Source organism: Bubalus bubalis, chromosome 2, assembly GCF_019923935.1.
Source record: "Bubalus bubalis isolate 160015118507 breed Murrah chromosome 2, NDDB_SH_1, whole genome shotgun sequence".
Lineage (NCBI taxonomy): Eukaryota > Metazoa > Chordata > Mammalia > Artiodactyla > Bovidae > Bubalus > Bubalus bubalis.
This window is the reverse complement of record NC_059158.1, coordinates 91,093,010-91,237,188: the sequence shown is the minus strand read 5'-3', so window position 1 is coordinate 91,237,188 and position 144,179 is coordinate 91,093,010. Positions and strand designations below refer to the sequence as shown.

General features: G+C 38.6%; 2 protein-coding genes across 2 annotated transcripts; one reads left to right on the top strand and one right to left on the bottom strand.

Annotated features, from left to right (window-relative positions):
• The first annotated feature begins 76,346 nt into the window (after window positions 1-76,346).
• On the top strand, window positions 76,347-129,148 carry GALNT5 (polypeptide N-acetylgalactosaminyltransferase 5). The gene is made up of 10 exons (XM_006067557.4): window positions 76,347-78,344; window positions 91,312-91,478; window positions 93,153-93,272; window positions 101,133-101,268; window positions 109,725-109,844; window positions 112,416-112,533; window positions 113,523-113,846; window positions 118,926-119,006; window positions 123,592-123,753; window positions 126,467-129,148. The coding sequence occupies exons 1-10, from the start codon at window positions 76,891-76,893 to the stop codon at window positions 126,605-126,607; spliced, it is 2,823 nt and encodes a 940-aa protein (XP_006067619.3). The 5' UTR covers window positions 76,347-76,890; the 3' UTR covers window positions 126,608-129,148.
• An 8,593-nt stretch (window positions 129,149-137,741) lies between these two features.
• Window positions 137,742-143,214, bottom strand: ERMN (ermin). The gene is made up of 3 exons (XM_006067558.4): window positions 142,721-143,214; window positions 141,992-142,084; window positions 137,742-138,734 (listed from the first exon to the last, which is right to left on the bottom strand). Exons 1-3 carry the CDS (start codon window positions 142,956-142,958, stop codon window positions 138,217-138,219), a joined length of 849 nt encoding a protein of 282 aa, XP_006067620.2. The 5' UTR covers window positions 142,959-143,214; the 3' UTR covers window positions 137,742-138,216.
• Window positions 143,215-144,179: the final 965 nt, after the last annotated feature.

Sequence of the window (144,179 nt, the reverse complement as noted above, 5' to 3'; positions counted from 1 at the left end):
TGATCTGATCTGATCTGAGGGCATATTTGACCTGTTCTGCCAAGCAGCCTTCGACCTATAGCTTACTTTCTGTTATTTCATTTAAAGGTATTTTAAATGTTGCATTGTTGTTTAGTCGCTAAATTGTGTCTGACCCTTTTGCAACCCCACAGACTGTAGTCTCCCAGACTCCTCTGTCCATGGGATTCTCCAGGCAAGAATACTAGAATGGGTTGCCATTTCCTTCTCCACAGGATCTTCCAGACCAAGGGATCAACTCCGCATCTCCTGTATTGCAGGTGGATTCTTGACTGTTGAACCACCAGGGAAAACCTTAAACATTATAGAGAAAAAATTAAACAGAGCCCAGATTCTTTAAATCATCAGTAAAACTCTATTTCAAGACTATAAAATGGTGAGAAAAGAAAATATTTACTTTGTGGAACAAGGAGAGAGTACAGGTCTCCTGTGAGTTAATGTCTTGTCTTCACCATCTGCTGGCTGAGGCAACAAGAGAATGTGATCTAAACTCTCTAAACTTCAGTTTGAGAAATGGTGATAATGATGAAAATGAAAGAGGAGAGTGAAAAAGTTGGCTTAAAGCTCAACATTCAGAAAACTAAGATCATGGCATCTGGTCCCATCACTTCATGGGAAATAGATGGGGAAACAGTGGAAACAGTGCCAGACTTTATTTTGGGGGGCTCCAAAATCACTACAGATGGTGACTGCAGCCATGAAATTAAAAGACACTTACTCCTTGGAAGGAAAGTTATGACCAACCTAGATAGCATATTCAAAAGCAGAGACATTACTTTGCCAAAAAAGGTCTGTCTAGTCAAGGCTATGGTTTTTCCAGTGGTCATGTATGGTTGTGAGAGTTGGACTATAAAGAAAGCTAAGCACAGAAGAATTAATGCTTTTGAACTGTGATGTTGGAGAAGACTCTTACAAGTCCCTTGCACTGACTGTAAGGAGATCCAACGAGTCCATTCTAAAGGAGATCAGTCCTGGGTGTTCTTTGGAAGGACTGATGCTAAAGCTGAAACTCCAATACTTTGGCCACCTCATGCGAAGAGTTGACTCATTGGAAAAGACTCTGATGCTGGGAGGGATTGGGGGCAAGAGGAGAAGGGGACGACAGAGGATGAGATGGCTGGATGGCATCGCTGACTCCATGGACATGAGTTTGAGTGAACTCCGGGATCTGGTGATGGTCAGGGAGGCCTGGCGTGCTGCAACTCATGGGGTTGCAAAGAGTCGGACACGACTGAGCAACTGAACTGAACTGAACTGATAATAATATTTACTTCACGCAATTGTTGTAAGAAGAATGCATTGTTTACATGAATCTCACAGTCATAGAGTTCCTAAGACACAGCAGGAACTTAATAAACGCTACCTACATTCTTATTAGGGGGCTTCTCGGGTGACTCAGCAGTAAAGAACCTGCCAATGCAGGAGACAAAGGTTTGATCCTTGGGTCAGAAAGATACCCTAGAGGAGGAAATAGCAACCCAGTCCAGTATTTTTGCCTGGAGAATCCCATAGACAGAGAAGCCTGGTGGGCTACAGTCCATAGAGTGGCAAAGAGTCAGACACAACTCAGCATGCACACATTCTTATTAGTACAATTTTCATGATCTTTTTGATAATAAACCTATATAGATTATTTAGGAAACTATATTAGCTAATATTTGTTGAGTCCTTACCAAATAACAGGCAAAATTCTAATTCTAATACTTTTAATCATTAAAGCAATCCTACAAAGTAAATTCTATTTTTAACTATACTTTATACATAAGGAATGGCACCCCACTCCACTACTCTTGCCTGGAAAATCCAATGGATGGAGGAGCCTGGTAGGATGCAGCCCATGGGGTCGCTAAGAGTTGAACACAACTGAGCCACTTCACTTTCATTTTTCACTTTCATGCATTGGAGAAGGAAATGGCAATCCACTCCAGTGTTCTTGCTTGGAGAATCCCAGGGATGGGGGAGCCTGGTGGGCTGCCGTCTATGGGGTCGCACAGAGTCGAACACTACTGAAATGACTTAGCAGCAGCATAAATAAGGAAACAGGCCCAGTTTGACTGATTAACATACTCTTGTGTTTGTGTTCAATCACTTCAGTTGTGTCCTACTCTTTGCGAACCCAAGGACTATATCCTGCCAGGCTCCTCTGTCTATGGGATTCTCCAGGCAAGAATACTGGAGTGGGTTTCCAAGCCCTCCTCCAGGAGATCTTCCTGACCCAGGGATCAAACCTGTGTTTCTTGCATCGGCAGGTGAAATCTTTATCCACTGAGCCACCGGGAAGCCCGGTTAATATACCCGAGATTTCACAAATAATAAAGTGAAAGTTGTAGGCTGAGCAGAACTTAAACAAAGATGCCTGCCTCCAGCATCCATAGTCTTCCCCACTACACTAAATTTTAAAGTACACTATATTCAAATTAATCTTTGAAATTGTTCCAAGCTATAAAGGTCTTGGAATTTGGAAAGGCATTTCAAGAAAGAGTAAATAAGGCTCCTTCTGACTACAAAAGACCACCCCAAGCAATTCAGTGTAAATGTTTCTCTTTTAAACTTGGAAGAAAAATCCAAATTTACTCTGAACTGTGCATAATAACCTGGGGAAGTAAGATAAATATCTCTCCTTTGTATGCATGTATATGACTCTAAATCTCTTGTCTTGATGTAAATTGAATCATTCTTTATATATGAGGAAGATGTAATTAGTTAATAGAATTCTTTAATAATAGTTATGCATAATTAGTTTTATTTAGAAAAAGCACAGGGGCCTGCAAAAAGTGTACATTATATATTTACTAAAGGCAGAAAAAAAGTCTCTTTCACTTAAGTCCACATCATTTATCATTTTGAAAAACTTCAGGTATTCAAAATCCAACCATCTTCCATTTCTTCTTTTTTCTGTCAGAAATTCGATTTTGTTCAGCTTCCCACTCCTTCCTATCATGAAAGGGAAGATGAGTTCCTTCCCAGCCCCAGAAAGGGATCCTGGTTAATCCAGAAATGGATTTCTTCTAGAGTTTCCTACATATTTAGACACAGGCACATGACCTGAGTGGGCCAAGTCAGACTAAAAGCAGAGACTTGCATCCATTCTTGATGTAAGGAGTGGCCTCTGGCTCCGCTTGCTGGGAGCAAGACTCATATACGTAACTGACACAGGGAATCATCTTCCCCTTGCTACCACAGAGAGAACCAGACTCAAAAGAGGCCTCGTGTTCAAGATAGAAGAGAAGTTCAGAAAGATCTGAAGTTTTTCATGAAATTATTAATTCATTAGAGTTCACTGTTAAATTTTGTGTGATAATGCGTGTGTGCAGAGTTGTTTCAGTTGTGTCCAATTCTTTGTGACCCCATGGACTATAGCCCACCAGGCTCCTCTGCCTGTGGGATTCTCCAGGCCAGATTACTGGAGTGGAGTGGGTTGCCATGCCCTTCTCCAGGGGACCTTCCGACCCAGGGACTGAATCCACCTCTCCTGTCTCCTGCACTGGCAGGCAGGTTCTTTACCACTAGCACCATCTGGCAAGCCCTGATAATAAATAAGCTTATTATTATCAGAGGTTTTTGTTACTTATAGTGAAAATCATTCTATCTGATAAACCATAGCTTTCACATAATATATGATTAATGAATATTTTAAATAATTCAATATATTTGATTCAATATATTAACTCTGCCATATGGAAAACCAAAGAATTCAGATTCTGTGTCTATGGTTCAGTAACAACCATCTTTCTCATGGTCAGATGTAGTCACAGAATCTAAAAGGAACTTAAACAGCTTCTTCAAAGTTATGTTACTAACTTTCAACCTTTAGCCAGTGCTGGGAAATTTCTCTCCTTTCAAACTGATGTGCGCACAATTGTAGCTGATATCTAATTTCCTTTGAAGCAAAAATATTTATTTCTGTTAATTAGTAAGTTCCATGAGGTCAGAAATCACATTTGTAAATATATGTCAAATGCAATTAATGTTTTCTCTTTCCTGTTCAAATTAGAAATAAAATTTTCTTAGTCTCATGCAAAATAAAGAGATATCAAACCAGAAATTTATTAATAATTATGTCTTAGTTTAATCCATAGTTCTCAGCTTTAGTAGAACAGTAAAATTATCTCTGGAGCTTTTAAAGAATATCTATGCCTTCCTTCCATTCCCAGAAATCTATTTTTTGTTGGTTTGAGACAGGACTTAGATATAAGGATTTGATTAACGTTTCTAGGTGATTTTAACAGAAGCTCAGGTTATAATGCAGTAGTTTAAATTATCTAAGTAGAAGTGTCCAAGCTATATCACTATTTCTTCTTCAGATGAAATTTCATCAGTGTCTCCATGTAAGTACAATACATTTCCACATTATATATTTTTCAAAAGTCTCAAATAATTCTTGGCATAACCACATTATTTTCAAACAATTAGTTATAGCACCTGAGATATTATTGTATTATTTAAGCATTAAAGCTTTCTTTTTTCTATTTTGAAAACATAGAAGAAATCCAGAGCAGATTTCATGAAGATTTTCTTGTATATAACTATGTGAGTCATAAAAGAAATGCTTTGCTCACATTCCTGAAAAAAATTCAGAAAAACACTTTCAACATAAACAAATGACTCAAGGAAGTTAAAGTGCAGATTGACTTTCCAAATCACTTCTTCCAGTATTTTCCGAAGTGTGATCTTCAGCCCACCTGTGCTAAAGTTGATACAGTCACGTCCAACTATTTGTGACCCTGTGGACTGCGGCCTGCCAGACTCCTCTGTCTTTAGGACACTCCAGGCAAGAACACTGGAGTGAGTTGCCAGGGGATCTTCCTGATCCAGGAATTGAACCCATGTCTCCTGCATTTCCATTTTTAGAGTCACCTGGGAAGACCAGCCCACCTACAGCAGGTGCTTATTAAAATGCAGATTCCAAAGTCCCATCCCTGATCTACTGCATCAGAATCTCCGAGCAGGGAGCCTAATAAAGACATTTCAAATGAAACCACATGATTCTAACATACACTAATGAACTCCAAGCTTGGGAATCAAAAATAATGGCGTCCAGTCAGATTCACTATTCAAGAAATGGTTGAAATCTTTCTCTTTTTTAAACATAACTCCTTTTGACCCATTGAGATTCTTACACTTGATTAGGGGGAAAATGTTTTAAACTTCCCATAATCTTTGCTGATAGCTTGACGGGAATTCAGATAACCTTCTCTTAGTGATATCCTCTATATTTAACTGTATTTACTACAATATGAGAACACTACACACGTATTTTTAGATTAGTACCTAGGAAGGCAGTCATTTTGAAAAGACACACAAATATTCAGATCCTAAAGATTTACATTTGTCTCTTCAAAATGTATAATATAAGTATAGACTTTCAAAAAGCATTAAAAATTTGTCAAAGTCCTTACCATGACAAAATTGACTCTTCCAAAATAAGCATTAATATTGACACTTTTCAACTTATAAAGCACTGGTAAATCATTTCACAACACCCAAGAAGTAGATGCTAGTTTTAGAACATTGGTGACATGACTTGTCTCAAACCATGTAGCCAATGTGTATCAGAGTTAGAGACCTACAAATTCCTGCTTCTTAATGGCTACTGACTCAAAAATATTTCTCTAATCTTTTGCCCAGAAGCCAAGGATTCATTCTGTTCCCACTCAGAGTTTGCCCTCTCCTCAGTTCAGTTCAGCCGCTCAGTCGTGTCCGACTCTTTGTGACCCCATGAACTGCAGTACACCAGACCTCCCTTTCCATCACCAACTCCCAAAGCCTACCCAAACTCATGTCCATTGAGTCGGTGATACCATCCAACCATCTCATCCTCTGTTGTCCCCTTCTCCTCCTGCCCTCAATCTTTCCATCAGGGTCTTTTCAAATGAGTCAGCTCTTCGCATCAGGTAGCCAAAGTATTGGAGTTTCAGCTTCAACATCAGTTCTTCCAGTGTACACTCAGAACTGATCTCCTTTAGGATGGACTGGTTGGATCTCCTTGCAGTCCAAGGGACTCTCAAGAGTCTTCCCCAATACCACAGTTCAAAAGCATCAATTCTTCGGTGCTCAGCTTTCTTTATAGTCCAACTCTCACATTCACACATGACTACTGGAAAAACAATAGCCTTAACTAGATGGACCTTTGTTGGCAAAGTAATGTCTCTGCTTTTTAATATTCTGTCTAGGTTGCTCATAACTTTCCTTCCAAGGAGTAAGTGTCTTTTAATTTCATGGCTGCAATCACCATCTGCAGTGATTTTGGAGCCCAAACTTTTCATAAAAGGTCTCTTGTTACCACACAATGATTCCTGTATAGCAAAGATAAAAGAGTTCATCTCTGAACCCAGTAGATCACTGGTGATCTCCCTAAGCACTTGTTCTTTTCTGTCACTACGTCATCACAAAAGGCCTGTTTTCTGACCCCAGTTATCAGGATTTCCTTACCATCCATTTGCACAGTAGGACTGTTTCACACTACGTAAGGCATTATTACCCAAGAGGGCACCATAGCAGTAGGAAACCTAGCCCAGGCCCCTCTTAGCTAACTTTGACTCAAACTAAGACACAAATACCTTTTGGTAATTGATATGCCTACAGAGGGACACCTTTTAAACAGTTTGTTTGCCAGAGGGAAGCACCTTCTTCTGATTTGTGTTAGAACACTGTATCTGCCTGTAGAGACTCAGACTATGTACATAGTCCGAGAGTAGGGGAAGGCTGGTGCTTTTTAAGGTTAAATTTTGTTTTCTTTTGTCTTCCAGGGACAGTTCTATAGCTTGTGGAGAACTGAAATTCACAAAGAAACATCCAGTTCCTTATATATTGCCCAGTCCAAACTTCTGATGTAATTGCTCCTTCATTCACTAAATTTCACATTGAAAGTGAAAGTGTTAGTCGCTCAGTCATTAAGGATAATGAAATTAGCCTTTACCCAACTTTACACAGCCATAAAACTGGATTTGCAGCTACCACTGAAGAGTTGGTGAATGCTATAAGAGCCATGGATAAAAACAGGCATTAAAAAAAAAAAAATCTATGTAATAATAAGAAATCCAGGGTTCAGTGTTCTCAGACCTTAGTGTTGCATAAGACTCACCTGGGTAACTTGTGAAAAATGCTGATTCCTGATTCCACTCCAGCTCTCCTGATTTGGATCTGGGGTAGGGCCAGCTCTATCTCCAGGATTCAATGAAGTGTAGGGCTTAGGGGAGGCCATCTGGTTGGAAGAGGAAGCTGGGAGCTTTGCCACGAGGCTATGTTTGCAAAGCAAGCACACTCTTTTTAACTTAGTGTGTATGTTACAGAGCAATATCGATATTAAAGTTTCCTAAATAAACTTCCAGTCACACTTTACATAAGAATGATTAAATTGGCCATATTAAAAATAATATTTTATTTATGAATGGAGGAAGCTGATGGAAATCAAGGCAGCTACAGCCCTAGGTACTAACAATGAATGGAGCCCAGGCATCTGAGTGGAGCCCAGATGTCTGCCCTTCTAGTCATCACCATGGAAGAGTCTTGTTTACTAATTCATTCATTCAACAAAATATTTACTGAATTACCAGTATGTGCCAGGTATTGTTCTAGGTAAATTATTGGGATATAGTGATAAACATAATTAATAAAATAATTACTAAAAGTCCTTCTTTATGGATTATATTTTAATCAGGGAAACTAGGCAATAAACAATAAATATAAAATATCAGATATTGCATGGTATGTTGAAAGATATTTCTCATCTTTGAGAAACATAATCTGAGCAAGTAACACATTCCTCAGTGAGACACCCCATCTCCTCATATATATACTTAGATCATTACTAGGGCATTTCCCCAGGAGACCAAATTACTAGAACTAGAAGCAAACAAAATGTGTTTCCCCAGGCTTCAAAATGACAAATACCAAGTGTGTGTGGTTTGGGAGGCGGGCATGTGGGGGGGGTGGCTATAGGTGTAAGCTTGAATACCTTGTGGAGAACTATCAAATCTTACCTATATCTCTTTAGATTACAAATCCCACACCCTTTGCACTATACAATGCTGCCTTTCCAAGGAATGAAGCAAGCCTTGTGGAATCTTTGAAAAGACAATTATGAGCTGAACCAGTTGCATGCCTAAACATTTATGCAGTTAACAAACACACACATACAATTGTAAGTATAAAATAGCTCAATAATTCCTTTTTCTACAAAAAAAAAGATGCAAAATTCATTTAGAAAGTTAAAGAGAAATAAATTGACTTTATACTAATTCCATTAAATTAATCAGACCCAATGTCAGGACAATGTCATTTAAAGCCCTTTAATGATTTAAAAACAAATGGTCCCTGTAGCACGAAAATAGCTAAATTAACATTGCTAAAATTAATTTAATTTTTTTGGAATTGAAATATTAAATGAACCCATTAGATCCTGTTTACTTTTCAAACAATGTCAGAAAATACCTGAGGACCTCTCAGCAAAAATCTAACAGGATCCTTCAGTCTGTTCATCAGTTCAGTGGAACTGTAATTGTATGGGAATTTGGTCGTCAGTCGGTTCTATTTGGTACATAGAAAAGAGTCTATTATCACTATGTATGTCTCTCTACAACCTTCCTTTGTGAAAATTCCAGGCTCAATTTATCAACAGCAGAAACTTACTTAGCATGGTTGTATATTCTATATATATTTTTTCCAACGTTAATGTGAGTCATCATAGCATATCTCCTTAACCATATGTGCTAGAGCTAAGGACAGACAGTTATTTTAATATTCCTGGCCTAGAATCCTTCCCACAACAAACACATTTGATGCTCATACATGGTCCCTTTCTTGCCGACACTCACGCCTGTCAAAATGGCATGGTGCCTACTCAACATATGGACTGCTAGCTTTTCTCACTGGGGCACAGTTGCCAAAGAAAGATGGGTTAAGCTGGGCACCCTGTGCAGCAAAGCAGGTGACAGCTCTCCCGTCCTCCATCATGTAGCTGCAACTGCTCTAGCCACATGCCACTCTCTAACCTCTCTTTCACGGTAAAGAGAAAAGGAGAGGGACGTTGAACAGTAGTAACCTCTTTCAGACAATTTCTGCTTACTGCCTTTGATCTCACTACCTTTTATTCAAAGTGAGGAATCTCTCCTCTGCCAAAAACATGCTAAAATTTCAAAATCATTTGGAAGCACAAAGTTGTAAGAAAACTTGATAGCCAGCAAAGGCTCTAAGTAGATGTGTGTGCATGCATGCAGGCTCACACACACACACACACACACACATACACACACACACACACACACAGAGGAAATGTGTGTGCTTTCCTCCCCTCTGCTTTTCATTTTCCACCTAGAATAGAACAGAGCTGGGCAGCAATAGCAGCACTAAGTATTAAAGAAAGAACTGGGCGATTGTTTAAGTCTTGCACAAATAGAGCCCATCTAATTACGTTAATCCAGTGAATCATTTCCTCCTGAACCAGACTACATCCTGTTTGGTTAGCAATTTTTGTTTTAAAATTTCCAAATCAATTTTTATTTGTCCAAATGAGTTTGTCTTGGCAATAACAGAAAAGTATCAAGTTTCCCCAAACAAAGGCTTTTCCTTCATGTGCCTTCGTCATTCTACAGGAAACCCAAATAAGGTATTTGATCTGAGTCGGACTTCTGAGGCCAGAGACCACAAGAACTTTTACCAAACAAGTCCATCCAGACTTAAAGATACCCGATTTAAATTGTAGCCTGGAGTTGGTGGCCATGGATTAGCCAATTAATAATCTTAAATGACTACTCTAATGTCAGGTACCTTTACAGGAATGATTTCATCTGACCGTGTCCACATCTCTGCAAGGTAGGAGTCATTTTTTCCATTTTAGAGATGTATAGAAATCTGATCAGTATTCCCTACATGGAAGGTGTTTGGCACTGCTCTCTAATAATAAAAATAGCCAACATTCATTAAAGTCTTACTGTGCACTGTTCTAGAAACCTTCTGCATATCAGCTCATCTACAAAGTTATGAAGTAATCCCTGTCAATATTCATAATTTATAGATGAAGAAAAGACAGCAGTAATAAGTTAACTGATTTATCCAAGGTTACAGATAATAAGTGGTGATGCCAGATTTCAAATTCAGTTAGTATTACTCTGGAATTATCATTCTTAACCACTGCTCTAACTGTATTGGTGATACTAACATATATCTCTGATCATTCTTTAGTTTTGCACCTTATTAATATTTTAAGGTCTAAGGCAAATGTTTCCTTTCTTTAAAGTACTGTTTTCATCTTGCTTCTCCGATCAGGGTCTCCTATGGCTCTGCATTCCCCGCAAAATAAAATCCAGATTGGCACCTTGGCATTCACAGGACTTCAAATATACCCTGGCCTCTATCAAACCCTCCACAGTGAATTTTCCAATTTGGCTATATATGCTTTATTCTTGACCATTTTACACTTTTACTCATGTGATTTGTTTTGTTCCTTAATCCAAGATGTCCTTGCTATTTCTCTCTATCCATACAAAGCCTACCTTTCAAACCCATTTAGGTTCACTTCCACTCTGAGTACCTCCCCTGTCCCTTCAGCCCACAGCAATTTCTCCAACCACTAACCGTCTGGGTTACTGGCCAATGGGCCACGTATTCAGAATGCTTAGCCACAATGTCATCACAAGGCTTGCTCAGAATATTTATCACATACCACATACTGTTTTTAGGTGTATATGTGCAATCTCCCCAATTAGTACAGCCACTCTTCGAGGAGATGACTCATGTCTTGTATCTTGATGGTATGTTATAACACCTACCATATCGCTTAAGTGACCCCCATTTTGATCAGTCTCCAATAATTCTTTTTTTCTTTTGCCATTACTATATTCTGTACTCCTTGTGAGTGACTCTTAAGACTGCAGACAGTGTAAGGTCCAATTACAGAGTTGGATGTGATTACCTTACAAAAGGTTGCCTGCTAACCAGTACCATTTGCATCACTGTGAAAGGTCAGTACCCACGTGGAGATAAAAGAATCCCATAACACTAAAAGATCTCTCAAAGATGAATTCCTCCCAAATGTTATGTTTTACAGAAGCTGAAAAGTTGCTTTAATTTCTTAAGAGTTCAGTAACTTATGCCGGGAAATGGAAGACCATTATTAAACTTATTTCATCTTTTAATATTATAGTGCCTGTCATTTGCATGAATAAATACATCACCAAAAATGAAAACTTGCATTATTCTAAGCAGTTAAGATTGTATATTCAATGTTCAACTTTTAATAGCCAATTGTTGCTTAGAATCAATCTAAAAGTTGACTCAGTCATGTGTGAGTAAATGTTAGTGGTATTCCTGGACAGGCTTTTCTGCAATCCTGCCAAGAGTCCAGAAAATTGACTAGTTGACTTCTCAAGTCTGTTTCAACTGATTCTGGGAATCCAGGATTCTTTGCCTGTCTACCCGTTTCTGGTTAAAGGCAACCACTTTGGTCTCATTTTCTCTCAAACACTTTGGAAGGTCTCCAAGTGTAAAATGGTACAACATATGTAGCCTGCAAGCAGGGCAGGCATAAGAAACACCATAAGGATACACTGAAGCAAACCTCAAGCTGTGGGATGCTGGGAAACAATCACAGGCAACACACCAACTTGGCATAAAACAATCAGAGAATGAGGTGGCTCTTTTTGAGCAAAAGCATAATACTGGCTAAGATGCAAAGAAGACCACACAGATAGAAATATTGTACTGAGCCATCCATCCTGCCAGTCAAGGGTAATCTTTGGAGGCGCTCAATGCCAAAAAGCTGATGGTCATTCTTTCTTTCCATTGGCATTCACATGCCCGAAAATACTGCCCCAAGAGCAGCTTCTTTGACTGTAACCACAGATCCCTGCAACTAAATGAAACTTGTTCTCCTTTTGCAGGCTTTTTTCCCCCTAGTAAACTTCTACTCATCCTTAAGAATGTAGCTCAAAAGCCAACCCCTCAGCAACTCCTGTCTACCCTCAGAAGAGTTAACAGCTCCGTATTCAGTATTTTATGTCATTTCATTTATGTCAATAGCTTGTTAGGGCTTCCCAGGTTGTGCTGTGATAAAGTATCTGCCTGCCAATGCAGGAGACACAATAGATACAATCCCTGGGTCAGGAAGATCTCCTGGAGGAGGAAATGGTAACCCACTCCAGTATTCTTGCCTGGAAAATACTATGGACAGAGGAGCCTGGCAGGCTATAGTCCATGGAATCACAAAAAGTCAGATGCAACTGAGCATGCACACATATCATTATGCTGTATTTACTTATATGCTATATTTATATACTTATGCTATATTTATTGATGGACCTGTCTTCTTGAATATACTGCAAACTCCTTTAGAGCAGAATTCATGTCATTTTTCACTATCATATCCCAGGTGACCATTATGATGACTTGCACATAGAAAATACTGCCTAAATATCATTAGATGAACAAAGGAAATTACCTATTTTTCCATTAGTCATTTATTCAATCAATAAATATTTATCAAGTGCCTTCTCTGTATGCCACTCCAGATACTAAAGACAGCAGCAAACAAGAAGCACACACTCTTCCACCCTAGAGATTATATTATATTAGAAGAAGACAGAAAATATATATGAAAAATAGGAAGATGTTGATGTTGCATTACAATAAATAGTGAGAAAAACAAAACAAGCAATGGGCTAAGGAATTTAGAGAAAGGTTGTAATTTAAATACAATGATTAGAAGTGACTCACAGAGAGTATGTCATTTAGGTAAAAACTCAAGGAGATGAGGGATGGGGTCATAAGAATATTAGAGAAAAGCAAAGAGTAGAGAAAAGCACATGTGCAAAGGCCCCGGGGCAGGAAACTTTATAAGCACTTAACATCTGTAAATCGTTTCTAGGAAAAGTGATCAGTCGTTTCAGTCATTGTCCAACTCCACAACCCTATGGACTTATGCCCACCAGGCTCCTCTCTCCATGGGATTTCCCAGGCAAGAATACTGGAGAGGCTTGCCGTTTCCTTCTCCAGGGGATCTTCCCGACCCAGCAACTGAACCCTCAGCTCCTGCAGCTCCTGCACTACAGGCAGATTTTTTACCACTGAGTCACCATGTACCATGATTTGATCTAAAAGAGACTCAAACAAGAAAAATATTGGCATAATTTCTAATAAAGTCTCAAGAAATTCTTTGATCACATTTAAGGTAATACAATTACTGAGCATTTTCTATTTACCTATTCAGTCGAATCTAAATTCTGTGTTGCCTGGGTAAATGCAACAATCTCTCTCATGGCTGATACATTTATTCATAGTGGGGAGAATTCCTTTAACCTCAATCAGTCTAAATAGGGAAGTCTTAGTTTTCTTCTCAGACAGACCTACCTCTGAACCAGTTGTCAGCATGGTTTGGCCAACAGGACCCTTTCCAGGTCATGAGCTTTTCCTAGTTCCAGATCTGTATAGGACTTTCCTTCCACTTTCCCATTTCTGACCTCAATGCCCTCAAATCTTGTGGCCCACCTGTATCTTTACTACCATGACAAATGTTCTCAACAGATCTTCAGAAATGCATAAGACTTGCAACCAAGGTTCCAAACATCAAATTCTGAAATCCACCCTATGGTTTACAGAATTCTCTTGCCATTGGCACTGACTCAGCCACCCACAAAGGTTGAAACAGTCAATCATAATAGGAGAAAATTGCCACACATTTTGCTTAGTGTTACTGTTTTCTTAATTCTGTTCTTTTAAGCTGTCTCAGACACACATCTATAATTTCAAGTTATGGGGGAAAAGTAAGCTTCACTTTATATATAAGTTTATTAAGAATAATTTCCCTGGGACTTACTCTATGTTCCCAGTGCAGCAGGCCCAGGTTTGATCCCTGGTCAGAAAACTAAATCCCACCTGCCTCAATTAACATGTGGTGTAGCCAAAAATAATAATAGTAATTTTCCTATGAAGGGGTGTAAAAGAAGTTTTTATACTATAATCATACTAGAAGAAAGATCTTAACTTAGTATTATTTGGTAAACAGTTGTATTTTCCAGGACAGAGAGCTTATAGTTTTCATAAAATTCTCAAGAGTATCAGTCATGTATTTTTTTAATATTAAGAATTAAAAAAAAACATAGCCACATGTCAAAAATAACAGACCTATGAAATTATATTTGGGGGTAGAAGGCAATGTGTACGCATCCAAGTTATAGGCAATGTTACAAAAGAAATTGTGTACAACATGGAGGATATAGACAATATTTTAGGATAACCATAAATGGAATATAGGGCTTCCCAGATGGCTCAGTAGTAACAAATCTGCCTAGCAATGTAAGAGATGCAGGAGATGAAGGTTTAATCCCTGGGTCAGGAAGATCCCTTGGAGGAGAAAACGGCAACCCACTGCAGATTCTTGCTTGAAAAGTCCCATGCGCAGAGGAGCCTGGTGGGTTACAGTCTGTGGGGTCACAGAGTCAGACACAACTTAGCGACTGAGAATGAACAGTAGAGTACAACCCTTAAGAATTGTTAATCACAATATTATATACCTGTAACTTATACAATATTGTACAGAAGCTATACTTCAATTTTCAAAAAGAGAGATCATTATTCAATACTAACTTATATTTTAGTCAGTGATCTCTCATTAAAATATCTAAAAATGCCCATTAGAAAAACAAAGATACATTCCCATTCTTTTTTTTTTGAGAAATTATTTATTGGTTTATGATCAATTTATACCAATATATTATTTGATTTGTATATAAGTATTTGTTAGTAAATTATACAATATTTATCCCACACTAGGAGTTCAGTCATTCTTAACTAATCTAATATCTCTTTTTGATTTTATATTGGAGCATAGTTGATTAACAATGTTGTGTTAGTTTCAGGTGTACAGAAAAGTGATTCAGTCGCACATATGTATGTATCTATTCTTTCTCAAAGTCTTTTCCCATCTTGGTTATTACAGAATATGAAGCAGAGTTCTCTGTGCTATACAGTAGGTCCTTGCTAATCTATTTTAAATATAACAGTGTGTACATTCTTAACAGTATGGTTCTTTGTGAAAAGTTATCTAAAGGAGAAGAATTTTGGACATATGTAATTTACATGGAAGCTACAACTAATGGCTTATTATATTATTTTTAGAACTCCTGAATACATACACAAGATGTAAGTGTATCCTCCAGTTGTGGCCATTATAAATATTAAAAGCTCGAAAGCAGTTGTTTCAGAACATGGGAGCTTGGGAACCTGCTCATATTTTCTTTTTCTACTTTTGTCTTAGGATCACTTCACTGAATCTCAGGAAGATGTCTTAGTCCTTTGAGCTCCATTTTCTTCCTATAACCTCTTGTAAATTATTTACTCAAGTCTATTCAGAGCAAATTTTTAATCTCAAGCTGGGTTTCTATTACTACTCAAGATATTCTATTAACTGCCTGACAAGTATATACCCCATCAAGAGATACAAATTAATTTCAATATTGTCTTAAGGACTGCTAAGTGAATTCAAAGAATTAATCAGCAAGTCACACAATATATGTCCTATAAAAGTGAAGACACTCAGTCGTATCCAACTCTGAGACCCCATGGACTATAGCCGATCAGGCTCCTCTGCCAATGGGATTTTCCAGGCAAGAATACTGGAGTGGGTTGCCATTTCCTTCTCCAGGACATCTTCCCAACCCAGGGATTGAACCCGGGTCTTCCACATTGTAGGCAGATGCTTTACTGTCTGAGCCACCAGGGAAGTCCATAGATAGATATAAAATAATTTAAAATTATATTTTGTTTTAGTAACAATCTCATTAATGTTGTCTTCTAGAATAAGGCAATATTCAACAAAAATGATGCACGAACCCCAGGGTGTTGTTCAATACAGTCTGTTAGGTTTGGAAGGAAAATGAGCCTTGTATTTATACTTACATTTTCTTTCTTATCATGCTCTTTGTTTCCTATATTTTGTGTATATAATAGAATATAAGGTGAACTGCAACATTTTATAATGTAGTAGACACTAATTAGTATTAGTACTAGTTTTTAATATATTGTGCTAATGTTACCATTACTACATTATTGTTGTTTTTGTGGTTCAGTGACTAAGTTGTGTCCAACTCTTTGCAACCCCATGAAGTGTAGCATGGCAGGCTCCTCTGTCCTCTACTGTCTCCAGGAGTTTCTCAAATTCAAATTGAAATTCAAAGTCAGTGGTGCTATCTAACCATCTCATCTTCTGCCACCTCTCTTCTCCTTTTGCCTTCAATTTATCCCCACATCAGGGTCTTTCCCTCTGAGTCAGCTCTTCAAATCAGGTGGCTGATATATTGGAGCTTCAGCTTCAGCAAGTCCTTTCAGTGAATTTTCAGGCTTGTTATTAATAAAACATACACTATATTTTACATTTTCCAATTTTTTTATTATTTTCTATTTTTTTAGAGTTTCTTTATTTGTTTTTTTTTTTACTTTACAATATTGTATTTGTTTTGCCATACATCAACATGAATCCGCCACGGGTATACACATGTTCCCAATCCTGAACCCCACCTCCCACCTCCCTCCCCATACCATCCCTCTGGGTCATCTTAGTGCACCAGCCCCAAGCTTCCTGTATCCTGCATCAAACCTGGACTGGTGATTCATTTCTTATATGATATACATGTTTCATGCCATTCTCCCAAATCATCCCCCGCCTCTCCCACAGAGTCCAAAAGACTGTTCTATACATCTGTGTCTCTTTTGCTGTCTCACAAAAGAGGTATTTTAATGATAATATCAAATTTATAGTATAGTTCTATACACATATAAATTATCTATGAAATATATAAATATGCATAGTGTGTAAATGCATGTTCAATAGCATGAATTTATTACTGATGAAGTAAATGATTGAAATCAGTTTGGAGACCACTGGTACTGTAATGTGATGCTTAAGGATTCATTCAAAACACAAGCAAAAATCTAAATATATATATAAAAAAATCTAAATGTGGAGAAGCACAGTGGGTGAGGATAACGGTTGTTGCCATCACTGTTGACACCTGTGAAGTGGAATTTTAACAAAGCATATTGCAGGGTGGTTAACACAGAGGATTATGCTGGGGGAAGCATATGGGGGAAAGATGTTTCTTTGAAAAGAGCATGGAACACTTGAACGTGTCTGGTTGAGAACGTGTCTGAACAGCAGAGATGTGTACACATCTCCCCGTGCCTTGTTGGCCTGCATCTCTGGGAAGTCTATGATTAAGAGCTACAAGTTTCCAGTGAGCAAGGTAAAATGGATTGAAATTGGGACTGGGAAGCAAGCATGAAGAGACTATACATGAAATTCAGCACAGTGCCTCTAGTTCTAGAGTGAGAAGGCAACATTAAAAAAAAAAAAAAAAAGGACTGGCACATTAGTGAGATCTCCAGGACAGGACTTGGCACACACTGACCTTGACAACGGAGACTTGAAAGCCACTGCACTTTGTTCCCATCTCAGAAAATAAATCAGAGGAACGACTAAAATACAAACAAAAAATTGTGCTGATGAAACTACAAATATGTAAGTTATTCTTGAGTTGAAATACAATGAAAATTCTAGGTTCTGTCTCAGAGGACTAGGTGGTTAGATTCAACAGATTTTAGTTGCAGAAGGTAAACCGTCTTGTGTGCACATCTAAGAATCAATCTAATGATTCTTAGTCACCCAAGACTGGAATAGAACATAGCAGAGAAAGACAGTATCTACAAAGGACCTGGTGTTCCATGGCAGACAGGCACTGCTTGAATCCTGGTACTCCCTGACCCATGTTCCTGTTATTGTACTAATGTTCCAAAACTGCGGCATTCCAAAAGGGGACAGGCATAATCAGGCCCAAGAACGATCTGAAACATAAATGTGGCTCAATTTTTAGAAGATATCAGATGTGGAAATTAAGAGTTCTTTAGCTGTCTTCAACTTAATGGAATTTTTAAAAATCTGAGTGTTTGTTGGTGAGTCAGTCTGCACACTGCTTCTTGTCTCCCCGCTGCTCCTTGTCTCCCCACCCCCATGTCCCTTCAGATGCTCTATGGTGCTCTCTGATGCACAGTAACACCTGACACTCCAGGAGACGTTTCCTGCTTGCCTTTGTGTTTTTCCTCTCTCCTTCAGCTGTCATTCCTTCTCAGTTTACCATCATCATCGATAAAGTCTAGAGGTAGCTTGTCTGCCGTAAATACCTATCTTATAAAGAAGGGAAAAAGCCTTTTGGAACACGTAGGTGGCCTGTCTTGTCCATTATTTGCCTGGGGAAATGTGAGAATTTGTAATCCCTATTACTAGAGATTTCTGGTCATTTTGAAGCACCATTAAAATGATTATCAAAGCTTTAAATTCAGCAGTGAAACACATGATTCTCTTAATAACAAGGTCAACTTAACTGGGTGTCTGTCCTATGTGAAATATTGCTCATAACTTGCATCTCCCCATGAAGTTTAATCTAAAATAACTTAAGTTGGAAATTTTAATTTTTTTTTATTTTTTATTTTATTTTTTAATTTTACAATATTGTATTGGTTTTGCCATATATCAAAATGAATCCACCACAGGTATACATGTGTTCCCCATCCCAAACCCTCCTCCCTCCTCCCTCCCCATACCATCCCTCTGGGTCGTCCCAGTGCACCAGCCCCAAGCATCCAGTATCGTGCATCGAACCTGGACTGGCGACTCATTTCATATATGATATTATACATGCTTCAATGCCATTCTCCCAAATCATCCCACCCTCTCCCTCTCCCAGAGTCCAAAAGACTGTTCTATACATAAGTTGGAAATTTTTTTAAAAGCAGTGTATAGGAAATGAAACTTACGAATACACATCCAGGTCTGAATTTTATAGCAGAGATAACATGAAAACATAACCAATCAACAATCTTTATCAATTAAACAGATTTTAATTAGTCCTGTGCTAATAGGGAAATCTGATTCATATAATTTCCAGCCCCATCTTTCAAGAAAAACTTGTTTAAAATTTGTTAACTTGATTTCTCATTTATTTTCATTATTAGTAAGGTGAAGCACAAGGTGAAGGCTTCTTCTTCTTTGCTTTGTCCCTGTGTCCTTGCCTAGAATCACAGATAATATCTCAATTGTTGTGATTATATTTACTGATGAAATGTTAATGTCTTACCAAATTCTCAGCCCAGTCAATGCATTTAATGCCCACTTAAGCTTCCCCGATAGCTCAGCTGGTAAAGAATCTGCCTGCAATGCAGAAGACCCCAGTTTGATTCCCGGGACAGGAAGATCTGATGGAGAAGGGAATGGCTACTTGCTCCAGTATTCTGGCCTGGAGAATTCCATGGACTGTATAGTCCATGGGGTGGCAAAGAGTTGGACATGACTGAGCAACTTTCACTTCACTTCAATGCTAACTTACAGATGTGCATTCATTTGTACCTAGTTCTAATTATTTTCCAGTACTCACTGGGCTAGAAAATTTTAAAATTGCTTAATGTGAAACCACATTTCCACCTACTCTTTTCCTAAAAATTGTAAATACATGGCACAATGGAAGCCCTTACTCCATGACCTCGGGGAAACTGCATTAAACAGCACATGGCACTGAGCATTCAATGTGTATAATCATTATGGCCAGCAGTGTGCCAATCCCAGGAATACACAACCCTCAGCATGCAAGGAACAACAAGGATGGCAGGCATCCCATTGAAGAATGAATTAGTGGGCCTCCTGGCCTTATCAGATTGGTCAGTAATTATCCTCTAACAAACTTCATCAGATTTTAGAAGAAAATGCCATTTGAATTGATATCACTGGTTTCAATTCATTATGTAAAAGCTACCAGTGACTACACTTTTACATAGGACTTGAACGATGCCCCAGTGGGTGGTGAACCATTAATGTCATGTTCTCCTGCCTGTCACAGAAAACGAATCAAACTGATTGCATGGACCATAGTCTTGTCAAACTCAAAGAAACTATGAACCATGCCATGTAGGGCCACCCAAGATGAGCAGATCATGGTGGAGAGTTCCGACAGAATGTGGTCTGCTAAAAAAGGGAATGGCAAACCACTTCAGTATTTTTGCCTTGAGAACCCCATGAACAGTAAGAAAAGGCAAAAAGATAGGCCACTGAAAGATGAATTCCCCAGGTCAGTAGGTGGCCATTATGCTATGGAGATAAGAGGAGAAATAACTCCAGAAAGAATGAAGAGATGGAGCCAAAGCAAAAACAACACCCAGGTGTGGATGTGACTGGTGATGGAAGTACAGTCTGATGCTGTAAAGAGCAATATTGCATGGAAACCTGGAATGTTCAGTCCATGAATCCAGGTGAATTGGAAATGATCAAACAGGAGATGGCAAGAGTGAACATCAACATTTTAGGAATCAGCAAACTAAAATGGACTGGAATGGGTGAATTTAACTCAGATGACCCTTATAGCTACTACTGTGGGCAAGAATCCCTTAGAAGAAATGGAGTAGCCATCATAGTCAACAAAAGAGTCAGAAATGCAGTACTTGGATGCAATCTCAAAAATGACAGAATGATCTCTGTTCGTTTCCAAGGCAAACCATTCAATATTACAGTAATCCCAGTCTATGCCCGACCAGTAATGCTGAAGAAGCTGAAGTTGAACAGTTGTATGAAGACCTACAAGACCTTCTAGAACTAATACCCAAAAAAGATGTCCTTTTCGTTATAGGGGACTGGAATGCAAAAGTAAGAAGTCAAGAAACACCTGGAGTAACAGGCAAATTTGGCCTTGGAGTATGGAATGAAGCAGGGCAAAGGCTAATAGAGTTTTGCCAAAAGAACGCACTGGTCATAGCAAACACCCTCTTCCAACAACACAAGAGAAGACTCTACACATGGACATTCACCAGATGGTCAACATTGAAATCATTGATTATATTCTTTGCAGGCAAAGATGGAGAAGCTCTATACAGTCAGCAAAAACAAGACCGGGAACTGACTGTGGCTCAGATCATGAACTCTTTACTGCCAAATTTAGACTTAAATTGAAGAAAATAGGGACAGCTACTAGATCATTCAAGTATGATCTAAATCAAATCCCTTAAGATTATACAGTGGAAGTGACAAATAGATTCAAGGGATTAGATCTGATAAACAGAGTGCCTAAAGAACTATGAACAGAGGTTCATGATCTTGTATAGGAGGCAATGATCAAGACCATCCCCAAGAAAAAGAAATGCAAAAAGGCAAAATGGTTGCCTGACAAGGCCTTAAAAATAGCTGAAAAAAGAAACCTAAATGCAAAGGAGAAAAGGAAAGATATACCCATTTTGAATACAGAGTCCCATAGAATAGCAAGGAGAAATAAGAAAGCCTTCCTCAGTGATAAATGCAAAGAAATAGAGGGAAACTGTAGAATGGGAAAGACTAGAGATCTCTTCAAGAAAATTAGAGATACCAAGGGAACATTTCATGCAAAGATGGACACAGAAAGGACAGAAATGGTATGAACCTAACAGAAGCAAATGACATTAAGAAGATGTGGCAAGAATATACAGAAGAACTATACAAAAAGGGTCATCATGACCCAGATAACCACAATGGTGTGATCACTCACCTAGAGCCAGACATCCTGGAATGTGAAGTCAAGTGGGCCTTAGGAAGCATCACTATGAACAAAGCTAGTGGAGGTGATGGAATTCCAGTTGAACTATTTCAAATCCTAAAAGATGATGCTGTGAATGTGCTGCACTCAATATACCAGCAAATTTGAAAAACTCAGCAGTGGCCACAGGACTGGAAATGGTCAGTTTTCATTCCAATCTCTAAGAAAGGGAAGGCCAAAGAACACTCAAACTACCACACAATTGCACTCATCTCACACACTAGTAAAGTAATGCTCAAAATTCTCCAAGCCAGGCTTCAACAGTATGTGAACTGTAAACTTTCAGATGTTCAAGCTGGATTTAGAAAAGGCAGAGGAACCAGAAATCAAATTGCAAACATCCACAGGATCATTGAAAAAGCAAGAGAGTTCCAGAAAAACAACCACTTCTGCTTTATTGACTACACCAAAGCCTTTGACTGTGTGGATCACAACAAACTATGGAAAATCTGAAAGAGATGGGAATACCAGACCACCTGACCTGCCTCCTGAGAAATCTGTATGCAGGTCAAGAAGCAACGGTTAAAACTGGACATGGAACAACAGACTGGTTCCAAATAGGGAAAGGAGTACATCAAGGCTGTATATTGTCACTCTGCTTATTTAACTTTTATGCAGAGTGCATCATGCAAAATGCTGTCTGGATGAAGCACAAGCTAGAATCAAGATTGCCAGGAGAAATATCAATAACCTCAGATATGCAGATGACACCACCCTTATGGCAGAAAGCGAATAAGAACTAAAGAGCCCCTTGATGAAGGTGGAAGAGGAGAGTGAAAAAGTTGGCTTAAAACTCAACATTCAGAAAACTAAGATCATGGCATCCAGTCCCATCACTTCATGGCAAATAGATGGGGAAATAATGGAAAAAGTGAGAGACTTTATTTTGGGGGGCTCCAAAATCACTGCAGATGGTGATTGCAGCCATGAAATTAAAAGATGCTTGCTCCTTGGAAGGAAAGTTATGACCAACCTAGACAGCATATTAAAAAGCAGAGACATTACTTTGCCAACAAAAGTCCATGTAGTCAAAGCTATGGTTTTTCCAGTAGTCATGTATGGATGTGACAGCTGGACTATAAAGCTGAGCGCCCAAGAATTGATGCTTTTGAACTGTGGAGAAGACTCTTGAGAGTCCCTTGGACTGCAAGGAGATCCACCAGTCCATCCTAAAGGAAATCAGTCCTGAATATTCATTATAAGGACTGATCTGAAACTTAAACTCCAATACTTTGACCACCTGATGAAAAGAACTGAGTCATTGGAACAGACCCTGATTCTGGGAAACATTGAAGGTGGAAGGAAAAGGGAGTAACAGAGGATGAGATGGTTAGATGTCATCACTGACTCAATGGACATGAGTTTGAGTAAGCTCTGGGAGTTGGTGATGGACAGGGAAGTCTGTCATGCTGCAGTCCATGGGGTTGCTAAGAGTCAGACATGACTGAGCGACTGAACTGAACTGAACTCCTGCCTGTAGGCAACCCGAGTCATCCCGACTTCTTCATCTTATCCCAATTATTGGGGTAGCTTTTTCTTTTCTTTGACCTTAATCCTGGTACCACAGTTATGTGCCCAAGTTTTGGATTGATTCAACATACTGATCCCCCTTTTCAGTGTGATTTTAATCCTGTCTGCAACTTCAAATGCAAGGACTGTTCCTTATCATCTCTCCCCAGTCCTGACTCTGGAAGAGATTTCATAGATGTTGCTTGTGAACACCTAAGGACTAGGCATTGGTCAAGTGATAATGCTTTGTCAAGTGATAATGCTTGAGACAGCATATTAAAAAGCAGAAACATTACGTTGCCAACAAAGGTCTGTCTAGTCAAGGCTATAGTTTTTCCAGTAGTCTTGTATGGATGTGAGAGTTGGACTATAAAGAAAGCTGAGCACCCAAGAATTGATGCTTTTGAACTGTGGTGTTGGAGAAGACTCTTGAGAGTTCCCTGGACTGTAAGGAGATCCAACCAATCCATCCTAAAGGAAATCATTCCTGAATGTTCTTTGGAAGGACTGTTATTGAAGCTGAAACTCCAATACTTTGGCCACCTGATGCATAGAGCTGACTCATTGGAAAAAATCCTGATGCTGGGAAAGACTGAAGGTGGGAGGAGAAGGGGACAACAGAGGATAATATGGTTGGATGGCATCACTGACTCAATGGACTTGAGTTTAAGTAAACTCCGGGAGTTGGTGATGGACAAGGAGGCCTGGGGTGCTGCAGTCCATGGGGTCACAAAGAGTCGGACACAACTGAGCAGCTGAACTGAACTGAACTGAACTGAATGCTTGAGAACTAGATGACTGATAACTGGTTAATCTACCTAAGGTGGAGTCTGTGGGAAGGACTGCTTCTGCTGCTGCTAAGTCACTTCAGTCATGTCTGACTCTGGACTTATTTATTCTTCCAGGCTTTAAAGTAGAATAAGAAATGCATTTCAACACCTTCCCCAATAGTAGGCATCCATAAGTCTTACAAACCAGGAACTGAGCTACTTGAAGTAACTTAAGGGAGAAAAGTAAAAGCCAAGAATAGTTAGGACAGACTTTGACTTGAGACAAAATCATTAAAAACACAGTAAGTTCAGGTGCTCTCATAGCTCAGAGTCACACCAGAGCATCATGGAACTGAGAACTGTAGCAGATGAGCTGTAGGTGGTACTGTACTCAGGATCACTCTCTTGCCCTCACATGCACTTGAGGAGAAGACTGCAGTGTGGCATCCGCTGAAATCTGACAGCATGCAGATCTTCCTTTCTCAATTTTGACAGGACAGTGAGTGTGGACGACTGGGAAGATGAAAATCATCAGAGTTATTTTTGCCTCAGCAATGTGTGCTGAAGAATCTTTTTGTTCACTCAAGAAGCTAGGCGTGGAAGGTCCCTGTCACTGATGTGTTAACCTGAGTATTTCATGCACTTCAGGTATTACTGACCTGAGATGGAGGCAGATAAAAAGTCAAGTTTCCTTGACTAACTTCCCTACAAAACATCCCTTTTTCACTGACAGGAGTGTGCTGATTGCTCAAATCTTTCTTAGGAGTAAAGAATTCAGGAAGTAATATACTTAAGACGGTGATACTCACCCAGTCATCAGAAGAAAGTAATCCCTGAGTCGGGAGTTGAAACTGTGTCTTCTCTCCTCCACTTTTAGATGACTAAGGACTTTTTACTCTTACACAGGACCCACATGCTTCTATACAATCTTAATATATAGCAACAGAAAAACCTGTCTCAACCCTCCACCCTGGGGAACAGGTAAATCAGTTGCTCAGTAGAGGCAGTCTTTAACAAAAGGTCAAACAAAATTGTTCTGGAGACTTTGGGAGACTTTAAGTAGCTGCTTAAAACAGGGAGCCACTTGCAAAGGTGAGTCCTCTATGCAGGAGTCTCCTTGCTGCCTCCATGTACGTTAGGTAACCCCACATCCCCCTCATTTGCTTCAACCCAAACCCCACTCACACACAAAGCCTTGACATAAATTGAGGTAAGCAAGAGGTTATTAATTTAGTGAAATTTTGTTTAAAAACATAAAATAATAATTCTTGATTTTAAAAAAGAGGACTATGCTTCACAGAGTTGGCATTCATTTTTCTGTTCTGCCACTGGGATCAGGCAAAAAGGTAGTCAGGTGGAACCGGAACATTTTAAATGTTTTGAGGTTGAAATTTGAAGTTAAGTTGCAACTATGGTTCTGGATAAAACTCTGGATTGTTTTTATAATGGTAACTTGTTTCCTGAACGCTTCCTGAAAAAAATTGGGTTGCAGTATCCCCAAAAACCCTGCCAGGCTGGTAGATGATGATTCTTTGCTCCAAAATAATTTGCTCCAGTGCCTTACATTTTAAATGGCAAGATATAGTAAAACTATGAAATACTTGATCTTTATGAAAATCTCTTAAGGCAGGAAATCTAAAAGAAGGCTAGCAGATTAAAATGAAAAAAGTGAGCAAAGCATTTCACAAGAAGGAAAAAAAGTCTTTGCAGAAAGGTTTTTGTTAACAGAACAACAGTTGGAAAATCAAGAGACAGTATACAAAGAATGCTTTTTTACAGCTAAGAGACTGAATGAAGGATATTTACAGGCTCTTCAACTTCCAAATCTTAAGATGGACATGACTGTCATGGGAAAGGAATAAACTCAATTTGGTACAAGCCAAGAAATCCTTTTAGAATAAAAAAAGCCAATGAAGAATGGAACAATGGCATCCATGCCAAAAAAAAAAAAAAAAAAAAGTAAGACATCTTGGATATAAAACACAGCAAGTTTATATTTAGAGGTTTCTTTTTACCTTCTTGCTTTCGAACCCAAACACACTAAGAGAACCGCTTAATAAAACTAGCATTTCACAAACTCTTGTTTCAGCATCTTAGTAAATAGGTCTATGATATGTTAGGGATTATATAATATACAGATGTTGGTTACGGGAAGGGACTCTCCTCAGTTGTGAACAGAAGTAACAAACACTGAGTTACAAACCCTGCTTAAAAACAGATAAAATGGATTGTCCCTGTGGATTAAAAAAAAAGCTTTTCATTTTCACCCTCATATTAATATTTCTTACCCAAGGGTATAAGAAGGAGTGTGCTTTGGAAATGATAACAAGTGCTTTGAACTTTAATGATTCTTATAAAATTAAAGTCTTTTGTCAACAATTTTAAAGTTATTTCTGTGTTCTCAATAGACTTACAGAATACAAAAGCACCATCTTGTGGCTAAAAAGGAAAAGTACTTCAACACAAGCCAATGAATCACATTTTTTTTCACACATACTTTTTATGAAATATTTGTCAAGTTTAATTTTAAGCGCTTGGTAACTTTTTTCTAAAACAGATGGCTAACTGACTTAATACAATTTAGAAACGAATGTATCTTTAATACATTTGTATATGGATATGATTCAAGATAACAAATCCCAGTATGTGATAACCATATGAGATTGAAATTCCTTAGTCAAATTGAAACAAAAATAGAATTTAGCTTTAATAAAAAGAAAATTTAGTCTTTGTGTTTTATTAATGAAACTTTTAATTGATCATTTTAACTTAGAAGTATAGTCAGTTGTTTGTCCAGCAGGAAGTAGAAATTGCTCTCCCAGAATTATTACAAATAAAATTTTTTTAAATGTTAGCATTTGTATATGGTGAATTTCTTTCATAGGGAGAAGAAAAGTGATGAGATAAGAAAGATTGAAATGGCAATAGATATTCTGACAGAATTTGACATAATATGAGGTACAAAACCAGAGGATATTTTGTCTTTTAACAATACTGAATATCATGTCTTCTTATACATTGCAGTTTCATTACTATTTTACCACTGCTCTCACTTGAGAACTGGGATAACCAAAGTACAGAGAGACCGAGTAAACTGACCAAGTTCATAGTGCGGGGAAAAAGCGGGAGCAGAATTTGAATCAGTACCTCAGGATCCCCCTCCTCATTTTTCTAGTTCCCAAACCCTGTTCCTCAGCTATGGCTGGGCTGGCTGCCCCCAGATCATCAGAAATGTTTTTCCAATTCTTGGAAATTCTGACTTAGTCGATAAGAACCTGAAGTCCGAGTCTGAAAAATTCCCTGTAATTCTAGTGAGAAAAAGCTAAAAATAACAGGTAAGATAAATATTGAGCAAAAAATTGAACATCAGTGAATTCTCTTCATTTTAGTTATGTCTCAGAGTATCACAATTCATAATGCCACTTTCAAAATCTACCAAAAAGCACACCTACTTTAAAAGTTTTTCCAGATGAGTTGAACTCCTTTTGTCAATTACTCCTTTGTTACATAGACATGCTTAAAAATAACATCAACAACTACTACCTATATAGAAGATATTATGCCAGATGTTTTAGTTTATCACTTTTAAATAATGATAAAATATACAATAATCTTTATTGCAAATTCCATATAGCTAACTGATTCTCATAGAATACTTTTGTTGACTTTTGTCCATCTCTATCTATAGCCAACCTATGGTTGCATGTGAGAAACAACCGTAGCGCCTAAACGTAAATTGATAATTCTATTTAGGTTATTAAATAAAAGTGAAAAAAAAGAAGACATGTGTTGGATTTCATTCATTCATCAATGATTGAGTGACTATTTTGCTGAATTGAATAACTGTTTTCAAATACTAGAAGACTACGTCCTCAGTTTTTGTGCTATTGACAATGTGACAATTAAAACCATGACACTTCTATATTTACTCCTTTAATATAATATTCATAATCATTTCCTTGAATATAGAAATCAGCCAAAGGATAATCCCTAATTTATATGGTCAGCAATTTGTGTACAGTATATAATATTGTATGTTATTTTCATAATAACATTGACATAATGAATTTCAAAAACATGTAATACTAAGGTGCTACAAAATAATTAGGAGGTCATGAATTTTTAGTATATGTTACCTTTGATTTTAACATAATTTATTTAATTGAAAGTTTATATAATTTAATTTTTAATAATGACAATGTTTAATAATCAGATTTCCAAATTCCTGAAAATTAAGCAGTCGGCTCTTGTAAGCCAATGAGAATAGATACTACCATACTTCTAACTATTCACACTTTATAGATGAAAAAACTAGGTAATCCAAGTGTGATCTATCCTATGTCTTAAAGAATATAATACACAGATCATGATTAAAAACTCGGATCTCTTCAATTCCAGTTGGTACTTTTGCCCAGTCTCTGTACTATCTACCTACATGGTCCACCTGTATAACATTAGTCAGCCCTTGCTTATATATTGCTTTAAAATATTTTTCAAACATTTTTATGTGTTAAGTTTTATTCCTGTAATTTGAATTTTGTGCCCTTTTCCTTCTAAAATCTCCCATAAAAATCTGATATATTTTTACTGTTATTAAACTCTCAAAATTTTGTTACTTGACAATTAAAATTCAACTATAAATTAATTTAAAGCTACCTGTTGTCAAATTTCAAGATAGCCTTTAGAAATTAACTTAAAGTTAGCATTAGGTCTAATACAGAATACTATTTTCTTTTGGGAACCATTTTATTTCCAGATTTCTTTTTTTGAGTTATGTATCAACTGCTTTTCTTAAAGATCAGAACAGTTAAGGAATCTATGACAGAAGTCACTTGTAAAAAAAATAGGTCCTATCATTACGAAATTCACACCAGCAACAGTGGAGGTAAATAAGATAGTAAGAAAGATGAATTTTTTTAAGAAATTGATATAAAATAAAATTCAGTTTTTTCTCTATTGAGAACTTAACTTAAATGTTTCTAAAGTCCATGTAAATTTTAAATCTAGTAAATTTTTCAATAAAGGAGCATTTAAACTTTGCTTATATAACTTTGTTTCTTCCTTTCTCACTTGAAATGGAAAATAGAAACTTTCTGAATGTAATGTTAAGTGTAAAATTTTGTCTGCACTTTTATCTCACTGAGGAAAGTTACCTTGGTAAACATGTTGTAAATTTGAATTTGAAAATAAATAATCAATAGTTTGTCAGCTACTTTGAAGGAAACTAACCCAAAATTATCCTCATCAATTTTTTATGAATAACAAAAGGAACTAAATAATTGCACAGCAATATAACTATATTAATTATTTGAATTGTAATTTGATTATGTCTTACCCTTAAGATTAAAAATAATAATGGCTAAGCATTGACATGAAAAATGACCCTAAATATTAGAAGATTAGGCTGTATGTGATATTATGTGAGGAACACTAAGAGTTTTCCCAGCCACTGTTTAAAATAGCCCTAGTCATCACTGGTCTACCTTGGCTGCCTAAATTCCCATATTACTCTTTCAGATATTTCAAAAAGACAGGACATGCAAACCAAGTTGTTATCACCCATTAACATCTCCACAGAAATTATACTGTCATATTAGCTAGTCAATCTGAAGAAACTACTCAGGAAAATCAAGTTGTGAAGTAACTGGAGTAAAGAAAATGGATGTCTATGAAGTTAAACATATAGAAATTTTCCATCACCTATGAAAGGCCACAGTGAGGGGAGATGGTTCTGCTACCCCTGGAACCATAATAAAGGGTCCAAATAGAAAAAAGGACAACACTGAAACAGTGTTAATTTGCTAAAATACATAAGTTGGTAGAAATTTTGTTTCCCTTGGAAGAAACAAGAGGAAATAAAATTTTAGGTCTTTTATACTTTATATTTTATTCAACTTAAGTAAAATTCATTAATTCATAAGCCAATTGATTAAGATTTTATTATTTCACTAGAAGGAGACCAGCCCTGGGATTTCTTTGGAAGGAATGATGCTAAAGCTGAAACTCCAGTACTTTGGCCACCTCATGCGAAGAGTTGACTCATTGGAAAAGACTCTGATGCTGGGAGGGATTGGGGGCAGGAGGAGAAGGGGATGACAGAGGATGAGATAGCTGGATGGCATCACTGAGTCGATGGACGTGAGTCTCGGTGAACTCCGGGAGTTGGTGATGGACAGGGAGGCCTGGCGTGCTGCGATTCATGGGGTCGCGAAGAGTCGGACACGACTGAGCGACTGAACTGAACTGGACTGAGAAGTTGTTTTATTTTTCTTAATTTTTGTTTTTTTGAACAAATCAAAGTCATTGTGTTTATAAAGAAATAGGTAAAACATTCCATCTGTCTTTTAAAGTAATAGAATGGGAATCAGTAATTAATTTTAGTTTCAGCTTAATGATTAGCTACACTTGATCTCAAGAGATAAGCTCGTAAGCCTAGGTTTGTCCCAATAGAAAAAAGATTTTAGATTAAATGCACCTGAGATACATACTATTCTCTCCTGCCCTTCTGGAATATCATAAGCAAATCCCACGCATAATTTCACTTTCTTCGTAAATACTTCAGCATATGTTTCTAAAAAACAAAGCCTTTTTTTTTTTTTTACCTCTAATCACAATGCGATTATCACAAAAAAGTTCTCAACATTGTCAAATATCCAGTTAATATATAAATTTTCCCTATTGTCTCATAATTTGTTTATAGTTTTTTTTTTCAAATTGAAATTCAGTCAAAGACCACAGACTGCAATAGCTATTAAGTCCTTTTGAATCTATGTATTTTCCCCCTCTAGCTTTTCTTTTTTTTTTAATTTATTTATTTTAATCTAGCTTTTCTTTATTGTCTTTTCCCCCAGTGTACTTACTGAAGAAGCAGAGTTTTTGTTAGTAGTATTTTTCATACTCTGGCTTTTGCTAATGGTATCCCTGTGGTGTCAACTAGCAAGTTTCTCCATCTCCTCTTATATGAGTTGGTAGTAAGATCTTGAGGCTTGATAAGAATAATGTTCCATGTTTGGCAAGACTGCCTCACAGGTGATGACGTGTATACCTTACCTCCTACACACAGTGTTTTGAGTGTTTTGGCTGTTAAGATCGATAAGGGTGTCAGCTTGGTTCATCCACCTAAAAATTCCCATCAGCATAAGCTTTCATCTGTTTTAACAAACTTCAATAATCATTCTCCAAATACATTGTTTTATTAAGGAATGCAAAATGATGATATTTTGATTTTGTTATAGGATGGAGTGGTGACTTCTAAGCTCTTTCAAGCTGAACCAGAAAACAGAATTTGGAACGTTTTTCTTTAAGGAAGGATTCTGCTCACATGTTTTGTTTAATCTGCTAACCTGCTTTTAGACTTTCCTGGCTTAAGAGATTTTCATAAAGATCAAGTATTTCATACTTTTACTATATCTTGCCTTAAAAATGTAAGACACTAGAGCAAATTATTTTAGAGAAACAATTCTCCTCCATTTAAAAAAAAAAAAAACATCAAGAGAATGAGGAAACAAACTACAGACTGGAAGGAAATACTTATAAAACACATATCTGATGAAGGACGGTTGTACAAAGAACTCTTAAAACTCAATAAGAGAATGAACAACTCAAATAAAAATGGACAAGAAACCTGAACAGATACCTCAACCTGAGATGTCAAATAAGTATATGGAAATATATTTAACACTACATATTAGGGAATTGCAAATTAAAATGACAGTGAGACACCATAACACACTATTAGAATGGCCAAAATGCAAAAAGGATATGGAGCAACAGGAACTCTCACTTCTTGCTGTAGGGAATATAAAATGATACAGCCACTTTGAAGATGGTTTGATGGTTCTCTTAGAAAACTAAACATACTCTTACCAAATGATCCATCAATCTTACTTCTTCACATCTACCCAAAGTAGTTAAAAGCCTGTGTGCACACAAAAACCTGCCCACAAATTTTTATAGCAATTTCATTCATAACTGGCAAACTTGAAGCAGCCAAGATGTCTTTCGGTAGATAAATAAACTATGGTATAATTAATGAACAATGGAATATTATTAAGTACTATAAAGAAATAAACTCTTAAGCAGTGAAGAGACATGGACGAAATTTAAATGCATATTACTAACTGAAAGAAGCCAATCTGAAAAGACCATACTGTATGATTCCAACTATGTGACATTTTGGAAAATGCAAAACTATGGAGACAGTAAAAGATCAGTGATTGCCAGGGGCTAAAGGAGAAACAAGGATAAATGGGCAAAGAACAGAGGATTTTTTAGGGCAATGAAAATTATTCTGTATAATACTACAATGCTGGTTATATGTCATTACACATTTGTCAAAACTCATAGACAGTACCATACCAAGAGTGAACCCAAATGTAAACTGTGAACTTTGGGTGATGATGTGTCAATGTAGGTTCATCAATTGAAGTAAATGTACCCTGTGGTCCAGGATGCTGATAATGGGGGAGGTTTGGGAGGGAGAGACAGGGTGGAGTGTAATGGGAATGCTGTGCTTCCTGCTCAATTTTGTTGTGAGTCTAAAACTGCTCTAAAAATAATGTTTTTATTTAAAAAAAAAAACACATATACAGAAAAAGAAAAACCTCCCTTTATCAACTATTCAGTTACCCTGAGATACAATTCATACAAAAAGTCAAGATAAACAAGCTATTTCCTGTTACTTATTAGAATGATGAGATATTCTTTCACATTTTCCAAAGGTTCATAGATTTTTAAATACTTAAATGAAATAACTTGTATGATAGCAGAAATAATATATAATGTATATAGTCTATGTCTTTATTTGCAAACAGGCACATAAAACTTTTTCAAAGTCACACTTATCTTTCATTATTATATCTTTAGAAGAATTATGTATATTTGTTGCTGTTCAGTTGCTAAGTTGTGTCTGATTCTTTGTGTCCCAATGGACTGCAGCGTACTGGGCTCTTCTGTCCTCCATTAGCTCCTGAAGTTTGCTTAAATTCATGTCCATTAATATACCTGTATTAAAAATGCTTAGTGACACCACCTGGTCAGGCAACCTTGAGACTGTACCTTAACCTATCTTCACTTTACCTTCCCCATATGTAAATAGGCATGATAATACCTAAGCTTTATGAAGAAGGCAATGGCACCCCATGCCAGTACTCTTGCCTGGAAAATCCATGGATGGAGGAGCCTGGTAGGCTGCAGTCCATGGGGTCGCTAAGAGTTGGACACGACTGAGTGACTTTACTTTCACTTTTTACTTTCATGCATTGGAGAAGGAAATGGCAATGCACTCCAGTGTTCTTGCCTGGAGAATCCCAGGGACTGGGAAGCCTGGTGGGCTGCCGTCTATGGGATCCCACAGAGTTGGACACGACTGAAGCGACTTAGCAGCAGCAGCAACAGCATGAAGAGTAGGCATAATGTATCTGAAATGTTGGTGCTTGACCAAAAAAAAAAAAGAGGATTATCAAAAAAGACTTCCACTTATGAAATAAAAAGTCATAGGACAATCTACTTTATTTTCCCTGCCTCTTAAAAGACAACTTGTGGAACAACCTAAATAGGAAAGCATCTATCTAATGTTTACAGAAAGTCAGGATGTCTAAATAACATTTTTGATAACCTTTGTCAAGTTAGATAGTTCTTAATTGGTTGGGAATATTCTATTATTATTATTAAATAGACCTAGACCAAACGGAGGAGCCTGGTAGGTTGCAGTCCATGGGGTTGCTAAGAGTCGGGCACGACTGAGTGATTTCACTTTCACTTTTCACTTTCATGCATTGGAGAAGGAAATGGCAACCCACTCCAGTGTTCTTGCCTGGAGAATCCCAGGGACAGAGGAGCCTAGTGGGCTGCCGTCTATGGGGTCGCACAGAGTCGGACACGACTGAAGTGACTTAGCAGCAGCAACAGCAGCAGACCATACTTGGGTTTTAAAGACAGGAAGATTATCAGAGACCACTCATAAAGGGTTTTCAGCCTTGACATAATGAGTGCTGTGAGCTTGATAGGTCTTTGCCTGGGGAGAGGACTTCACTCGTACGTTGTGCATGTGTGCAAAGCTCACTTCAGTCATGTGTGACTCTTTGGGATGCTATGCACCTTAGCCCCCAGGTTCCACTGTCTATGGGGATTCTCCGGGCAAGAATACTGGAGTTGATTGCCATGCCCTCCTCCAGGGGATCTTCCCCACCCAGGGATCTAACCCACGTCCCTTATGTCTCCTGCACTGGCAGGCAGGTTCTTTACTACCAGTGTCGCCTGTGAAGCCCTTAGTACCCCATAGGATGTCTATTCAACAACTTCAGATGGCAAAGAATCTGTCTGCAATGCAGGAGACCTGGGTTCAATTCTTGGGTCAGGAAGATCCCCTGGAGGCCCACTCCAGTATTCTTGCCTGGAGAATTCCATGGACAGAAGAGCCTGGTGGGCTATAGTCCATGGGGTTCCAAAGAGTTGGACACGACTGAGCGACTAACACTTTCACTCTCATGCCTTTTTTCTACCCACTAGATGCCAGTAGCAAACCTCCCTACACATTTGTGACAACCAAAAAGTCCTCCGGACATTGTCAAATGTCCTTAAGTGAGGGGAGGAGAGCTAAATCACTCCCGGCTGTAGAGTAATAGTGACCTTCAAAATGTAAAAGATAAAATCATCTTGACCTTTTCCTAGAAAAATTGCCCTCATACTTTAAACTTTTCCTGCTTAAAGTATGACAGGCTTTTTTTTGACCAGAACTGTCTTTGTGGTTTTTCTCTGAAACTCACCCTGGCTTTCAATTGTATGGAAAGACAAGTAATAAAAGGCCAGGTATTAAATTATTTTGAACCTTTCTACTCATATTTGGTTTCACTATGGTTCTCCTATTAGCAGTTTGTTATGGCGGTAGTGATACTGACTATGCAGAGAACGTGCATGCTCTGTTGCTAAGCTGTGTCTCATTCTTCCTGGCCCCATGAACTGCAGCCCACCAGGTTCCTCTGTCTATGGGATTTTCCAAGCAAGAGTAACTGAGTGGGTTGTCATTTCCTCCTCTGAGAGATCTTCCCCATCTAGGGATGCAGAGTAAGTATGTTCAAACATATTCTCTCTCCACACGTTGAACATAATCTTTAAAAATAAGATTTAAAATCTTTCAAATCATCAGTTTAAATAGCAAATCATAACGTTTTCATGCTATATTTTGACATTTTCAGTGGATAGTTTGAAGATCACAAAAATTAATCAGTTTTCCATAAAAAATCAACAAACACGCAGTCTTCAAACAAGGACCTTATAGGAGCCCTAGAAGTAAATATCCGCTTCTTTCAGTCTAGCCTAGCCTCAAGACGCCATGAAGACCTCTATCTATTGCCATCTCATGTACTAAGAATGACAAGCTTAGTCTGAATTAAAACTTGTTTTGATTAAACCTACAGCAAGCTGTTCACCAGAATTTCTAACAAATAAGCCCTTCTGTTCACTTGTTAGAGTCATAATCAACAAGAAGCCAAAATAAAAATGTTGTTAGTCCATTAGATTCTTTAATCACTGAAAAAAAGAAAGATTGAGAAGAATGAGTCACTGAGCTAGCAAAGAGTTAACCATTGGTTTAAGATGGGTCACATGACAAAAAACTAAAATATTTCTTCTCTAAAAGTCAATATTTAATACCATGCTATATGGTTATACATTTTAATGTTCATGTCAAAGATAAACCTATACACTGTTGTTCAAGACTTTCTCATAACAAGAGAATGACTTCTAGTGAGGGAAAAAAAACACACATTTAAATTAGTATTCCCATAACTCTGCTTGTGAAACTTAGTATCCACTCAATAAAAATCAGTCCTTATTGACCAATTACAAGGCATCAAAGCAATATAAATCCATCCATTTGACAGATTTGAGAAAATCTGGGAAAGGGAAGAAAAAACATGGAAAGAAGTAAAATTTCCTTTGATTCATTTTCCAGTGGCATCCCCCCACAAATGACTATAGATAAAAAGGAATAACAAGTTTAATACTATGTTCTAAGATAAATTTTCTCTTTGATCTTTGTCAGGAAAGCTTAGATATTTGTAAATATTCCCTGTTAAAAAGATAAGGCTTTACAAGTGAGAAAATCCTTGAAGAGAATCATCTTGTATTAGATGTCACTGTTCATATAACTGCTAATAAAAGTAATAATTACAAAGATACCATAATTTGCACACATACTGTATGCTTTAAATATTTAATCTTCACCACAAACATGAATGTGGGATTATTATCTCTGCTTATAGGTAAGAAAAATGAATGCTATAATAAGCAAGTATTTTTTTCAAAGTCATATACCCAGTATTATCAATTTCATAATTCACATTTTTATGCGTATATGTGTGTCCTTCTGAGAAATCTCTTCCAAACATGTAGCAGAAAGATTTTTCCCTATGTTTTATTATGGAAATTATTTTAGTTTTAGCTCTTACTCTTACATTTAGGTCTATAGTCCATTTTGAGTCTGATATGGGTGTTGAATTTCACTACTTTGCATCTAGATCCAAATTTTTCAATCTCATATGTTCAATAAAAAATAATGAAAAAAAATATTATTCATTCTCCATTAAATTACCTTGGCACCTTTATCAAAAATTAATTGACTGTATATGTGTAGGTCTGTTTCTAGACTTATTCTGTTCCATTGTTCAAGGTATCTATCCTTAAATCAATACTATATTATTTTATTTAGGATGACTTTATAAAAAAGTTTTGAAATCAGGTAGTGTGAGTTCCCTCTGTTTTTGAATATTTTAAATTATTTTGGGTAATATAGATCCCTTGGATTTCAGTTTCTATTTAAAAAAAACCGACTGGAGTTTTGATGAGAATTAACATTTTATCATTATTGAGTATTCTGATCCATAAAAACATATTGCTCCCAGTTATTTGCCTTCTTTGTTTTCTGTCAATAATATTTCATTGTTTCCAGTATAATGGTCTTGCATATATATGTTTATACATACATTAAAAAAATTTTTTACTAAGTATTTGGTGGAATTTTGTGCTATTATAAATGACATTTTTGACTTCAATTTCCAGTTTGTTTCTATATATGGAAATATAATTGATTCTTATATGTTGACTTTTATATGCTTTTCCATATCCATTAATATAATGTTATGACCATTTCCTTATTTAGTCTTTTAAAATAGAACATTACAGTAACTGCTACTTAAATAATCAACCAACCTTGCATTCCTGGGATAAATCCAGGTTGGTAATTATGTACTATTATTTTTCTGTATTGATAGATTTAATTTATTAATTTTTTTGTTAATCATTTTTATGTCTTTATGAGAAACACTGGTTTCTCATTTCTTATCTTGTAATGTCTTTGTCTAGTTTTTCTACCAAGTATCAGGGTAATACAGACTTGATGAGTTTAGAAGTCTGTCCTCTCTTGTTTTTCTGGGAAGAATTTGTAAAAAGTTGATAATGTACATCATTTCTTCCTTAAACATTCAATAGAATTTACCAGTGAAGATAGTGGAATTGGAACTTTCTTTGTTGAAAGATTTCTAACTACAAATACTACAAATGTAATATTTTTAATAAATATAGGACCTTTAGGTTATATGTTTCTTCTTTTTCTCTTTTGTTTCAGTTTGAATGCTTTCTATTGATCTAATTTTAAGTTAACCAATTCTTCCCAGTTATATCCAGACTGCTGATAAGCCCATCAATTGAAATTTTCTTCTCTGTTAGCATGTTTTTCATTTCCAGCATTCTTATTGGATTCTTTTTTTATCTCCATATGCCTGCTGAAATTTCCCATCTGTTCATGCATGTGTTTCTCTTTTCCACTACACTCTTTAACATATTTAACATAGTTATTTCAAAGTACTTCATCTAATGTTCCATAATCAGGGTCACATTCTGATTTGATTCTGTTGATTGTTTGTCTCTTGCTAATGGGTTATTGTTGTTGTTGCTGCCACTTTTTTACTCATTTTATAATATTTAATCAAATGCAGGCATTGTATATAAAAGAAAAATAGTGAGATAACTGCTCAGTATTATGTAACAACCTAAATGGGAAAATAATTTGAAAAAGAATAGATATATGTATATGTATGACTGAAAAAGAAATGTATTACAATCCCAGGCAAGGAAATCATTGAATTGTACACTTTATTTTTTTTTAATTTTATTTTATTTTTAAACTTTACATACTTGTATTAGTTTTGCCAAATATCAAAATGAATCTGCCACAGGTATACATGTGTTCCCCATCCTGAACCCTCCTCCCTCCTCCCTCCCCATACCATCCCTCTGGGTCGTCCCAGTGCACCAGCCCCAAGCATCCAGTATCGTGCATCGAACCTGGACTGGCATTTTATGATATGTGAACTATATCTCAATAAATCTGTAACTTTAAAAAGAAAAATAAATTGAGAAATAGTGAGGTAAATTTAAAACAGCAAATGGACACATTTCTTTTTCTGCCAGTCCATGGGTGTGGAGGATGAGTCAATCTATACAACAGTGGAACTCGGTTTTTGTTGTTGCTCTTTGTGCTAAGTTGCTTCAGTTGTGACTGACTCTTTGCGACCCCATGGACTATAGCCCACCAGGCTCCTCTGTCCTTGGGATTTTCCAGGCAAGAATACTGGAGTGGGTTGCCATTTCCTCCTCCAGAAGATCTTCCTGACTCAGGGATTGAACCCAGGTCTCTTAGGTCTCCTGCATTGGCAGATGAGTTCAACCAAGTTTTTCCACTCACTAGTGGCAGACAACTTTTTTCTTCTACTCCTAACCCAATGGGAGCCAAACTTTCCTTGCCATCAATCAGGGCATATGGAGAGTTACCTACCCCTCCCCAGTGGCAGACATCTTTCGTTTATGTAAGAAAAAGATTCGGAAAAGCACCAGACATTGCACCTTTCCATAGATAGCAGGCAGTCACCATCTACATCCTGTACCACTAAAGAGTTCCCTTCAGGTTTCCTTGCTTGCCTCCAATCCTATTCATGAGCACACAGGTAGGGCTCCTGGACAAGCATTGGTGAGCACTGGCAAGCTCTCTTTTGTGTGGGGTTTTCAAGAAATCTAAATTGTTATGCTCAGTCAAATTTGACCTTTAAGAGTTTGCTAAATTTTTAGTTTGTATTAGTCACGGGTCTCCAGAGAAACAGACCAAACAAGATGTGTATGTGCATGAACGCATGTGTGTGTGTGTGTGTGTGTGTGTAAAGAATTTTATTGTAAGGAATCGGCTTATATAATTAGAAGCTAAAAAAGTCCAGACCCAAAGGAGCTGATGGTATACTTCTAGCTTGGGTCTGAAGACCTGAGAAGCAAGAAATGATGCAAGTTCCAGACCAAATCTGAAGGCTGGAGAAGACCAATATCTGAGCTCCAAGTCAGGCAGAGAAAAAGAATACATTTTTACTCGGCCTTTTATTCTATGCAGGTCTTCCCGGATTGGAAGAGGCCCACCGCCATCAGGAAAGGTGACCTACTTTACTCAGTTTACCAATTCAAATATTTATCTCATTCAGAAACATCCTCACAGACACATCCAATAACAATGTTAATAAAATCTAATAATAATAAACAATGTTTAATCAAATATTTGGGCATCCTATGGCCCAGTCAAGTTGACACAAAAAATTAATATACACACATTGGTTTTCTTCTTACCTGATTTTATGGCTGACTCCTGTTTTTTACTGTATTCTATCAAAGGCAATTTTTGCGTGGCCCTTGTCTCCTTGGGGGCTTTCCAGGAGGCTCAGCGGTAAAAAATCTGCCTACCAAGCAGGAGACACAGTTTCGATCTCTGGGTTGGGAAGATCCCCTGGAGGAGGAAATGGCAACCCACTCCAGTATTCTTGCCTGGAAAATCCCATAGACAGAGAAGCCTGGCGGGCTGTAGTCCATGGAGTCACAAAAAAGTTGGACACAACTTAGTGACTAAACAAAAATACCTCCTTGGAGGGGCTTGTCATCTTTTGAAATTCAGTGACACTAATTGTCTCGAGTCTCTGATAAGTACAAACAAATTATGACTTTGTAAATTATCCCATGCTTTTATAGTTAGAGTGGGAGCAATCTATATTCAAAAATAGAAGCAGTATTCCTGCATACTCCTAACAGAGTAAAAAGCTCCTGAATCAAGACATGTTCACTGAACACCTGTCAAGTTTTGTTTTTTACAACTGGAAAGATAAATAATAATGTAATAATATGATGTCTCTACTCAATGCATCACTAACATAGTGCCTGAGAATGATGGGTGGTGTAATAACAAATAATACCAATATTAATAGTTTAGTGAAAATAATTTAATAATAATATTCCTTACGCTAAGAACCTAGGTCACAGAAAATAGACCCAATTCTGACAATAAATATATTATTAAGAGCTCAGTAAAAAAAAAAAAAAAGCAATTAACTGTTTTATGAAATTGTTATTTGAAAATTGTTTTAGCTCCTTTGAGAATTATCCCAGAAATGTTCACTAGAAAGTAATAGCGTCAAGGAAATTTTGTAGGCAGCAGCCAATTTCCACTTGCTTTTCTCCCCATTTTCCCTGTTACAGGCCATGGAAAGATGTCAGTGCAGTTGGAATACTTAATAGAAAATTTTCACTCACTAACAGTTTAGCCCACTCACTACAAAACAAACTAAGGGCCAGGGGTCAGTGCCAACAGCTCTTTTCTGTTTGTCTTGTTGTTTTTAAAATATGATATATGACAACTGTCCCCTGAATTTCAGTTTCCTGAAGACAATATGATAAATTTATTTCAACTATTCTGATGCAGAAAGCTAATTAAGTAAACTAGTTTAGCAACCGATCACGTTTCACTAATTTCAACCATCTGCTTCAACATTTGTTCCTATGTGCACTAGCTTTCATAGCTTCTTTCCTCTAATAGCAATTAATGAAATTGTTAATAAGCTACATATACCATATGATGTTGCAACAATTTACCAAAGGATTACATTAAGAGGCAAATTTAACAATTGTAGAAAAATGACTCTGATAATCAAATGTTGTACAACAGCAACTAGTTTTCTTCTTAACTCATACTTCTCAATTAATTGTCTAATTAACACACATTTTATACATAATTCATAATTTTAAACTCATGGTCATATTTACCACCCCTTTTTACATGCTAACTGCTTATATAAGACACATATTAATGAAACACAACCTCTGTGCAAATTCTGAGCCTTGATTTTGTTTTAATTCACTGAGCATTTTCATAACGTTTACTTTCAATTATTGTGGAATGCATCAGGAGGCAAGCTATGCCACTATCCAGTTTCTATGCTATAGTCAGAGAATGGTCTATGCACAAACATATACTTACATCATGATATTAGTATTTTTAAATGAGATTAACTTATAAAGACCTTGAAACGTAAGTCCTATTGAACTACTTTAGCTTACTGCAATAGCTTGATACATTCAGTAACATTCGTACAAATGAAAAATATAAAATATCATTAGACTTTACTAAGTATTGGGGCTTTATTTTCATGACAATTTAAACAAATATTAACACCTCTTTAATATGCTTGCATGAAATACATGGTCAGTGCTAAAAGTTCACCTCATCAATATTGTCTCCCTCTGGTTTTAGCCACTACTCTTGGCCCAAATATACATGCCTATACAGTTGATCCTTGAACAACAGGAATTTGAGCTACTTGGATCCACTTACACCAGGATTTTTTTCAATAGTTGATACTACAATACTACACAATCCATTGTTGGTTGACTCTACAGATGCAGAGGAACAATGAATATGGAGGAACCACCAATATGAAGGAGGAACCATCAATATGAAGCTATAAATTATATGCAGATCCAACTGCAGTAGGTTGCACCCCTAACCTCCTGGGTTGTTTTTGTGCATGCCCTCACCCATACTGAAAACTACTCCCTTCTCTCTGATGACCACCACCTTCTATTTCCATATCCACAATCAAAATATTGTTATAGAGGGGAATAAAACTGGATATTGTGAAATATCCAAAACATCTTTACAAAGGTACAAACTTTGTTTATAGATGTGTATATGTATGTATAGGTGATCCTACACATTCTTCTTCCAATAAGTTGTTTGGATAACATAGACCTAAGTTAGGAAATTTTTAAATTATTTTATCAATTTACAGTGAATGATATGAATAATATATCTGAGATCATAATATAACAATGAAAATATACAACAAGTTTCCAAATGACTTGAAAATGCAAGTTGGAGTCTCAATGAATCATAAAATGGATACATTCATAGAATTAGTCCCATCTTCCACCAAGCAGCATTCATCCTATGACTCAGGTATATAAAAACTGGACACAACTGAAGGACTGATTAAGCAAACTTACAAAAATCTGTTTAAAAAGGATATTACAGCAACTCATTCTAAAGGAGGAGAGAAAAAGGCACCAATTTGGTTCAAGTTCAGAAACTCAGTGTTGGTGAGGCCAAGCAAATGAGAAAATCCTCCATTCAGGGTATTGCTAGCTTAGTTCCATAAACATGTGTTTTTAATCTCCTTTAACCCATGAGGAGATTGAAGTTTAAAGAATTTTGGTCAACATCATAAAACTCAAAATATAACCATTAAATTTACAGCAACTTGCCTAGAAACATAACTAGCATTAATCTGTATCCAGATCACTAATTATCCATCAATCATTCCCTGTTCCTCAATCAATTTGCAGATTATATTTGTCTTTCCCTGCCTAAAAAATTTAATACCAAACTATTGAGAACACCTATATATACTTCTCACGAAAAGCTTACTTCTCAGATTTTGCTTGATATTATAATTTGTGGAGATAAGCAAAAATACAGTATATTGATACAGTTGCATTTAGAGTAAGGATTGAAGAAATATAGTATGATACTAAGCAGTCTTAGTTCTCCTGTGTTTTACATGTTTTTGTATAATTTAACAATTCTAATTTAAACTAATGTCATTTTACCATTGGTATATAGACATAATTTAAATAACAGAATAAAAATAAAAAGAATTCAAAACATAAGAACTACATCCTTAGAAGGAATTGGGAGCCATATTAGAACGATTAAACTCAAATTGATAACATAATCTGGCCTCCTTTAAATATGCCACTTTTTATGATGTAAGTAGCTTCATTTTACAATGGATACTCCATGGCTTAATTAAAATAATCAGGTTGAAAATCCCCTGAAACAGAGGCAATAGAACTGAGAAACACTGTTTTCTTCAAATAATGCTAGAATAAAACTGTTAATCTCTCAGTTGTGTCTGAATCTTTGTGACCCCATGGTCTATAGCCCACCAGGCTCTTCTGTTCATGGGATTCTCCAAACAAGAATACTGGAGTGGGTAACCATTCACTTCTCCAGGGGATCTTCCCAACCCAGGGATCAAACCTGGGTCTCCTGCCTTGCAGGCAGATTTCTTTACCATCTGAACCACCTGGGAAGCCCTGGTGTGAGAATAGTAGGGAGAATAATTCCACCCCAATCTAGGATTCACTGAAATTGCTCATCAACAAATTACTTCATCAGTTATGTCTGTATCAGTTTCACCACTTAAAAAGATTAAAGCCACTCTTTGTATTTTGTATTTCATCCTAAGCAACATTCACTCTTAAATCTAGTGTCCACAATTTTGAGAGCACACTAATCATTATTCTACAGTTTCTCAGTAACTCAGTGACAGAACTAAAATGTTATACCATGCCCCAATGAAAATAGAATTTGTGCATGGGCCATGAAAAAGAAAATTTCTCTTCCTTACATCAAAAGAAAAAAGGAAAAGAAGGGAGAGAGGAAAGAAAAAAAATTGTGTCATGATTACATAGTATGTAAATATCACACCCAAAGTCATAAAACCCAATAAATCTGTATTTCACTAAGGACCAAGTCAATGATGAATGAGTGAAAAACAAGCGTGCCCAGTTCAGGGCACTGTCAACATAGATAAGGCATGACTGCCTGTCATGGCCCAGGGAAATTTGTGTTTTAATGGGTACAACTTGAGTGCCTTTTAATGTTTATTAAGCACATATGAGAGCTTCTAAGTTTCACTTGTCATTTTCTAACACTGTTTACAATCACAATTTTTCCATTGTCTGAAATATTCTACCCCTTTCTTTTTTATTTTATGATTTTCTTACCTTTTTCCTTTCTATTCCAAGAAGCCTAAGGAGTGGTTCACGTTAATTTTTTATCAATTTTACTATAGAAGATACATACCAGAAGACAAAGAACTCATTCATTAAGACCATAATAAAGAAAAAGTAAACAATTTGGCAGAAACTGAAATAGTTATAATTTTTTAAATGTGGTAAAACGTAGCTGCAATATTTAAGCACCAAATTTAATCTTTAAACCAATTTAAACTGAAGCCAAGGGCAAAAGAAGACTAAAATGTTGGTATCTAGTCCCCTAGCTATTTAGAGTCCTAAGAATGGAGCTTCCTGTCTCGACTGGTAAAGAACCCTCCTGACAAAGCAGGAGACATAAGAGACACAGGTTCAGTCCCTGGGTGGGGAAGATCCCATGGAGGAGGGCTTGGCAACCTACTCTAGTGTTCTTGCTTGGAGAATCCCATGCACAGAGGAGCCTGGCAGGCTACAGTCCATAGGGTCGCAAAGAGTCAGACGTGACTGAAGGGACTGAGCACTTAGCATATGGTGAGAAGCAGGATATAAGCAGCACCAGCAGCCACAGCGGAGGGCCCCTGAAACAGCTAGTCTTCTAGGCAGAGACTCCTCTGGAATTCTCATTCTGGCTCCATTCCCCTTTCCTAAAATAACCTCTTAATCTTGACCTCCATAACCTATGTGGTGGATAAAGATGGAGACACACACCACAAAACTGGACAAGTGCAGCTCATTGGCTGGCAGCAGGAAATCTGGTCCTAAGAGTTTCCTAGATCAGGGATCTAACTCTGCAGGCTTTGAAGGAGTAAGCACTGAGACCACCCCTTCCCTTGACCACAACTCCAAACACAGCCACTGGGCAGCCATATTTCATTGTAAGGGTGAGACATAGGAGTTCCAAATTAGTGGCTTTGTTCATTAATAATATGCCAATCATGTTCTATAATGAGCAAAATCTAATATGCCTAGCAAAGCAACTGTTTAGACTTTTTTTTTTTTTACCACGTAAGTGAAGCAAACTTTTAACAATGACACTTTTGAAAACTATCTTTTTAAGAACAGCATTTAACCTGTAATGACAATTTCAGGGTTATCATTTTGATTATTAGTTACTGAATTGGGTATAGTGAAATAATACCCTAGGAAGGCAGGTAGAGCTGCATAAATGATCCCTAGTCACTGTTCTTTTGCATGAAGAGTCTTGTGTCCTTCGTTTGAAACCTGCTATTATTTCTCATGACTGTCAATATGTTACCACTTTTCATCTGCTCCCTTACTCTCTATATGATTGTCTGGGTAAGGTTTTGAAAGTGTGCCAACCTCTCCTCTGGAGTAAACTCTGGACTGTCATTTATCATTTAGAGGACTGTTTCACTTACTCCCTGGTTCACAATTTGATTTCAAATCATGGGCTAAAATCTGCCTTTTGGAGCCATTCAGGTTCGCCATATTGTATATGTTATTGTTGTTTTCCCAGAAGCATGATATGTTTAAACTAGATTGTCTTCTGTTACTATAAACAAGACATAAGAACTTGCCAAGAGTTTAATATATAGCCTAATAGCTTTAGAGAAATTCAGGGAACCTTGAAGTTTCATTCTCATAGGCGTCTTGGGTTTCCACCCAAAAATGTCACTTAAATAAGAAAAATATACCTATTTTCTTTATGACTAGCTCTGGTTATTTAAATCAGGCCCACTCAAATACATACATAAAACCTTAAAGCAAATCTTAAATATGCACCAAAGTTTATAGCTTTCTTCATGAGCTTCCTCTTAGTTATTCCTAATATAGTCCTTCATTTCAACTTTACTGAACCCCAGTCTTCTGAATCTGTGACTCTTAACTTTATTTCTTCTTCTGGTGTCTGAGTTTCAGGTTTTTTCAGTGAACCTGACTTGGATGTCCTTCTGGCTTTTGACTATGAATTACCTCTGGTAGAAATCTCTTGCTATAATAGCTCCAGGAAAGGAAGGAAGGAAGGGAGAGGGAGGGAGGAAGAAAGGGAGAGAGAGATGGAAAGAAAGGGAGGGAGGGAGAAAGAAGCAGCAAATAGATATCTAGTCACAGGAGCTCAGACATTCACCCTTTATACTTTATATAGAGAGAGTATTTAGACTTCCAATTTCAAAGTCATTGTTAATTACAGCAAGTTCAAGTCAAGCTGATATTTTATACAATAGGAAGCAAGTTACTTTCTATCTACCGACAAAGTGGTAGATAGACACATGGAATAGGAGAATGGGAAAATTATTTCATGACTTTTTTCTTCATCATATGCATTTAACCACTTCACAGAATTAAGTGTGCACAAACTTAATCAGAAGCATGTGAAAAATAGTGATTATTGAACAAGAATATTTAACGCTTTTCAAAAACATGAAAATTGCCAGCCACAATTTTTAATAACTTGCTGACTATTCTGTAAGGATTTCGAGGGGACTTTTCCTATTGTCTTAGAAATTCTGTTGAAGCTCCAGTATGAAAATGGTAGGCAAGAAGTACATTTATCTTCTGAAAAATATACTACACACTCTGTGCTCAGTTCAGTTCAGTTCAGTTCAGTCACTCAGTCGAGTCTGACTCTTTGCAACTTCATGAACTGCAGCACGCCAGGCCTCCCTGTCCATCACCAACGCCCAGAGTTCACTCAAACTCACGTCCTTCAAGTCGGTGATGCCATCCAGCCATCTCATCCTCTGTCGTCCCCTTCTCCTCCTGCCCCCAATCCCTCCCAGCATCAGAGTCTTTTCCAGTGAGTCAACTCTTCGCATAAGATGGCCAAAGTATTGGAGTTTCAGCTTTAGCATCAGTCCTTCCGAAGAACACCCAGGACTGATCTCCTTTAGAATGGACTGGTTGGATCTCCTTGCAGTCCAAGGGACTCTCAAGACTAGACCTGACTAAAAGATGGCAGAAACAATCTAATGATTCTATCAATTACAACGATCCACTTCCTACCTCTATAGAGTAGAAAATAAACTGGAAAGTGTTGTTGAAATGGTCCATCAAATAGTCTTATGTCATTCATTTCCTTTCCCAACCTTTAAAGAAGAGAAAGAAATTAGTTCCCAATCACAAGTGAAGAAAGTCTGAAGTGCCTTCAATTCAAACAGGCATTTAACTTCCCAGTGAAATATTTGCTAAGCTAAGGAAATCTTGCAGAACTAGAAGTAAATGAGATAATGATGTGATTGGAGAGTTTGTAAAGTGCCCATGGAGACCAGCAACACAGTTGAATGAAGAGATTGACATCTGCTGTCTGCTTAGAAAATGTTGAAGGCAAAGGACCTGGAGGGATTGTCAGAGGAGACAATTCAGCTGTGAGATAAACCAGTCTTTTAAGCAGATGATGTTCTTAAGAAAACGTAAGCCTCCTCAGGCTGGATGGTCACCCACTTACAGTAGCTGGACTCAAGGCAAGTCAACGGGATCTTGTCCAAGATGGCTGCCTTCTGGATTAAGGATCTCCAATAGAGTGGGGTGTTCCACCAGAGTCAGGAAGAATGCCACACAGAATTCACTGCTATCTCAGGGAATGGGAGCAGGTTCCGAACAAACTAGGAGTTTGTTATACTATGAACCTAACCTCCTGGCAAAATCATCGTGTGTTTTGGACCAGGGGCTAGTGAGCATTTGCCAAAGAAGTTTTAAAATTCCAAATATTAGTATCAATTTCAGATGATAGATTGTGACCAATTCTAAAATATGTTATGAAAAAAATCTATGATGGACTAGGCTGCACAAACAGATCTGTGCTTAAAATAGCACCAAAAATCACATTAGAGCATTCTACCACATCTTGCACTATCAATATTCTACACCTGATGTGGCTCTAAAGGCTATGTAGTGAAAGACAGAACTATGAGAACAAAAGCCTGAAGTGGTTGTTAACTTAATGAAATAAGATGTTGATTTAACGTTAAATAGGGATATTTTACCCTTATGGCAGAAAGTGAAGAGGAGCTCAAAAGCCTCTTGGTGAAAGTGAAAGATGAGAGTAAAAAAGTTGGCTTAAAGCTCAACATTCAGAAAACTAAGATCATGGCATCTGGTCCCATCACTTCATGGCGAATAGATGGGGAAACAGTGAAAACAGTGGCTGACTTTATTCTTTTGCAGATGGTGACTGCAGCCATGAAATTAAAAGACACTTACTCCTTGGAAGGAAAGTTATGACCAACCTAGACAGCATATCCAAAAGCAGAGACATTACTCTGCCAACAAAGGTCCATCTAGTCAAGGCTATGGTTTTTCCTGTGGTCATGTATGCATATGAGAGTTGGACTGTAAAGAAAGCTGAGCGCCGAAGAATTGATGCTTTTGAACTGCGGTGTTGGAGAAGACTCTTGCGAGTCCCTTGGACTGCAAGGATATCCAACCAGTTCATTCTAAACGAGATCAGTCCTGGGTATTCTTCGGAAGGACTGATGCTAAAGCTGAAACTCCAGTACTTTGGCCATCTCATTCGAAGAGTTGACTCATTGGAAAGGACCCTGATGCTGGGAGGGATTGGGGGCAGGAGGAGAAGGGGACGACAGAGGATGAGATGGCTGGATGGCATCACTGACTCGATGGACATGAGTTTGAGTGAACTCTGGGCGTTGGTGATGGACAGGGAGGCCTGGAGTGCTGCGATTCATGGGGTAGCAAAGAGTCAGAAACAACTGAGCGACTGAACTGAACTGAACTGAGGGATATTTCAAGTAATGACTTGGACTTTTGTAAACAGATGTTGAGGAGGACTTCTAAAAAATAGTATGACAATACTCCCAAAGTGGTAGATTAGCACAACTAAAAGGCAAGGACCCAGCCCAAGTGGCTATGCTCATTCATCCACTGACAGGCAGGGAAAACCCTGGGATTTATGTCAGGGTCAATCACAATTCTAAATGTGATTTTTAGCCTCCTTTCTAAAAAGAGCCCCCCTGATTGACTACAGTGAACTTAATGAGTGAACGAAATGACAGTCCAAATCTGATACTTAAACAAAAATTAAAGGCAATTCTTCTGAAGCTAAAGTATTATTCAGTTCCAAATCTAAAAACAGTAAGAGATGAAAATGTGTATTGTTTAGGAGAGGGGGAAGATTTTGGATTTAAATAAGTGATTTGATCATGAGGTGAAATCTTTCATTGTGAACCACATACCTTCTATACTTTAAAAACCCATTGCTCCTTTTCTAGACACAATTCTGCCAATTTTAGATCCTCCTCAAATGTCAAAATTTTGATTTCTAAAATGATTTTGTTTTGATATGCCAAGTCACATCCTATTGTTTTCAAAGTCTTTTAAGTTTATCAAACTACTAGAAATGACCTTTTGAAAACAATACCTGGAATATCCAACAGGGAAAAATCTCTAAATTTGAAATTCACCTTAGGTTTAACAATTTGGAAAAATTAAGAGGGAATAATTTGGAGTTTTTGATTTTGTTTAATCAAGGTTTAACTCAACTCAGGGGTTCCAAACACCAAATGTGGGGAGTATTTTGCTCTTCTTCTTGGTAGAGTTTGTTTTTTTTTTTTTTCAAAGAAACCTTTTATAATCATTCTCATTTTCTTATATTTTTCATAAGTTTATTAAATATATAGAGGATTGCTAGGTAATTAAGATATCCTTATGTCTTTCTGAGTCCTAGAAGTTTCAAAATATTTCAGTTTTAGAGGTAAATAATACCAAACACATTTCAAATTAATATAAGAGGGAAATCCAGAGAAGGCAATGGCACCCCACTCCAGTACTCTTGCCTGGAAAATCCCATGGACGGAGGAGCCTGGTAGGCTGTAGTCCATGGGGTCGCTAAGAGTCAGACACGACTGAGCGACTTGGCAGCAGTAGCAGTAAGAGGGAAATCAGACTTCTGCAGTGACTCAGCAGTAAAGAGATGCAGGTTCAATCTCTGGGTTGGGAAAATCCCTTGGAGTAGAAAATGGTAACCTACTCCAGTATTCTTTCCTGAAGAATCCTGCGGACAGAGTAGCTGGCAGGCTACAGTCCATAGAGTCAGAAAGAGTCAGACATGACTGAAGCGACTGAGCACACACGCACAGAAGAGGGGAAGAACGTGCTGTGTTAATAGCTCAAGATTTCAGTCGGGCATCTTTTGTGCCCTCTGCCCTTTTTGCTGTTTTTAGTATATGTATGGTAGATAAGTGTGGCTCAGCTGTAGAAACACATCAGGGCATGTATAGACTAACTTGAGCTTCAGAATTTAAGGCTCCTCTGGTATCTTTCCTCTCCTGAGACCAGACAGGACACACAGGGCAAGACAGGGTTGGGAATAAGTGAATTCTCTCTCTGAATCCTTTGTAACTAAGGAATGACTGTTTTTCTACCATCATGTCCAAATGACAAAAAAAAAAACTCAAAAAAATAAAAAGTTTGCATCTGTTAGGTACCACCTACATCTGCCTACGTATCTTCATGACGCAGACCAAGAACAACATGTGTATGTCACTAGCAGAGGGGGCTGGAGTTCATAGCATGAATCCCATTGGCAAAGATGTATTTTAGTGGGTTGAATTACACCCATCTGATAAACAACATTTGGGTTCACCGCAGGGAGGGCTTGGAAAGAGACAGGCTGCTCATGAGGAGATACTGACACTTGGGAGGAAAGCAGGGAGGAAATGCAGCATAACAAAATCCCATTTAGCTACTCAAGATGACTTCTCCAGCATGAGCGTATGCTGATCATTACTATCTTGGAAGAAGTTACACAGATATTGATATGCTCAACTTAAAAAAAAAAGGTTCGTTCTTCAAATACCTTCTTTTAGATTAAGTTATTTCCAAATAAATATACCTGTAGAATTATGCTGCCAAAAAAGACTATAAAAACCAAATATCAGAGAATTTTAAAGACATTTGTGATAAAATCTTCCCACAGATTCAATTGGATTAAAACTAATTCCTCTTACCCTCCAACCTACTGAGAATTTGCTTATCCCCCAGCCCTGTCCTGCTCACTTTTCTTATAATAACCTATAATGGAAAACAATCTAAAAAATATATATACACACATGTATGTATATAATTGAATTACTTTGCTGTACACCTGAAACTAACACAATGTAAATCAACTATATTTCAATATAAGTAAAACTAATTCCACTTCTGAGTCTGTCTAAAATTTTGTGTTTGGCTAGGTAAGTTAGTGATCACTTATTTTTGAAGTTTATTTTAGCTTTTAAAGTGTATATAGTGTGTAGTATATCTGAAAGCAATCAATATTTTTTCTATTGACCTCTTACACAGCAATGATGCTAAATTGACTTAGAAATTCTAATGATTTAGTTATAGATGCTACATAATTTTTTATGTAAGCAATCCTATCACCTGATATAAATACAATGACAATTCTATTTCTTTCTTCCGAATTCTCATAGCTCCATTTTCTTGACTCACCACACTGGCAGAGCCCTTCAAGAAAATGTTGAAAAACAGTGAATATTCAGTTAGATTTTTCAGTTCCTTAAATCAAAAGTAAATCTTTCAGCATTCCTGGTTCAGGATGGTATTTCTGGATTTTTTTTCTAGATATTCTTTATCAAATGAAGAGTCAATCCCTTTCTAGTCACAGTTTGCTAAGACTTTTGATCATGAATAAGAAATTTATTCTATCATAAGCTTTTTCTCCATCTATTGAGATAACCACATGATTATTCTTTGTTAATTTATAAATGCACTGATTTTTTTTTTTAATGAAAAACCAATTTTGCATTCCTTGAATAAACCCAGTTTAATCATGATGTATCCTTTTTGGATATTGCTATATTGGGATTGCTGATACTTTGTTTAGGGTTTTTTTATCTATTTTCATGAGTAAGATTGGTCTGTACATTTTCTTTTGTATAATGCCCTCCTGAGGTTTTAGTGTCAAGGTTATATTTGCCACATAAAACAAGTTGATGAATGTTCCTTCTTTATTCTCTGGCAGCATTGATCTAAATTGATGCAGTTCTTTTAAACTGATAAAGTTCATCAAATATGACAAGTGGCTTGGGAATATTTTTTTGTGTCAGAATTAGATATTTTTCTGTTGGTTTAAGTTTATTTATCTTTGAAATTCAGGATTCAGTGTCTTTAATAGTCAAATTATTGTTCTTTTTGTGTTACTTTTGGTCAGTTTTATATTTTGGGATCTTATCCATATTTAAATTTATTAATATGTAGTTCATAATATCCTCTTTTAATATTTTTAATTGCTGAAAGACCTATAATGTAATTTCTTCCATTTTTATATTGATTATCTGTGCCTTTTAACTTTTTTTTCTTCATTCTTACCAAATGTTTATCTGTCTTAGTCTTTGCAAAAAAAACAAATTTTGGCTTTGTTTATCCCTATAGTATCACTGATTTTTATTATATTATTTTATGCTTTATTATTTACTGTCAGTGGATTTAACTTGCTTTGTTTAACTAAGTTGTTGAAACTGATGCTTGCTTTGTTGATGTTCAGTCATTCTTTTTTAACATATAGACATACAAATATGTATCAGCTTCCTTGGTGGCTCAGATGGTTAAAAATCTGCCTGTAATGCAGGAGATCTGGGTTCAAACCCTGGGTGGGGAAGATACCCTAGAGAAGGGAACGGCTATCCCTTCTAGTATTCTTGCCTGGTAAATCCCATGGACAGAGGAGTCTGGAGGGTTACAGTCCATGGGGTCACAGAGTCAGACACGACTGAATGACTAACATGTTCTTTCACTTTTCATACATACATATATATATATATATATCTCTCTCTCACAAGTTTGGATGTGTAGTGTTTTTGCAATCATTTATACATTTTCCATTTTTTACTTTGATTTTTCCTTTAACTCATTGGTTACTTAGAAGTATGCTCCTTTAATTCCAAATACGTGAGAATTTTATGGTTATTATGCTGACTAGTTTCTAGCTCAACTGCATTGTAGTCTGATAAGATACTCTGTTTTCATTCATTTAAAATATTTGAGACTTGATTTGCAGTCTAAAATAATGTGTCTCTTGTGGAAGGGTGGGGTGAAGATGGCAGAATGAAAAGATCTTGAACTCACTATCTCCCACAGACAGGGCAAAACTACCACTACGCTCAGGACAATTCTCTGAGGGCAACATGAAGACCAGCAGAACAGCCCTTCCACAATTAAGAATATTAAGGAAAAAACACATTGAGATGAGGAGGAGGGGCAGAGATGCAACCTGCTCAGTCCCCACAGAGGACTCACAAGCAAAAGGGATATCTCAAACTCCCAGTACTCCCTAAGGAGCAAGCGATTCAAGCCCCATACTAAGCACTCCCCAGGGCTGGGGTTTGGCACCAGAAAGATGAGCCCCAATAACTGGCTTTGAGAATCAGCAAAACTTACCACCCAGAGAGGCAGAAGTTTGTAGGTAGCCAAGACTCTGCTCTTAAAAGACTCATGCAAAAATTCACTGACTCTCAGAAAGAGAAAAACAAATATGTATTAACACACATATATGGAATCTTGAAAAATGGTACTGATGAATGTATTTGCAGGATAGGAATCGGAACACAGACAAAGAACAGACTTGTGGACACACGGGGGAAAGAGAGGGTGATATATGCATACTTACGGCAGATTTACATTGTATGGCAGAAACCAATACAGTGCTGTAAAGGAATTATCTTCCAATTAAAAACAAAACAAAGCTCACTGACTCTGGATCAGCAGCCCTTACCTGACCTCCCCTGTGTTGACTCACTCACAGTCTACTGGCAGCCACAATGATCAGCCATTACAGAGGGCTGGATTCATCTAAAAGCCAACTCAGCATCTGCTATTGGACAGACCCATCATCAATCCCTGAAAGAGAGAGGTGAAGACAGCAGAGATTTGTTAAATCATTGTTCAAACTTTCCATCAGTCGCCAAGCTGAGAGTGCTATCTGCCTTATTATTGGTGAAGGGGCCCGCAGACTTTATAGCAGTATGGGGACAGTCAGCTGATTCATCGCCTGGAGGATTTATGGAAAAGGAGACTAGCAATGAGGAATGGCTGGTGCCCTCTCACAGTAAGCAACACTAGGTCTTCCCACGTAGTGCTTGGCCTGAGGTAGCCTCATGTCTGCAGGCTTCCAGAAAAGCCGATTGTGGGGCCATACTGCCCTCATACTGGTCATATTGGCTTGGGCCGAGACCATTACTAATCAGTGAGCTAATCAAAAATCAAACTGGGTCACTTGGTAAACCCATTACAGAGTTGGGGTGTGTGTGTGTGTGTGTGTGTGTTAGTTGCTCAATCCTGTCTGACTCTTTGTAACCCCATGCACCCAGGTTTCCTGCATTGCAGGCAGATTCTCGACTGTCAAGCCACCAGGGAAGCCCAAGTGTTGCTGTTGAAACAAGCTATTTTCCAGATTTTCAATGCGGGAGACCTGTCTTCAATCCCTGGGTCAGGAAGATCCCCTGGAGAAGGAAATGGCAATCCAGTCCAGTTTTCTTGCCTGGAGAATCCCACAGACAGACGAGCCTGGTGGGCTACAGTCTATGGGTTCACAAAGAGTTGGACACAACTAAACGACTAACACACACACACAACTACAAGAATACCTCTTAAATTGTATTAAATAATTAGTTGCAGCCTGATGAGTGTCATAAATTGCTCTAGTAAGTTGGGGGAAGCAAACCTCTAAGTAGCAGATTGAAAAAGCACCTGATATTCTAGCTGACCTGCCAAGACTGCACCGGCATGACTCTGGCCTTTACCCAACTCCAGCATCAGCTCTCCCAGCAAGACTGCAGCCCTCAACACACACACAAAATCACAGCTGTCCCTGGGCCCCGGGACACTCCAAGAAAAGCCTTGGTCTGTGCCCATGGCAATTTTAGCCCTACTGCCAAATCTACCAAGCATACGCAGTCTGCATAAAGTGCAGTCTACACAAGGCCATGCTCCTAAGATACACAAAGATAACTGTTCTAATTCACAGAAGTTAACAGAAAGTCAAACAAAATGAGAAGACAAAGGAGTTCATTTCAAATGAAAGAACAAAATATAACTCCAGAGGAAAACTCTAATGAGAAGTCATTTACCTAAAAAAGAATTTAAAGCAATAATCACAAGAATGCTCACCAAACTTGGCAGAAGAACAGAGAAATACAGTAAGAACTTCAGTAGAGTTAGAAAATATAAAAAGAATGAATCAGAACTGAAGAATACAATAACTCAAATGAAGAATTCACTAGAGGGAATCTACAGCAAATTATTAATAGGTGATTCAGAAGAACACATAAGCATCCTGGAAGACAGAATAATGGAAACCACCCTTCTTTCAGAGAACTTCCAGATAGTTGGGCCAAAAACTTATTCCATTTTGATATTGCAAGCATTTAGCACCATACCACGAAGATGGATACTGTGGATGAATAAATGCAAAAAGAGGAAAAAGGAAGGCCATTTCTCCAGATATTTGAGGATGATAAAATGTTCTCCTGCTATGAAATTCTTTTCTTCTTGAGTGATGCAATACACCTGGACTAGAGGCTTTAAACTGTGTGCAGTACAACATCTGGAATCTCCTGACAGTAAGTAAAGTAGCTGCTGTTGGTGTTCAGTTGTTAAGTCATGTCTGACTCTTTTCAATCCTATGGGACTGTAGCATTCCAGGCTCCTCTGTCCTCCACTATCACCAGGAATTTTCTCAAATTCATGTCCATTGAGTAAGTGATGCTATCCTACCATCTCATCCTCTATCATGCCCTTCTCCTCTTGCCTCAATCTTTCCCAGCATCAGGGTCTTTTCCAGTGAGTCAGCTCTTAACATCAGGTATCCAAAGTATTAGAGCTTCTGCTTCAGCATCAGCCCTTCCAATGAATATTCAGGGTTGATTTCCTTTAGGAGTGACTAGTTTGGTCTCCTTGGTGTCCACGGGACTCTCAAGAGTCTTCTCCAGCACCACAATACAAAAGCATCAATTATTCAGTGCTCATCTGTCTTTATGGTCCAAATTTCACATTCGTACGTGACTACTAAAAAAACTATAGCTTTGACTATATGGACCTTGGTTGGCAAAATGATGTCTCTGCTTTCTAACACTGTTTCCAAGTTTGTCATAGCTTTCCTTCCAAGGAGAAAGCATCTTTTAATTTCATGGCTACAATCACCATCCACAATGATTTTGGCACTCAAGAAAATAAAACTGTCACTGCTTTCACTTTTTCCCCTTCTATTTGCCATCTTGAAGTGATGGGACCAGATGCTATGATCTTAGTTTTTTGAATGTTGAGTTTTAAGCCAGCTTTTTCACTCTCTTCTTTCACCCTCATCAAGAGGCTCTTTAGTTCCTCTTCACTTTCTGTCATTAGAGTAGTATCATCTAGATATCTGAGGTTGTTGATATTTTTCCCTGCAATCTAGATTCCAGCTTGTAATTCATCCATCCTGGCATTTCAAATAATGTATTCTTCATAGAAGCTAAATAACCAGAGTAACAATATATAACCTTATATATTGTATATATGTGCTCTGTGCATGCTAAGTCATTTCAGTCGTGTCTGACTCTGTGGGGCCCTATGGACTGTAGCCTACTGGGCTCCTCTGTCCATGGAATTCTCTGGGCAAGAATACTGGAGTGGGTTGCCATGCTCCCCTCCAGGGGATCTTCTTGACCCAGGTATCAAACCCACATGCCTGTGGCTCCTGCCTTGCCGGTGGATTCTTTACCTTTGAGCCACCAGGGACCTTTCCCAATTTTGAAGCAGTATTTTGTTTCATGTCTGGTTCTAACTGTTGCTTCTTGACTAACATACAGGTTTCTCAGGAGACAGGTAAGATGGTCTGCTACTCCCATTTCTTTAAGAATTTTCCACAGTTTATTGTGATCGACACAAAGGCTTTAGAGTAGTCAATGGAGCAGAAGTAGGTGTTTTTCTGGAATTCCAATGTTTACAATTTGATCTCTGGTTCCTCTGCCTCTTCAAAACCCAGATTGAACATCTGGAAGTTCTCAATTCATTTACTGCTAAAGCGTAGCTTGAAGGATTTTGAGTATAACCTTGCTAACATGTGAAATGTGTGGAACTGTACAGTAGTTTGAACATTCTTTGGCATTGCCCTTCATTGGGATTGGAATGAAAATAAAGTAGATAATTCTATGTTAAAATGAAATGAGAAACTCTTTTTAAAAAGAAGAGAAAAGAAAAAAAATGCCTATTTCTTCCAGTTATAAACAGATCTCTATGTTAAACTTTCAATAACAATTAGTTAATATGTCACTTTTTTAATTAAAAAATTAACATTTTGAAAAAGGTGGAAGAAGGTAATTTTTTTAAATGAAGTTTGTTTGACAAAGCTCAGTTAGATAGCTGGTCATTCATATTTTCTCACAAAGAGTCCCAAAGACAACACTATACTTTTAAATTTTCAGTTTTTGGTCTGAACCCTGCAAATTATTTCTGTTAACAGGACTAAACATTCCCATAGCAAGTACTGTAGACTGAATTTCTGAATAAATACACACATGTTCCTGTCTTTTTGAACAGCATGTCCTTCCTTGAGAAAATAGTCACCGCTATGTAGATTAACTGATTAGTTAAGTCCATACCACTCCAAATTTAAAATAGCACGAAGAGCTATATTTTCAAACTCATAAGTAAGGAGTTTTTGATTTGCATTGAGAGGTGCTTCAAAGTGTTAACAATAGCAGAATAAGACAAATCATTCTCTGTGACTAAGGAGTTTCTCCAGCTAATGATTGAGAGGAAATCAAAATGTATCCCAATATTTTAGGGAACCTAAAGAGAACAAGGAAAGAGAGATCAAGTTTCTCTGTTTGATAGTCTTGTGGTCTTTGGTGGTTATGTTAATAAACTACAAATGTCTGTGTACAACTTGTCTGACTGCAAAGAGGGTCTTCAAAAGACTTTAAAAGTAACACAGGTAACTTCTATTCAAAATGTAAAATTTACTTTTGCCACAGAGTGGAAGCATGTGACCAGAACAATATCATCAAAGAAGAAATAGTCACAGCACTCTCCACCCACCTAACTCAACTTCCTGGAACCCAGTGTTGAGACTGGCCTTAGGTCAAGAACAAGAAGATCTCATTTTATTCTAATTAATATGGAGAAGATTATTGTGGTTTGTCAGAGAGAACTTTGAGTTGAACAAGGTATATAAGAAGATAGTGAAAAGTACAGGTTAAGGAAGATGGAGTAATAGTCAATCCAAAAGTGGATAAATATTGTACTTATATACAGTGCAAAGTTGCAGTATTACACAGCTCCAAAGGCACCATTCTCAAAGAACAAATTACTGATGACTCCATAATCATGCAATTCATTTCCCCTATGGACTTCGCCTGGTGAAGATACATGGAATCATGGTCGAGACAGTAAATGCTCCATCTGACAGGACAAAGAGTGAATGGTGACAAAGGCAAGAGTTTAGTAACTACAGTTGCTGCTGTAGATATGTTAGAACATAGGAAGACTGCAATAGGGGCTGCTGATTCTCCAGTGCAGTTGTGGCTCTTGTAGTTCTTTTAAGTAAAGCACAAAAATTTATAGCAAGCTCTGAAATTGAAGAGTGAGAAGCATTAAATTTGAGTGAGGAAATTCCTTGATGTAACTAAATCAGTGACCTCAGTGGGCTGAATGATTTAAGGAGAGGCCAAAGGCCTTGTGCACAAAATGTCACCAAAGTCAGCCACTATATGCCGTTTGTCCCATGTAGTCTATGTTTGGTTTTAACATTAAAGGGCCTTTGAAAGCAAAGGTACGCTGCAGCACCCTGAGTGTCCCAGTCATACAACCATGAAGATGACTGCTTGTTGACTTTTCTTTCCAGGCTGGGCTCCCTCAGAGGCAGAAAGATACAATTTAGTGAATGAAATTCCTCATAAAATCAAATTCTAGTAAGTGTTACCACCCCATTGGAGCTGGAGGTTGAGATACACATGAAAGAAAAGAAATAATTTAAAATTTTGGTTTTCAGATCAGATCCGATCAGTCGCTCAGGCATGTCTGACTCTGCAACCCCATGAATTGCAGCATGCCAGGCCTCCCTATCCATCACCAACTCCCGGAGTTCACTCAAAATCACGTCCATTGAGTCAGTGATGCCATCCAGTCGTCTCATCCTCTGTCGTCCCCTTCTCCTCTTGCCCCCAATCCCTCCCAGCATCAGAGTCTTTTCCAATGAGTCAACTCTTCTCATGAGGTGGCGAAAGTACTGCAGTTTCAGCTTTAGCATCATTCCTTCCAAAGAAATCCCAGGGCTGATCTCCTTCAGAATGGACTGGTTGGATCTCCTTGCAGTCCAAGGGACTCTCAAGAGTCTTCTCCAACACCACAATTCAAAAGCATCAATTCTTCGGTGCTCAGCCTTCTTCACAGTCCAACTCTCACATCCATACATGACCACAGGAAAAACCATAGCCTTGACTAGACGAACCTTTGTTGGCAAAGTAATGTCTCTGCTTTTTAATATGCTATCTAGCTTGGTCATAACTTTCCTTCCAAGGAGTAAGCGTCTTTTAATTTCATGGCTGCAGTCACCATCTGCAGTGATTTTGGAGCCCAGAAAAATAAAGTCTGACACTGTTTCCACTGTTTCCCCATCTATTTCCCATGAAGTGATGGGACCGGATGCCATGATCTTCGTTTTCTGAATGTTGAGCTTTAAGCCAACTTTTTCACTCTCCTCTTTCGCTTTCATCAAGAGGCTTTTGAGTTCCTCTTCACTTTCTGCCATAAGGGTGGTGTCATCTGCATATCTGAGGTTATTGATATTTCTCCCGGCAATCTTGATTCCAGCTTGTGTTTCTTCCAGCCCAGCGTTTCTCATGATGTACTCTGCATAGAAGTTAAATAAACAGGGTGACAATATACAGCCTTGACGAACACCTTTTCCTATTTGGAACCAGTCTGTTGTTCCATGTCCAGTTCTAACTGTTGCTTCCTGACCTTCATACAGATTTCTCAAGAGGCAGATCAGGTGGTCTGGTATTCCCATCTCTTTCAGAATTTTCCACAGTTTGTGTGATCCACACAGTCAAAGGCTTTGGCATAGTCAAGAAAGCAGAAATAGATGTTTTTCTGGAACTCTCTTGCTTTTTCAATGATCCAGCAGATGTTGGCCGTTTGATCTCTGGTTCCTCTGCCTTTTCTAAAACCAGCTTGAACATCAGGAAGTTCACGGTTCACAGATTGCTGAAGCCTGGCTTGGAGAATTTTGAGCATTACTTTATTAGCGTGTGAGATGAGTGCAATTGTGCAGTCGTTTGAGCATTCTTTGGCATTGCCTTTCTTTGGGATTGGAATGAAAACTGACCTTTTCCAGTCCTGTGGCCACTGCTGAGTTGTCCAAATTCACTGGCATATTGAGTGCAGCACTTTCACGGCATCATCTTTCAGGATTTGGAATAGCTCATGGACCCTGAATTCAGTTAAGTTCAGTCCAGTCGCTTAGTTGTGTCCGACTCTTTGTGACCCCATGAACCGCAGCACACCAGGCCTCCCTGTCCATCCCCAACTCCCATAGTTCACCCAAACCTATGTCCTTTGAGTCGGTGATGCCATCCAGCCCTCTTATCCTCTGTCATCCCCTTCTCCTCCTGCCCTCAATCTTTTCCAGCATCAGGATCTTTTCAAATGAGTCAGCTCTTTGCATCAGGTGCCCAAAGTATTGGAGTTTCAGCTTCAACATCAGTCCTTCCAATGAACACTCAGGACTCCTTTAGAACCCAATCTTAATCCCCAAAATATGTTGTAAGGACTTAATGTTCTTCACTGGTGGCTCACATGGTAAAGAATCTGCCTGCAAAATAGGGTCCTAGGTTTGATACCTGGGTCTGGAAGATCCCCTGGAGAAGGGAATGGCTACCCACTCCAGTATTCTTGCCCAGAGAATTCCATGGATGGAAGAGCCTGGCTGGCTACAGACCATGGCAATGCAAGAAGTCAGACATGACTGAACAATTAACACACAAACACACACAGCAGCACTTAATAGACTTTACTTTTTAGGGAAATTTTATTTCCACGAAAAAAAAATAAGAGGAAGTACAGAGAGTTCCCACATATTCACTGTCCCACACATGCACAGCTTCCCCCACTACCAAGATCTTGCATCAGCATGGTACACAGTGTTCTCTTAACTTAATAAATTTTAAGATATCTCCTCTTGATCAAAGTGAAAGAGGAGAGTGAAAACGTTGGCTTAAAACTCAACATTCAGAAAACTAATTTCATGGCATCTGGTCCCATCACTTCATGGCAAATTGATGGGGAAATAGTGGAAACAGTGACAGACTCTATTTTGGGGGCTCCAAAATCACCGCAGATGGTGACTGCAGCCATGAAATTAAAAGACACTTGCTCCTTGGAAGAAAAATCATGATCAATCTAGACAGCATGTTAAAAGGTAGAGATATTACTTTGCCAACAAAGGTCCATCTAGTCAAGGCTATGGTTTTTTCCAGTAGTCATGTATGGATGTGAGAGGTGGACTATAAAGAAAGCTGAGCGCCAAAGAATTGATGCTTTTGAACTGTGGTGTTGGAGAAGACTCTTGAGCGTCCTTTGGACTGCAAGGAGATCTAACCAGTTCATCCTAAAGGAAATTAGTCCTGAACATTCATTGGAAGGACTGATGCTGAAGCTGAAACTCCAATACTTTGGCCACCTGATGTGAAGAACTGACTCATTGGAAAAGACCCTGACGCTGGGAAAGATTGAAGGCAGGAGGAGAAGGGAACAACAGAGGATGAGATAGTTGGATGGCATCACCGAGTCAATGGACATGACTTTGAGTAAGCTCCAGGATTAGGTGATGGACAGGGAGGCCTGGTGTGCTGCAATCCATGGGGTCACAAAGAGTTGGACATGACTGAGCAACTGAACTGAACTGAACTGAAGATATCTCCATCCTCTCCATGGAATTTGTGGCACCTAGCACATGGAAGTTTCATGTGCCAAAGGTTGATCACAAATGCATACATGAAAGGCAAGAAAAAGTTGAACACATCTCAATATATATTCTTAGAAAAATACAGTAGTCATATCATGAGGGAATAATAGGATTGATTCCACATATTATCATATGTACTTGTATTTCCCTTCAAAGACTCAGTCAAAGTAGAAAAGAGATGGGACAAAATCATTGCAAACAAATAGGAGACAATCAATTGAAAATGTTATTTATCATTCCCAAAGTACATACTGTTATGAAGAATTTGATTGACTCTGTCTTCATAATACAGATTAAAAATGAAAAGTAATAAAATTAATGTCTGGGATTTTTTAAGCAATTTTTTGGCACTACAATGTTTTAATAGATTCTGCTTAATCAAGTGTGCCTTCTTAAATTGACTTTTAACAAAATTATCATGAAAATCCACTATTATAACCTTGGGATTAGTCAAATCTTGAAACACCTTCTGAGTTAGTCTTAAAAAGATAAAATAATTTTTATCAGTGCAGGATTAAGAATGTTCTGTTGTATGAATCACAGCATTTTCAAGCATGAGAAATTGAAGAAAATTTTTTTCAAAATTTCATAGTCCTCTCATATTGTAAACATATTTTTGTATCCATTTATTGAGCAAATGCATAGGAACAAAATTCCTATGACTTTAAATGAATTTTTATTTTGTTAATTACAATGCTGTATTAGGGAAATGGTTGAGTATGTATTTACATATGTATGAAGAGGAGAAAGAAAGGCAACCTGGTGTTGTCATGTCAGTGCTCACTGCACATGTATCCATGGTGATACCATAGCAGCTTCACAACTTCAAAGTGTCTATAGGTCACACTTTTGTAAGTATTGGTTCATAATGTTCTAGTTTCCAAAGAGCTAGTTAAAGTATATGGAAACTCTCACACATTCAACCTGTAAGATGAATCCAAATAGCCCATTTCCAGCCATTTCAGAAAAATGAAAATCATAGCTGACACTTGTTGAATGTGTTTTATTGCCTATGCACCTCTAAGCACTCGAAATGTTAATTCATTTAATCTTCACAGCAGCACTGTGGGGAGGTCCTCTTATTACCCTTCATAATACAGATGAGGAAACAAAAATCCAGAGAGGTTAAAATGCCTGCCCCAGATCACAGAGCTAAAGAGGGTAGAGCCAGAATTCAAACCCAGATTGTCTGTCTCCAAAATCTCCACCTCATCTGCCTCAGTTGGGTAGATATATTTGGAATGGCATAATTCTGGATCAGATGAAAGTGTTCCATACAGTGCAGGACATTCAGCTTTCCTTCCCTCCTCCCATTCAATGCCAGTAACAGTCCCCAGTCATTGTGTAATCAAAAGTGGTTCCCAATCCCCAGCTCTTACAGGCATCCACTTGGAAGAGGACTCCTCTAGGTTAAAAATACAATAAGCCTTATTCTCAAGGCAACGTGACAGTTCACTGAGGGTCTGCACGTACACACGCACACACACACACACACACACACACACATGCGCGTACACATATTCACATACTGATACACAGCTAGGATCTTCCCTTCAGGGAAAAAAAAAAGTTAACCAAGTTAAACGCTTTCTTCCTCATGTTATTGTCTCAATGAAGACTGCCTTCCCTCCATCTCTAATATTTAGAGGGTACAGGTAGGATGAAGGAAAGGTAAGGAAAATAGAACAGAAAAAAAAACCTAAGAGCAAGAAAAAGAAGTAGGTGAAAACAGAAATCAAATAGAAGACAGAAGAAATTGTATGTTTAGTACCTATTGAGATAGGATTCACTGCTCATAAGTCACTGAATAAAATAAAAGCAGTCAGAAAACCAAAACCATTATCAGACTCAACTCCCCTTAAAAGGTGTTTGTTCATACCCATAAAGGTATGAATATTTTAGAACCATTGAATTTCAGAATGGAGATGGCCCAGCAATAGCTACAGTGCAAACCCCTCACCAAATGGAAAAATGCCCCCTGCAACTTCTGTAACAGATGGCCACGCAGCCTCTGCCACATGTCATTTCCAAGAGTAGGCAGATCATTATCTCCTTTTAGAAGGAATACATGTCTCTTTTGTGTAGTACTAATTGTTAGAAAGTCGTTCTCATTTAGAACAGAAATCTGCTACGCCTCGGCCTCATTTCTAGCCTCTGGAACCATATGGAATGAGTTAAATCCTTCTTACATGATATCTCCCCAGAATTTTGAAGCAGTTATTATGTTGCCCTGTGTCTCCTTTTACCCAAAATAAACATGTGCACAGCATAGCATCTGCCCTCCAAAAATCAGTATACCTGGTAGTATGACCAGTGTCCTCAAAAACCCTGTTTCATTTCCTTCTCAATAATAATCTTTTTTGGAGCACTCAGAATCAGCACATCTGGTGTGTATTTGTTTGGGAGTGCTCTGTGAACTCTGTACATACATATGTGTATAAATATGAATATGTACACACAAGCATAAACCACACATGGAGTTTGTGTGTTTGCACATAAATATATAGACACATATGTGTGCACACATGTAAAACATACACATTACTCATCTCTCCTTTTCTCTCAAGTATTTCTTCTTTGCATGACTCCCATCTAGTCCAAGTTCATAGAGAGAGTTCATCTATTTCCAGGCTTATTTCATCCCCCTGGAAATAAGGTGGGGACTTTAGGGTTATATTTACATTCCTTAGTTCAACCATGAGCAGATGCTTGCATGTTCCTATCTCCTACGTGCCCAGCCTTGAGTAGCTAGCTAATCCTCAGCTTCCAAGGGGAAGAAAAACACTTAGAATTCTGTATCAGAGGATCTGAGTAACTCTGAAGATGTCATCATGTAAATAAAATTCAGGTCCTGTGATAACTGCAAGCCTGACATTAATCTAAACCCACTTGTCTTTTCCTCTCTTAGTTTTATTTCCAGTTAAATATTTCTTCCCATCATTTCTGGTTAGTTCATCACTTGTCCATTTCCTATCCTATTTTCAGAAAGCAGAAAAATGAAATCCTCCTTCTTTGATATTGAGGAAAATGTCCAAAGGGCCATGAGTTCAAATCGCTTTCATTTCTTGTATTGTAATTTGAGTTTTACAGTTCAGTACTTCAGCAAACCTCCAATGCAAGGGTTGTTTCCAGGTTATGATAATGTAATTGGATCCAAAGTCATTGTCATCCTTTCATCCCACAGAAAGTTATTTTGATCTTACTCCTGGGGGCAGAAATTGAGTTGGAGGTGGTGGGGAGAGATATGAAGCAGCCTCTAGCTCTTTTTCAAGGATTTCTTTTCATCCTCCTTCTTCACAGCACACAAAAAGTGCCCTCAAGTGCCCTCCATAGTGCCTGCCTTCTTCCCCTCCCACAAGATTTCTATCTCTACTCCTTCTCCACTCTTCCTTCTCTACTCTTTGTTAAAATGAAGGCTACAGAGAGAACAGAATGGTTCCAGGGTGGAACAATAAGAAGAAGACAAAGTCAGGACATGTCCTGAGGGCATCTTTGGTACAGCACCTGGAATCAGGCAGAGGTGGTCCCAGCTGAGGGCAGAGGTGGTCCCAGCTGAGCACAGAGGGCTCCTCCGGGCTCGGGGCAGAGGGAGGGAGCCAAGCACTCGTTTCACTTCACCTGACAGTTTTGCTCTGGCCAACCCCTACAGAGACTCACTCAGGTCTTTGTTTCTTTAACTCAAGCCTTGCCTATGAGTCGTTGAAACTTAAGTGGGTGATATTGGAGAGTAACTGAAGATGAATCCAATTTCTGCCAAAAGAGACAGAGGGGAAATTTTTAGATCATTAGTGACAGGTTTGTGAAGGATAAAGTCCCTAACACGCCTGTGGTTATTAGAGAGTATTTCCTTCCACCAAGCAAACAAAGAAACACCCAACAAAACCCTAGTATCTGTAGAAACTACTAATGCCTCAAGAGCCAACCCTTCTGCTTCCTATAGGAAGCATCCCACAACATCCTCCTCTCCACCAAGCTGGTTAGAAACCATCAGTCCATATCTGCTTCTCCGTCACCCTGTGTCACTCCATCATGGACACTGTGGACTGTCTACACCCCACTCTGTTCTGCTGTCACTCAGTGTGTTTCCCCTGGATCAGAGGCATTGGTTTAAAGTCAGTGGGATGCTCCAAGCTCTCTGACTGTCTTTGCTCCCGTGGTGAGTTAGCTGCACTTCTCTCTCTTCATAACAACTGATTCCAACGTTCACCAAGTGCCTTGTCCCCTGCCTACCAACTCCCAAGTCCACTGTCTATCTCATGCTTATGTAAAATCATTGGAAGCCCATCGTGTACAAATTCCCTGAACTTTATTTCCTTAAACTCCTCTCTCATTTTTATCTGCCCTGGAACAGGTACAATTTCAAAATGAAACATGCCCCTAGTCATTTCTAAATTGAGTTAAATAATCCACCTGTATTCTTAACCCTATTTCCTGTCTCCTCTGGGACCTCACTTTAATCTGATAAGGCTTTACCTACTCTTGGTCTTCAACCTCCCCACCCCTATGCCTTAGTCTTCAAAAACATTCAAGTCTAGCTCATCTAAAAATAAAAAACAGTTCATCAAGCCACTGATTAAACCCCTTTTATTTCCCTATTTATTAAAAAAATATACTGTAATAGCATTTATAAAAGATATAATTTATTTAGTAAAAAGTATTCTCTTATTTATAAAAAATGTTGTTACAAAAATTATGTGTTTAGAAGAGATATTACAGTGCAGTGTATGCAGTTTTCTCAGTGAGGTGTTATCACCTTCAAGAGGCCAAAAATTAGTTCTTGGGGGATGCCTCAAAAACATTCTACAATATTGCAATGGGTTCTGGCCCTCCAAAGCTTAGGGTTAGGGTTAGTGTTAGAAATACAAAGCAGTATTTCTTAGTATTTAAATTCTCTCTCTTTGGGGAGAGTTTTAAATTAATTTTTCTCCCAAGGAGTGGGCTCTGATAATGAGAAAGAGATGGGGAAACACTGATGCAGAGGATCCAGATCACATCCTAAGTCCACATCCTGAACCCACCACTACTTGGCTGGCTGTGTGACCTTTGACAGGTTACTTAATCTCACTGTGTCTCAGTTTTCTTACCTATAAAGTGGAGATATCAGTACCTAAATCATAAAGCTGATTTTAAGTAAAGACTACATGAGGTAGTATAGGTAGTGCTATAAATGTTAGTCCACTCTTTCAACCAATTGAGTCATATACACAATAAATTGGCTAGGAAATCTGCACCCTGCCTACCTTTTCATCTCCTCACTCATTCTACTCTAGCTACACTCACATTCTTATCAGTCCCCAAAATGCCAGGCTTGCTTCCAATTTCAGATCTTGATTTTTCTGTTTTTACCATCTGGAATCTCTTCCCCCAGATTTTCTCATGGCTCACTCACTCTCTTACTTTATTCAGGTTACTGCTCAGATGTTACCTCTTAAAAGAGGTTTCCCTGATTTATATTCTCTTTTCTTTCCCTATTTCCTTTAACTTTCTTTCTAGCATGTGTAATCTAAAATTACACATTTTTGTCTGTTTATTTTGTTGTGTGTGAACTGCAAGATGATGGAACTTCTCTGGTTTAGTCACTATTGTATTCTTGGTGCCCAGAACACTGTGAAAAGTATTATTGATTGAGTAGTAGACTCTAAAGATACCGTGGTAAGTAAAAGAAATTCAGTCTTTGCTTTCATGGAACCTAAAATCTAGTGAGGGGTCAGGCATTAAACAATAAAATATACATTAATGCTTAAGAAATAACCACAATTACACAAGAGCCTGCTTTCCCAGATAGTCCAAAGCAACACAGTACAAGTCATAGATTCTGCATGGCCCAGATGAGCCCCTCTGACAGGACTGCATATCCTTCTTAGGACAGAGACCTAGGACCTGATTTCTTGTAAAACTTCAGGCTATACTAATGGCTAGTCCCATTTTTGCCCTATCTGAAGTGTTATTAAACTAAAATGCTTGTCTTCTTGTTAAGAATTATTTTTATTTTTAATTTCTTAATGCTTTATAGAGGTATAATAGACATACAGTGAAATGCATGTTTTAAGGTGTATGACGATAAATATTGACGTTGTGTTACACAGGAAACTATCACCACGATCACAATAATCTATCATCTTTAAAAGTGCCTTTGTGTCCCTAACAGATAGCAAAATTAATTCATTAAAAATAGGCAAAAGGTGTGAATAGATCCTTTATCAAAGAATTTATGCAGATGACCAACGAGCACATGAAAATTTGCTCAATATCATTAGTTATTGTTATTGTTGTTCAGTAGCTAGGAAAACATAAATTAAAAACCACAAATTGATGCAACTGCATACCTAAAAGAAAGACAAACATTAAAAAGCCAAATGTTGTTGAATTTGGAGCAACTGGAACTCTCATACAGTATTGGTGGAAATATAAAACTCTGTTGATATAATTTTTTTGGAAAATACTTTGGCAGTTTCTTAAAAGTTAAACATACCCTAGGCTTTTAAAGATGGGGTAGAGGCATTTAGTTGGCTCAGTGGTAAAGAATCCACCTGTAAATGCAGGAAGACACAGGTGACACAGATTTGATCCCTGGATCAGGTAGATCCAGTAGGAAATAGAAACCCACTCCAGTATTCTTGCCTGGAAAATTCCGTGGGCAGAGTAGCCTAGCGGGCTACAGTCCACGGGGTCACAAAGAATTGGACACAACTGAACGACACACAACTGAGCAACTAAGTGACTGAGATTACACGCACATGCAGAGGCATTTATAGTGTGCTTTATCTGTATTCTAAGAGTTTGTGTATTTAATAAAGCACATTCTTTTAGTAGGAAATGATCCTGTATATCTAGAAAAATATCTTTTAAACAGTCTACTGCTGCTGCTAAGTCGCTTCAGTCATGTCCGACTCTGTGCGACCTCATAGAGGGCAGCCCACCAGGCTCCCCCATCCCTGGGATTCTCCAGGCAAGAACACTGGAGTGGGTTGCCATTTCCTTCTCCAATGCATGAAAGTGAAAGTGAAAGTGAAGTCGCTCAGTCGTGTCCAACTCTTCGTGACCCCATGGACTGCAGCCTACCAGGCTTCTCCATCCATGGGATTTTCCAGGCAAGAGTACTGGAGTGGGTTGCCATTGCCTTCTCTGATTAAACAGTCTAAACACCTACAATTAAAGTTTAGATTTTATTCCATGTCTGATTAGACTGTTGGCAAGAAGGGCAGTGAAAGTGAATAGGGAGCGTTCATTCTAACCGGTGTCCCAGCCCACAGCTTCAGTTCAGTTCAGTTCAGTCGCTCAGTCGTGTCCGACTCTTTGCGACCCCATGAATCTCAGCACGCCAGGCCTCCCTGTCATTCACCAACTCCCAGAGTTCACTCAGACTCACGTCCATCGAGTCTGTGATCCCATCCAGCCATCTCATCCTCTGTCGTCCCCTTCTCCTCCTGCCCCCAATCCCTCCCAGCATCAGAGTCTTTTCCAATGAGTCAACTCTTCGCATGAGGTGGCCAAAGTACTGGAGTTTCAGCTTTAGCATCATTCCTTCCAAAGAACACCCAGGGCTGATCTTCTTCAGAATGGACTGGTTGGATCTCCTTGCAGTCCAAGGGACTCTCAAGAGTCTTCTCCAACACCACAGTTCAAAAGCATCAATACTTCGGCACTCAGCTTTCTTCACAGTCCAACTCTCACACCCATACATGACTACTGGAAAAACCGTAGCCTTGACTAGATGGACCTTTGTTGGCAGAGTAATGTCTCTGCTTTTGAATATGCTATCTAGGTTGGACATAACTTTCCTTCCAAGGAGTAAGTGTCTTTTAATTTCATGGCTGCAGTCACCATCTGCAGTGATTTTGAAGCCCAAAAAATAAAGTCTGATACTGTTTCCACTGTTTCCCCATCTATTTCCCATGAAGTGATGGGGCCCACAGCTTACCTACTACCAATTCTCCATATAGCCACTAGTTTTCTATTAAAAAACATGAGTGTATCACACTCCAACTTTAAAAAAGCTCCAAATGCTTCTATTCCCTGAAAGAGAAAATTTCTAAATCCCAACCTGACCTAAGAGCATATCGCAACCCAGGTGCAGCCAACAATCTGTGCCTCATTGCTTGGCAATCCACTATAGAATCCAGTTATTTCAAGCAGTTATTCATCCATGTCATTCTCAAGTCTTTCTACCTCAGTGCTTTGAGGCTGGTCTTTCCTCTGCTGGAATATTCTTCCTAAGTTTCCCCTTCCCTATCTGTAAGGTGAATTCACACTCAATCATTACCACCAGGAAGCCTTCCCAACCACCCTGATAAATTATTAATCGTTTCTTGCTTCACCTTTCCCATTTTAATATAAATGTTTTCCTTTGCCACTAAACCAAGTGTAGGTTTTGATCCATTCATATCAAACTCATTTGATACTCTAGTTAAGCATTTAGATTCCTGTGCCCTATATCCAACCTCACAATTGTTGAGAGTTGAAGATGAGAATCTGTATCCCTGCCCATGAGATTTTTTGATGTGAAAAAAATTGAAAATAACTACATTAAACTGTGAGTTTTAGCTTCTTAGTTTTCCTAGAGCATAGTGCACGGTTGGAGAAGGAAATGGCAACCCACTCCAGTGCTCTCGCCTGGAGAATCCCAGGGACAGAGGAGCCTGGTGGGCTGCCATCTATGGGGTCGCACAGAGTCAGACACAACTGAAGTGACTTAGTAGCAGCTTAGCAGTGCATGGTTGGTACTCAATAAAAATATGCTCACTATATACGTGGTTACATATTCCACATGTATTTCAATCCCAGCATGTTACTATCTGAACTTCTTTTTTTTCCAAATTATCATTATTCTCCATACTTTTTCTGTTTGTATTAGTACAGCCTTTATCAGAGTCATCCTGAGCTATTTTCCTTTTTCCTCCAAATTTATAGTTAACCAATACCAATGGCTCTGTTAACTTAATATTTGAGTTAAAAGTCTTGAGTTCATTCACAACCTGTTTCTTAGGGCAATTTTTTCCCCTTCTGATAACTAGTACAGTTCTTTATCCAAGGTGGATACTCAATAGATGTCTTATTTTTAATTTATTAAATTTTTCTTAATCAAAATAAAATATTAAAAAATTTAAGTTGATGAGGGATCTAGGAAGCACAAATGTTGGCTAGACTCCACTCTTCAAATATTAATGAAACCTGAGATCTAAGCACAGTGTATTATCTTTCAATGGTAGAGGGCCTGCTTTCTTCAAACTTGGGCTAAATGGATTATGATTTACCACCTCTAACATGGGAAAATTTTTCAAGGACATATGTTAGAGGGAAGATCACAGCAGTCTTCATTCTCTGGGCTTTAGACAATGAGGCTGTTTGTTAACCAGCTTCCAAATCTTATAAAAAAAGTATACATGCACCAGTGCTTCTATGGCTGCCAGTTGTAGTCATCCATCTTTACTGGAAGAATCAGTTAAATTGTAATAAAATTATCATTTTTATATTTATGCCACCCATGGATTTTATAAAAACTTCAGCTTTTATATTATTGTTTTCAACTTTATTTTTTTCATAATTTTGTTCACATGACCATCTTATTTTCTTGAATACAATTTCTCTTTTTACCAAAAAAAAAGAATTCTGAAAGAAAAAAATGATCATATTAAAATACAAAAGCAAAATGATGTTTAATATTTACTTAGGTTTCCCATTCAAATTTCACAAGTGGATAATTTCTTCATCCCATGTCTTTAACTGGAATCTCCAAATTTAAATCTAAATTCAAATTTAGTGATGCATCTGTAGATTCTCATTATTCTGTAAAGAATACACATTTAAAGGTATTTTCCTTGTATATCTTTTATAATTAAAGGTAAGCAATTGAGCAAATATTATAAAAGTCAATAGCTATTGGTTATTCAGAATATACTTTACATAGTCAAAAAACATTCAAATATTCTGAGAGAGTTACTTTAGATACAAATCCAGGGAACTGAAACCAGCACTTCTAATATTCCACATTCTGATTGGGGAAATTTGAGAAGATAAATTTTTAAAAATGTTTATTGAACTCCTACTGATTATCAATAAGAATGATTCAGAGATATTCACCATGGAAGCAGAAGAAAGGTACACAGATTCTACTATGTGTAGAACTGTCCTGCTAAACAGTTTACAATTTGGTCTAGGAGAATCCAGTGTCAGGCACTCAGTAAATTCTCAATAAATGATAGCTATCAACATGATAATTCCTATAGCAAACAGATAGAGTTTAAGGACAGATTCTTCTACTGATATACTCATTTTACAGAAGAAGAAACTAAAATATATATTTTTAATTTTTTACTACATGCTGCTGCTAAGTCACGTCAGTCGTGTCCTACTCTGTGCAACCCCATAGATGGCAGCCCACCAGGCTCCCCCATCCCTGGGATTCTCCAGGCAAGAACACTGGAGTGGGTTGCCACTTCCTTCTCTAATGCATGAAAGTGAAGAGTGAAAGTGAAGTCATTCAGTCATGTCAGACCCTCAACGACCCCATGGAGCCTCCAGGCTCCTCCGTCCATGGGATTTTCCAGGCAAGAATACTGGAGTGGGGTGCCATTGTCTTCTCTACATAGGTGGACTCAAAATTAGAATTAGGGAACCCCCTTCAAAAGCCTCCTAAGGACCACTTCATAGCCCTAGGGTTTTAGAATAATACCCACTTGGACTAAGTATGAGCAGATCCTTGTGAAATTTGACCAGGTAAGTCTACTACTGGGGATGACAACCAGGAGTACCTAACCCACTTATATAATTAGTTCTCTTCTGGTAATATGGAAATTAATACAACTAAGCCAAACAAGAGAATCTTTTATTTATATGAAAGTTCATCTGTTGGATAAAGTGTATTTTGACTACTCTTAAAGGTAAAAGTTGTTAATTTCTTTGTTTTCCATTCTTTTTTATTCCTACTTTGTCATTGCTGTGAACATCATGGGAGTCCAGCTAAAAGGGGAAGAAAAAGAGGAGAAATTTATAGGTGGTGGGGACCACCAGTAGAGATTTCTTACTGAGTTTCTGAAGATACTTAGTATTGAGTCTATAGAGGGGCTTATAATCAACTTCTGTCATCCTTACGATTCTCACAGACTCTCTGGACAAAAGATGTGGAAAATACTGGGAAGAAACCTTTAGAGAAGCTCTTTCAAGTGTGACACATCTGTGGTCATGTGTATTAATGGTCAAATCAGTACTTGAGACAGGTCTATCATTCCACTCCTTCTTGTCTAGGAATTTCAGCACTGTTTCTTTCCTCTCGTATACTCTTTACGTCTTATCCTGAATTCTATGTCAGGGGGAGAGGAAGACTAAGGCACAGTTAATAAGTAGCTTTACTTAGGGTAGATAAGCCAAGATTTTCCTTCAATTTTCTTAACATTTTCTCTCCTATTGCAAGTAATTTATGTTTCAATTAATATGGACAGACTAGAGAAAGAAAGAGGAATAAATCATTGTTCTTAGATCAAGTAAATACAGAAGACATAGGATATTTTTCAAGCAGTGTTTTAAAGCTGTCAGACATAGTAAGGATGTAACAAGTGTTGACTTTTCAAATAGGAGTTTGAGCAATTACAGCTGCCATCTGGGGTGGGGATATGATAAGATAAGACTTAAATATTGGAAAGTATTTTCAAAGCATTCTATATTCATAGTTTCAAAATATGTAATGCAAGCCACTTATCCATGACACTGAAAAAAATTTTCCTACTTTATTTGGGAAGGTGGATCCTAAATAGTTGTGTTATGCTGCAAAGGTTCTATTCATGGTAGTTTTAAGGTCATTGGGGGCAGAAACAATATCATCTGCTTCATGCTTTGAGCATGTAGGGAGTTCTTAGTGAACAATTGTTTATTGATTCAATCCATAATAAAAGGAAAATAAGAACAGCAAGAAAAAAAACAAAATGCTCAGATGTACTTCTTGTCCTATTGCCAAAGTCATGTTAGTCAGCAGTCTTCTATTCAGTGTTTGTGAGGAACAGGTATGCTTTCTCCCACATGCACCCCACATTCCTATCACAACAAAGTATCAGCAATATTATTAACGGCAGTGACTATCATTTAGAGAGTACATTCAAATGACAAGAACTTAATTTTCTCTAGTCTTTGCATTCATCTACAAAACAGAAATAATTTCCTTTTGTATAGCTAAGTAAACACATAAAATGAGCTACCTTGAAAGGTCATGCAGCTAGAGAAGCAGTACTGTATAGTATTTAAGCACATGGACTGTAGCATCATATACTCATTCATTCCAAATCCAACTACTGCCATCGTTTTTTCACCTAAGTTATTTCTTTTTGCTACAAAGTGATGACTAGAATCATATCATTCCCATTGGATTGTTGTGAAGATTGAATAAGATACTCAATGGAAAGAGTTTAGCAAAGAGTTTGGGGCATATGGGGTACACGCATACACATAATCCTGACTTTCTGATCATGTTGTTGTTGTTGTTTAGTTGCTAAGACATGCCCAACTCTTTATGACCCCGTGGACTGTAGCCCGCCAGGCTCCTCTGTCCATGGGACTATCCTGGCAGGAATACTAAAGTGGGTTGCCATTCCCTTCTTCAGGGGATCTTCCCTACCTAAGGATCGAACCCACGTCTCCTGCGTTACAGGCAGATTCTTTACCACTAAACCACCAGGGAAGCCCAATCATGCTGGTTCTTAGAAATGCATGCTTTCCATAAGTACTATGATCATAAGTAATCTCTCTTCACTTCTATGTTTTTGCTAATTTATCTGTTTTTCACCATCCAGCTAGTATTTCTTTTTCTGGAACACAGTATGAACAGAGATAATTATGTTCTTGTTTATCCTTCAAGTCTAAGGATAACTTCACCAAAAATCATCCCCAAAGAATCCAGGATATAGTTCTCTCATACTATTTACTCTGTGTTTTATGGTACTTATTACCTATCTATGTCCCCCACTAGACTGTGAGAGCTCGAAGATAAGAACTAGGTCCTTCTTACTCAATATCTCTCAACACCCAAAACAGGGCCTGAGTGATGGAACAGACTCAACAAAATGTTGGAAGGATGGGTAAATGGAGGTATGGATGCATGCAGGAAATGACTCAGCCACCAACGCTGCCATGGCTGCATTCCAAACTGGAGGGTAGGCATTGAGTGAAAAGAAAAATCGGAGATCCAAGAAACACATTACCATGCCTGCATTTATCTGGGTTCCTTCCCATGTGGTAAAATACAAACTTATTTTGTCTATGAAAGACAATGTGTAAGTATAAAAAAATTCAGAATCTTTCCTTCCTATAATCCCAAGTCTATGGGAGCCTAAGTTTATCTCAAAGCAGGGACACTATACTGCTCCTAACACTGCAGTAATACGTGGCATCATTATCTGTAGATCATCCAGAGGCCCTTAGAGAGCAGTGCTCCTGGGCAGTGCCTCTCAAACTTTAGGTGAGGTTAAAATGCAGACTCTTGAAAAAGAACAGATATATGTATATGTAGAACAGAATCACTTTGCTGTATACCTGAAACTAACACAGCATTATAAATCACCTATACTCCAATATAAATCACCTATATTCTAATATAAAATATAAATTAAACTTATAAAAAGGCAGATTCTGGTTGAATGGTTCTGGGAATGTATAGTTTTTATTAGGTTTTACTCTGGGAGAAAATTTCACAAAAAATTGCGGGCAGTGTTCAAAAACCCAAAAAATCACAGTGAGGCATTCAGGCTACAGTCCCTGGAGTCGCAAAGAGTCAGACATGACTGAATGGCTAAGCACAGCACAGCACAGTGTTTCTCAACTTTGGCTGTACATTAGGAAGATGTGGGAAGCTTCTAAAAACACAGTGGAGACCAGTGGTCAGCTTTACTCCCCCCGCATCAATTGATCAGAATTTGGGAAGATTTCTTCAGTGAGATTCCGTTACAAAGCTGTGAGAACCAGGGTTCTACCTACCAGTCCACCAGTACCACTCAAGGGGCTGATCCAAATTTCTGATTCAGTCTGCAAACTGTTGCATCTGTGACAAGATAAGTACCCAAATAGAGTAAGAGTTTAGAAACTTTTACAGCAATGTGACAAATTAAGTTTATGTCTACTGAATCTAGCAATAAAAGAGATGAATTCGTTTAAAACAAAAAGCTGACTTCCAAAGAAACATTTTGATTATCCTGCCTCAAAGAGGCATTCTGAATAATCAAACACCCATCTCTGGTATGGAGGATTGCCCGGACCCTTCTCTAAGCTGTTAGCTCTCAAAGCTGAAACATGGAGGCCAATAATTGCTGGGGCAAATTCTTGGAGACCTGGGTAGAACAGGGTTAATAAACAGGGCTGTGGTAGGTGGGGTTACAAACCAGGAACACATGCCCTTCAAGTTAGATAGCTTTCTTTAATTGCTCTGAAAACAAACACACTCTCACATAACACGGAAGGTGAGAGCTGAATGAAGTTTTCTGGGTAATGGCTTGAAATGTTTTCCTTATGAGAAGTGGTGTTGAGTTACAGTGTGCAGACCGAGAACTGGGAGGAGAGAAGCCGCAGCCCCAACCGGGCCCCCACCTTTCCTGGGGCTTGTAGGAAGGTGGACATGGGCTTATGGAGATGAGATGAGTGATCTGTTGAACTGTCTGGTGGCTGGAATCGACTGCTCCCAGAGTGACCAAAGGGCAGTATCGAGCAGGGCTTCACCAGGGGCCAGCTGAGCAGGCACGGATGCTCTGCTGTGAAATGCCACGCAGGCAGAGACTGACAAGCCGTAGGAGCTGAGCTCTCCCCTTGGACGGCTGCTTCCTGCTGTGTTCACGGGAGGGGGGCGCTTTCTGGCAACTTGGCTGCTGCAGCTACTGCTACTGCTACTACTTCAGCTCCCTCTCCACTCAAGGTAAGCAGGCTCAGAGGGAGGGCAGGCTGCAAGGGAAGCCTTTGTACCATGAACAAGATCCGAAAGTTTTTCCGAGGAAGTGGGCGAGTCCTGGCATTTATATTTGCAGCTTCTGTCATCTGGCTGCTCTTTGACATGGCAGCTCTCCGCCTCTCATTCAGTGAGATCAACACTCAGATCCTGAAGGAAGACATTGTTCGGAGGGAGCGGGTAGGGTTCAGAGTTCAGTCAGACCAGGTGAAGAGCCTTGACAGCAGCAGGACAGAGAGGAAACCCCCACGGAAGGGACACGGGAAGGGCGTGTGGGGCAAAGAGAACTTTAGGAAGACTGAGGAGAGTAAGCTCAAGGTCGAGGATGATTTGGACCAAACCCAGAAGGAAAGAAAAGTACAGAACGCCCCGGGAAGAGGCAAGGTTGCGCCTTTGTGGCATCCTGCGTATAGGCAGACTCACCCAGTGACTTTTACCAAGTGGAAGACAGAGGGGCGAGACATCCGACCTGCAGTTTCCTCTCGCCCCATGACACCAAAGCAAACGACACCTCAGGGACTTGAGAAAACTCCATTCATTGCAGCAAGGGGAACTCCACTGGCCAAAGTATCTGTGCACACAGGACCTGTCGGTATAAACAAGCAGGGCCCGAAGAGCCATGGTCTCAACAGTGACACATCAAAGCAAGCAGCTGAGAGGTACCCCACTGTGACTACCAGTCTTAGTAATGACAGATTAAAGCAGCGGTACCAGGCAGGAGTAAATGAAAGGAACTACTCTGCCAGCCCACCAGTGCCAAGACCCAGGGAAGCCATAGCCTTAAATAAAACTGAGACTCAGAGCAAAGAACTGAATGCAAATAAACACAAAGCCAATAAGAACCTTACCTTTTCCAAGTTCATTGCCAATTCAGACCGCTTAAAGAAGCCATCTATTAATGAGATACAGTGGGGAGGCTTGCTGAAGGATGACAGAGCCAAGGTGGCTGGTGGGAAGAAACTCAATTTGTCTGAAAGCCATGTAGTAATTATAACCAAGGAGGAGGAGCTAAAGACAGATACCAGAGAGGCCCCCAATTCCATCACCAAAACTACATCTACTATAGTATTGGGCAAAAGCCAAGAGAAACGCATTGACATGAAGAGCAATGAGGCATCTTTCTCTTCACTTGCTCTACAGAGAGCAGCAGTGTCTCAAACCAATCGAGCCTTAACTGAGGGACAGGAGTTAGTAAAGATCAACTTAACTGCCAAGACCCGGCCTGCACAACTCAACCAAAGTCAGACAAAAGCCCTTTCACCTGAAGATGGCAGAATGCACCGTGTGTTAAGAATTGACGTGACACTTTCTCCAAGGGACCCCAAAGCTCCAGGTCAGTTTGGACGTCCAGTAGTTGTTCCCCACGGAAAGGAGAAGGAGGTGGAGAGAAGATGGAAAGAAGGAAATTTCAATGTCTACCTCAGTGATTTGATCCCGGTGGACAGAGCCATTGAAGACACAAGACCTGCTGGGTAAGATCCATTTCTCTTCTCTCTCCTCAGCCCCAGGTATTTTGGGTCTTATACATAAAAGATTTATTTCTAGATAATTCTGTGAGATTTTTGGTTGCCTAGAGAATTAGAGAAACAGTAATCACTAGGCAGAGTTCAGATAGTCTACCATCCTCCCAGAGGAAAGTTCTGCCATCAACAGACCCAATGAACTCTCTTTATTCCTTTACTTCTCTGAGACTTTGGCCCTTATCCCTGTTAGCTCATGGTTCTGTTCCCTTTTCTGCATTGAAAACCTGCTAAAATGATGAGAGGAGCTCAATTCCTAATAAGGTGTATATGAATGGTAGCGCTTAAAATGTAATTTCATTAAAACAGTGACAATGAAGTGAATTCTCAATTTTGGAACTTTTTATTACCAGCAAGTTTGTCAGGAGTCTATTTGGAAAAGGAGCATGGACAAGGAGCCTTCTAGGCCTCTCTGGAATCATATTTTAAGCAGCAGAATTCTGCCTAATTGTGAGTAATGATTATCATAATAGCAAGTGAAGAAGTGACTCTACTCCCTAGAATTTAATAGCCTTTAGAGATGAGGATGGTAGATAGCTCAGGAGCTCAGTGATGCAGGAATAATAATGTTGGAAAAAGTCAATCAGCTAATAAGTAGCAAACACCTGCAAGACACACAAGAATAGTTTTTATATTTCTAGAGTTTCACTATTTATGAAGCAACTGTATACAAATCACATGAACTTCATAAGAGCCGTACAAAGGAGGTAGCACATATTATGGGTTCAAATGAGAAAATGAGAACACTCAGAAACTATGTCGCTTTCCCAAGGTAACCGAGCTCTACCGCTGCCCAATGAGTCTTAATGAACTACGTTTTAAAGAATTAAATTCCTATAACTAAAAGGTAGATCACAGAACCTGATCTGATTCAAACATAGTTGGTTCCTGGCTCTTTTCGGCTCACTCATAAATGAAGGTATGAGCCATATGTTGTAGCCACATGTTTAGTTCCCATTAATTGTTAATACAGCTCCATACATGCCTTGATATTCAATTCCTGAGCCAAACAAGGTTTGCCAAGAAGTTGAAATTAGGGAGTGTCAAGATTCAGACTTACAATATGTAGTGTGTAAATAATGCCCTTGTTTGGCCTATGTAAAAGTAAACAACTCTTCTTTGTGATCTGGATATCAATGTTACTAGGAAGAAGGCTGGAGAAGGCAATGGCAACCCACTCCAGTGTTCTTGCCTGGAGAATCCCATGGACGGAGAAGCCTGGTAGGCTGCAGTCCATGGGGTCGCACAGAGTCGGACACGACTGAAGCGACTTAGCAGCAGCAGCAGCAGGAAGAAGGCAAGTAGAGATGTGCCTGTATTCATATTGGTAAGAAGGGCCTTGTAATTGTGATGTTAATCATTTTCAGCTCTTAGCCATTGACAGACGTCTATTGGCCATGCATTAATCACCTGTTTAGAATAAGCACTCTGCCATTCATGTTCCTCTCCCTGATGAAACTCACAACCTTTAGGAGAACACAAATAAACCTAACATCCCAAAATAAAAATAAAGAAACTGAGGCCCTGGGAGGCTGTATTGTGTCCATAGAGCTAGTAGTAGAGAAATGATTAAAATACATGCTCAAAATTATGTTGTGCTATTGATCGCCCATCTCTTGCTAATTACTACAAAAAAAAAAAATCCCCCAAAATATGTTGGACCAGCTCTGATCTGAAATTCTGTATATCACATGTCAAATATATCACATATATTTATGATACACTATATCACTATACTGGGGCTTCACATGTGGCACAGTGATAAAGAATCTGCCTGCCAACGCAGGAGACACAGAAAAGGCAGGTTTGATTACCTAGGTCAGGAAGTTCCCTGGAGTAGGAAATGGCTACCCACTCCAGGATTCCTGCCTGGGAAATCTCATGGACAGAAGAGCCTGGTGGGCTACAGTCCATGGGGCCCCAAAGAGTCGGACACAACTGAGCAACTGAACACACACACATATCACTAAATTACTACATATATACATTTCATATGGCATATTCAAATATGCCAGTATACAGCATATACTATATATGCCACTATGAATGGCATATTACTATACACACCCTATGTTTGCATATACTATATGGCCATATACTACCCATGGCAACTTTCAATACAAAATGCCAGTAGTAAAGTAGCTTTATTTTAATATCCCTTCTGTGGTCTGGCAGACTGCTATGGAGCTTGGGGAAAAAAATCAGACACTGCACAGAAGTCCAGGCTTCAGTTACAAACCAGAGAAAGGGCAATTGTATGAGAGCCAAAGCAAGCAATAATGATGTTATCGTCCATGTGATTTATTGGAAGCTCAATGGCTTCCAGTGCTCGTTATTTTCTAAAATTTGATCTCTGGAAGCTAAGGGTTGCTGCCCAGGAAAGTCACAGTCAGGCTGTCTTTTCTGAAGGAGGCTGTCCCAACTGTAGGAGAAAGTGACACGTGTGCTTGAGAGCATGAGTCAGACAGCGTGTGGCCAGGGCCCCTCCCTCTTATCACACAACCTACCTTGGCTAAATATAGGTGCCCCTAGCAAGCCGCCTATCTGATGCTCTACTCTTCCAACAGGATGGAGGTGACAGTTTAACCAACAGGGGCTCTATGTACAGAGCCCCTTTTGTGCCATTCTTACAGGAAAGAGAATAGATTATTTTTCTTTTCTTTTATCCAAACACTGACTACAAGTATGTGCAAATTATGTATTCAAATGGATAAAGGTTGGAAGGAAATACATTTGGTGTTGGTGAAAAGGTTGGTGAAAAACATTTGATTCTTCAGGTTGGCATGATTTAAAGTTTTCTTATTTTGATTTTATTTTTTTCCAGCTTTGCTCAAAAGCTATATGAGATGCTTGTAAGTACACACTTACAAGATTTTTTGAGATAATAATTTTTAAAAGTCTGCATGGGGGAAATTGCTATATAATATAGTAAGAATATATGTATGTGTATGTGAAAGAGAGGGGGGAGACGAGAAAAGAAAGAAATCTATAAGAATGCAGAAGAACTGGGCTTAAAATTAGTTGCAGTAACAATCCATGGAACCCTTTAAAGTTTAAGAGACCTGGGGACTATCTCCCTTACTGCTTCTTTCATTTCCTCCAAATCTGTATCATAACTGGCTATTGAATATACATTGAATCAAAACAAGGATTAAAAACCATAGGTTTGCTAATATGTTTGTTTCTATTTAGTTTCCCCCTGGTAAAGATAATAAGTAGTTACTAGTTCTTAAGAATGACGATTAAACTGATATGCTAGGATGAGGGCAACATGGAGAAGAAGAGAGAAGCAGGATTTCTAGGACAACATCTCCTGCTCTTGTTCTAAAATCAGACTCTTTTTAAAACCTGCTCTTCCCTCCTTTTCTCCTGAGTCCCAAAGAACCATTCTAAGGTGTTGAGATGCAGTAATGGCCTTTCTCAAAAGCACAAACCCCTTTCTGTCATCAGCATTATTTTACTGTCCTTTTTAGTGCCACCCAGATTTCTGCCCCTTGCCCTGTGGCTATCACTTATGGTGTGTGCCAGTCTCTCCAATGTGGGCCTTTAGCATAAGGATAGTTGGTCTCATGATCTTTTTCTACACATCAAGTTCATTACTACCCACTGATGTTTTTCTTAACTGGTCCCTTCCCACAGCTTCCTACTATCCTCACCTTGCAGTCTTCACCCCCAAACATCTTAACCTGACATTGCTTACCATCTAACTGTATCTCACTTCTACCTGTACCATGATTTGACTTAACCTCTGTACTTCAATGACCCTTAATGCTCTTGTTGTTACTAAAACACTCCTTACTATGTGCTCTTCACTAACCAGAGCCTTGAGAATCTGTTTCACCTTGTCAGTGAAATTCAAAACTTCAGGAAGAAACGCTGTCATTTACTTCATTTTGTGTCCCCTTAGCACAGAGCACCAGTGGTGAAGAACCCGCCTGCCAGTGCAGGAGATGGGGGGTTGATCCGTACGTTGGGAAGATCCCCTGGAGGAGGAAATGGAAATGCACTCCAGTGTTCTTGCCTGGGAAATCCCATGGACAGAAGGAACCTGGAGGGCTCCATCCATGGGATCTCAAAAGAGTCAGACACGACTTAGGGACTAAACAACGGAACTGAGCTCAGGGCTGGGCACTCAAAAGATTCACGTTTATGCAATATGGTTTTAAAGACAAGTTTCTCTTAAATGATTTTTGAAAATTGACACTGTTTTAAAAAGAAAAATGAATGACAGATACCTATTCAAATTAGGTTGTGAGAAGTCACTTTACAAATTAGTACTAATGACTTAATAGTAACTTCCTAAATTTTCATTTTGATATATAGATATGTTAGTGTCTTGTTTAAGGTAAATATGTCCTCTTCTAACACTATGATCTATTCATTAAGTCATGTTTATTCATTAATCCATATTGCTGTTGTTGTTTGTCATGCATTTTAATGTTTTGATTTTCAATAGATGAAAATCTCCTTGCTTCATTCATAAGAAAGCTTTCTGCCCATAAGTAAAATGCAATTTCATTTTTGCCTAGAATTTTTGCCTATAAAATATGCTTCAAATAAAATACTTTTTTGACAGTCATTTCACATTTCCATATTTAACCCTTTCTTTATAAAAAGATAACCCTTGCAGTTCCTACTCGTATTGAAGCTTGGTTTAGCCAGCAATAATCAATACACCCACACAAGATTTACTAAGATAAGAGTCCTGCCTACTGGAAAGGCAAGCCAATTCTCCTTAGAGAGGTCTGTCCTGTGGCCTGCAGCTGGAGGGAAGATGAAACTCCACAAAGGAACCTATTTTAGGAGTGCACTTCCTGAATCTGCATTTAGAGAGAAATGGCTCAAGGACACGTTTGCTGCCAGCGTTTAGTTTCTAGAGGACAGTAAGGATTACAGCGTGCTCCTCCAGCGTGCCTACGTCGTCATGACGGTAGTCGATTGTTTAATTTAATGCTTTGCTTTTCCTACAGTATTCTGGCAAGCCCTCGATAAAGCAATTAAAATGGGCCTATTCTCTTAGCCTAGAGCTGGGACTGTCAACCAATAATTTGATTCCTTCCTACACAGCTAAAGAGAGTTTTCTTTTGGCACATATGAAAAGCAAAAGATAGCACCGTGCATTTGCCACAGACCAGTCTAATTTACTGAGGGAAAAGAAGAACCTTTCTAGATCCTTAATTTCTATCTGCCCTGTTCTTCCAATCCTAGTGAGGTCCAAAACCACAAATAATGAATTGCTGGAGGAGGAGCTCAAAGAGAGAAAATACACTGATTCCAGAGCTTTCCGTACTTCAGGCTTCTAGATGTGTGTATCAGGCTGAAAGAAAAAGAAACTGAACAGTGAAATGAAGTTCAATATCCTTTGTTTTACATTGGATTAATATTTCAGTGGGTGAGATGAGATGGCTTTTGTGATTTCAGTGATAGGAAAACATTATCTAAAACTGACTGGAAAAGCTATGAGATCTCCCTAAGAAACCAAACAAGGGCAGAAGGGGAGAAAATCTCAGAAGATGGATTTTAATAGGTTGTTTCCTGCTTTTTCTTCTATAAATGTACACAAAGCAATGTTGTGTGTTGCTTTTGAATTGTGCATATGTGTACATGTTCATGCACATTTGTGTGTTTGTGCATGTTAGAGGGCAGTGTGCCATTTCACTAAAAAGCTATATCTGAAAGCTGGAAATACACAGCAGAATTTGTTTAAAAGGTGCAAGATAGACCATAACAAAACAAAGGGTAAATGTGGCCAAAAGATGACTATAGAGTTTTTGATGTTTTTAGTTATCACACTCTCCTCACAAGTGGGGTGATAAGGACAGAAATGATCAGAAGGTATAAAACACACTTCTGCTACTGACTTGAAGAGAAGAAAACAGGTAAGAAATGACTAATTAATGTAAAACTGAGAAATGGTAAAGCAAATCAATGATTTTGTCTTCTAAATACAGCCAAAGACCTAGAAATATTTATGGGAGAAAGGAATTAGTAAATGTAGAAATTTGAACCTGTGAACACTTCTTTGTACAGACCTCATCCAAGGCCCAATTTAACCATCGTAAAATAATTCATCAAATTCTTACAGTGATATTGCAGTGAGTACTCTTGTCCCATAAAATAGCTTTCTTTTGGGCTGTTCTGGATGAAACATTCAGAGCAGAGTTTCCTCAGAAGAGAACAGTTTTAGGTCAAGGCTCAGAAAATTGGGGAAAAGTAGCAATATTTAGAAGCTCTGTTTTGTTGTTTGCTTTCAGAAGGAAGGGAGCATTTTAGAATCTCCTCTATGTTAAAAAAAAAACAATCTATATTATTCTACACTAAAATACCTTCTAAATTGGCCCCACTTCTAAAACATTAGTGTATGGATATGTGTGAGAAGGAGCTATAGAGAAAGAAGCAGAGTATTCACAAAGGGCTGTACTAGTTGCCTTCTCATTTGTTCCTTAAACCCATCCCTCAAGACAGGTACTGTCACCATCCCAGCTTCACCGAAAGAGAAGCTGAGACTTAGAGAGGAGGCTGAGGTCTCAGATGGCCGTAGGTAAGGTTGTTGGGGCAGTTCATTCTATTCCACATCTGTTTGCTCACTGCTTGTCATAACCTGGGCAGTTGGGACCTTTTATCTTCCATGTACATCATCTCATCTGATCCTTAAAACAGCCATACCAGATTGATAAAGTGATACAGATGAGCGAACAAAGCACAGAGAAAGGTAACTTGCCCAGGGACTCACAGCTCATGCATGGCAAGGTTGGGATCCAACCCTTAGTCTTCCTCACTCAGCAGTAATTCTATACCCCAGGCTGGCTCTCACATCGACACCTGCTCTGCCCTCATGGCAACCATCCTCTCTCCACCTCTCCCGAGGTTGTCCAGGTCTCTCTCAATAAGGGATCTCTCCCTTGCTGAGCCTCAAATGGTGCCTATTATGCTCCATGTAGTGAGTGTGTGTGTGTGTGTGTGTGTGCATTTGTGTGTTTTATATGTGTGTGTTTATAACCAATCCTCACAGTCACACAATGAAAGACATACTTTCATATGTGATTTACAGGTCAGAAAAGTGAGACTCTGAAAGAATAAATGATAAATCTGCTGTCCCAGCAACCTAAGAGCAGATTCGCAGTTCAAAAGAAAGTTTTCTGTCCAATTCTAATACTCTTTCCATTGGATACAGCTCCTCTCTCCTTTGTTTCCCTATAATCATATGATTTGAGCAGAAATTAAAACAGCTGTCTTCCTTATACTCGGGAGTGGGGAATAGAGTCAGAGGTATTTGAGGAGAATTAGTTTTGCATATCAGTTATCTTGTCAGGGAGAAAATTTATAGGAAATCATCTTCTATTCAGCATTAAGCAAAGATGATTCTTAAAACTGCCCAACAACCACAGCTTAGCAGTGAACACATATCTCTGAGCTCCTTTCTACTCTGCCATCTTACATCTGAGCATAGATCCTGCCTTCAAGGCAAATAGAACAAAATGTTCCTTGGAAATAGAGTGAACTACTAGGGCAAGGATGAGAAAGGCTGAGCCTGGCCTGAGAGAGGGCACAAGTGTTTGAGCTGCAAACTGAAGGGAGTTAAAGACATAGGGGGAGGGGGTAAAAAGAGTGATCCATTGAGAAACAGGGAAATCTGACCTGAGATTGGGGAGAGCAGAGAGGGTGGATATGAGACCATAGAAATAAGCATGAGTCCAGACCAAGTAGGACCTTGTTAAAGTGCTTCAAGGACCAATGGGAAAATACCCAAAGACTTAAAACCCAAAACAACAATTTAATTTACCTTTTCTCAGATGTCTTCTGACCCAGAGGGAAGCACTAATGGGTGAATGAGGCTAAAATTGCATAGAGCATTACGGAATATTAACATTAGATAAAACTTCCTTCAAAAGATCTCTAATCCCACCCCTTACATTACAGAGAAGGCTGAGGAGGGAATGACTTGCCCAAGGTCCCAGGACCCTCCAGGAGAGACAGAACTACCTTCACAGTGCTCTAACCTCAACCTAGAACTATTTCTGTCACATCACGCCACATCTTGCTTTCCCCCCTCCCATCCATCCCCACTCTGACAGCTGTCTGCTCAATAGACTATTGTCAAAGTGGTGAATGCTGTGGCTGGTGGCTTCTATTTCTAAGCCTGAGTCCAGTAGCTTTGACAGGTAGACAGTTGCCTCAGGACTACAGATTCTGCCTTTGGAGTGTGACTAAAATCTTCTCAGTTAGTAATCACAGGTGATTCTGATTAAATGTCAGGGCTGGGCTTCCCTGGTGGCTCAGACGGTAAAGAAACTGCCCGCAATGTGGGAGACCTGGGTTCTATCCCTGGGTTGTGAAGATCCCCTGGAAGAGGGCATGGCAAAATACTCCAATATTCTTGCTTAGAGAAACCTATAGACAGAGGAGCCTGGTGGGCTAAAGATCATGGGGTCACAAAGAGTTGGACACAACTAAGTGATTAAGCACAGCACAGCCTACCCTTGAAAGAACAAAACCTAAAAGTAAAAGTTTTATAGAACAACTATACCCCCTTATCAGTGAGAAGAATAGAAGAAGCCGAATAATTCTAAGGTCTTACAGAAAAGAATATAATTCTGGACAGAGCTCCTCAGATAGATGCTCTATTCTCTCTCTGATCCTCCCGAAGAGACCAGAGCTTGGGGAGGGAAGGCCCCAGAACACTCACACTGAGGCAGTAGTTGAATTGCAAATAGAAGCTGAGAGAATATTCTCCTCAACCTTCTGTTCAAACCTGCGAACACTGAGACTTGACCCACATAGTCCATTTTGACTGTTTTGGAATAAAAATGAAAAATTCATAGACATGAGGGAATATTATCATCCTCTCAATCATCTGATTTGAAAACTTCTTTATTCGATAGGATACATTCAAAGCAGTTTAGTGGCTGAGCCGTCAGCATACACAAGGCAAGAAGGCAAAACACATCACTTTCTGAGTCTCTTGGTAAATGACGAGTCCTCGATGGATTTGGATTAAAGGACTGCCTGGGAAAAGGGCAGTGCACCCAGTCAAAATGTGTGCATGTGTTTTGTGGATAATCATATGACCTTGCCGTTTTTGTTTTTTCTTTTTACCATGGAGTTTACAAAGTATTTTTATCTCCATTGTCTCATCAAATTTTTACAGACAGTCTGTGATGAAGGCACTATTATTTCACCCTGAAAATGAGGAAACTGAGGTTCTGAAAAGTTCTGACTTGCCCATAGTCATGCAGTCAGGATCAGAAAGGTCTAAATCTTGAGTTCCTTGTCATCTTCCTCAAGTTCAGGGTGTGTCTGTCTCACCAGAGTAGTGTATCCACATGGGCAGGACAGTGGAGTCCCCACATTAGTCTCCATTTGTTTTTAGTACTTGAATTGACTATAGTAATCTTTGGGTTAGTTTGTAAGTATAGCACAAGGTCTGTAGACTCTAAATACCTCACTTGTGCCATGCATGGGCATATAGGATACAAATATGATTTCTTAACCTCAAAAAAGCTTTTAAACTCAGAAGTATCTTGTATTAACTTAGACTTTACCTGAGCTGCAACTCTTCCTTCCAATATAGCAGAAAGGTTTCCAATGGGCAAATTGGAGGAAAGGAAATTTGCTTCAGTTGGGTCAGTGTCAGATAACATTTAAATAGTTTCACCACCTAGGGGAAGTTGATGACAGTCAGTGGGTAAGAATTTTGTAAGAGTTAATAAGACCAAAAGACTTTCCAGTTTGACACACTGTGCCTTTCAACAAAACAAGCATGCTGGGTTTTCTAGACACCTGGAAACATGTTTAACCTGTTTAGTGATGCAGAAAACCAGGTAGCTTTATATGTAGAGTGGCCAAGCATCTCAGCCACCCGAACCAAGACACACTACAAAGCTTTGTATTTGAAACCCCCCACATCGCCTTCTGTGTCTCTCTTCCCATCTTTAATGTCACCCTCTTTTCTAGGCACCGTATGACCTGTAAACATGATCTTCCACAGGATCACCCTCAATGTAATTCCCCAAATGTGTCTAAAATATGTATTTGTTCATAACTGGCAGGGGTGCCATCTCCTGGGATAGAAATCTACATATTCATCTAGTGAAATTCTTCATGATCAGTCCTGATGGGGAAATTAAAGCATCACCTAAGTAAGGTTGAGAGGTGAGGAGGGACAGATTATTTGGTGAAGAGTGCTGCCTTTCCCAAACCTCTCAAATTTCTGAGGGTTCTGTCAACCTGTAATTTCAGAGTGGCTCACATTACCTCCTAGAACTTTCTTCTAAAAGAGACCAAAACTCTATTGAATTATACTGTGAAAAGATCCATCAACTTTAGCCTGCTTGCTTAATTCTCCCCAATGTATTTTCATTTGCAACTAGATGTTTCTGAAGTCAACCGCATTTTAATGATAAGACAACTTTGGGACTTCACAACTAAGGCTTGTTGATTCACAAAGCTCAGGCAGAATTTATGCAGCTGACCCTTCCTTTTTAGAACTGATTTATTTTTTTCAGGGACAAATGTTGTGAAGAATATTTAGGTGTGAAATGAGTATTTCCCATTCATTTACACTATAAAATTAGAGATGAGGGAGTCACAGAAGGTCACTGATGTTTTCTATACTCTTCTTTCATTCAGGCTAATCAACTCCTCTTCGCTTTACTTTCCCTTACCCAACTTAGAGCCTAAGGTGGACCATTTAACCAGACTACACTAGCACCTTCAAAATCTTCCACCGCTTTTGTTTCTACCTCATTTTCTCTGATGATCCCTAGATCTGGATTAAACTATCTGTTCACATTTCCATGCACAGCCTTCCTAGTGAATGGTGCTGGGTAGGTCATTTAACTTCTCAAGCTTCAGTCTGCTGTATTTGAAGAACAACATAATAGTATGCATTTCAAGTAGTTGTTAAAAAGATTGAATTTATGTACATAATAGTATTTTACCATGCAAATGGTACTTTACCATGCAGTAAAGTGCCATGCAAATGTGTTTTTTCTATGGTTTTTACTCATATATTGTTTTATTTGTGGACTAAGCACAGTGCCATTATGTTGTCTCACAGAAATGCCTGCTTCCACAAAATGCCACCTCTACTGCCAGCTGCTTTTATTCTTGTGGACTTACAACTTCCTGAATAGCTATTACAGGAGCCAAACTGGACCAGAGCTTGAGTCCCAACTCCACCATTGACTAGCAGTATAATCATGGCATAGTCTCCCCATGATTTTAATTATTCTTCTATAAAGAGGGAAGAAGAGATGCTGTTGGTTTGAGGTTTAAAATGAAATAATGCAGAAGGCTGATAATATTTATTTATGATCATCATAATTTAATTATTACATTACAGAGAGTATCTGAGTTAGAAAAATGGCAAATACTCTTTGTGAGTGTCCACGGGGTACCATCATGTGAAGAGTTACCCAGGCAGGAGATGGAAGACTGCCAGCAGTGAGGCTTGATTTACTTCAGGGTATGGAGAAAACCCAAGACCAATTACAACCCACCTGAATACCAACTCCCACTATAGTCATGTTCTCATTCCCATGCCAGTAAAATGATTTCAACTGTGGCTACCCTGGAGCACAAAGAGTCTCAGCAAGGATCCCTGAAATAGATATGGAAGCTATCTATTTAAGAGTTTAAGTGGTATATAATACATATTATATACATCCATAAATACATTCACTTGCAGTGGGAAAGAATATTTTCTTTGGCGCTTGGCAGAAGGCCAATTGAGAAGGCAATCATAAACTGCTTTGTAGCATTAAGTGAATTAATGTTAATTAAGTAACATTAAGTAAGAGAATAGGAATGTTCTCTTGTGGTCTATAACCTAATTGGGAAAGCAGTAGGTACCATTTGGTGAATTCCTCGGCCCAGAAACTGTGCTAGATATTTTATTTACGTGCATTCTCACTAAGCTGTAAATCTCTTTTCAATAAGGTATGTTACCTCATTTTACATATGAGGAAACTGAGGCACAGAAGGATTAAGTAAAGAATCTAGATGACAATTTGAAAATTTTTGGTGGTGAGCTTCAAAATAGTGTCTTAACCACCTATAAAGCCAGTGTCCTTTCCACTACAGGGTGATGTCTTCACAGGAAGTTCTCATGTCTTGCATGGTTAGCCCTCTTAGCAACAATTGTCATTGGACCTGTCAACATGCAGGAAGCAACAGGTTAGATCCCTCAGTCGAGAAGATCCCCTGGAAGAGCAAATGGCTAGCCACTTCAGTATTCTTGCCTGAGAAATCCCATGGACATAGGAGCCTGGTGGGCTACAGTCCATGGGGTTGCCAAAAAGACAGAAATAACTTAGCAACTAAACAAAAACAAATATCCTTCCTCTGCTCTTTATTTTATTTATAACTCTCTCCAACAAAAGTGCACAAGAAAATCATCATATAGATAGATGGATAGATAGATAGACGATGTGTGCATGCTAAGTCACTTCAGTCATGTCGGACTTTTTGCAACCCTATGGACACAGGCCAGCCATGCTCCTCTGTCTGTGGAATTCTCCAGGCAAGAATACTGGAGTGGGTTGTCATGCCCTTCTCCAAGATAGATGATAGATTAACAAAGAAATAGATAGATGATAGATGGATGGATGGATAGATAGGTAAGTAAATAGATGATTGATAGATAACTTGAGTGTATGTGTATTTACACACAATTGCACCTTGTGGATTTTTCTTAGAGGACTTACAGCAAGAAACGTTTATTTTCTCATAGTTCTAGAGTCTGGAAGGGCACCAGCGGGTTGGGTTTCTGTGAGGCCTCTTTCCTCAACTTATAGACAGTCATCTCTCTCTGTGTCCTCAGAGAGAGAGAGAGCGCTCCATTTCTGCTGTCTCTTCCTCTTACACCTTGTGGATCTTGTTGGCACACTTTCTGTGCTCTGCTTGTATTCTGGCCCAGGTGTGCAGAGCAACTTGTTCACAATAACCTCCCAACGACCAGTGTCATCATGTGCTTTGTGGACGAGGTGTGGTCCACTCTCCTGAGGTCTGTACATAGCGTCCTCAACCGCTCTCCTCCCCACCTCATCAAGGAGATTCTACTGGTGGATGACTTCAGCACCAAAGGTAAGGAAACTACTCCCTGGAAAATCAAAGTTTGATGCGAGGCAATAACAATTCGGATACAAAAATTACAGGATAATTTGATAAAGAATGAATAATTTATAAATGCCCAATCATTGTTTGATACTGTGGCTTAGAGGCATAAGTCCAAACATCTGTGAATTACAGAAAGTCATCTCAACCACCCATGGCCTTGTCCAGCTAGTCACCGCAGACTCTCCTTCAGCTGTGACTTTTCTGCTGTGTAGGAGTGATTTTCTAATTACAGGTCTTTGGAGATGGGTACTTTGAGGTCCTGGAGACCAGAAGATGTTCTCTACAATTGCATAAATGCCTTTTTATGAAATCTAACAAGCAAAGATGCCACAATTAACAGAGTTAGTTATAGAAGACAATGAAATGTAAGCCCTACGGCTTCTGCTTTATTATATGTTCAGCTAAGAGTTGAGAAGACAGGTTGCCAATGGGACCAGAAAAATGAGGTTCCAACAGAGTTCAAAGGCAGAATTCACCACTGTCTTTACTTTTTTGTTTATTACAGTGAAGAATCTCTCTCTTTGGACTGTAAAAAACTGGGTATGTAAGTGATCCCATGACTGCCAAAGGTCCTAGACCACATTACAAAAATCCCCAAATGCAACCCACTTCAGAAAAACTTAAAAAGTAGCAAAGAGACAGCAACCTTAATAGAACACTTTAGCCTTGGTCATGACAACAAGGACATGAGCCAGTTCTCACTTCTCTCTCTTAGAGTGCCTACCAGGGTCACACTGAGCTCCAGGAGCAGGGAGATATGTAAGGAAAACTGGTTGAAAACGTTGAGAAGTAGTCTTGAAAGCATCAACAGAAATAGAATCTAGTTACCAAGCAGGTAACAGTCCCTTTAGGAATGGCCTATTCAGATTTTGTGGCCCTGAAGGATCTATGCTGCTGCTACTGCTGCTAAGTCACTTCAGTCTTGTCCGACTCTGTGCGATCCCATAGACGGCAGCCCACCAGGCTCCCCCGTCCCTGGGCTTCTCCAGGCAAGAACACTGGAGTGTGTGAAGGATCTATGAAGTCCTCTTTAAGAGAAAGATGACACAATTGGTAGGAAAGCGAGCAGCAGAAGTATTCACAGAAGCCATTCCTACCTGGGATATGTCAATACCTTAATCATACATAGAAGTAACTGTAAGCTACATAAATATACCACCCCCCCCACAAAGAGCAAGAAAGCAGAGGTGTGATGGAGAGGGTGTCATAGTAGGAAGTGGCAATGGTCTTAGCCAATTGCAGTTGCAATATCTTTCTTTTGCAAATTTTTCAATTTGCATACAATGCATGGCCTCTCTCCTAGGTCTTAGAAGAGGCCTTTACAAGGGGAAAAGTTTGTGCAGAAACCGAGCTTCATTTATTTTAAGGTAAATTTGTACCTGTCCTGACAAATGCTCAGAAAAAGTGAGCCCTTCTCTTGGTAACTCACCTACACTGAAAGGTGGATTTGAGTTTTAGGAAAACAGAAACTTAAGAGTACTGAACCCAGACAAAAATCCATTTAAGAAAATGACATCATGGCTCAAAGGATAAAATATAGTGACTATGGTAAATATCATAGTTTTGGGTATTTGATCTGGTCTTATTTGATCCAGATCTTATTTTTAAAGTATTTCCTTGTCTAATTTCTCCCTGATATAGACTACCTAAAAGATAACTTGGATAAATACATGTCTCAGTTTCCAAAAGTTCGGATTCTTCGCCTCAAAGAGAGACATGGCTTAATAAGAGCCAGGCTGGCAGGGGCACAAAAGGCAACAGGTAAGAAGCTGCTAATTTTTTGTTTTGGCTACATCTTTATTTTAGTTTAATCTTTTCCAAATACATATCAAATTTGAAATAATAGTACAATGAGCACTCCTATGTCCATCATTTCATTCCACCAGTTTCTAACTTTTTGCAATATAATCCCACTAAACTGTTTCAATGACACACTGAGGGGTCACAACTCTGAAAAACTCCAGCTAGGTACATTTTAATTACTTGCCACTATTCAGTAGAGGGTATATTCCCAAACTATCACAGAAGGACATTCTTTTTCCTAATTAACATTGTTGTGGACCCCTTTATGAATGATAATAAAAATGAATTACCTAAAAACAAAATTGGAAAAATATATAACTATATACACAATTATATATACATATATCTAGATATATACATAATTACATATATGTGGGTATGTGTCTATTTGAACACTCATATATATGAAGTAAACAACAAATTAACAATTACTCTGGCAAGCTGCTGTGAAGTTTCAAACATGTGTTCTCAATTTCTGTCCCTGTCTCCCTATGGATGGCAGTGTCTATGACCCACACTTAGAGCAGCAATAATGGAGGGCTGATTTCTGAGTTTGGAAAGAAGCAGAAAGATCTATTTGAATGGAGTTAGAAATAGACTCATCTAAGGATAAATTCAGTGGCCTTAAAGTGCACCTGACCGTGTGGGGAGTTTAAGGAAATTCAGGGTCCTGCACCAGCTTTAGTTCAGTTCAGTTCAGTTGCTCAGTTGTGTCCAACTCTTTGTGACCCCATGAACTACAGCACGCCAGGCCTCCCTGTCCATCACCAACTCCCAGAGTTCAATCAAACTCATGTCCATCAAGTCGGTGACGCCATCCAACCATCTTACCCTCTGTCGTCCCCTTCTCCTCCTGCCCTCAATCTTTCCCAGCACCAGGGGCTTTGCAAATGAGTCAGCTCTTCATATCAGGTGGCCAAAGTATTGGAGTTTCAGCTTCAACATCTGCCCTTCCAATGAGCACCCAGGACTGATCTCCTTTAGGATGGACTGGTTGGATCTCCTTGCAGTCCAAGGGACTCTCAAGAGTCTTCTCCAACACCACAGTTCAAAAGCATCAATTCTTCGGCACTCAGCTTTCTTTATAGTCCAACTCTTACATCCATACATGACTACTGGAAAAACCATAGCCTTGTCTAGACAGACCTTTGCTGACAAAGTAATGTCTCTGCTTTTTAATATGCTGTCTAGGCTGGTCATAACTTTTTTTCCAAGCAGTAAGTGTCTTTTAATCTCATGGCTGCAATCACCATCTGCATGCAGTCATTTTGGAGCCCCCCAAAATAAAGTTAGCCACTGTTTCCACTCTTTCCCCATCTATTTGCCATGAAGTGATGGGATCAGATGCCATGATCTTCATTTTCTGAAAGTTGAGCTTTAAGCCAACTTTTTCACTCTCCTCTTTCACGTTCATCAAGAGGCTCTTCAGTTCTTCTTCACTTTCTGCCATAAGGGTGGTGTTATCTGCATATCTGAGCTTATTGATGTTTCTCCCCGCAATCTTGATTCCAGCTTGTGCTTCTTCCAGACCAGCATTTCTCATGATGTACTCTGCATATAAGTTAAATAAGAAGGGTGACAATATACAGCCTTGACGTACTCCTTTTCCTATTTGGAAACAGTCTGTTGTTCCATGTCCAGTTCTAACTGTTGCTTCCTGACCTGCATACAGGTTTCTCAAGAGACAGGCAGATAGTATTCCCATCTCTTTCAGAATTTTCCACAGTTTATTGTGATCCACACAGTCAAAGGCTTTGGCATAGTCAATAAAGCAGAAATATACGTTTTTCTGGAACTCTCTTGCTTTATCAATGATCCAACAGATGTTGGCAATTTGATCTCTGGTTCCTCTGCCTTTTCTAAAACCAGCTTGAACATCTGGAAGTTCATGGTTCATGTATTGCTGAAGCCTGGCTTGGAGAATTTTGAGCATTACTTTAGTAGCATCTGAGATGAGTACAATCGTGTGGTAGTTTGAGTATTCTTTGGCATTGCCTTTCTTTAGGATTGGCATGAAAACTGAACATTTCCAGTCCTGTGGCCACTGCTGAGTTTTCCAAATTTGCTGACATATTGAGTGCAGCACTTTCACAGCATCATCTTTTAGGATCTGAAATAGCTCAACTGGAATTCCATTACCACCACTAGCTTTGTTCGTAGTGATGCTTCCTAAGGCCCACTTGACTTCACATTCTAGGATGTCTGGCTCCAGGTGAGTGATCACACCATCGTGGTTATCTGGGTCATGAAGATCTTTTTTGTACAGTTCTTCTGTGTATTCTTGCCACCTCTTCTTAATATCATCTGCTTCTGTTAGGTCCATACCATTTCTGTCCTTTATTGAGCCCATCTTTGCAAGAAATGTTCCCCTGGTATCTCTAATTTTCTTGAAGAGTTCTCTAGTCTTTCCCATTCTATTGTTTTCCTCTATTTCTTTGCATTGATAGCTGAGGAAGGCTTTCTTATCTCTCCTGGCTATTCCTTGGAACTCTGCATTCAAATGGGTATATCTTTCCTTTTCTCCTTTCCTTTTTGCTTCTCTTCTTTTCTCAGCTATTTTTAAGGCCTTGTCAGGCAACCATTTTGCCTTTTTGCATTTCTTTTTCTTGGGGATGGTCTTCATCCCTATCTCTCGTGCAATGTTAGGCAAGACTGTAATTCAGGGACTGTTCAGGGCCCTCATTGAGCAGGGCTGACCAGCCTAGTGAGTCCTCCCAAACTCCCCCAGAGCACTCCCCAGCCCTCACAGGTAGAGTACAGGCAGCAGATGGCTCTGGATCTGAAGAGTCTCTGTAATCAGAGATCTACATTGATGCCACTGCAGAATCTTTTCTAGAATGCATAACCAAACAAAAAGATCAAAGATAAGAATCTGAATCCAGAATCTCATAGGCCTTGAGCTACTCATTTATCCTTTAGGATTCAGGGAAAAAAGAAGAGGAACCACAGGCAAAGTTGAGATTAGCTAGTCGAGGACATGGGAGAAGGCAATGGCACCCCACTCCAGTACTCTTGCCTGGAAAATCCCATGGGTGGACGAGCCTGGTAGGCTGTAGTCCATGGGGTTGCAAAGAGCTGGACACAACTGACTGACTTCACTTTCACTTTTTACTTTCATGCATTGGTGAAGGAAATGGCAACCCACTCCAGTGTTCTTGCCTGGAGAATCCCAGGGACAGGGGAGCCTGGTGGGCTGCCGTCTATAGGATCGCACAGAGTCAGACACGACTGAAGCAACTTAGCAGCAGTAGCAGTAGCAGCAGTCAAGGACATGCAGAAGCTGAAGTCGAGTTGGCCCCGTTTTGGTCTCAGAGTACTATCAGGCTCTCTGAGAGTCTTTTAGAGTCTTCCACAAAGAAATAAGGGCAAATCTGTAACTCTCTAACTTCAAGCAATTTCCCTCCACATTCAGGCTCCAGGGCATGATAGATTCTTTCTCTCCATCTCATTCAGTCATCAATTGTTTACTGAGAATGAGGAATTAGGTCAAGCAGGATTTCAAAAATTAAAAGACAGGCCTTGGTCAGTGGGTCTCAAGGGAAAGTCTTTTACATAAAGGCAACAGAAGTAAAAAGAAATTTGGATACAACACTAACATATGATAGTGTTGAACACACCAAGCCAGTTATAACCCTGACAAGAGCAGCCTGCAGGTGGGCAGGTTTGATAGTGCTCTGATTCTGGAGGGTCAGAGTAGAGATCAGATTCTCATTTCCTATATAACATGGCAGTTAGCAAAATAGCTGTAATGCTGTGAGCATTCCAAAGAGTCAGTTGGCTGATTTTAAATATGTGGACAAGTGACATCTAACTTCTGGCCGATGCTGACATTCCCTGAAGAGCAACAGTCCTTTTATAAGTTTCTACAACTCATTTTTTCTGCAGGTCAAACAGGTAGCTTCCTTAGCATCACTTAAAAATCATTCTTTAAAATTAAGTGAGCAGCAGGTCCACATTCATCAAGGAACTCTAAAGACAACACTATCACCAACCAGTGCTAGCAGCAGTATCCTAAGCTGGTCAGCTAAATCTAAGGGGGGTCGATGCTCAACAAGGAGCCAAAGCTATTTGGCGCATTGAGCATGTCTGAGTTGGCACAAAAAATTGAAAACTAAGTAAGTTACAACCAAACCCATCTGCAAACAATCCAGTATGTCTGGAATCTACTCTCAGAACAACCTTCCATGTAGTTATCAATATGGAGTTAGTTATTTTGAGCTCTAGCCTGAACAATCATTGAAAACCAGTCATCGTAATAGCTATCTATTAGGAATCTAGGTATTAGGTATACTTTAGAAATATCTCCATAAGGTAAAGCTCAAAGAGATTAAGTAATTTATCCAATGTGGCCAAGAAAAGTAGAGCTACGATGAAGGCAGTTCTGGGGAAATTCAATCCTATGTCATTTCACCATGCCCACAAGTGGGGAAATAAATGCATGTTTGAGGATCCATCTTGCTGCCACTGAGGACTAAAGAAGTAGATCCAGACCCTTTGACCCAGTAAACCTGCCATGGAGATAGGGAAAGGCAATCTAGTAGAGACTAGACTCTTTAAACACCCGGACTGTATTACTCAGCCATTAAAAAGAATACATTTGAATCAGTTCTAATGAGGTGGATGAAACTGGAGCCTATTATACAGAGTGAAGTAAACCAGAAAGAAAAACACCAATACAGTATACTAACACATATATATGGAATTTAGAAAGATGGTAACAATAACCCTGTATACGAGACAGCATAAGAGACACTGATGTATAGAACAGTCTTATGGACTCTGTGGGAGAGGGAGAGGGTGGGAAGATTTGGGAGAATGACATTGAAACATGTGTAATATCATGTATGAAATGAGTTGCCAGTCCAGGTTTGATGCACGATACTGGATGCTTGGGGCTGGTGCACTGGGATGACCCAGAGGGAGGGTATGGGGAGGGAGGAGGGAGGAGGGTTCAGGATGGGGAATACATGTATACCTGTGGCGGATTCATTTCAATATTTGGCAAAACCAATACAATGTTGTAAAGTTTAAAAATAAAATAAAATTAAAAAAATAAAAAATAAACGCCCGGACTGAATGGACCAGGATAGGAGTGGTGAGAAAGAAGACCGTCTTTTATACATTCTATACAGCTAGACCATTTGTGTTTAGTTGCTCAATCTTGTTTGACTCTTTGTGATCCCACGGGCTGTAGCCCCTGCCAGATTCCTCTGTCCATGGGAATTCTCCAGGCAAGAATACTAGAGTGGGTTGCATTGCCCTCCTCCAGGGGATCTTCTCAACCCAGGGATCAAACCCAGGTCTCCTGCATTGAAGGCAGACTCTTTACCATCTGAGCCACCAAGGAAGCCCAATAGGACTAAGCAAACGTACTTGTATACCCTATACACCTAGATGAACCCTAAAAGCCTTCCCAGGATAAGGAGAGGTCTATGCAAGAGGGCACCCTTAGAAAACAATAGCTTCCATTATCAAGCAATCCATAATTCCTGGAAAATAGGAACCCCCCCATCCAATCCCAGCATGATCAGGAGATGTAACTGCACCTCCAAGAGTAGTGGATGAGGTGGAGAGGGAGCTTCTGGCTAGCACAGCCTGTTCCTATCTAAAGAGACATCTCAAGACCATTTCCCATCAAGACTTTGGCTAAGGTTAGTCCCTTCACCTTTATGCAAAAAGTCCATTGTTAATCAGGTAATTAGTAAGACCTATTCATTAAGAAGTAGTTTAGAGATTTCAGTGGATAATAATCTATTATTCAGGTTATTTATTTGCACCTTTTTCTTTGCCTGCTGCTGTCTTCTGCTTTTACTTTAAGCTTTCCCATACTCATATCTCTGTCTCTTTCTCATTTGCAGGGGGTGGGAGGGGAGAGGCAAGAGGGTGTATGCTGATATTTTCTAGTATCAGGCTGCCACTTAGCTTTGCAAACTTGGCAAAGTTGCCTAAGTGTTTCATTCCTCTTAAATGTGGATAAAACTTAGACCCATACTTGAGGTTTGTCACAAGGATAAGCCTTAAATAAGACAATAAGACAATCATTCAGAATGTTCAGAACAGTATCTGGCACAGAGTAAGCATCAAATGAAAAATCAGTGATGTTATTTTAGGTTTTTCAGATACTGAGGGGTGTAACTAAGAGTCACAGTGGTCAATTAAAACAATAAACCAAAATAAAAGTAACAGTCAAGTCTTCAAGCACTTCCTGCAATCACATAAGTAAAAAGTATAGGTAGGAAGCCAGACAGAAGACAGCACTGATTCCCCTGTGCTCCGTATTTTCCCATGGAAAAATGGGCTGGTGGATCGGAGCAGATGTGTAGATCATCTTACTGACCAAAGAGCCTGAAATACGGTTCCTCCTGTTTTGGAGCCGGGGTGCCAGGATTAAAGAAAGGGAGAAGGGCTAGTAGTAAGAAAAAAGTGTCCTGAAGATCTACCCATCACCCACAAGGTGAAAAAGAAGTCTTGGCCTGAGACAGTCTCCAGCTGGGTGAACCTGGGTGAGGAATGCAGTTCTTTATAAGTGCATGTCCAGCTAAGGGACTGGAGGACCTGAGTCCTTGACTATATCTTCCTTCAGAGACTCTAGGGCACAAACTGTGAACCAAGTCTGGTGTGGAGATGGCAGCTTTCCCTCAAGAGGCCTGCCAGCTAAAGCTTTTGTAATAGCTTTGGGCCTCGGCTTCCCAGGTGGCACTAGTGGTAAAGAACCTGCCTGCCAAAGCAGAAGACAATAAGAGACGTGAGTTTGGTCCCTGGGTCAGGAAGATTCCATGGAGAAGGGCATAGCAACCCACTCCAGTATTCTTGCCTGGAGAATCCATGGACAGAGGAGCCTGGTAGGCTACAGTCCATAGGATTGCACAGAGTTGGACACAACTGAAGCAACTTAGCATGCATACATGCACGACTGGGTCTGAGACTATACTAGGATTCTGGCAAAGACCCAGATTCCTCTGGTTATTATTCATACACACACACACACACACACACACACACAATCCACTTGTACAGAATCATTTAGAACAATGTAGACCATTGCTAAAATTTTCATTGGAAAGAGAACGTGTTACTTCACACAACTAATAGAACAAAAAGAATTCATAATTATTCCTGTCCTCCAAGTTTCTTTTCTCTTCTCCTGTAACTCTTTTTTTTTAATTATGGTAAAATACATATATAAAATTTACTATCTGAGCCATTTTTCAAGTGTACATTTCACTGTGAAGTACTTTCACATTGTTGAGCACCAATCTCCAGCACTTCTCTTGTGAAACTAAACTCTATACCCATTAAACAATTCCTTGTTCCCCTTCTGTAACACTTTTAAAACTACCTCCTAGTCTTACTAGTTCCCCCACTTTAATTTCTTTTCACTGTTATAATGTGGAATGATTTTTCCTCTTCATCATTTCTAAGGCTAAAGTTGGAATCTCAGATTCTTCCTCGTCTTCCGCAAAACAAAGTTTCAGTCCTCCACCCCCAAGAGTTAATGGGATTTACCCTCCTTAGAAAGGACAAAAGCAACTACCTTTAATACTAAATATTCCCTTCAGAGCCTTGACTCCTCATTCTAAGTGGCTTATCATTTTTTTTTTCAACCATAAATGATACTTGCCCCAAAAGACTACTAGAAAGCAACTTTTTTTCATTTCACTATAGAATGAAATTAGAGAGACAAAGAAGAAATTCAGTAAGAAGAAAAGACTACTATGCTTACAACCACATTTCTGGAACAATCTCCAGAACTTATGAACACAAAATACACACACTAAATATATTGCATTTTCAAATTGTTTTTTTCTGGCTCTCTAGGTGATGTGTTGACATTCTTAGATTCTCACGTGGAATGTAACATTGGCTGGTTGGAACCTCTCCTGGAAAGAGTTTACTTAAGCAGAAAGAAAGTAGCCTGTCCAGTAATTGAAGTCATCAATGATAAGGATATGAGGTAATATTGTCATATTCCACAGGATACTTCTAAGTGACTTTTTTTTTTTTTTTTTTTTTTTTTTTTTTTTTTTTTTTTTTTTTATTTATTTTTTTTTTATTTTATTTTTTTTTTAAACTTTACATAACTGTATTAGATTTGCCAAATATCAAAATGAATCCGCCACAGGTTTACATATGTTCCCCATCCTGAACTCTCCTCCCTCCTCCCTCCCCATTCCATCCCTCTGGGTCGTCCCAGTGCACCAGCCCCAAGCATCCAGTATCGTGCATCGAACCTGGACTGGCAACTCATTTCATACATGATATTTTACATGTTTCAATGCCATTCTCCCAAATCTTCCCACCCTCTCCCTCTCCCACAGAGTCCATAAGACTGTTCTATACATCAGTGTCTCTTTTGCTGTCTCGTACACAGGGTTATTGTTACCATCTTTCTAAATTCCATATATATGCGTTAGTATACTGTATTGGTGTTTTTCTTTCTGGCTTACTTCACTCTGTATAATAGGCTCCAGTTTCATCCACCTCATTAGAACTGATTCAAATGTATTCTTTTTAATGGCTGAGTAATACTCCATTGTGTATATGTACCACAGCTTTCTTATCCATTTGTCTGCTGATGGACATCTAGGTTGCTTCCATGTCCTGGCTATTATAAACAGTGCTGCGATGAACATTGGGGTACTCGTGTCTCTTTCCCTTCTGGTTTTCTCAGTGTGTATGCCCAGCAGTGGGATTGCTGGATCATAAGGCATGTCTATTTCCAGTTTTTTAAGGAATCTCCACACTGTTCTCCATAGTGGCTGTACTAGTTTGCATTCCCACCAACAGTGTAAGAGGGTTCCCTTTTCTCCACACCCTCTCCAGCATTTATTACTTGTAGACTTTTGGATTGCAGCCATTCTGACTGGCGTGAAATGGTACCTCATAGTGGTTTTGATTTGCATTTCTCTGATAATGAGTGATGCTGAGCATCTTTTCATGTGTTTGTTAGCCATCTGTATGTCTTCTTTGGAGAAATGTCTATTTAGTTCTTTGGCCCATTTTTTGATTGGGTCATTTATTTTTCTGGAGTTGAGCTGTAGGAGTTGCTTGTATATTCTGGAGATTAGTTGTTTGTCAGTTGCTTCATTTGCTATTATCTTCTCCCATTCTGAAGGCTGTCTTTTCACCTTGCTAATAGTTTCCTTTGATGTGCAGAAGCTTTTAAGGTTAATTAGGTCCCATTTGTTTATTTTTGCTTTTATTTCCAATATTCTGGGAGGTGGGTCATAGAGGATCCTGCTGTGATGTATGTCAGAGAGTGTTTTGCCTATGTTCTCCTCTAGGAGTTTTATAGTTTCTGGTCTTACGTTTAGATCTTTAATCCATTTTGAGTTTATTTTTGTGTATGGTGTTAGAAAGTGTTCTAGTTTCATTCTTTTACAAGTGGTTGACCAGAGTTCCCAGCACCACTTGTTAAAGAGATTGTCTTTAATCCATTTTATATTTTTGCCTCCTTTGTCGAAGATAAGGTGTCCATATGTGCGTGGATTTATCTCTGGGCTTTCTATTTTGTTCCATTGATCTATATTTCTGTCTTTGTGCCAGTACCATACTGTCTTGATAACTGTGGCTTTGTAGTAGAGCCTGAAGTTAGGTAGGTTGATTCCTCCAGTTCCATTCTTCTTTCTCAAGATCGCTTTGGCTATTCGAGGTTTTTTGTTTTTCCATACAAATTGTGAAATTATTTGTTCTAGCTCTGTGAAGAATGCTGTTGGTAGCTTGATAGGGATTGCATTGAATCTATAGATTGCTTTGGGTAGTATACTCATTTTCACTATATTGATTCTTCCAATCCATGAACATGGTATATTTCTCCATCTGTTAGTGTCCTCTTTGATTTCTTTCACCAGTGTTTTATAGTTTTCTATATATAGGTCTTTAGTTTCTTTAGGTAGATATATTCCTAAGTATTTTATTCTTTCCGTTGCAATGGTGAATGGAGTTGTTTCCTTAATTTCTCTTTCTGTTTTCTCATTATTAGTGTATAGGAATGCAAGGGATTTCTGTGTGTTGATTTTATATCCTGCAACTTTACTATAGTCATTGATTAGTTCTAGTAATTTTCTGGTGGAGTCTTTAGGGTTTTCTATGTAGAGGATCATGTCATCTGCAAACAGTGAGAGCTTTACTTCTTCTTTTCCAATTTGGATTCCTTTTATTTCTTTTTCTGCTCTGATTGCTGTGGCCAAAACTTCCAAAACTATGTTGAATAGTAATGGTGAAAGTGGGCACCCTTGTCTTGTTCCTGACTTTAGAGGAAATGCTTTCAATTTTTCACCATTGAGGATAATGTTTGCTGTGGGTTTGTCATATATAGCTTTGATTATGTTGAGGTATGTTCCTTCTATTCCTGCTTTCTGGAGAGTTTTTATCATAAATGGATGTTGAATTTTGTCAAAGGCTTTCTCTGCATCTATTGAGATAATCATATGGTTTTTATTTTTCAATTTGTTAATGTGGTGTATTACATTGATTGATTTGCGGATATTGAAGAATCCTTGCATCCCTGGGATAAAGCCCACTTGGTCATGGTGTATGATCTTTTTAATGTGTTGTTGGATTCTGTTTGCTAGAATTTTGTTAAGGATTTTTGCATCTATGTTCATCAGTGATATTGGCCTGTAGTTTTCTTTTTTTGTGGGATCTTTGTCAGGTTTTGGTATTAGGGTGATGGTGGCCTCATAGAATGAGTTTGGAAGTTTACCATCCTCTGCAATTTTCTGGAAGAGTTTGAGCAGGATAGGTGTTAGCTCTTCTCTAAATTTTTGGTAGAATTCAGCTGTGAAGCCGTCTGGACCTGGGCTTTTGTTTGCTGGAAGATTTTTTATTACAGTTTCAATTTCCGTGCTTGTGATGGGTCTGTTAAGATTTTCTATTTCTTCCTGATCGAGTTTTGGAAAGTTGTACTTTTCTAAGAATTTGTCCATTTCTTCCTCGTTGTCCATTTTATTGGCATATAATTGTTGATAGTAGTCTCTTATGATCCTTTGTATTTCTGTGTTGTCTGTTGTGATCTCTCCATTTTCATTTCTAATTTTATTGATTTGATTTTTCTCCCTTTGTTTCTTGATGAGTCTGGCTAATGGTTTGTCAATTTTATTTATCCTTTCAAAGAACCAGCTTTTGGCTTTGTTGATTTTTGCTATGGTCTCTTTTGTTTCTTTTGCATTTATTTCTGCTCTAATTTTTAAGATTTCTTTCCTTCTACTAACCCTGGGGTTCTTCATTTCTTCCTTTTCTAGTTGCTTTAGGTGTAGAGTTAGGTTATTTATTTGACTTTTTTCTTGTTTCTTGAGGTGTGCCTGTATTGCTATGAACTTTCCCCTTAGGACTGCTTTTACTGTGTCCCACAGGTTTTGGGTTGTTGTGTTTTCATTTTCATTCGTTTCTATGCAAATTTTGATTTCTTTTTTGATTTCTTCTGTGATTTGTTGGTTATTCAGCAGCGTGTTGTTCAGCCTCCATATGTTGGATTTTTTAATAGTTTTTCTCCTGTAATTGAGATCTAATCTTACTGCATTGTGGTCAGAAAAGATGCTTGGAATGATTTCTATTTTTTTGAATTTACCAAGGCTAGCTTTATGGCCCAGGATGTGATCTATCCTGGAGAAGGTTCCATGTGCGCTTGAGAAGAAGGTGAAATTCATTGTTTTGGGATGAAATGTCCTATAGATATCAATTAGGTCTAACTGGTCTATTGTATCGTTTAAAGTTTGTGTTTCCTTGTTAATTTTCTGTTTAGTTGATCTATCCATAGGTGTGAGTGGGGTATTGAAGTCTCCCACTATTATTGTGTTATTGTTAATTTCTCCTTTCATACTTGTTAGCATTTGTCTTACATACTGCGGTGCTCCCGTGTTGGGTGCATATATATTTATAATTGTTATATCTTCTTCTTGGATTGATCCTTTGATCATTATGTAGTGACCATCTTTGTCTCTTTTCACAGTCTTTGTTTTAAAGTCTATTTTATCTGATATGAGTATTGCTACTCCTGCTTTCTTTTGGTCCCTATTCGCATGGAAAATCTTTTTCCAGCCCTTCACTTTCAGTCTGTATGTGTCCCCTGTTTTGAGGTGGGTCTCTTGTAGACAACATATGCAGGGGTCTTGTTTTTGTATCCATTCAGCCAGTCTTTGTCTTTTGGTTGGGGCATTCAACCCATTTACGTTTAAGGTAATTACTGATACGTATGACCCCGTTGCCATTTACTTTATTGTTTTGGGTTCGAATTTATACACCATTTTTGTGTTTCCTGTCTAGAGAATATCCTTTAGTATTTGTTGGAGAGCTGGTTTGGTGGTGCAGAATTCTCTCAGCTTTTGCTTGTCTGAAAAGCTTTTGATTTCTCCTTCATACTTGAATGAGATCCTTGCTGGGTACAATAATCTGGGCTGTAGGTTATTTTCTTTCATCATTTTAAGTATGTCTTGCCATTCCCTCCTGGCTTGAAGAGTTTCTATTGAAAGATCAGCTGTTATCCTTATGGGAATTCCCTTGTGTGTTATTTGTTGTTTTTCCCTTGCTGCTTTTAATATTTGTTCTTTGTGTTTGATCTTTGTTAATTTGATTACTATGTGTCTTGGGGTGTTTCGCCTTGGGTTTATCCTGTTTGGGACTCTCTGGGTTTCTTGGACTTGGGTGATTATTTCCTTCCCCATTTTAGGGAAGTTTTCAACTATTATCTCCTCAAGTATTTTCTCATGGTCTTTCTTTTTGTCTTCTTCTTCTGGGACCCCTATGATTCGAATGTTGTAGCGTTTAATATTGTCCTGGAGGTCTCTGAGATTGTCCTCATTTCTTTTAATTCGTTTTTCTTTTATCCTCTCTGATTCATTTATTTCTACCATTCTATCTTCTAATTCACTAATCCTATCTTCTGCCTCTGTTATTCTACTATTTGTTGCCTCCAGAGTGTTTTTAATTTCACTTATTGCATTATTCATTATATATGACTCTTTTTTATTTCTTCTAAGTCCTTGTTAAACCTTTCTTGCATCTTCTCAATCCTTGCCTCCAGGCTATTTATCTGTGATTCCATTTTAATTTCAAGATTTTGGATCAATTTCACTATCATCATTCGGAATTCTTTATCAGGTAGATTCCCTATCTCTTCCTCTTTTGTTTGGTTTGGTGGGCATTTATCCTGTTCCTTTATCTGCTGGCTATTCCTCTGTCTCTTCATCTTGTTTAAATTGCTGAGTTTGGGGTGTCCCTTCTGTATTCTGGCAGTTTGTGGAGTTCTCTTTATTGTGGCGTTTCCTCGCTGTGTGTGGGTTTGTACAGGTGGCTTGTCAAGGTTTCCTGGTTAGGGAAGCTTGTGTTGATGTTCTGGTTGATGGAGCTGTATTTCTTCTCTCTGGAGTGTAATGAAATGTCCAGTAATGAGTTATGAGATGTCTATGGTTTTGGGGTGACTTTGGGCAGCCTGTATCTTGAAGCTCAGGGCTGTGTTCCTTTGTTGCTGGAGAATTTGCTTGTTATGTCTTTCCCTGGAACTTGTTGGCCCTTGTGTGGTGCTTGGTTTCAGTGTCGGTATGGAGGCGTTTGGTGAGCTCCTGTCAATTAATGTTCCTTGGAGTCAGGAGTTCCCTGGAGTCAGGGATTGGACTTAAGCCTCCTACTTCCAGTTATCGGTCTTAATTTTACAGTAGTTTCAAAACTTCTCCTTCTATACAGCACCACTGATAAAACATCTACGTTAAAGATGAAAAGTTTCTCTACTGTGAGGGTCACTCAGAGAGGTTCACAGCGTTACATGGAGAAGAGAAGAGGGAGGAGGGAGTTAGAGGTGACCCAAATGAGATGAGGTGGAATCAATAGTGGAGAGAGTGGGCTAGCCAGTAGTCACTTCCTTATGTGCACTCCACAACTGGACCACTCAGAGATGTTCACGGAGTTATACAGGGAAGAGAAGAAGGAGGCAGGAGACAGAGGTGGCCAGAAGGATAAAAGGGGGAAATGAAAAGGCGGGAGACAGATCCAGCCAGTAATCAGTTCCTTAAGTGTTCTCCACCGTCTGGAACACACAGAAATTCACAGAGTTGGGTAGAGTAGAGAGGGGTTAGGGAGGAGATACAGGTGACCTGGTGGAGAAAATGGAGAGTCCAAAGGGAGAGAGAGCAGTCAAGCCAGTAATCTCGTACACTAGTGAAAAATGGGTCCTGAAGATTGGGTTCTTAAAGGTACAAAATTGGTAACAAATACATAAAAACAAAAATTAGAAATCTAGAGTAGAGTTTGGAATTTCAAAAATGCGATGTTAATGAAAAGGAGAAGGAAAAGAAAGAGAGAAAAAATGAACAAAGAAAAACAAACAAGGTCGTGAAAGTAATAAAGAAACTACAGGTACAAAATTGATAACTAATACCAAACAGCAAAAATTAAAAATCTAGAGTAGAGTTTGGAATTTCAAAAATACAACGTTAAAAAAAAAAAAAAAAAAAAAAAAAAAAGAAGAAGAAGAAGAAGAAAAATAAAGAGAGAAAACAAACAAACCAACAAAAACAATGTCGCAAAAATTATAAAGAAAATACAGGTACAAAATTGATATCAAATACCAAAAAGCATAAATTAAAAATCTTGAGTAGAGTTTGGAATTGCAGATATACGATGTTATATAAAAGAAGAAGAGAAAGAAACAGAGGAAAAAAAAAAGTCACAGCAATTATGAAAAAAACTATAGGTACAAAATTGATAACATATATCAAAAGGCTAAAATTAAAAATCTAGAGTAGAGTTTGGAATTTCAAAAATGCAATGTTAAAGAAAAGAAGAAAAAGAAGAAAAAAAAAAAAAAAAAACCACGGTCAAAAAATTATAAAATATATATATGAAGTTTGTTGAAGAAGAAGAAGAAAAAAAAAAATAGGGTCTTTTTTTTTTTTTTTTTTTTTTTGCAAAGTAATAGTTATAAAAGTGAAAATTAAAGGACAATAGAGGACTTAAAAAAATTTTTTTTTTTTAATTAAAAAAAAAAGAAAGAAAGATTGATCGTAAAAATAGTAAAAATATATCTAGGTCTTTCTCTGGTTTTGTTGTGAGTATTGTGGGTTCAGTTCATTTTTGGCAGTTCCTTAGTCCGACTTATATTTCTCAAGATCTATAGGCCCCTTCCTATGTAATCCGTAGTAACCACAGGGTTTTAATCTATGGCCTGTAGCTTCCAAGGCGTTTCCCTCTGTTATAGCTTCTTCTGTTTGCTGGTCTCTTCAGTGTCTGGTTCCCGCCCTGACACAAAGGGGACGGTGGAGGACCCTATTTTTTTTTTTTTTTTTTTTTTTTTTTTAATTTAGGCTCACTTGTTCAGCCGCGCTGTGGGGAGGGAGGGAGGGATGCTGCAACCAGATAACACTGGAGTGCGCTCGAAGTGCCTCGGCCACACTGGGTCTGCCCCCGCTCACGGCGCGTGTAACCTCCCTGCCCACACTGCTTGGGCTCTAGGTTGTTCCGCCGGGAACAATCAGAGGCCGGCCCTGGACTGAGCTCCCAGGTCCAAGCCGCTCAGGTTCAGGCACTCGGGTAGTCCTCAGAGGCGCAGACTCGGTTGGGCCTGCGTTTTGTGTTCTTCCCAGGTCGAGCAGCTCAGGTGATGAGGTGTTTGGCGGGCGCCAATGCTGCGACTTATCGCCTCCCCGCCACTCGGTTATCTCCTTTCGAAGAGTTGGGCTGCTTTTCTGGGTGCCTGATGTCCTCTGCCGGCATTCAGAAGTTGTTTTGTGGAATTTACTCGACGTTTAAATGCTCTTTTGATGAATTTGTGGGGGAGAAAGTGTTCTCCCCGTCCTACTCCTCCGCCATCTTGGCTCCTCCTCCCTAAGTGACTTTTTAACCAGCAGCAGAAGGTAGCTGTCATACTCCTAAAATGTACAACTTTGCAAATCTAAGTAATACATGGTTTATCTGTTTAAATAAATTGAAATACTTGAGATATATATAGATATATATATAGATATATAGATATATAGATATATCATGAGATCAAAGAAGATCTATCCAATTGTTTATTTGATCATCACAAATTCTTAACCCTAAATGTCAATAAATGCTAATACTCAGTGTCCAGGACTTTCCTCTTTCTATGCAGCTGAACACCCAAATATTTATTTTTCTTAAGATTAGTTCTTCTTTTTTGTGGTATGTGTATATACATACACATGTATATTCTTAACTAGGGTTTTTTTTCCCCTCAAAATGGCCAGAATATTATTAAAAGAAAAGTATGTTAAAAGCAAGCAATCCAGCACTAATGCTAATTATATTCATATCTTTCATTGAAATGTTATTAGAAGCTTTGTGGTGATCTAAAATCGTCTTCATAAGTGCTTGTTTCATTCACGTGCACAACACATGATGTCAGGTTGATAATGTGAATGATCTCAGGTAGCATTGTTTTTTTCTCTTGACTAGTTACATGACAGTGGACAACTTTCAAAGAGGCATATTTGTGTGGCCAATGAACTTTGGTTGGAGAACAATTCCTCCAGACGTTGTTGCAAAAAACAAAATTAAAGAAACTGATATAATAAGGTAAGTGTGTGTGTGAAACTTAAGACTAGGAAAGAGTCATGTATTTTCTTAAAAAGGCATAGGAAGCAATTCCACAAAACAGGCATAAGCTGTCATTTACAGAACACCAAGAATTACAGTTCTAGCCGACAGATGACCAAAAGCAAAAACTTTTCCTGGGAAATTACTCGTCCACAGCCAAAACTCACCTTTTAAGTGGGTAATTATATCTTATTCAGCCCTTAACTCGAGAAATTCACTGATACTATTTCTGTTCTCTGGGATTTGCAAACTACGAAACATAAGCCACTTAAACGTGCTGCATAAATTCTATATAAACACATATAACACTGAAGTAAACATGAGTGAAAATTAAGAATAAATAATAGTAATAGAAATACCATTCTAATTCTTTTTGAGTCTAGTCCTATACTATCATTGGGAGGAGTGCCAAATTCTGTGTATAAAGTGAGAAACAGACACAGACGCTAGATGCAAATTGAAGTTGGGGCTTTATTGCTGGAGAAACTGGATTTAAGAACAGATTTTAGACCTGAAGCTAAAGTGGGGGCTTCCTAACCCCTCCCCCAAAGTCTAGACCTGTAGGACAAGCACTCTGCCAGCCTTAGGCAGAGCAGCAGGAACCCTGGAGCTTTCCTTATTGGAGAAAGAACTTGAGCAGACTTAAGCTAGAAAGTCCCAAAAGAGAGTCCGAGCCTAGCCTGTACGTTGCAGCATCCTTTCCCTGAACTCACCCCTCCAAACAGTGCCTTATATTCTTCCAAATGTGATGTTTCACAGTTGACACTCCTAACAAGTGAAGGAAGACTATGACCATTTATTAAGCCCTGTGCAACCTCTCTATAACTCTAGGAGGGAGATTGTGGTTTTTCCATTATAGAGATAAGGAAATAGAGACCTGAGAGAGTTAAGTAATTTTCCTGGGGATATTTGTTGCTGTTGTTCAGTCGCCAAGTTATGTCCAACTCTTTGCAACCCCATGGACTGCAGTACACCAGGCTTCCCTATTCATCACTGTCTCCCAGAGTTTGCTCAAACTCATGTCCATTGAGTTGGCGATGCCATCCAACCATCTCATCCTCTGCCACCCTCTTCTCCTTTTGCCTTCAATCTTTCCCAGCACTGGGGCCTTTTCCAATGAGTTGGCTCTTCACATCAGGTGGCCAAAGTATTGGAGCTTCAGCTTCGGCATCAGTCCTTCCAGTGAATATTCAGGGTTGATTTCCTTTAGGATTGACTGGTTTGATTTCCCTGAAGTCCAAGGGATATACAGCTTGCAAAAGAAGAAATTGGGATTCAAATCCAAATCTGCCTGGATATAATATACTTGCTCTGATCCTACACCTAAAGAACCTCTTTGTCTTTTTCAGACTCCAATTCTGAGAGTCAATGTAGTGATTGAGTTCAAATTTATTCAACATAATGTTAGAGAATGCATTCTGGATAGTCTGGAAAGGACATTTGGGATTCAGATAAAAAAAACACATAAATCATGGGGGAAGAGAGCTAGGTGTGGGGTGAGGTTTACATTACAGTTGAGATTGCTACAGAGCTTCCATACAAACCTCTTTCAGCTGGCTCCATGGCAACCACCATGGGACGTGATTACTGCCTTTTCTAACTGCTGACTCAACTGTAGTTTCTCTTCCCCATGATCAATAACAGCAGTGAAGACTCCAGAGTCAGACTCCTTGGGTTTAAATCTCAACTCTACTATGTACTAGTGGTGTGAGCTTTAAAAAGTTACTTAACCTCTTTCTGTTTCTGTTTCTTCATTTTTATGTTAACACTAACAGAAGTAGCTACCTCTTGGATTGTTTTGAGAATTAAATCAAATAATACTATATATAAAGTGTTTTAAAAAGTATTTGCCAAGAACTTCCCCAATGGTCCAGTGGTTAAGCCTCTGAGCTCCCAGTGCAGGGTTCCATCCCTGGTCAGGGAACTAAGAGCCACAGCCCTGCAGCCCAGCCAAGAAGGAAAATATATATATATATATATATATATATATATATATATATATATATATGTATGTATATATAAAAGTGTTTGCCACATAACAAGCTGTTGTAACGTTTCTATATTGTTGATGTAGTAGAGTGGAGAAGAGATCTTAGAGTCAAGCCAGATCCCCAGATGTACATCCCACAGACCAGTGGGTCTGTAAACTTGGGAAATTTTCTTGCCTTTTGGGGCTGTAGTTTCTTAAGAGTACATACTCAAAGGATTTTTGTGACGCCTGAGTTAATACATCTATAACACTTAAAACAGTGCCTGACTCATCTTTCCTAAATAGCACTAAGTAACTGATTAAAAATAACATCTTTGGAGAATTTGTGTTAAAGTGTCAAAGCCAAGGAAGAATCCTAGTTCTAGACCCTGTCTTTGCTGCCTCTAATCAAGGTCTGCCACAAGAACCAGGGAACTTGTCACTTAGGTGTTCTTTGTGACTTTATCCAAGACCTCCCTGCATGTGGTAATTATTCTAAAATGCCTCTTGTTAGGGAACACTCCCTAAAAGTTGAGCTCCCCTGACATGCAAGATTTAAAAGCCAACTTTTCTTTTTGTAGATGTCCCGTCATGGCAGGTGGATTATTTTCTATTGATAAAAATTACTTTTTTGAACTTGGAACATATGATCCTGGGCTCGATGTTTGGGGTGGAGAAAATATGGAGCTCTCTTTCAAGGTATCGCTAAGTGTTTCTCAAATTATCTTTACAATTAAGAGTCTAGCACTTTTAAATGGTTTCATTTTACTAATACAATCAGATATATGACTGCCTCTGGGAGGAAACTTCACAGAAATATTAGGGCCTCTGGATTAATGTCTTCATATCCCAGATTGAATTTGGAAGAATCAATAACCCTCATGAAATTTATTACCATTCCCTCATATTTCACAACACAGTTTCTGCATCTGAATGTGAGGGAAATAATTGTCTGCCATTTAGTGAAAAGGCTGTAGGATGAATATTTGATGCAAATAACTCATATATTTTTCTAATGTATTAGAAGTAATGAAATTATTTAGTAATAGGCCATCTTGGAGAGCACAAGACGGAAGAATAAAAAGAGCCACTAGACCAGGCCACCAAAAGGCCATACTACAGCAACTTAGGGAAGCTCAGATAATGCTGGGTATTTATATAACCATTGATTAATATCTGAGAAACCAGTGGTGGCAGCCATAGTGCAGAGTATCCACATTACCTGCTTTCCTATGGTGTATATAGTTATATGGGTGTGACTTTGAGCCCTTGATCAAGAAGGATGGTCTTTAAGTTGTATTCCACAAGTCAGGCAGATCATCCCAAATGTGAGAAGGGGATACTGAGAAAATTGAAACATATACTCTTTTCCTTGATTCTACTAAAGCAGGAACTTGTATTACACATTTCATACATAGGGATTCTGTGAGGATGTCTTTAGTGGGGTGGGGGGGCGAAAGATTTACAATTCAGGAGAGGAAAAGAGAAATATATATAATTTAATAATCCTAAAATGGTTCACAGCAATAGAATAAAATGAAATAAACCTGTTGAGTTTAATTTTCTGTTGAAAAGGATATTAGAAGAGTATTTACTCCAAGGGGGGAAAAAGTCGCCAGGTGGTTTTTTCATTATTGTTAATGGCCCATGATTTGTGGACAATCATTTGATAACTGGTACTGTTCCAGGTGTGGATGTGTGGCGGTGAAATTGAGATTGTTCCCTGTTCCCGAGTGGGACATATATTCCGAAATGACAATCCCTACTCCTTCCCCAAAGACCGGATGAAGACGGTGGAGCGGAACTTGGGGCGGGTGGCTGAGGTCTGGCTCGATGAGTACAAGGAGCTCTTCTACGGCCACGGGGATCACCTCATAGATCAAGGGTTAGACGTCGGAAACCTTACCCAGCAGCGGGAACTTCGAAAGAAGCTAAAATGCAAAAGCTTCAAGTGGTACTTGGAGAATGTTTTTCCAGACTTGAAGGCTCCCATTGTGAGGGCAAGTGGTGTGGTAAGTTCAAGCAGCAACTTCAAATCTGACTTTGTGAAAATACAAGGTAAAAACCTTTTTGAAAATGTGTGGCAAAGAATGAATTATTACTTTATAAATAAGTACCAAGTATGAGTGCAGAGGAGACAAAATGTGGTTTGTCTTGACTGCCCATATTAGGTAAACTTGAGGAAGGCTTCCAGGAAGGCATGTTTATTGATTAATTCAGCAAACACCCACCAACTGTCACGAAACCAAGCATTATTTAAGAACTGGACTACAGGGTAATGAATAAAGTAGATTGATCCCTTCTCTGTGGAACTTAAAGCTGAGTAGGATAGAAAGATAATAAAGAAATAAGCAAATAAAGTGTAAATTAAAAAATATAGTAGCTTTTAATCAGGGAAGTGGCCACAAGTGATGAATTTTTCTTAAGAGTAGTCAAATCTGTGAAGATATTGAAGGTCAGGTCTGAAAGACCAAGAGTCCACCATGCTGTAAAGAAAGAGAGCCCCAGGCAAAGGATGTCACTTATGCAACAATTCTGACATGTGGCAGTTTGAGGCATTCAGGAACTAGAAAGAAGGATGTTGTTATCAAGGTTTGAGGAGGCAGGAGGAATGGTACCAGATGAAGGTCAAGAGGGAGAAGGAGTTGGATCCCACTGGTCCTTGTGGGCAGAGTAAGGGTTTTCTCTCTCTCATCTTTTTCTGTCTCTTTCTTTTTTCAGAATGCAATTGGAAGTTACTGAGTAGGGTTAAGCAATGGGATGACATGGTTTATTTAGAGTTTTATAGATTTCAAAGAGGGATTGAAAATAACAGATATTGTCAGACAACAGCAGAAAAAATTCCACGGCACAAAATAACATACTAAAAAGAAAGAAGTCAAACTTGATAGGTTTGATAGAGTACAAAGCTAAGAAAAAATTAAGGAAGGAGAAAAACTTTAAAAAAAGCCATTTCAAACCTATTTTAAGAGTGAGACTTAATTTGAAGACGATGGCAAGAGATGAGGATTTTTACCAATAATAAGTTTAGAGATGATTAGTCAAGCCTTGACCTAGAGGTCTTCCCTGATCATGCAAAATTTTAATCTCTTTTACTATTTTATTTCTCATGTAATTTTTACTTATAAACATTCCCAGTGCTGTTTTCTTTTTCTTCTTGCAAAATGTTCAGACTTGGCCCTCAGTAAGCCTGCTCTTTTTACATCATTTTTTTTTTTTTTCAGTTCTCCCTAGCAAGTGATTTGTACAAACCAATCTTTCTCTGCCTACCAAATTTCCTGATAATAAGGACATTTAGGCCATTTCCCTTGATGGTATAAGGGAGATTCTGGAAAAGTGGGAAAGAGAGAAAACCAGTCTAAGAATTTGTTCTGCTTTCATAAAATTCAACTGACGCATAAGTATATGTAACCGGTTTGTATATAACATAATTGCCCATTTTTGTAGGTCAAAATGTAATAACTGCTACTTCAGAGGTTCAACTTGATTATTTTATCTTAGATAATTCTTTAGGAAGAATACCCTGAGTTTATATACTGTTCAAGTAACATGCCTGTAAGATAAATTTACATTTTTTTAAACTCTATTCAGCCCACCAGGCTCTCCCGTCCCTGGGATTCTCCAGGCAAGAACACTGGAGTGGGTTGCCATTTCCTTCTCCAATTTCTTAAGCAGGATAAAAGAAAAAGACATTCTCATCATAGTAATTTTTCCCTGTCCTAAAAACACAGAATCTCAGTAAGAGCATTACTGGACTTTAACCACCAGAGGGAACTAAAAAACTGTCTTTTCCCTCCTCTTTGAGGTTAGCTTGTCTAATAGTTTCCATTCAAATTTTGAAGAACTCTTCTAATGAAAGTGCTTTCTCTTGATGCCTGAGCTACAATACAACAAAATGCAGAAATGATTTTAATAAATTCTTTCTTTCTGTTTTCCTCCTTATTTGTTGCCTTCCTTAGACAAATTTAAGTAAAGATGACATTGGTTCCCTCCGAAGCAACAAGTAGGGAGCATTATTACCATTAAAAAAAGGACCTTTCTCCAGGAAATTCAGAGGAAGGTTAACTAAATCATTGTTTTGGATAGATAATCTTGTAAAGTTCCAAGAAACTGAAATCCAGAACTTTTTGTTACTTGCTCCATATCATTCCTTCTTTCAACCTACACACCTAGGAAAGTTTGACTTTTTAAAAGTTGGAATAAATCTCTTCTCACTGAACCAAAAATATTTTAAAATAATAAAAGAACCTCAGCAATAATTTGAACTTATATTGGATTTAACTCAGCAAACAGCTTCTAGTCTAGTGTTTACCAATTCTGGGATAAACAGTAGAAAACTCCAACTTCCTAAATTGGAAAATGAAATAATTCAAAATGGATAATGTAAAATTTATACATACTTCCTGATTTTAAAATAAGATTGATATGGTTTACAATAAAAGCATAGATGTGTTTTTTTAAGTGAGAGCCCAGTTTTCAAAACTATTCCTAATGAGAGAAAGAATATCAATTCCTTAGCACTTCATAGACCATTTCTATATGAATAAAGGAAAGCAGCTGCTGCTGCTGCTAAGTCGCTTCATTCGTGTCCAACTCTGCAACCCCAGAGACGGCAGCCCACCAGGCTTCCCTGTCCCTGGGATTCTCCAGGCAAGAACACTGGAGTGGGTTGCCATTTCCTTCTCCAATGCATGAAAGTGAAAAGTGAAAGTGAAATCTCTCAGTTGTTCCCAACTCTTAGCGACCCCATGGACTGCAGCCTACTAGGCTGCTCTGTCCATGGATTTTCCAGGCAAGAGTACTGGAGTGGGGTGCCATTGCCTTCTCCGATGAAGGAAAGCAGTTTCCCCAATAATTTCCAAAAGGAGGGAAGATAAACATATCTTCAAATGAAGTGGGGGAGAGGGAGGCAAGGAATAGAAAGTATTTCTCTCCTCGTGCCTTTTAGTGCTTGGAAGAAGGGATTGTGAGAAATAAATACAAAGCAATCAATTAACCAGGGGTTCCCAAACACTGTTCTGGGCAAAGTTATGCTGTCAAAGAGGATTCTGTGGTCACATGTATTTGGCAAACTCTTGTACCGCATTCCCTCTGCACTCAGGACCAGAGGTTTTGAGAGGTTCTGGAGTAGGGCAGCCTGATCAGCTGTCCTGAAGCCAGAGTTTTCCAAACTCACTTGAAGATATTTTCTGCATGATCTACAGGTACAGGAGTTTTTGTTTGTTTTGTGTTAAGATCAACCGGGACACCATTTCCTTTCTTTCAACTCCAGGATTATTCTACCTCCACACACGACTGTTAACTCTCTTCCCTGAAGTTCATGGTGGTGGATTCCTCCTGTGGGTTCTGACTGCTCCCACTAATGATGGAGTGTGTGTGTGTGTGTGTGCATTTGTGCACGTGCTCAGTCACTCACTCATGTCTGATCCTTTGCAACCCCATGGACTGTAGCCCACCAGGTTCCTCTGTCCCTGTCCTTTTCCAGGCAAGCATACTAGAGTGCATTGCCATTTCCTTCTCCAGGGGATCTTCCCAACCCAGGGACTGAACTTGCATCTCTTGTGCCTCCTGCACTGGCGGGCTGATTCTTTACCACTATGCCACCTGGGAAGCCAATTGTCTCCTCCCAAATCTGGCACTTTAAATTGTGAATAGAGCTTCCTTTGAGGATTTCTATTGGAGAGTCTGTTCTTCTAGAATTGTTTTGCATGCGGGTCACCCCAGAAACAACAAAACTGGTAGATTTTAATGTTTGTGTGTTTGTTTTTTTCAGTGCTTTGAGGGTTCTGTCAGGGTTCCTAGTCAATGCAAGTGGTGTGCGCATCTCAAACTCAAATGAAGGTTGATGTAAGGGTTCAGATTCCCTTGGGAGAAGCTTCCCCTTTGTCTCCCAGCGCTAATGAATAAATTCTTTTTTTCCTGTACACCATTCTACCCAGGGCCTAACGTTTTAGCTTTCCATCATGTGTGGAAGACCTCAACTCCAGGTTTTTTCATATTCAGTATCAGTCCCCTGCTTACCAGTATTTGCCATTTTACCTCTCGTTTTTAGGTTTTGTTCTTCACTTTATGGAAGTGCCCCCTACTTTCTTGTAGGAAAAATTAAGCATGTAAAAGTGCAAACCAACCCACTGAACACTGTACTATGAAATCTGACAACTCTGTGAGCACCCCAACTTGCGTCCTACAATGCTCCCTAGTTAGAGCTCTTGGTTAGTTACCCTGGAACAGGAGGGGACACAAATAGTGTCCCTGGCCACAGAAACCACCCCACGTGCCAGCACAGGGCGCTTCCCTGAGTGTAGACGGAGCTCTACACAGCTCTTCCAGAAGTCTGAGAAGTTCAAATTGTGTTATATTATTAACCCACCTTCTCTTTAGACCTGCCCAGAATGTCAGAGGGAGCAAGGGAATCAACATTTCTCTGCATTAAATGGGGACTTACCGACAGCTGCCTCCATGTTGGACCCTGCAAATCCATTAAAAACCTGGGGGCTTGCCAGAAAATGTCTTTAAGCTTGGCTCCATACTAGCGTTCGTGACTTCCCTGTAATGAATTGTAGCTTGCCTGAGTCATTAGGAAGATTCTGACTGGGAGTCAGCTGGAATCTGCTGTTTTTGAAAGACTCAATTTATCTATGATTCAGTGCCTAAGCAGTCAGATAGCTTGGAGGGGTCAGCCAGGGAACAGAGCCCATAACCACTGCTTTGATTAAATTGAACGTATGTGCACTGACTTTTAATATACGCATCAGACAAACTTGAGACAAGAAAATAACTGCTTTTCATGCCACCTTTTGCTCTTTTCCTGTTCAGCATTCCAGGAAAGGGTTAATTAAAAGCTTCTGTGTGTTGGCTCTGTGGCTGAATCACAGGCCTAAATTGACAGATTGAAGCTGTACTTCAGCAAGATTACATTATGTCCCTGTTAGAGATAGCAACCAATAAAATCGTATAGTGCTAAGTAATGCTAAGCTATTAACTTAACTATCTTTAACCTTATTATTGTTTTATATTTTGTGTTTTCTGAATGTCTTGTTCTACTTTAAAATATTTTGTGCTTAATGCATATTTTATGTTTTGCTTCCCAGCTTATTAATGTGGCCTTGGGTAAATGCATTTCCATCAGAAACACCACAGCCATTCTGGAAGACTGTGATGGGAGCAGCAAGGTACGCTGAGCTGGGGTTTTCTCTCTCATAGTCGGTATAGCTGATAGTGCTAGTGTGGTTGACAGGGGAAGGGTATGACACCTTCATCACTCACTTGAGACGTTCTTTTTGCCTATGGAAACAATAATAATTTTCACATTTTTGTATCATCATAAGGTTGGTGACATTTAGGGTCCACCTCTATATGTAAAAGACAGTGACAAAGGGAATAAATGTGGATACTGTAGTCAACCCACCATGGACCCAGTTCTGGTTCCACCATTTGTAAAAATGTATTAACTGCAAATTCCTTAACCCTTAGGTGAATGGCAATGATAATAGTGCGGGTCCCAAAGCTGTTGTGAGGATGGAATTAGGTACTGCACAGGAAGCCTATAAAATAATATCCAACATTCGGTGCTCTATATTCACTGCTATAGTAATAAAGACAAAAATGAGAAAAGGAACACATCACATATAAAGACAAAATGATAAAAATAAAGTCATACAAATTCTTAAATAATTAATCTAAGGGAGCAGTTTTATTCTGATTCCACCCGTCCTTCCCCTTCCCCTACCCAGGTACTCCTAAGGGAGTAATGCAAATAGCACAATTCATGATCCATGGTGGAAAACTCTATGGCTGAACTTCAACAAATCTGAGCACAGGATTTAGGGGAGGGAGTAGGGCCTGGGAAAACAGAGCCCTGACTCTGTAGAGCCCTGAGCAATGACACCTCCCTCTCCAACATATGCTCCTGCCCACTCTCATTCTGTTCGGACAGTTATCAACTTGGCTGCTATATTAGACTCACAGGAACATGGATTCAGGAGTCGAACTCAGCCCCCTAAAACTGCAGATGACTCTTTGCCAGAGAAACTATTTTGTGATGGGAATCTAGGCTTGCTTTGCTTTGTGTTAGAGATATTACTTTATTTTCCACTATATCCCATGTTTACCTCTTAATTCAAAGCTGCTTCTAGGAAAATAAAAAGATATTTTTGTCGTCTCTGTTGATATAATTCAGCCATGGATTGTAAACTTGAGTTAATAGAATTCTTTCTTAATTAGGAAAGAGGAGACAGAAGGGAAGAGAAAAGTGTCAAAAATTAATTGAAAGAAACAATTTTCATGCATTAAGAATTCAAAGAGGAAATCAAGTCATAAAGTATAAGATAAAACCATAAATAGTCCAAATTATATGAAAGCAAACTATTAAATAATATGCAATCCTTCAAGACTGATCATTATAGTGACTTTTTTGGTCTGATTAATCAGTATTTTACCTGAAAACCCAAGTTCTCAATAACCACTGAGTCTCTCAAAGGGATGCTAGGAGATAAAAAGTATGAATCATGTGGCCCCTGCTTTCCACCAACGTCCATCTTCATTTTTTGTCTTGTCACTCATTTTTAGATTCTGCTTCATTGGGTTGGTAGGAATAATTAAATGTAGAGGAGCATGGAGGAAGTTAACTTATTTTTGGCAGAGTTAACGAGGTTTTGACTGTGTGGATCACAATAAACTGTGGAAAATTCTGAAAGAGATGGGAATACCAGACCACCTGACCTGCCTCTTGAGAAACCTATATGCAGGTCAGGAAGCAACAGTTAGACCTGGACATGGAACAACAGACTGGTTCCAAATAGGAAAAGGAGTACGTCAAGGCTGCATATTGTCACCCTGCTTATTTAACTTCTATGCAGAGTACATCATGAGAAACACTGGGCTGGATGAAGCCCAAGCTGGAATCAAGATTGCCGGGAGAAATATCAATAACCTCAGATATGCAGATGCCACCACCCTTATGGCAGAAAGTGAAGAGGAACTAAAAAGCTTCTTGATGAAAGTGAAAGAGAAGAGTGAAAAAGTTGGCTTAAAGTCAACATTCAGAAAACTAAAACCATGGCATTCGGTCCCATCACTTCATGGGAAATAGATGGGGAAACAGTGGAAACAGTGTCAGACTTTATTTTTCTGGGCTCCAAAATCACTGCAGATGGTGACTGCAGCCATGAAATTAAAAGACGCTTACTCCTTGGAAGGAAAGTTATGAGCAACCTAGACAGCATATTAAAAAGCAGAGACATTACTTTGCCAATAAAGGTCCATCTAATCAAGGCTATGGTTTTTCCAGTGGTCATGTATGGATGTGAGATTTGGACTGTAAAGAAAGCTGAGCACAAAAGAATTGATGCTTTTGAACTGTGATGTTGAAGAAACCCTTGAGAGTCCCTTGGACTGCAAGGAGATCCAACTAGTCCATCCTAAAGGAGATCAGTCCTTGGTGTTCATTGGAAGGGCGGATGCTGAAGCTGAAACTCCACTACTCTGGCCACCTCATGCGAAGAGTTGACTCATTGGAAAAGACTCTGATGCTGGGAGGGATTGGGGGCAGGAGGAGAAGGGGACAACAGAGGATGAGATGGCTGGATGGCATCACCAACTCGATGGACATGAGTTTGGGTAAACCCCGGGAGTTGGTGATGGACAAGGAGGTCTGGCTTACTACAATTCATGAGGTCACAAAGAGTCAGACACGACTGAGCGACTGAACTGAACTGAATATTAAGCTACTGACTGTAGGATTCATCCATAAAAGCTCAAAAGGAATAAAACCCTAGGACTGAACCATCAAGCCCTTGCTTCATCTTATTTAAGATGTCTCCTTAGTTACTAACTTTTCAGTCAGTTAAAATGTCCCTTTTCAATAAATCCTTGTATTATGATACACAGCCATACTTCTCTAATTCAATGTGCATTCAGGTCATCTGGGGAGTTTCTCACAATGCAGATTCTGATTCAGTAGGTCCATCGTGGGTACTGAAATTCAGCATTTCTAACTATCTCCCAGGAGATGCTAATGTTAGTCCAGGGACTACTGTTTGAATGGGAAGTTCTAACACAATAACCTACTTGATAATCTAAGTTAAATCCCAATCACATTACAGATGATGCATTAGATGAAAGTATTAGGTAGATTTTAGCAGCAGTCTATTTTTCTTATTATATTTACATTGGTGTAAAACAACCTCAGATATGCAGATGACACCACCCATATGGCAGAAAGTGAAGAACTAAAGAGACTCTTGATGAAAGTGAAAAAGGAGAGTGAAAAAGTTGGCTTAAAGCTCAACATTCAGAAAACGAAGATCATGGCATCCGGTTCCGTCACTTCATGGGAAATAGATGGGGAAACAGTGGAAACATTGGCTGACTTAATTTTGGGGGGCTCCAAAATCACTGCAGATGGTGATTGCAGTCATGAAATTAAAAGATGCTTGCTCCTTGGAAGGAAAGTTATGACCAACCTAAATATTATATTCAAAAGCAGAGACATTACTTTGCCAACAAAGGTTCATCTAGTCAAGGCTATGGTTTTTCCAGTGGTCATGTATGGATGTGAGATTTGGACTGTAAAGAAAGCTGAGCACAAAAGAATTGATGCTTTTGAACTGTGGTGTTGGAGAAGACCCTTGAGAGTCCCTTGGACTGCAAGGAGATCCAACTAGTCCATCCTAAAGCAGATCAGTCCTGTGTGTTCATTGGAAGGACAGATGTTGAAGCTGATACTGCAGTACTTTGGCCACCTCATGCAAAGAGTTGACTCATTGAAAAAGACTCTGATGCTGGGAGGGATTGGGGGCAGGAGGAGAAGGAGACGACAGAGGATGAGATGGCTGGATAGCATCACCGACTCAATGGACATGAGTTTGGGTAAACTCCAGGAGTTGGTGATGGACAGGGAGGCCTGACGTGCTGCGGTTCACGGGGTCGCAAAGAGTGAGACACGACTGAGCGACTGAACTGAACTGAACTGAATTGAAAACAACAAATTTCTACAGACCCAGTGCTTTAGAGTATATTGACTGGGCAGATAGAACTAAGTTTAAAAAAAATTATAAAAATTAAAAAGACAGTCCCATTACCTAAAACAGTATTTATTTTAGACATTGGCAACTCCCCCAAACTGGACTTCTCCAAGAGGAGTTGCTGTGAACTGGGAGATATTAACACAATGCAAACTGGTGATTCTTTGTGCTATCAGTGAAGAAAGATTTTTAACCTTTCCTATAATAGAACACAGCCTCTAGGAGTCCAATTTTCTAGTATTAAAAAAAAGAAGCATAGTAATTCCTATTGAAGTCATTTAGGACTGGGACTTGGCTCTCCCTCTAGCCCCAGTGGCTAGGGGCCTGAATCGTGTGGTGGTTTGAATGCTCCAATACTTCAAATACCAGGTTAGCCTGGCACTCAGAACACTTAAAAGGGCACCCATTCACAGACATGTACTAATTGTACTAAATTTTGTTTTATTATTGCAGCTAACACTTATTGATGTCTTACTGTGTGCTCAACACTTGTCAGACATTACCTCATGTTTTTGAGATAGACACTATTGCTATCCAACTTAAAAATTAGAAAAATGAGATTAGACAGGGTAAATAATACAGCCATACTATCAGAATTGAAAGTGGCAATACCAAGATTTTGAACATAAAACATCTGACTAGAGTGCCTATATTCTTAAGCATTACTAATAAAAATGTTTAGCAAAGAGTTTGCTGCCGAAAGTCACCTTCTCCTTATACATTTTCCCCACAGCTTCAACAATTTAATTACACCTGGTTAAGGCTTATTAAACACGGAGCATGGTGCTTAGCTCCTGTGCCTGATAACGGGGCCCTGAGGCTGCACCTTTGTGATAACAGAAACAAAGGACTAAGATGGCTGCATAAATCAACATCAGTCTTCCGTCCAGAACTGGTAAGCAAAATATTTGTACCTCTTCCTTACCACAAATCCAACTTTCCATTAAATGTGACATAAACCCTCCTTGTCAGCTTCCTCTGGAGAAGGCAATGGCACCCCACTCCAGTACTCTTGCCTGGAAAATCCCACGGACGGAGGAGCCTAGTAGGCTGCAGTCCATGGGGTCGCTAAGAGTCGGACACGACTCAGCGACTTCACTTTCACTTTTCACTTTCATGCATTGGAGAAGGAAATGGCAACCCACTCCAGTGTTCTTGCCTGGAGAATCCCAGGGACGGGGGAGCCTGGTGGGCTGCCGTCTATGGGGTCGCACAGAGTCGGACACAACTGAAGTGTCTTAGCAGCAGCAGCAGCTTCCTCAATCAGAGGCTTTAAATGTGTAAGGGACAATAGAGGCAATGTAAAAGTTCTTACACAGAAATATAAATTGTTGAGTCCTTTTTTATTCTTTTAACAAAATTTACTTCAAATCAGTTCTTTTGGTTATATTTCTGTTATCATCTTTGTTTCTGAAAGTCGTTTGCTTCTGAAAGTCAGTTAGCAATGCCAAAAGTCAGGCTTATGGCTTAGAACTGGTTCTCACTGATTACCAGAAAAGTTTATAGGGAGAGTAGATGGGGAAAGCAAGAAGCAGTATGCTTCCCCAAGCCCTGCGCTTAGTATGAATCTGTCTCCACTTCCTGCCTCCTTTCCTTAGAGAGATTTTCTCATGTCCTCTGGTTCCTCAAGACTTAGGCTCTGGAGAGTCTAAGAGTGCTGGAGTCTCTGGGTGCTGGAGTCAGTTCCAACCAGCTTGCAGGTGCTGACCGTGTGCCGCTCTTGCCAACTTCACACTCAGTGATGTCCCATTGGTGATTTGAAACCAATCATGACAGGAGTATTTACAAAACCCCATGCTAGAAATCAAGGGATGGTTTTCCAGAGGTCAAGTTGTAGATATTAACCAGAACAACCATGCCCTATCCTATTCGCTGTCCAAGTACTCTGCTTTCCCCAATCATATTTTAGTAAGATACAAAGTCATAAGTTTTCTGTAGGATCTTTGAATGGCAGGAATAATTTCAGGCCTGCCTTCTCAAATTTTCTTCTGTCTCACTAGCAGGTAGCCACCAAACCCACTGAATGAGTAGTGAGTATGTGGAGACCATCATTTTGCTCAGGGATGACCCCAAAGTATGCACGCTTTTTTCCTTGGAGTGTCTCCATTCTTTCTGATGTCACAGCCAGTGATTGCTCTCTTCATGACATTTTTTTTTTTTCCTGCTCAGGATAAAATTAGGATCTAAGCATCACACTCTCCAATCTTCCTTTCCATACCTCATCCTTATTATATTTGATGGATCTCTTTACAACTCACCAGCAGATTATTATAGCTAACCCAGATCTTCTCAGTGTCATCTTTTTTACAAATCCTTGAGGTTACTCAAGTATCATATTTCTAAAATTCTAAAAGAGTGACAATATTCTGTTTTTGTTTTTTTTTTTTTTTTGGCTGTGCTGGGTCTTCTCTGCTACAGGGGCTTTCTCTAGTTGCAGCAAGCAGGGATCACTCTCTAGTTGCTGTGCATGGGCTTCTCATTGAGGTGGCTTCTCTCGCTGTGGAGCACAGGCTCGAGGGAATACAGACTTCAGCAGTTGTGGCACCTGGGCCCATTTGCCCCATGGCAATGTGGAATCTTCCCAGATCATGGATCGAAACTATGTCTCTTGCAATGGCAGGCAGATTCTCAGCCACTGGACCACCAGGGAAGTCCAAGGCTGACAATGTTTTTGTAAGAGTATCTTTAAAATAAATTATTATAAAGTCACCTCTATTTGATAAAATTTTAGAGCAGTTCAAAACTTGTGTATTTGTTAGTGGTTCAGCTATGTTCAATTCTTTGCAACCCCATGGACTGTGGCCTACCAGGCTCCTCTATCTATAGAATTGTCCAGGCAAGAAGGATTAAAATGACCTTTGTCACAGTTATGGATATTTGAGAGGATTGATAGGTGAAAAAATTATAAACTCGTGAGCAAGTTGTAAGTAGGTTATTGACAATTTCTAGGATGTTTAATAAGTATTAATCAATAATAGAACCCTCTGAAATACCTGTGACTTCTTCTAGTTATATCTGGACTTTCTGGACATTGGGCATTATGTTCTATCAGAGAACATGGTAAGGAACTCGTAAATAAAATACATCATTTCTAACACATTTTATTCTAAATTTGCAATTTTTAAATTTTATTTTATTTTTAAACTTTACATAACTGTATTAGTTTTGCCAAATATCAAAATGAATCTAAATTTGCATTTTAAGGCATGAACTTAAGAAATTTACTAACTCATTTTTTGTGATGGTGTTTTTGCTTTTTTTTCTTTACTACCATCCGTGAGGGAGCCAGTCACCATATACAGTAAACACCATCTGGAGATATTTCCTTTAAATAATACAGTTATCAGCCATATCATCAGAAAATTCATCTTTTACTTCATGAAGAACTGAAAGTTGTAGCTTGGAGAGTGTGAGAATTTAGTTTAAGATAAAGACAAATTTAATACTGTCTAAAGTCTGGTTTATGTTATTAATTTATTTCAGGGGAATTCCTAAAAAATAAAAAATGAAATCACCTTTTTTAAAAATTGGTAATTGGTTTTAATTTCTTTACATCACAATTGTTAAATTCAGCCTATGGCTCATTATCAGATCCCCTTTCTCTCCAGGTGAACCACATTGTTTTTGGAAACTATCATCAGTTGTTATGCTTGGAAGGAAATTTTACTCAGAAGACCCTGAAAGTTGCACCTTGTGACCCAGCAAAGCCATATCAAAAGTGGAAATTCGAAAACTATTATGAAGACTGAAGAGGAAGTGATATTTTTATCTAGTAAACCCACTAGACACTGTGAATTTGACAGTGAACTTGGTGACCATATTTCCCCATGCTAGTTTAAAATTTTCAAAATTAATAACATTTAAATGGAAGATTTTTTTAAAAATCACAATATTTGAGATACCAAAATTTAACTCAGGGAGAAAATCCAACATTGGATTGGAGTCCTTCTTCAGCACTAGGTGGCCTTTTAAATTGCCTGCTTCTACTCTCTGCTGGAACAAAGCCTGCTAGTTGTCCCATTCCATCTAACAGGTAACCAGAAATGAAGACAGAAGAACTTGGAAAAGCACAATGATATTCAATGATGGCTGATCATAACCAGCATTTTTGACCCACAAGTAGGTATAATTAATGAGAACCTGGTCCTTTAGTTGCCAGTTTTTCATCAAAAATAAAAGAGGTAGAAGGAAAGAAAGAAAAGAAGAAGGAAAGAAAATTACTTGAGTTCCTAGACTAAAAGAACTCAGAAACACACAGCTTTCACCTTGATGAAATCTCTCCCAACCACATGTATGTTTACCTAATGTTAGAAATAATATTAATATAATACTCCTTGATGGCAGGGTTTTGATCTAGATGACTGTATAATGTTTTTCCTACTCTGAGTCAGTGGAAAATTTCTAAGTGAGGGAGTCAAATGCTTATTCAATTCTAGACATGGATGTTTCCATTCATTTTGTGCTTTTAAACTGCACTTTAAAAAATGGCCATACAAGTAGCTTCTAGATTTATGTGGATATTAAACAAGAAAAAAAAATGCAAAGAAATACAGACTGCATCACTTAACACAGTAGTAACTGAAAATAAATTTCATCATTGAACCTACTCTAATATAGAACCAAATAAGAGGAGTTAAAATGAATAAAGCAGAAATAGAGCACTAAAAATAAGAAAGTTCTCTTATGTGAAAATCCTACTTTATATTCAGTAGCATTCACACAGATGAAGTATGCTAAAATAGGCTTTACAAGTTTTCAAGGTAGAAATAAAGTGAAGGAGATGTAAAGAAAGGGGAAGAGAATGATAACCACAGTGAAGAAGAGAGTTAAGAGAAAACTGTCCTAGATTTAGCCAAAATAAGGAAGGGGATCTTGCACCTCTGTGGGGGAGAAAAGAATAAATGCCTAGATGCAGACCTAAAGATAACACTGATAAGTTTGGAGAAAATCCCAATATTACTTTGATCCAAATTGAGTACCTAATCTTAGGTATGCCTGCTGCTGCTGCTAAGTCGCTTCAGTCGTGTCAGACTCTGTGCAACCCCGTAGACGGAAGCCCACCAGGCTCTCCTGCCCCTGGGATTCTCCAGGCAAGAATACTGGAGTGGGTTGCCATTTCCCTTTCCATAGGTATGCCTAAACTTAGTCATACTGAAAGATATCTTAGAAATTCTGATAACGTTTGCATTCATTTGGTAGAAATTTGATGTCTAGCAGACACATTACCTATCTAAAAATCCCAGGCCAGTTAGTAAGAGAATCAGGATTAGAATTAGAATCAGGATTAGATTAAATTAGATATCTGGAATCAGGATCTCCAAAGATGGGGCCACCAGCCTAACCAAAATTGCTCCATGACACTCTTAAAAAAAAAAAGCATAAATTTTTTGGTTGAGGTTGGGTGTCTGGAGAATAATCATGCTACATGCTTGTTAATATTTGTAAAAAAAAAAAAGAAAGAAAGAAACCTGTGCAATTGAGTTGATGGTGAAACTTGGTATCCTTAGTCTGATTTCCTATTAAAACTTTAATTTTAATTCCCAATTAATTATACAAAAACAGCAATAACTAAGAATTGGAAGGGGAAATAGTTTTGAACATTTGTATCATATTTAAGATATTTTATGTAAATAATTGATATTGCAGATGAGATGAGAAAATTACTAGCAAATGAGATCATTCTTTTCAAAACAGCGCCATGTGGGGGATAAAACATAAGTTAGTTGCCAAAGGACTAATTGAGTTGCTGACCAAACTCAATGCACTGGATGCCCTATGCAATTCTTTGTGTGAGTGAAAAAATGTTGAAAGGTTTTCTGCCAGTCTAATGAATCTCTTTTTATTCAAAAACAGTTTCCACCATAATTGTCAACTCTATTCAGAAAAAGATGAGTTATGTTTTGGATAGGTTTATCTTTGGGCATACCAGCTGAAGAAATTCAAATGTTTTTGCTCAAAAGAACCCTCTGTGACCTGTTCGGTGTATTCTCCTCCTGGCTTTACCTTGACATACTTATTATGTGAAGCTATGTTTGAATCCATATTGTCAGTATAGCAAAGAAGTGTTTTCATACATCACATGTTTGTTCTTGGGTAGAATTTTTAAAACAGGTTTTACCATGTTTTTCCCACTTACTCTAAGAAGCAAGGCAATAATCAGTAGTTAGAAATCATATGGGCCTTAAAAGAGTATGGACTAATTGTGAAATCTACTACCAACATTCTTTTAAGCAATGTGCTCTAAATTTTTGTTTTCTGAAGACTGTAATAAAGGTATAAATGCCTCTAGATATTCTGGTACTTCTAATGATAAACCCTTGGATGAGACACATTAGGATCTTAATCAGCCCTGAGTTCTTCAATAAGGGGTTCTGTTCTTAGGGCCTTTATAGAGTTTTTTCTGGATTAGCTTAAGCTATTTATTACCTTTTCCTAGAAAAATATATATGCATCTTATTACCTTGAACACAAGCATAGTTGATAATATTTTACAGGTCTTATTGGCTCAAAAACTAATTTACCAAACCATTTGAGTACTTCTGAGCCTTCCAGTTTGCACAATTCTTTTCTCATTTTCAACCACTACTCTCCTGAAGGATGACACAGCTGTTGTTGGTACAACTGTGTTTTATTACCAGCATCAAATTTGCTCAGTTCTGCTTGATGATATTCAATCAACTGTCATTCACAAGGGCAAAAACTACCATGCACCATGATCATAATGTATCATTCAGTTCAGTTCAGTTCAGTTCAGTCGCTCAGTTGCGTCCGACTCTTTGCGACCCCATGAATTGCAGCACGCCAGGCCTCCCTGTCCATCACCATCTCCCGGAGTTCACTCAGACTCACATCCATCGAGTCGGTGATGCCATCCAGCCATCTCATCCTCTGTCGTCCCCTTCTCCTCCTGCCCCAGTCCCTCCCAGCATCAGGGTCTTTTCCAATGAGTCAACTCTTCGCATGAGGCTGTCAAAGTACTGGAGTTTCAGCTTTAGCATCATTCCTTCCAAAGAACACCCAGGGCTGATCTCCTTCAGAATGGACTGGTTGGATCTCCTTGCAGTCCAAGGGACTCTCAAGACTCTTCTCCAATGCCACAGTTCAAAAGCATTAATTGTTCTGCGTTCAGTTTTCTTCACAGTCCAACTCTTGCATCCATACATGACCACTGGAAAAACCATAGCCTTGACTAAACAGACTTTTGTTGGCAGAGTAATGTCTCTGCTTTTCAATATGCTATCTAGGTTGGTCATAACTTTTCTTCCAAGGAGTAAGCGTCTTTTAATTTCATGGCTGCAGTCACATTAGCTTTCAACTAATTTGGAAATACTTTCTTCAATATTAAAGCATCTTTCCTTTAGAATCACCTTCAAGATTGTAAAGGGGAAAATATACCAGTTATAGTGTAGGAATTCAATTTTCCCAGTCAATCTTGATTTTATGGATGGCTTAGAATGATTTTCAAGAGGCTGTCATGCAAGAGAAGGGAGTTGAGGTATACCAGATGGTACCGTTTTTGTTTTAATATCTTTATCTTCCACATTCAAATATAGAAAATAAATTCCATCTCAAAAGAAAGTCCATGATCTTGAATCAAAACAGGGAAATTACAAGAAATAAAGAGAAAAGGGATGGGACTAATTACCTTGAGTACCTACTATGTGCTAGGCATTGTTTGTGCCTCATCTCAGTCTGTGCACAACTCAATGAGGTGAGTCTCCTTCTCCTCATTATGCAGACGAAGATGATTGAGAGGGATTGTCTAAAGGGATCACACTAGAAAGAGTTAAAATCCAGATTCCATTCTATCAGGCTAAAAAAAAAAAGTGAGCCTCTTTCACTAAACGATGCTTCTATGATATTTTTTTTTCCTCTTCTTCCTTTTCCTCTACCTCTTCTCCTTCTTCTTCTTTTTCTTCTTCTTCTTCTCCTTTTTTTTCTATTTCTTCTTTTATAAGTAGGGCAGGCAACTTGGGTGGGCTCAGTTAAAATCCTTTGGTACAGAGTCACATCTTTTTGGTGATGAGATGTGATTTTTGGTGATTTGATGTTACATTTTGGCCAAATCTTTTTGGATGTTGAACCAACAGGAAATAGAGGCTTCACTCCTTACTGTTAAACAACTGAAGTGTAGGCTTAAGGATAATTATACTCACACACTTCACAGTGGTCTTATCTCCTGACTTCATGCAGGACTTATTCCTTTCCATTTCCTAGAACAAATATGAGAGAGAGAAGTGGACATAGAGAGATTGCTTCTCTATGAATGATATTACCAACTCTTTGTTCCCTTAACCATCAATCAAAGCTGACAGATTGCTTAATTTGAATGCAGGTGGGAAGTGGAAAATCGGAGTCCTTAAGTTTAAAACAAAAACCAAGTCTTGTAACTTTCACTTCACTGTGTAGATTGTCACCAAAGTGCTTTTACAAAAACCTTTGCATGAGTGTATTCAACAATTGCTAGAAACCAAGATACCTTGACATGAGAAAAGGAACACTAACCACAGCTTATATACATATATATTTATTTTGGACAAATAGTCATTCCAAAAACAGCTTTGAACAAGTCATACAAAAGAGTATCTCCAATCCTTTGGCCACCTGATGCAAAGAGTCAACTCATTGGAAAAGACCCTGAAGTGAGGAAAGATTGAAGGCAAAAGGAGAAGGGGATGACAGAGGATGAGATGGTTAGATAGCATCATCAACTCAATGGACATGAATCTGAGTAAACTTAGGGAGATAGTGAAGGACAGGGGAGCCTGACATGCTGCAGTCCATGGGGTCTTAAAGAATCGAACATGACTTAACAACTGAACAACATCAAAAATATTATCTACTCCTGGTGAAGTTTAATGGATGGAATTTCAAGTGTTTCTGGTATTTGTGTCTAAAATAAAGGGAAAAAAAATACCATCACACTAAGATTTAATGCCCCTGCTTTCAACCTAAAGAGTCAACCAGTAGCTATCACTATGATTGGGCTCTCTTTGAAAGTTTATGTGAGTCTTTGCTTTCCAAAAACACAAAATTCTTATTTTCCAACAAATAGGGCAACTTCTAATACACTGAGTTTCTAATGATGTTTGCCATTGAATAAGTAGTAACAAATAATTTCTTTGAAAACGAGGCTTTCCTATTTTGTTATTGATGGATGGATTTTTCCCAGTCAAGGATATTGGTCCTAAATATCTATATAAAGTCTTTATATTAGATATTGAAACTACAACATATATATAAATGGCTTCAAGAATACACAGAAGAACTGTACAAAAAAGATCTTCACGACCCAGATAATCAAGATGGTGTGATCACTCACCTAGAGCCAGACATCCTGGAATGTGAAGTCAAGTGGGCCTTAGGAAGCATCACTATGAACAAAGCTAGTGGAGGTGATGGAATTACAGTTGAGCTATTTCAAATCCTGAAAGATGATGCTGTGAAAGTGCTGCACTCAATACGCCAGCAAATTTGGAAAACTCAGCAGTGACCACAGGACTGGAAAATGTCAGTTTTCATTCCAATCCCAAAGAAAGGCAATGTCAAAGAATGCTCAAACTACCGCACAATTGCACTCATCTCACATGCTAGTGAAGTAATGCTCAAAATTCTCCAAGCCAGGCTTCAGCAATACATGAATGTGAACTTCCTGATGTTCAAGCTGGTTTTAGAAAAGGCAGAGGCGAGTTGCCAGTCCAGGTTCGATGCACGATACTGGATGCTTGGCGCTGGTGCACTGGGACGACCCAGAGGGATGGAATGGGGAGGGAGGAGGGAGGAGGGTTCAGGATGGGGAACACATGTATACCTGTGGCGGATTCATTTTGATATTTGGCAAAACTAATACAATTATGTAAGTTTAAAAATAAAATAAAATTTAAAAAAAAAGAAAAGGCAGAGGAACCAGAGATCAAATTGCCAACATCTGCTGGATCATTGAAAAAGCAAGAGAGTTCCAGAAAAACAACTACTTCTGCTTTATTGACTACACCAAAGCCTTTGACTGTGTGGATCACAATAAACTGTGGAAAATTCTGAAAGAGATGGGAATACCAGACCATCTGATCTGCCTCTTGAGAAACCTATATGCAGGTCAGGAAGAAACAGTTAGACCTGGACATGGAACAGACTGGTTCCAAATAGGAAAAGGAGTACATCAAGGCTGTACATTGTCACCCTGCTTATTTAACTTATATTCAGAGTACATCATGAGATTCGCTGGGCTGTAGGAAGCCCAAGCTGGAATCAAGATTGCGGGGAGAAACATCAATAACCTCAGATATGCAGATGCCACCACCCTTATGGCAGAAAGTGAAGAGGAACTAAAAAGCCTCTTGATGAAAGGGAAAGAGGAGAGAGAAAAGTTGGCTTAAAGCTCAACATTCAGAAAATGAAGATCATGGCATCCGGTCCCATCACTTCATGGGAAATAGATGGGGAAACAGTGGAAACAGTGTCTGACTTTATTTTTTGGGGCTCCAAAATCACTACAGATGGTGACTGCAGCCATGAAATTAAAAGACGCTTACTCCTTGGATGGAAAGTTATGAGCAACCTAGACAGCATATTAAAAAGCAGAGACATTACTTTGCCAATAAAGGTCCATCTAGTCATGTCTATGATTTTTCCAGTGGTCATGTATGGATGTGTGATTTGGACTGTGAAGAAAGCTGAGCACAGAATTGATGCTTTTGAACTGTGGTGTTGGAGAAGACTCTTGAGAGTCCCTTGGACTGCAAAGAGATACAACCAGTCCATCCTAAAGGAGATCCGTCCTGGGTGTTCATTGGAAGGACTGATGCTGAAGCTGAAACTCCAGTACTTTGGCCACCTCATGCGAAGAGTTGACTCATTGGAAAAGACCCTGATGCTGGGAGGGATTGAGGGCAGGAGGAGAAGGGGACGACAAAGGATGAGATGGCTGGATGGCATCACCGACTCAACGGACATGAGTTTGGGTAACTCTGGGAGTTGGTGATGGACAGGGAAGCCTGGCATGCTGCAATTCATGGGGTCTCAGAGTCAGACATGACTGAGTGACTGAACTGAACTGAACTGATGCTTCTATATTTTATACTTTCAATTGACAGAAAGTAAAACCAAGAGTTTCTACAAATAAATAAAAATTTTGAAATATTTGGGATATTTTTAAGCCTCTTTTAAGTACACAGTTTTGTCTGCATCTGGCCTTCTGTACGAAAAATTCTCATGTGGACTTTTACTCTGGCTATTATTTTCCAGATGTGAGGAGTAACCAAACTAAATTATCGGGATCCTTGTTATTCAGTTTAGGTTTATACATATGTCTTAATTCTTCTTCAAACAACTGCCTGAACGTTGCTCAGTTCAGTGGCTCATTCCTGTCCGACTCTTTGCAACCCCATGGACTACAGCATGCCAAACTTCTCTGCCCATCACCAACTCCCAGAGTCGCTCAAACTCAAGTCCATTGATTCAGTGATGCCATTCAACCTTCTCATCCTCTGTGTCCCCTTCTCCTCCTGCCTTCAAAATTTCCCAGCATCAGGGTCTTTTCCTACAAGTCAGTTCATCATATCAGGAGGCCAGAGTATTAGAATTTCAGCTTCAGCATCAGTCCTTCCAATGAATATTCAGGACTGATTTCCTTTAGGATGGACAGGTTGGATCTCCTTGAATTCCAAGGGACTCTCAAGAGTCTTCTCCAATACCGCAGTTCAAAAGCATCAATTCTTTGGTGCTCAGCTTTCTTTATAGTCCAACTCTCACATCCGTACATGACTACTGTATGGAATGTTCCTAGTTTTATGCATATTAGCTATAAGAGGTGGGCATAAAAAAAAAGAAGGCAAAGGTTAAATTAGTGAATTTTGTTATTGATTACCTAAGTTTCTAAGTAAATGTTCAATTACCTTTCAAATTCATATCTAAAACTCTTTCAAGTTGGTAATTAATTACAAAGCTCTTTGATTTTATAGTTTTGCATATACTTGGGTGATTTCCACTACTCATTACTACCCATGTGTTTATGTTGATTGCATGTTCTACTTACCTTGTGTTCTTCACACATTTTGGTATTCATATTTATTATGTTACTGTCTGATATTCTATAATATTAGCAAATGTTTGCTATACTTTTGACATTACTTTTTATAGCCCTGTTACTTTTATGGAGCAGTGAAAGTTTAGGCTTTAAAAGAAGTAGTGCCTTTCTCATATGGTCAGACATATTTCTTCTTTATGATATGCTGATGTTTCTTCTTTTTCTATAATTCTCTATTATTACTTATTTTAAATGTTTTCTTATCATTTTGAAAAACGTAAATGCCCATTCTCCATTTGAAAATGTTCCAAAAGTACTACACCATGTAAATACATAAAACAATTACTATAAAAACATCAGCATAGTTTACAGCAATGTTTTACCTTAGAGACTACAAAGATATATATATATATATATATATATATATATATATATATATATATATGTTCCAAGTTGTTGGAATTAAGATGCATCTCAAACAATAGTTCAGTTCCTGTAAAAATAATAGAAATGTTTCATGAGCATTACATGTCTACCCATCAGAAATTCTTTTTGCAATTTCATATACAAGTATTTTAAGACCTTTTTGAAATAAATAATGCAAATGAGTTAAAATAAGGTGTTCTCTTGATTTTTGAAAAAGCATTTATTAATGGTCTTAGTAGCTGCTGATGTGCGAGGGTTCTTCTAAATTTTAAAAGGCAACTAGAGAAAGTAAAATCTAGACACCAAAAAAACAAGGATACAAACTTTTATTGAGAACAGGCAAACACAAAGTTCTTTGTTTAAACTGTTAATAGGTAGATCGATGGAGTCTAATGTACATGCTGTGTCTTTAAAGGTAGCATTATATGAAGGGTAAGTTTTATATTGACTGAGAAATAGAGCTGTTATTACTTCCTGTTCACCCAGCATCTAAAGAAGATAAAAAGTCAGGCAAGAAATATCAGCATTTTCATAATAAATCGGTTCTCCCGCCTAACAGCTACCAGAGTCCTTCTTCCATCCCTGAACCTTGAATCCCAAAGGCAGTAAGCCTTGACATGGAGTTCCCAGTTTGTATTCTTAATGTGTCCCATATGCTTTTCAAATGTTGAAGACCCACCCACTACCATTGGAACCAGACCTGTGTCTTTTCCTAAGTTAGAAAGAATCACAGAGCCACCTATCGCTGTTACGTGCTTCTGGTTCCTTCATTCGGGGGGATACGGCAACATGGCAGCACAGGGCAATGAGCACTGATGCCAAATGATAGTTCCAATGCTCTGCAACTACGTTGCCTCCTCTGTGAGCATTAAGCGTTTACTCATTGAACATACCCTGCAATAGTCTTGTTGATGAAATCTTTCATAGTTGGTTAATCATCTGATAAGATATCACAAAGCTAAAAGGGGCAGGGTTACTATATTTTGGAGCCCAAGCAGAGATAGTTGATGGGCCACATCAAATGACCACCGACCACACACCTCACTCAAGTTCCACTGGAAGTTGCCACCTCTGCTGAAATAATTCAAAATACAGGCTCTGTTCATTGTAGGTTAACAATGGGTCCTGTCCTATGATGGGTAATACAATACTGTGCTTTGAAGTTAAGTAGAAAATTATAGGGGTCACCAGTAATCCAAAAAAGAAAATAGGTTGTCCAGGTAAAAAGATTTAAAGGCACTAAATAAACAGGTGACTGTCCTAGTGCATCAATCTTCTACTTAAATTTATCAATAAAGACCTGATCTTCCTGACTTTATTCTGAAAACTTACATTGTCAAGAATAAAATGTATAGATTCTGTAGACTAAGCATGACAGACTTTGATATGGTCAGGTTATAAAGTATCTGCTTGAAAAAAGCAAAAGGAAAAATTCAAAATTGAGTCTCATAAACACTTAATAATAGTGTATGATACTATGGGAACATATTATATGACAACAGAGAATTAAAGAAAGTGCCTTTAGAATGTGTGGGATTTGTTACACATAAAGAAGCAAAAATCTGAGAAAGGCTAACCCAGGGCTTTTCACAAAATGAAAATAAGTAAACAAAGGGTTGAATAGTACAATGAAGACTGTATTACAGTCAGACAATAAGGAATTGTCTTTTTATTCCCAGGGCCAAAAAAATGTCTTTATCTGTGGTGACAGAAAGTTGAGGGTAATATATATAGAAGCATGAAATGAAAAATTATGGATCTAAGAATATAAATATAGATTCTCCCTTTTCATAAATATTCAGTACATTATTTGACACATTGGTTTGAGTGAAGCTTCACAAGCACAGTTTTAAGCATCTTGATTTGGGCTGAGGTCCAGTAAATTATATATTCCCAACAACCATCAGAGCTTTCTCACTAAAAATACACACTCACACTCTACTTTGAAAATATTCTAAGATAATTATTTCCATTTTCATAGTAACTAGTACAGTTATGACTAGAGTTGTCTCAGGTTTCTAAGGAAAGAAAATTATTCTGAGATTCTGTTAATAAGAGAAAGTGTAGTAATAGAGAGGGGTATTTTCTTAAAATTGTGCTAAAGCTGTCATTTTCATGTTTAATGACTTTAACTGTGCTAGACAAGATTTTGTTTTCAGTTTCAGAAATAAACTATCTGATATAACTCTTTAGTCAATTGCCCACAAATCTTCCAACCCCTCCTTCTAGCAATCTCACAATGGGTTTAATTCATCTTGAGAGCATAAAGCCAACATTTAGTAAACAGAATTTTCCTGACTGACAATTGCTCAGCCCCTCGAGTGAGAAAATTTAGTGAATGGTAACACCTAGGAAGGCGACCTATACAGAATTTCACTCCATAGATGCCAAGCAAAACAACTTAAAATCTGAAGGTAATAAGAAAGGCAAAGTATTTTGGAAAGTTTATTGCCAAAGTCTATAAAATCACATTTTAAATAAAGAGCGATTTGATACCAGACTTTCTATCCCCCTCAAGGTACAGGAAGAAAGACACAAAAAGAACCACATTTCATTTCAAATAGTACTCTTTTCTTTGATGACTACATTTCCCAGCATTGCTACTTTTAAAGCCAAACTTTTAAATGTTGGACTTCCCAGTGGTGCTGGCTGATTAGTGCTTAGCACATAAGGCTATATTAGTGAAGTTTTAAAAAAACAAATGTCCGAGAACGAGCCTAAAGCTTTTTGATTTGAGATTACCAGACTGAATTTTTACTAGGGTTATTTCCACATTACTCTACAGTGAAACAGAGATTCAGCTTCCACTTCTTTAAAGGCAACAACTCAAATAAGGCAACAAAGAGACACATCAGGAAAACCGAATTAGCTTTTGCTTTAGTGGGCATGAGAACGTCTCAGTTCCAGTTAGTTTATCATAGACTCGAATTCATCGATTCTTTGCTTGGTGTTCCCCTTCCTGATTTTCCGATAGGATATCGTATTGTATCTTGAATAAGCATTTCTGGAGAAATCACCCTTCTTCCCAAAGGTCGGCTGCTCATCAGGTGTGACAGGTTGGGAACTGGAGCTGCTCAGTGGGGAGTCCTCACTTGCATCACCCTCCTCTTTTAATTGAGTATCCTCTTCATTTTTTTTCTTAAATTCTATCACGCGAACTTCATCTTCATCATCTTTGCAATCATCATCATCATCGTTATTAATTTCTTCATCCCAAACCGCTTGCTCCTCATCCTGCTTAGAATGTGACACGTCAACCTGGCTAGATTTCTGAAATCCTAACCATTCAATTTCAGTTGCCTGAAGAGCTGTGTTCTCCAGCTCCTCATCTTCTCTTTCCTCTAGAGGTTGATCAGAAATCCTTTCCTTTTGTCTGCTTATTTCTTGGTTGCTGCTGCTCAAAGGAATCTTCTCCCACTGATGCCCTGTAGCAAAATCAATTGGTAGTTGATATGTGTAGAGATTTCAAAATACCCACATATTCTCCTGATTATTTTCCATTTTCCAGCATATATTTTATGAGATATTTTTCTGTGGGTTATTAATATGTTTTACACAATGGAACAGGCTACCCCATCAAATTATCTCAGGAAACACTGCATTAAACACAAATAAGCTTCCTCAGAATTTATCTGAACCTTTAAAATGCTAATGAATATTAGAATCTAGCAACCCAACCTCATTTTACTATGGAAATTTTTGTTATGGATGACTGTTGCAAGGTAGTCAAACCAGTCAGTCCTAAAGGAAATCAACCCTGTATATTCTTTGGAAGGACTGTTGCTAAAGCTGAAGCTCCAGTCCTTTGGCCACCTAATCCTAAGAGCCAACTCATTGGAAAACACCCTGGTGCTGGGAAAGATTGAAGGCAAAAGAAGAATGGAGTGGCAGAGGATGAGATGGTTAGATAGCATTATTGGCTCAATGGACATGAATTCAAGCAAACTCGGGGAGATAATGGAGGACAGAGGAGCCTGGTGTGTCAGACACAACTTAGCAACTGAACAACAGCTAGAAACTGAACAACTGTATCTAGTGAGACTGGTATTCCATGAGACACACGTTTAAAAATCCTGTCTAGCTTATCATGACTGGGTATATGAATATGGTAAAACACACACACACACACACACACACACACACACACAGGGACCTATTTCCTAAACACACATGGATATTCCTCAAAGAAAATTAGAAAAACATCTCCCAGTGAAAAAAGACTTCCTTCCAACAGTAAAAATAATGAAATAATGACTGCATGACTGGTCTCACTCAGAGTAGCAAATTCAGTATTTGCCACCATGCTTCTCAGAGTTGTCCTAAAATAGCAGGTGTAGAGAAGGAACAGGCAACCACAGATGGCCAAGAGACAGGTGCTGAGCTAATCAAGGCACCAAGTCCACTAAAGGACACACAGTACAGTCTAGGATCTGCCACTGATTGCTAGCGAGTCAAGATTTAAAAATCACATTGAGGTCATATCTAGCTAATGCTAGATTAGCCTACTATTTTAGACACGTCCTTAGTGGACAACTAATTAACTCAAGTGGTTTGGTACCATGTAGTGACTTTAAAAAGGCTCATTTAATTCACTGCAAATTTCACTTTTCAAACAGATCCTATCAGCATATCCTCAATAACATTTATTGAGCATGCAAAAACCAATTAATAAGGAGAGAGTAGAGATTGTTTTCAGAGCTTTCACCCCTAAAGGACTTTAGTGAGAAGCTTCAGCCTGTAGCATGCCTGACTCAGGTCTGTGTTCACTATTCTCTTTCAACACCATTGTTGTTTATCTGCTAAGTCATGTCCGATTCCTTTACAACCCCATGGACTGTAGCCTGCCAGGCTCCTCTGTCCATGGGATTTCCCAGATGAAATACTAGAGTCTTTAAATAAAATGAGAGGCACTGTTTCTCTTTGCCTTTCTCCTCCACAGCTTCCTATTTTCACTGAAAGATGTTAACAAGTCCATTTCCATCAAAGATTTTTCATTTTATTTTCCCAACTATAATTGTAAAGTTACACAAACAGAGAGAAGTGAAGATGGATCATCACTCCTCATTACTTGTGCACAGCTCCTATCAGGCCCCTGGCATCCAGTCAGTATTCTTTACATTATAAATACACATTAAAATGTTTACGATAATCTTGTTTGGTTTTCTTTTTTTCGCAAGAACCGAAGAAACTGATCTTTTGTCTCTTATTCATGACTCGGGCATAGAGTTGTCATGCATGAAATTACTTCTGTCTTTAAAGTATAGTATTTTTCTCAGTATTTTTAACATTTTCCTATTTTTCAACCCAAGAGTATTCGCTCCAGAGACTTTTTAGCTGTTTGCCACTGTGAAAATAAAAGATACCAAAATGTGTCCTTCTAACCCTACAGCAGAAACATATGTTCCACCAAACACAAAAGGATTCATGCAGGGAAAAATTCACCCTGAGACTATCCACTTTTAAAAATCAAGACTGCTTTTATTCTTTATTTAAAGAAAATGAAAGATCTTAGAGAACTATTGTCTCCAGCTGACCTTCTGGTCAAAAATTTGAAAGGGACTCTAGATAAAAGTTGAGATCTCTGTCTTTGAGAGTTTGCTTGCTCATTGGCAGCAGAAGGGTTAGGGCAAGAGATTATTTAGTTCATCTCATAGAGTTTAGGTCTTAATAAATTAACTGTGATAGTGTAAGAACTTGACAATGACTGCTGCTTATGACATTATTCCTTGAGGGACTATACAGTGGACCACTGTATGCAGTCAGCAGACACTCTGAGAGGTGTCCAGACAAGGTGGACAAACTCAGGAAACTGCCAACAACCTTGGCATCTACTATTTTATATGATGTTCTAATATTTCAATCAATAATTCTTCAGTGTTTTGCTTGCTAAGGTCCTAAATAAACTAAGTCACTTAGGTCTACCAAGCTGGTTTCAATTTTGAGATAAGATGTTTATGCCTGCAAGAGATGATATGAATAATTAATTAATAGATTTTTATCTTGCACTTTATTTGGAAATTATTTGAATGTGTTTCCTTAGAAGTCTGAAACACTTTGTGTCTCTTAGACTCTTGAGCTTATTTGTAAAATAATCATTTAAAAATCCATGTTCTTTTTACTCAGGCATTTTCTGAAAGGACACAATTAGAATTAACTTCATCACTCAGAAGATTTCTTTGACAAGAATTAGGTAACAATTTTCTACTTACATCAGAGGCCTAGAATTTTCCTATAGATCAAATAAATTTATAAGATTATTTTAAACTGTATGCCAATGGTAAACTTTTAGGATAAATCAATTTTTGAAACATCTACAATTTGCAAGGTGCCTGACAGAGACTTGAAGACACTAAATCAAAAGGAAAGGTTGATACTGTTGACTAACTTATTAAGACACAGATGTCATATCATCAAGTCAAAGTGTATATATACACTTTGTCAAAGTGTATATATACAAGCAATTATACAGATCTATGCAGTTTCAGTCTTGAAGAGTCTATAATGCTTTCTAAGGTAGAACCCACAGATAAGTCCAGACTGCCTTATCTGCCTAAAACAGCATGACTTCAAAATGACTTCTGGATTCCTTTTTTAAAACCACACTCACACAACATCCCATGCAAAAACTGCCCTCCATATCCAGTCAAACAATTTCTGTGTACAAAATGGAAGTTCTTCTTACCTTCTCTCAATGCCATTTCATCAACACTTGTTTCTTGGAGAGAAAGATCTGTGAGAGCCTTATGAACAACATAGAGCTTCTCTTCTGGTTTTTCTGGAGGGAAAAACCCCATAAGATAAATATTTTAACATTTAAGTAGTTTAAGACAAATAAATTACCAATTTAGACTCTAATGAGGTAGTTTTTGTGTGGTCACTAAAATAACTATCTCACTCTTCGAACTCATTTCTTCACTGAGTTCTTTACTTGTAAACATAATGCTAATCTTTTCTTTAATGTCTGTATAAAGTATAATGCCACGAATTCTGATACTTTCAGGTAGATTTAGAAAGAAAAATTGAATTTACAAGTTCCCTTTAACCAAATAATAATGGAGCTGCCCATATAATGATAAATAACAGAAGCTAACATTTAACAAACAATAATTTTCACAATAACTCTACAAATATCAGTACTATTATCTGCCTTCTTCTAATGAGACAACTAAGGCTTCAGGAGGCCAGGAAAGTTGTCCAGGATGACAGAACTCTCAAATAAATGAGCTCAGATTTGACCCAAGGCAGAGGTTTAGTCCTTATGCTCTGAAGCCCCAACAGGCTAAGGGGCCACATTTGGGCAAGGACAAGAGTGGAAGGATGTGCCATTTACTCCTTCATAGTTTATCCAAAGCCTCCTGAGTGAGTTCACAAATCAAATCAAAGCGAATTAGAGAGAAGGAAAATGCTTTACCTTTTAGAATCTTCTCATCCATGGACGAGCTGAGCAATATGTCCTCTTGCAATTTTTCACTTTTCTCCTGATTTCTTTCTGTGGGTACATCAAGTCTAGGTTCTACCCTGCAGTATGGTGGGGTGCCATCCACGTCACTGGCTCCTTCTGTGATTTTAGTAATCTTTCGTTGACCATTTTCAGGGGGTGTATCCCCATTACACTCCCCCTGACTGAATGTCACTGGTGCGTCTGTCATAATGTACAGTTGAGTCCCACTTGGAGAGAGCTTTGGGGAAGATCCTGGATCCTTGATAAGTTCTCTTGCTTTCAAATCCAACTCCTACTCCAAAAACACAAATTATTTAATTTAGTGCATAATAACAAGCTTCTTTTCCTAAAGGTATCCAGATAGAGAGTAGAACGAAAGTAATAGAACTTGTCAGATTTGCACCAATCCATGAGCAAGAATCCAGCCAATCACCACCTTGTTTGTTGCTCAGCAGTTCCACTTGCAGAATTAATGGCAGTCTTTTGATTTACATAAGCAAACAATCCGAGGCAATCAGGCTTTTGTGTTGGCATGTAGAGGGGGACTTTCAGCTTGTCAGTCCCCCTCTGGGAACAGAGATTTTTGTCCCTTTTCATAATGGTCCTTTGTCATTTTCCTTGTAACAGGAGCCACAATTGTTCCACAGCTTTAATCCAGAGAGAATGACCACCTTGAGGCATATTAGTTCTGTGTAACCAGCTTAACATTTCCAAACAGATTTTGCTCAAGTAAAACCTCAACTATTTTGTAAAGGACAATGGCATCATTTCTTATTTATTAAAGAATAAAAACAGCTTATCAAAAACCTGTAAACAGGGCAACTTTATTGTACATCGCTCTGGCTGCAGATTCCACAGTATGCTTTCAGGAACCCACAGAAATAGACCTAAGAAAAAACAAACACAAATTCTGCCATTTTGCTAATATCAAAATTTTACATTTCAGAGCAATTTATTTCATCTATAGCTTCTTATTTTAGTTTATTCACTTCTATAATAGCTCAATTCATCCTGTAAAACCCTAGAATAATTGCCTCCATGAAATTTTCCCTTTCCCCAATCAGAATTCCTTTCAATATCCCCTACTGATGTTGCATGATGCTTGTAAAATGATAAGGTACCAACACTGTCTACCCTTGGGGGAAACAGGTGATTATATAAAACATCTGTCACCTACCACTCCTTCCTTCTTAAAGTAAGATATTAATTCTTTGTTTGTGGATTTCTTGTAGACAATCATCTGTTCTTATTTTTATTATTGTTTTAATTCCACCATGTTCTTTATTTCTTAATTTTTATTGGAGAATAGTTGATTTACAATGTTGTGTTAGTTTCTGCTGTACAGCAAAGTGAATCAATATATCTACTTTTTTTTTAGATTCTTTCCCCATCTAGGCCATTACAGATATTGAATAGAGTTTCCAGTGCT

Excerpts from the sequence above, each read along its gene's own strand:
- ERMN (XM_006067558.4), bottom strand. The coding sequence starts at position 142,958 with ATGACAGACGCACCAGTGACATTCAGTCAGGGGGAGTGTAATGGGGAT. Across the intron at positions 142,085-142,720 it reads GGATGAGAAGATTCTAAAAG|AAAAACCAGAAGAGAAGCTC; the intron begins GTAAAGCATTTT and ends TTTTCCCTCCAG. Across the intron at positions 138,735-141,991 it reads TGAAATGGCATTGAGAGAAG|GGCATCAGTGGGAGAAGATT; the intron begins GTAAGAAGAACT and ends ATTTTGCTACAG.
- GALNT5 (XM_006067557.4), top strand. The coding sequence starts at position 76,891 with ATGAACAAGATCCGAAAGTTTTTCCGAGGAAGTGGGCGAGTCCTGGCA. Across the intron at positions 91,479-93,152 it reads GGATGACTTCAGCACCAAAG|ACTACCTAAAAGATAACTTG; the intron begins GTAAGGAAACTA and ends TCCCTGATATAG. Across the intron at positions 119,007-123,591 it reads ACTGTGATGGGAGCAGCAAG|CTTCAACAATTTAATTACAC; the intron begins GTACGCTGAGCT and ends TTTTCCCCACAG.